At 42.9% G+C, this 115,271-nt stretch overlaps 2 protein-coding genes across 9 annotated transcripts; both read left to right on the top strand.

Moving 5' to 3' along the window:
- The first annotated feature begins 28,878 nt into the window (after positions 1-28,878).
- CAVIN1 (caveolae associated protein 1) lies at positions 28,879-42,139 on the top strand. The gene is made up of 2 exons (XM_036269268.1): positions 28,879-29,791; positions 39,675-42,139. Exons 1-2 carry the CDS (start codon positions 29,096-29,098, stop codon positions 40,371-40,373), a joined length of 1,395 nt encoding a protein of 464 aa, XP_036125161.1. The 5' UTR covers positions 28,879-29,095; the 3' UTR covers positions 40,374-42,139.
- Positions 42,140-51,045: 8,906 nt separating this feature from the next.
- STAT3 (signal transducer and activator of transcription 3) lies at positions 51,046-115,038 on the top strand. 8 transcript variants are annotated; one of them, XM_036269555.1, is made up of 24 exons: positions 51,046-51,320; positions 88,784-88,934; positions 90,328-90,472; positions 91,555-91,653; positions 94,569-94,664; positions 94,829-94,910; positions 95,106-95,200; positions 95,369-95,520; positions 97,482-97,640; positions 97,791-97,883; positions 98,725-98,784; positions 102,270-102,299; positions 102,399-102,492; positions 102,595-102,642; positions 104,502-104,585; positions 105,694-105,792; positions 105,926-106,061; positions 107,241-107,293; positions 107,523-107,617; positions 107,737-107,876; positions 108,384-108,593; positions 111,982-112,024; positions 112,360-112,422; positions 113,019-115,038. In XM_036269555.1, exons 2-23 carry the CDS (start codon positions 88,807-88,809, stop codon positions 112,382-112,384), a joined length of 2,166 nt encoding a protein of 721 aa, XP_036125448.1. In that variant the 5' UTR covers positions 51,046-51,320; positions 88,784-88,806; the 3' UTR covers positions 112,385-112,422; positions 113,019-115,038. The 8 variants fall into 8 exon arrangements, with proteins under 8 accessions (XP_036125448.1, XP_036125447.1, XP_036125441.1 ...); XM_036269554.1 differs by having other exon boundaries at positions 108,384-108,596; XM_036269548.1 differs by having other exon boundaries at positions 108,384-108,596; positions 112,310-112,422.
- Positions 115,039-115,271: the final 233 nt, after the last annotated feature.

The following is a 115,271-nucleotide window of genomic DNA, read 5'->3' as shown; positions in this document are numbered from 1 at the left end:
TAACCACAAATTTTCATACTCCACCTTTAAGACAGACAGCCTTTCATCCGGACTCAGCTCAATTCCCTTGAACTCATTCTTTTCATGGCTTCCTTGCAGGTATATCCTCCAGAGTTCCTTTTCTGTCTCCTTTCAGCTCCTGCTGTCAATCTTTCTCCAGTGTTCTAGTTCTTTTCCCTCCCTATCTCTCCCTTAGCAATCCCACCTACTGTCAGGTTTAACTGTCTATGTTAAACCTGGGGCTCATACCTATTTTTTCCATTCACCTCTCTTCTCCATGGCTCAGAGATGAAATTTCAGGCTGCCTGAATAATGCCAGTCAGGCAACAAATGCTTCCTGAGGGCCTACTATGTGGCAGACATGGTGCTAGGTGCTGGGCATAGGAAAATGAAACAGACACACTTTCTATCCTAGGAGAGCTCACAGTTCAGTGAGAAATAAAGTTCTAATGAGAGAGAGAGAACAGAGGTGTGAGTGCAGTGGTTAATATTTACTGTGTATCATGCACTTCTTGAAATGTTTTATGAATATGAATCTGTTTAAACTTCACAATAACACTGGGAGGCAAATACTATTATTATCCCCATTTAACAAATGATATGGTGATGGTGAAACTGAGGCACAATAATTTGCCCAAGGTCACTCAGCTAGTAAATGGCAGAGCAGGATTCAAATCCAGCCAGTTTGATGCCTTTTCCTGTACTCTTTATTTATCTATTTATTTTTTATCCTCATTCGAGGACATTTTTCCATTTTTTGTACAGAGTGGGAGGGAGAGAGAGGAAGAGAGAGAGAGGGAAACATCGATGTGAGAGGCACATCGAGTGGCTGCCACCCGCACGACCAACCAGGGCCGGGGACAAACTGCAACTGAGGTACATGCCCTTAGCGGGAACCGAACCTGGGTCTCTCCGGACCGCAGGTGGACGCTCTAACCGCTGAGCCAAACCGGCCAGGGCTCCTGTACTCTTATGTACTGCACTTTCTGCCTCTGGTAAGAGTGGTGTTTTTGATTCAAATTTTGATCTGCCATTTATGATGTGCAACCTTAAGACTCTGTAAGCCCCAGTTACCTCATCTGTAAAATAGGGTTCATAATAGTACTGACTTGATATGGTTATTTTGAGGAGTAAAAGGGACCCAGCATATGCTTGGCACTCAGCCTGCATTTTAAAAAATGTTAGCTATCATTATCATAGTCATTATTATTATTTTTGTTGTTGAGATACAAAATACTGTATAATGGACCTGAAGATGTCAGAGAAGCTTACATTGAGGAGATGACATGAGAGCAGAGTTTTGAATTACAGTTCTCACTGAATAAAAACTGTCCCTTTTGCTCTGGCCGGTTTGGCTTAGCAGAGCATCAGCTCATGGACTGAAGGGTCATAGGTTCATTTGCCAGGTCAAGGGCACATGCCTGGGTTGCAGGTTCGATCCCCAGCCCTGGTTGGGGTCATGCAGGAGGCAACCAGTTGATGTGTCTCTCTTACAGATCTCTCTCTTTCTGTCTCTGTCTGTCTGTCTGTCTCTCTCTCTCTCTTTCTCTCTCTTCCATCCCTTCTACTCTCTCTAAGAAGCAATGGAAAAATATTCTCAGGTGAGGAAAAAAACAAAAAAACGGTCCCTTTCCCTGAGATCCTTAATCTTGCTAATAGCATCAGTGTTTTTTGTAATTACTCAGGCTCCAAGCTTAAGCCACCTTTAATTCCACTCTCTTCCTTTCTTTCCACATGTAGTTAATTGCCACATCATGGTAATTGTGGGCCCTGCATTTATTTCTTGCCTTTACCCCCTTACTTTTTAAATTTTTATCGCTAATAACCTAGTACAGTTCCATTTGCCTCTCAGATAACTAAAGCAGTAGCCTATGGGAGGCAGCATGGTGTAGTGTAGAAAACCACAAACTTGTACCATCCTGAACTAGGCTTGACTCTCAGTCCCTCCATTTAGTCTATCTGATATCAAATGTAAGAGAAATAAATCTCAGTTCTAACAGTTAACAAAGTGTGTGAACTCTAGCGAGCTAGTTCACTTCCTTGAGCTTCATTCTCCTCATTGGAAATCTTGTGAGACTTTTCTGTTTCTCTTTTCTAATATATAGTATTTTATACATGACGTGTTTTTTTTTCTTTTGATTACCGAACTATAAACTCCCCCACACACACCCGATTTGGGCCTACTCATTCAAAAGTAAGTACCATTTCCTGAATAAATGAGTGAATGGATAGATAATTCTGAAAGAAATGGGGACCTTCTAATAGAAATCTACTATCAACAAAAGTACACAGGAATCAGACAAAAAGGAGTGTGATCACAACCTGCCTCTTTATCGCCTTTGTTTTATGAACTTCATTATCTGTGAGGAGGAGAGCTCATGACAGATGCTTGTATTCTTACAACAGAGCAGAAACTAGAATCAGAAAATGTCTGTGGAGTCAGTGAAAACTGCAGGATCATCAACTTTGATAAAATGATAGTGCTGATCTAACAGTCTCAGAAAGTTCTGAGAATTGTCATTATAGTGGAATGACTAAATGTTTTTCCTCTGTTTTTTAGTTTGACTGAATGTACAGCAACTGTGCAAATTTCCACAAGTGAAGGATCAGCTCATATTTGCTCGTCCAACTTTGATTCCTAGATGGGGCCTAGAAGAGAGTATGAAAGTTAAACCAAGTGTTTTAAAATACACATTTGCTCAACTGACCCTCTTTTCCATATGCTTCCTGTATTAGTTTCCTAGGGCTGCTGCACAAATTACCATAAACTGGGTAGCTTAAAATAATATAAATTGATTCTCTACAGGTCTGGAGGCTAGAAGTCTGAAGTCAAGGCATCCACAGGGCCATGATATTTCTAAAGAAAATATAGGGAAGAATCCTTCATTCCCTCTTCCTAGCTTCTGGTGGTTGCCTGCAATTCTTAGCTTTTCTTGGCTTGTAGATGTATCACTCCAGTTCCTGCCTCCTTCCGTTTGTCTGTATCTGTGTCCAAATTTCTCTCTTCTTATAAGGAGATCAGGGCCCACCTTAATCCAGTATGACTTAATCTTAACTTGTTTACATCTGCAAATACATTATTTCCAGGTTCAGGACAAATACAGGTTCCAGGTGGACATGATTTTGGGGGAAACACTATTCAACCCAGTACACTTCTCTTACCATTTTGGGAAGGAAATTTTGCTATGCATAATTTTCCAACTGTTCACCTGCAAGTGGTTAGCAGCAAACAGTAAAGTTTTTATTTCAATTTTTATTTTTATTTATTTATTTCTTTTTATCCACACCTAAGGACATTTTTTGCATGTATCTTCAGATAGAGTGGGAGGGAGAGAGGGAGGAAGAGAGAGAAACATCGATGTAAGAGAGACACATCGAGTGGTTGCCACCCACATGACCCCAACCAGGGCTGGGGACAAACTGCAATCGAGGTACGTGCCTTTAACGGGAACCGAACCCTGGACTCTTTGGTCTACGGGCCAACGCTCCAACCGCTGAGCCAAACCGGCCAGGGCTTATTTTATTTTTTTAAAGATTGAGTTATCTTTTTAAAAAAATTTTTTTCCCCTTTATTGATGTTAGAGAGAGAGGAAGTAAGAGGGAGAGAGAGAGAGAAACATCAATGAGAGAGAACATCAATTGGCCATCTCCTGCATGCCCCACACTGGGGATCGGGCCCACAACCTGGGCATGTGCCCTGACTGGGAATTGAACCAGCAATCTCTTGGTGCATGGGTTGATGCTCAACCACTGAGTCACACCAGCTGGGCCAAACAGTAAAACTTTTATTTAAAATTTTATTTCCTCTTATCTGAAATCTTTGAGATGATAGTAGCTCTGTTTAATGATTGTCTGTCTAGTCAAAACAATTTGTTTATTTTCCCCTTTTATGTAAAAAGAAACTCTAATTCTTAAACTATTCTACCAAGGATCTGATTTGAGTGTTTGATAAGTGAATTCTCCTGCCACAACATTTAGATGACCTGTAATCACTTTGACCATCATTTTAAATGTTGATGTGCAGTTTGTTTTCATAGAAGTAGGTAGGCTCTTTTGCAGTTTCAGCCTGAGTTCCTCAAAATAACACTATGTTTTTGCTTTCAACGCCTGTCAGTATTTAACATAAAAGTATCTTGGTAAAAAGTAAAATTCTCTTCATAACAGATTTTGAAGTTTCCTTGGGAGTTCGAGGAATGCCAGCTTTTTTTTTAGCTCTGTTAATGATTACATCCATAAGTAGATATGAATGAGCCTAAGCATGTGATATTTTATGTAATCCTCAAGGCTCTTGTGACCAACAGATGAAACAAAGAGCCTTTAGCTTGTGAAAGTTAAGAAAGCCATGAAAGAGGCTTCTTAAAGAAATAAAATTTGGTGTGGGGTGGGGATGGGGGTGCGGTGACAAAATGATTTGACTTTGGGTGGGGGGCACACAGTGCAATATACAAATCTTGTATCATAGAAATCTGCACCAGACACCTATATGAGCCTATTAACCAATGTCACCCCAATAAATTTAATTTAAAAAAAAATACAAAACAGCCCTGGCCGGTTTGGTTCAGTGGTTAGAGCGTCGGCCTGCGGTCCAGAGAGACCCGGGTTCGGTTCCCGCTAAGGGCGCGTACTTCGGTTGCAGTTTGTCCCCGGCCCTGGTCGGTTGTGTGGGTGGCAGCCACTCGATGTGTTCCTTTCACATCGATGTTTCTCTCTCTCTTTCTGTTCCTCTCTCTCCCTCCCACTCTACCTGAACAAAAAATGGAAAAATGTCCTCGGGTGAGGATAAAAAAAAAAAAAATACAAAACAACAAAAAGAAATAAACATTTAAAAACATGAGAAAAGTTGAGATGGGAAGAAAGGAAGGCTTGATTGACACAGGGCAGAGAGGCTTCCCTGTGACATTAGACCTAATATATTTGCTCAAGAAAGCAAAAAAGTATTTCAAAGACGTTTCTGAAAGTAAAGAATCTGGCAACTGTTTCTGTATTAGGTTTCTAGTGACTTGGAGAAAGTAGGTAAGTGAGACCTGGAGTGAAAAAATACATTGGAAAATTCCGGTCAAGAGGATCTGGTTGATTCAATTGTTAAGGGATAGATCTAACTTGAAGTGTTGTATTTCTACTGCCTAGCTTAGTACCTAGCATTCAAATATGCTTAATAAATATTTTGAGCCTGGCTGGTGTGGCTCACTGGTTGAGGATCAACGCATGCACCAAGAGCTCGCCGGTTCGATTCCCAGTCAGGGCACATGCCCAGGATTGTGGGCCAAAACCCCAGTGGGGAGCATGCAGGAGGTGGCCAATTGATGTTCTCTCTCATCCATGTTTCTATCTCTCTCTCCCTCTCACTTCCTCTGTCTCTGAAATCAATAAAGAAAAAAATATATTAAAAATAAATAAATAAAATGTTTTGGAAGAAAGAAAATGAACCTGGAAATGTAGTTTCTTAACTTGTGACAAACTGATGTAAGTTGTTTGTATTTGTATCCATGTACTTGTTTAAGGCTGGAGATCGTTGTGTTTTATTTTATTTATTTATTTATTTATTTATTTATTTATTTATTTTTTTATTTTTTTATCCTCATCCGAGGACATTTTTTCCATTTTTTGTTCAGGTAGAGTAGGAGGGGGAGAGAGGGACAGAGAGAGAGAGAAACATCGACGTGAAGGGACACATCGAGTGGCTGCCACCCGCACGACCAACCAGGGCCGGGGACAAACTGCAACCGAGGTACATGCCCTTAGCGGGAACCGAACCCGGGTCTCTCGGGACCGCAGGCCGACGCTCTAACCGCTGAGCCAAACCGGCCAGGGCGATCGTTGTGTTTTAGAGTTGAGTTGTTTTTGTTTTATAAAAACAGTCTCCTTATGTGGTATGTTAAGGAGGGAGCTGTGGGGAAAGGTGTCTGCAGGAAACTTGTAGGAAGAATGTATAAGGGCATGGTTTTCAGAGAAGAAAACATTTTTAGAGGAAGCAGAATGTTATCCCCAAGAAAACCTTCAGGTGGATAGTGTCTTGAGCCCTAATTTAGTTATGTTTCTTTTTGCTTGGAATTTCAGAGATTCTGAATTCAGGTGAACAATTATTTCTATTTTAAAAATATAATTTAGGACTTTAAAATCTTCTGGTAATATGTATAGCTATTGACAACACTAGATTTGAGTAGAAATGTGAAGTGAATAAATTTTCCAATCAATTTTTACATGATTCTCTTCAATTCTTTATTATTATTATTTTTGTATGTGCCCCTAGTGGAAACTGAACCCGGGACTCTCTGGTCCGCAGGCCGATGCTCCAACAACTGAGCCAAACTGGCCAGGGCTCAATTCTTTAATTCAATGCAAAGTTTTGGGCTTGATATGACCCAGGCCGAGGTATAGGAAATTGGACATGTGTCATAACTTCAAGGAACTCATAATCTATAAAACTAAGGATTTTATCAGCAATATATAGATAGTGCACTGATAAAGACATCACTAGCTATGTTTTGAAACCTTTACAGAGGAGATAAAACTTGAGTTGAGTCTTAAAGGATGAGAAGTGTTTGCCTGTTCACTATGAATCTGGTCTGTTCTCTGCCTGCTTTGTCCATTGGGAGTGATTCTACCACCTCTCTGTAAATAGTTTCTTTCAAGACTGAGTGGAAGATCAATCTTTTAATAATGACAATACTACATATCAAATTGTATGGGCTTTCACTAAAGTTGCACGGAATGGATGGGAAAAATAATCATAGCTTTAAATGTGTTTATTAAAGAAGAAAGAATAAGCCCTGGCCGGTTTGGCTCAGCGGCTGGAACTTCCACCTGCGGTCCGGAGAGACCTGGGTTCGGTTCCTGCTAAGGGCACGTACCTCAGTTGCAGTTTGTCCCCGGCCCTGGTTGGTCGTGCGGGTGGCAGCCACTCGATGTGTCCCTTTCACATCGATGTTTCCCTTTCTCTCTCTTCCTCTCTCTCCCTCCCACTCTATCTGTACAAAAAACGTCCTCGGGTGAGGATAAAAAAAAAAAAAGAATGAAAGTAAATTAAATAAGCACAACTCAACATGTTTTTTTTTTTTTTAATCCTCACCCAAGGACATTTTTCTATTTTTTGTTCAGATAGAGTGGGAGGGAGGGAGAGAGAGAGAAAAACATCAACGTGAAAGGGACACATCGAGTGGCTGCCGCCACCCATACAACCCAACCAGGGCCAGGGACAAACTGCAACCGAGGTACCTGCCCTTAGTGGGAACCGAACCCTGGTCTCTGTGGACCGCAGGCCGACACTCTATCCGCTGAGCCATACCAGCCATGGCAACAACTCAACATGTTTTAAAAGCACAACAAAATAAACCCAAATAAAGCAGAAAGAAAGAATTAGTAAGGGCAAATGACTTAAAGGATAACAAAAATAAGAACTAGTTCTTTATGAGTATCAATATAAATAGGAAAGCATCTGGTAAAGTGAGAGAGAGTAAAACTACAAATATAAGAATGAGAATTGGCTTAAACCACAGATACAGAAGAAATGTAAAACATAAAATACTATGTGAAGTCATAAATATAAATGTTAATACATTTTAAAAAATATTAACAGATTAGGTGATTTTATTTTAAAATTATTTTAAAAAATTATTTAAAACTGACATTAGTTTATATGTTTTGTTAGATTCATACATATTTCAATTTTTGAGCGACTGTAAATTGTATATTTTTTTTTAATCCTCACCTGAGGATATTTTTCTATTTATCTTCCTACAGAATGGGAGGGAGAGAGAGGGAGAGAAAGGGAAAGAGAGGGAAACATCAATGTGAGAGGGACACATTGACTGGTTGCCTCCCACCTGACCCCAACCAGGGCTGGGGACAAACTGCAACCTTGGCCGGAATCAAACCGACAACTCATTGGTCCACGGGCTGACGCTCTACCACTGAGCCAAACCAGGGCTGTCTTGTATTTTTAATTTCAGTTTCTATGTGTTCACTACAACTGTAGAGAAATACAGTAGATTTTTTAGTGTTTCTTGTGTATCTTGTAACTTTGCTGAACTCATGTATTCATTCTAGGAGTTTCTCCCCTGAGGATATTTTTCCATTGATTTTTTAAAATATGTTTTTATTTATTTTTTTTTTATTTTTAGAGAGAGAGGAAGGGAGAGAGAGAGATAGAAACATTGATGAGAAACATCAATCTGCTGCCTCCTGCACGCCCCCTGTTGAGTATGGAGCCCACAACCCTTGCATGTGCCCTGACCGGGAATCAAACTGGAACCTCTCTGTACATGGGATGACGCTCAATTCACTGAGTCACACTGGCTGGGCTCCATTGTCGTTGTTGTTGTTTTTTGTTTTTGTTTTTTACGTAGAGTGGAAGGGAGGGAGGGAGAGAGAGAAACAGCGAGATAGAGATAGAGAGAGAGAGAGAGACAGAGAGAGAGAGAGAGAGAGAGAGAGATACATCTTACCTCCTGCAAAACTCCCACCAGGGCCAGGGATTGAACCTGCAATCCAGGTACGTGCCCTTGACCAGAATTGAACCCATGACCCCTTGATTCCCCAACCCCTTGGTCTCTGGGCCAGTGCTCTAACTGCTAATCCAAACTGTCCAGGGCAATTCTAGGAGTTTTTTGTAAATACATGCCTTGAGATTTTTTACATAGACCATCATGCTATCTGCACAAAGGCAAAGTTTTATTTCCTCTTTTCCAATCTGTATATCTTTTATGTTCTTTTCTTGCCTTTTTGTGCTGACTAGTTCTTCCAGTTCTATGTTGAATAGAATAATAAGAGCAGACATCCTTGACTTGTTCCCAATCTTAGGAAGTAATAATTCACCCTTTTACTATTAAATGTAATGCTAGCTGTAGGGTTTGGGGTAGATGTTTTTATCAAGTTGAGGAAATTCCCTTCTATTCTTAGTTTTCTGAGAGTTTTTGTCATGAATAGGTGTTGGATTTTGTCAAGTGCACTTTCTACATCGATTGATACAATCTATTTTTTTCTTCTTTACCTTATTACTATGATGGATTACACTGATTGAATTTTGATTGCTGAATCAGCCTTACAACCCTAGAATAAAGCCCATTTGGCCATGTATATAATTCTTTTTTTTTTTTTTTTGCATATTGCTGAGTTCTATTTGCTAATGTTTTATTAAGGGTTTTTAGATGTATTTTCATGAAGGATATTTGTATTTTTTTTGTACTGTCTGTCTGGTTTTGATATCAGGGTAATACTAGTCTTATAAAATGGGGTGGGAAGGAATCCCAACTCTTGTTTTCTGGAAAAGATTGCATAGAATTGGTGTTAATTCTTTTTTAACTATTTGGTGGAATTTTCCACTAAAACCATCTGGACCTGGAGGTTTCTTTTTTTGAAACTTTAAAATTACAAATTAGCCTTGGCTGGTTTGACTCAGTGGTAGAGCATCAGCCCCAGGACCAATGAGTCATGGGTTCAATTCCAGCCAAGGGCATGTACTTCAGTTGTGGTTTGTCCCTGGCCCTGGTCTGGTTGTGCGGGAGGCAACTAGTCAATGTGTCCCTCTCACATCGATGTTTCTCTCTTTCTCCCTTTCTCTCTCTCCCACTCTGTCTGAAGATAGAAAAATATCCTTGGGTGAAGATTAAAAATAAAATAAAATAATAAAATAAAATTACAAATCAAATGTCCTTAACAGTTATAGAGCTACTCAAATTATTTCTTTTATATTGGGTGAGTTATGGTAGTTTGTGCTATTCCAGAAATTGGAATGTGGAATATTTGATTAGTCTCAAAATACCATCCTACAAAATAGTTATAGATGATAAAGAGGAAAAGAGTAACTTTACACTGGAAAAGTCTGACAGACACCACCTCAACCAACTGATCAAGGTCAACATGACTAGCAATAGACAAATCAAAGTCATGTACCACCTGATAGAATACAATGAGAAGAACACAGCATCCCTTTTGTGCTATTTTCTGCCAAAGATAAATATCCTAAATCCAATCTCAAGGAAATATCAGACAAACCCAAACTGAGCGACATTCTACATAATTGTCCTTCAATCTTCAAAAATGTCCAAGTTATGAAAGTCAAGGAAACAATGAAATAGTATTCCCCTGATTGAAGGAGACTAAAGAGAGGCAACAACTACATTCAAGCAGTAATCTCAGATTGGATCATTAAGCTATAAGGACACTTTTGGCACAAATGATGAAATTTGATAGTCTGTTGAGAAGTAGATGGTGGTATGTATCAATGTCAATTTTCTGATTTTGATGGTAGTACTAGGTTATATATCTAAATGTCCTTGTTTGTAGAAAATACTTAATATTTAGGGGTGATGAGATATCAGGTTATTGATTTACTCTCAGATGGTTCAGAAAAAAATCTTTTTGACCTAAAAAAAAACAAACACTTTTCTGTAAATTTTAGATAATTAAAATATTTTGTAAATGAGTTTTTTTTCCAGATAGCCTCTTCCCATTTTGATCACTCTATTATTCTAGTGCTCCTAAACACGGATTAATATATTTTACATACATTTGTATTGAATATCATCTACTTATTTGGAGATGCTTTTACTTCTTGTGTATTTATTTCCTCAATGAGATTATTAAACACCAAAAGAACATAGATTACGTTTCTATTTCCTTGGTATTCCTTTGTGGTATCAGAAAGCTGTTCTTAATAACCACTTATACACAATAAAGATTTTGGAGCATGGATTATCTGAATTGTTGAATTCCCTCTTTCAATTTAAGTCATGGAAAAACTTTAAATCGTCTCGCTGAAGTCATATAATGGATTCAGGAACCAAGTCTGTGCTGATTGCTCATTCACACCAATCAGTAGCCCTGAGGATTCATAGAAATGTGTGTTTTGGTGGAAAAATGAGTCATTCCACCAACACACAGCTGGTCTCTCACACCCAGAGCACAATGGAAATGTGGAAATTTGAGTGGAGCACAAAGAATCTATATCTGAACAAGAGTTCACACTCTTCCTGTTCTGTTACATTGTGAAATGGAAACATGGTTTCCTGGGAAAAGGGCCAGATTCCACAAATGAAATGGTTTTGCTCAGATGTGTGCAGCTGCTAAACACGTACTGTTTTTATTGAGAGTGTCTTGTTTTAAAGATCTGGTCTTGGTTCCAACTGGAAAGTTGAAAAAAGTGGAGAGGGGATCCTCTTGTGTGTAAGAAAATGAGTTTAACAGAAAGTCTTGAATACCAGTTCCTGAATGGTTCAAGTGCAAGAAAGGGAAAAGGGTTATATACATTTCTTGCTACACCAATGGCCTGTAAACTATTCTGACGTGTCCCTTTTTATATATGAACATATTTCATCCTCAAAACAACCTTAGTATTTTTTATTATGGGAAAGTTAAGTGTAGAGACAATAATATAATGAATCTCTATGTACCTATCACCTTGCTTCAACAATGATTAAAACATGGCCAACCTCATTTCATCTATAGCCCATCCACTTTCCTTGGGATTATTTTGAATCATGTCCTAGATGTGATATCATTTCATCTGTAAATACTTCAGTATGTATCTCTTAAATATAAGGATTGTTTTTAGCCCTGGCCGGTTTGGCTCAGCAGTTAGAGCGTCGGCCTGCGGTCCAGAGAGACCCGGGTTCGGTTCCCGCTAAGGGCACGTACCTCGGTTGCAGTTTGTCCCCGGCCCTGGTCGGTTGTGCGGGTGGCAGCCACTCGATGTGTCCCTTTCACGTGGATGTTTCTCTCTCTCTCTGTTCCTCTCTCTCCCTCCCACTCTACCTGAACAAAAAAATGGAAAAATGTCCTCGGGTGAGGATAAAAAAAAAAAGGATTGTTTTTAAAGCATAACCACAATGCCATTATCATACCTTAAAGTTTAATAATAATTTCTTGATGTCAACAAATATCTAATCAGTATTCAAATTTCCCTGATTATCTCATAAACTTTTTTTGTTTATAATTTATTCAAATCAGGATCTAAATAAGGTCCATACATTGTAATTAGTTGACCGGCTTTCCCCTTCTTTAAAAAAAAAAAAAATTGGCTTTTTTTTTTTTTTTTTACTTTAAATAACTTTTTATTTTTTAATTGCCATACAATATATTAGTTTCAGATGTACAACCCAGTGATTAGACATTATATAACTTACTAAGTGATCACCCCAATAAATCTAGTACCTATCTGTCATCATACATAGTTCTTACAATATTATTGACTATTTCCTATGCTACACTTTACATCCCCATGACTATTCTGTAACTAACAATTTGCACTTCTTAATCCTTTCACATTTTTTGCCCATCTTCCCAGCCCCCCTCTCATCTGGCAACTGTCAAAATGTTCTTTGTATCTACAAATCTGTTTCTGTTCTGCTTGTTCGTTTATTTTGTTTTTTAGATTCCACATATAAGTGAAATCATATGGCATTTGTCTTTCTCTGCCTGACTTATTTCACTCAGCACAATACCCTCTAGGTCCATCCATGTTGTTGCAAATGGCAAAATTTCATTCTTTTTTTTATGGCTGACTCATATTCCACTGCATATACGCACCATTTCTTTGTCCATTCATCTACTAATGGACACTTAGGTTGCTTCCATGTCTTGGCTATTGTAAATGATGCTGCAATAAACATACGGATGTGTATGTCTTTTTGATTCGGTATTTTGGGTTTCTTCCACCCAGAAGTGCAATTGCTGGATTCTTCTTTGTCTCTTGTTATATAGACTTCGTTTTTTGTTTTTCTTTTTTCTTTTTAATATGTTTTTTTATTGATTTTTAGATAGAGAGGAAGGGAGAGAGAGATAGAAACATCCATGAAAGAAACATTGATCAACTGCCTCCCACACACCCTCTACTGGGGATTGAGCTTGCAACCTGGGCATGAGCCCAGACAGGGAATTGAACCGGTGACCTCTTGGTGCATGGGACAAGGCACTCAACCAACTGAGCCACACCGGCCAGGCTGTTCCTCTCCATTTCATTCTTTTTGTGAACTTCGTGGAATTTTTTTACATTATCCCTGTGGCCAGTGCTGTCTGTGATTCACTTCTTGCCTTGGGGGTCAGGCTGAGGGGATGCTCAGGATAATGCCATTTCCAGAACTGGAATATAAGTGGGCAAGAGAAAAGTTTTGGTTTGCAGTTCTCTCCAGATTTAGGAATCCTAAGCGAGGGTGAGACATGGAGTGGGAATTCTCAGGGAGGATTTTGGATTAGGGAAAGGAAGATGAGTCATTTTGAAGACTTGGGGCTGTTTGGCCAGGTGTTTTCCTCATTGGCCCAGCTGTAGTTTGGTGATCCTGAGGCTGTTACTCTTCACCTCCTTCCAGCCATCTCTTGACCGCGGGTGTGCTCTTCGTACTCAGGGTGGACGCTCAACCCAGTGAGCCACACGTCTGGGCGTATAGCCTTTATTTTAAAGTCTATTTTGTCTGGTATAAGTATGGCTACCCCAGATTTTTTGTTTATACTTTCATGAAATATCATTTTTCATCTCTTTACTTTCATTCTGTGTCTTTTACTTTTATTTTTCAAAAATTTTATTGAATATATTGGGGTGACACTGGTTAATAAAATGAGTGTCTTTCAATCTGAAGCAAGGCTCTTGTAGACAGCGTATGTAAGGATCTTGTTTTGTTATCTGTTCAGACTCAATATGCCTTTTGATTGGAGCATTTAATTCACTTGCATTTAAAGTAATGGTTGATAGCCCTGGCCGGTTTGGCTCAGCAGTTAGAGCGTCGGCCTGTGGTCCAAAAAGGCCCGGGTTCGGTTCCCGCTAAGGGCATGTACCTCCGTTGCAGTTTGTCCCTGGCCCTGGTTGGTCGTGCGGGTGGCAGCCACTTGATGTGTCCCTTTCACATCGATGCTTTTGTCTCTCTCCCTCTCTCCCTCCCACTCTATCTGAACAAAAAAGGAAAAATGTCCTCAGGTGAGGATAAAAAAAGTTTTTTTAAATAAAGTAATGGTTGATAGATATCTATTTATTGCCATTTTATTTTTTTTTATCTTATTTATTTTTTTTATCCTCACCCGAGGACATTTTTCCATTTTTTGTTCAGATAGAGCGGGAGTGAGAGAGAGGAAGAGAGAGAGAGAGAGAAACATCGATGTGAAGGGACACATCGAGTGGCTGCCACCCGCACGACCAACCAGGGCCGGGGACAAACTGCAACCAAGGTACATGCCCTTAGCGGGAACCGAACCCGGGTCTCTCTGTACCGCAGGCCGACGCTCCAACCGCTGAGCCAAACCGGCCAGGGCATATTTATTGCCATTTTATTATTCATAATTTTTATCTTTTTCCCCCTTCTTTTTTTTTTCAAAATATGTTTTTATTAATTTTTTTTAGAGAGAGGAAGGGAGAGGGAGACAGTGATAGAAACATTGATGTGAGAGAGGATTATCCATTGGCCACCTCCTGCACACCCCCTACTGGGGACCGAACCCTGACCAGGAATTGAACTGGGACCTCTCAATCCATGGCACCACCTCAATCCACCGAGCCACACAGGCCGGGTCTCCTTTCTTCCTTTTAAAGAAGACCCTTTAACATTTCTTGTAATACTGGTATGGTGGTAATGAACTCCTTTAGTTTCTTGTTTTCTGGGAAGTTCTTTATCTGTCCTTCGATTATAAATGATAGCTTTGCTGGGTAGTTTAATAGGCTTTAAAAAAAAATTGAGGTATAATTAGCATACATTGTATTTTGTTTCAAGTGTACAACATAATAATTTGATATTTGTATATATTGCCAGATGATTACCATAATAAGTCTAGTTAACGTCCACTATACAGTTACATAATTTTTTTTTTCTTGTGATGAGAACTTTTAAGATCTACTCTCTTTGAAACTTTCAAATATATAGTAATGTAAAGTCTTGCCTGGCCAGTGTGGCTCAGTGGTTGAGCATTGACCCATGCACCAAGAGGTCACTGGTTCACTTCCCGGTCAGGCACATGCCCAGAATGTGGGCCTAATTCCTGGTTGGGGCGGGGGGGCATACAGGAGGTGGCCAATCGATGTTCTCTCTCATCTATGTTTCTATCTCTCTTTCTCTCCTTTCCTCTCTCTAAAAATCAATGAAGAAAAACTATTTAAAAAATAATAATGTAGCCCTGGCCGGTTTGGCTCAGCGGTTAGAGCGTCGGCCTGCGGTCCGGAGAGACCAGGGTTCGGTTCCCGCTAAGGGCACGTACTTTGGTTGCAGTTTGTCCCCGGCCCTGTTTGGTCGTGTGGGTAGCAGCCACTCGATGTGTCCCTTCACATCGATGTTTCTCTCTCTCTCTCCCTTCCTCTCTCTCCCTCCCTCTCTATCTGTACAAAAAATGGAAAAATATCCTCGGGTGAGGATAAAAAAAACAAAACAAAAAAAAACCCAAAAAATAATAATGTAAAGTCTTTTTTAATTTAGTGATTTTCCCCTTTGTAATCATCTCTTCCTCTCCTCCCTCCCCCTGTCCCTCTGCAATTTGTTGGTTGGAGAAACTGAGTTGTTTGTCCTGCAGAATATCCCACTTCTGGATTTTGCTGATTGCATTCCCACAGTGTTGTTTAATAGTTCAATCTGGACATTTGATCAGATTCAGGTTTGATTGTTTTGTTGTTTGTGAAGATTGTTTTGTCAAGAATACTTCATTGGTGATGGTGTATATTTTCTGTTACATCACACCCAGACACATAATGTCTATCCTCTTTCTTTTTGTGATATTAAGATTAATGAATGGGGCGGGGCATTTTCTTGAATATGATTTCAATTAAAAAAAAAAGAAGAAATGAGCCCTGGCTGGTTTGGCTCAGCAGTTGGAGCATCAGCCTGCAGACCAAAGAGTCTTGGATTCAATTCTGGTCAAGGGCACATACGGCGGTTTGGTCCCCGGCCCGGACCAGGGCCATGTGGGAGGCAATCAATCAATGTGTCTCTCTCATATCAATATTTTTCTCTCTCTCTCTCTCTTCCACTCTGTCTGGAAATAGAAAAATATCCTCAGGTGAGGATTTATAAAAATAAAAAAATAAAAATAAATAAACTGCCCCCCTACCCCCCACCAAAAAATTAATGGGTGGGTTTAGGTATTGTTAGTCTGATACAATGGTTACAGAGTTTCCTATTGGTTTCCACCTAATAGTTTTAGCAGGCATTAATAATCATTTTCTTGATCATTATTTCACTAGAGGCTATAAAATGGTGGCATTCTAACTTTATCATTCTTTCTTCATTTATGAACTGAAATTATTTTATAAATAAGAACTTTTCCTCACCAATGATTTGGTTACCCTGAGGTACAATTCAAACAGAAAAGGCAGGATAAAAGCTTAGTTATTTTCTTTTATTTCTAGTTTTCAAAATAATAAGTTGGTTCTTGAGTATTTTCCAAAGGTGATTTCCAGGGAGTTTTTTGTTTGGTTAGCATGATTATGAACTCATGGACTTCTTTTTAAATTTTTATTTTTTTAATCCTCACACCAGGCAAGGTTCCAGTGCCAGGAAGGGAAGTCTCCATAACTTCTGGCTGTAAAAATCAGCAGGAACTGAGGCTGAGAGAGGCTGAGGCTTTTGGAGTCCCAGGCAGTTCCTCTTAAAGGGCCCTTGGACTTACTTGGATTATGGACTTACTTGGATTTGCTCCCTCTGAGCTTCAGCATGGAGGGGAAGAAGCCTGAAAAGCACCAGAGACATATGGGGAGGAACTAAGTTGTTTGGCATTGGTGCAAGGGCTGGAGAGGCAGCTTTCTGCCAGACGGATGTGCTGGTGGAGGCTGTTGTCCTTTGGTGAGCCTTTCTCCCATGAGGCCTGCAGAGGGGCACCATATCTGGGACGCCAGCAACCTGGCTCACACTGTTTGCCCTGCCCTGGTGATTCCCTGAGGCCCTGCCCCATCCAACGTTTGGGCCCACCCAAGCTATTTCCAGTGGCTTTACCATAGGATTGGCCTGTTTGGGCTCCTACTTCAGATTTTCCTAAACTCTCTCAAACAAGCAGCATATGGCCACAGCGAGTCCCAAACTTCTTGCTAAGTGGCCCCAGGCCTTGCACAAGAAGCAGCCATCAGCAGATTGCTTTGTAGCTTATGCCTGATGGCCCCGTGTGGAACACAGGCAGTGGCCAGCACACCCAGTGAACAACTTCAGACCATATCGAAGCACCACTACCCAACCACCTCCACAAGTGACACCCTCAAGGAATGGACTCAGTGGGTACCAGAACCTTGTTGAAGTAAGTCTTGTTCTGTGTGGTGGGCCCCTGCACAGCTGATTATCCAAGGTAGTCAGAGGTCAGTGGTTCGTGGGCAGAGCCAGTCCTTGCAGCTGATCAGCCTGAGTAAAACCCTCCCACTGATGTGCTAACAGCAATCAACTCAATTACAACAGATGGGTGTAAAGTCCACATGAGGAGTGCACCTCAAGGGCCCAGCTGGGTGACCAGGGAGGCTGTGCCACTGGGCCCTACAAGACACCTACTACAAGAGGCCATCCTAGGAAGCCTAGGAGACATAGCAACTCCACCTAATACATAAAAACAGACACAGGGAGGCAGCCAAAATGAGGAGACAAAAAAACATGTCTCAAGTGAAAGAACAGAACAAAACTCCAGGAAAAGAACTAAATGAAATGGAGATAAGCAATCTAATAGATGCAGAGTTCAAAACACTGCTTATAAGAACGCTCAATGAACTTAGTGAGAATTTCAAGGAAATTTGTGAGAATGTCAAGGAACTTAGTGAAGACCTCAAGAGCATAATAAAGGACTAGTCAGAAATGAAGGATGTACTAACTGAAATAAAGAATAATTTACAGGGAATCAATAGTAGAGTAGGTAAAGCCAAGAAGCAATCCATTGATTTGGAATATAAGGAAAAAAAACACCCAATCAGAACGGCAAAAAGAAAAAAGAATCCAAAAAATGAGGATAGTATAAGGAGCCTGTGGGACAACTTCAAGCATACCAGTATTCACATCATGGGAGTGCCAAAGGAGAAGAGAGAGGGCAAGAAATTGAAAAACTATTTGAAAAATAATGACAGAAAACTTCCCTAACTTGGGGAAGGAAACAGACATATAAGTCCAGGAAGCAGAGAGACTCCAAACAAGATGAACCCAAAGAGGTACACACCAAGACACATTATCATCAAAATGCAAAAGGATAAGACAAAGAGAGAATCTTAAAAGCAGCAAGATAAAAGCAGTTAGATACCTACAATGGAGCTCCCATAAGGCTGTCGGTCAATTTCTCAAAAGAAACTTTGCAGGCCACAAGGGAGTGGCAAGAAATATTTAAATTGAGCCCTGGCCGATTTGGCTCAGCGGTTGGAGCTTTGGCCTGCGGTCTGGAGAGACCCGGGTTCGGTTCCCGCTAGGGGCGTGTACCTCGGTTGCAGTTTGTCCCCGGCCCTGGTTGGGTCGTGTGAGTGGCAACCACTCGATGTGTCCCTTCACGTCGATGTTTCTCTCTCTCTCTCCCTTCCTCTCTCTCCCTCCCACTCTATCTGTACAAAAAATGGAAAAATATCCTCTGGTGAGGATAAAAAATAAATAAAATAAAATCAATGGACATATAAAGAGCTTCCCAGACAAAAAAAACAGCTAAAAGAGTTCATCACCAAAAAACCAGTATTATATGAAATGTTGATGGATCTTCTTGAAGAAGAAGAAGAAGAAGAAGAAGAAGAAGAAGAAGAAGAAGAAGAAGAAGAATTGAAAAATGAACAATAACCCTGGCTGGTTTGGCTCAGCAGTTAGAGCGTCAGCCTGCAGTCCAGAGAGGCCTGGGGTTCGGTTCCCGCTAAGGGCACGTACCTCGGTTGCAGTTTGTCCCCGGCCCTGGTTGGGTTGTATGGGTGGTAGCCACTTGATATGTCCCTTTCACATGGATGTTTCTCTCTCTCTCTCTCTCTCTCTCTCTCTCTCTCTCTCTCTCCTCCTCCTCCTCCTCCTCCTCCCTCCCACTCAATCTGAACAAAAAATGGAAAAAATGTCCTCAGGTGAGGATAAAAAATAAATTAAAAAAAAAAAGAACAATAAAATGGATATAAATACATATCTAGCAACAATTGAATCTACAAACAAAATGAGCAAGCAGAACAGAAACAGACTCATAGATACAGAGAACTTTTTGTTGATTGCCAGATGGGAGGGGGGTTGGGTGAAAAAGATGAAGGGATTAAGAAGTACAAATTGGTTGTTAGACTGATGAATCTCAAAGGGAAGGGGGGAGGTGGGGCAGGAAGAGAGAAACCAAAGAACTTATATGCATAACCAACAGACACAGACAATAGTGTGGGGAAGAAGGGGCAAGGTGAGGGGTAAGGAGGGACATCTGTAATACATTCAACAATAAAGATGTTTAAAAAGAAAAAAAAAAGAATGTTAGTTTTTAAAAGCATTGTCCAGGGAATAGCATAGGATTAGTACATATTTAATCCAATCTTACATGGTTTTACATATGTAATATTACATAATAAAAATTGTAATATTTTAGACTCCTCCTTCTCTCTCATTCTCTACATGTTATCGATCACCAAGCCCTATTGATATTCCCTCCTATAGAGCTCGCTCTCCTATCAGATCTTCTCTTTCTATGTACACTGTACTGCTTTAGTTCAGATGGTCATCTTCTTTCGCTGGAACTATTGTAGTAGCTCCTAACAGAGCTCCCTGCTTCTAGTCTCAGCCCCTTCCAAACTATTGTTTACATTCCTTCATATCAATTTTCTTTCTAAAATTCAAATCAATTCCTCTCCCCCTTTTGGTTACAATCTCTAAGTAGTGCCTTCTGACCTTTAAGATAAAGCCCTGCCCTGGCCAGTTTGGCTCAGCGGTTGGAGCGTTGGCCTGCGGACCAGAGAGTCCCTGGTTCCGTTCCTGCTAGGGGCGCATGCCTCGGTTGCAGTTTGTCTCCGCCATGGTTGGGGTCGTGTGGGTGGCAGCCACTCGATGTGTCTCTCTCACATCGATGTTTCTCCCCCCCCCCATCTGACGATAAAATGCAAAAAAAAAAAAAAAAAAAGATAAAGCCCAGACTTCTTAGCATGACTTCCAAGGTGCACTGTGATTGGGCAACTTTTTCCTGCCCAGCCTCACCTTTAGCCTCTCTGCCTCCAAGTATCTTATACTTTAGCCTCATTAAGATATTTTGCCATGGCAAATAGCCATGTGGGCTCAGATATCTTCATGCCTTTACCAAGATCTTTCCAGTGCTTAGAATTCCAAACCTCAGCTACCTTTTTCTGCTTGGCAAAAGTCACAGCTCAACTCCTCTGAAATGTCCCCTGACACCCTCATGTAAACAGAAGCACTCCTTCCCCTGTGCTATCACTGATTATTATATATGATGCCTTTTATGGCTGTTATTCCATTGAACTCTAGTTATTGAGGTACATGTTTAGCTCTTATATTAGACTATAAGTTCTTTTTTTTTTTTTTTAATCCTCACCCGAGGACATTTTTCCATTTTTTGTACAGATAGAGTGGGAGGGAGAGAGAGGAAGGGAGAGAGAGAGAGAAACATCGACGTGAAGGGACACATCGAGTGGCTGCCACCCGCACGACCAACCAGGGCCGGGGACAAACTGCAACCGAAGTACGTGCCCTTAGCAGGAACCGAACCCGGGTCTCTCCGGACCGCAGGCCGACGCTTTAACCGCTGAGCCAAACTGGCCAGGGCTAGACTATAAGTTCTTGATAGCAAGGAACATGTCATTCCATCTTTGGGTCCCCATCTTTGGGTACTGGGACTAGCACTTTATAGGTACTTGATAAATACTTGTTAAATGTTTGTTTGAGTGAATGATGTTCAAAATGATTTTTCTGAGGTAGTATAAGGTCTCAAAGGACTTTTAAAGTATCAAGGATTAGCCTGGCTGGTATGGCTCAGTGGATTGAGCATCATGCCATGCACCGAGAGGTTCTGGTGCGATTCCCGGTCAGGGTACATTCCCAGGTTGCAGGCTCAATTCCCAGTGTGGGGCATACAGGAGGCAACCAATTGATGTTTCTATTTCTCTCCTCCTCTCCCTTACTCTCTATCTAAAAAATCAGTAAAAATATATTAAAAAATAAAGTATCAAAGATTAGTTTCTAGATCAATGAATATCAGAACTGGAAGGAACCTTAGAACTCATCAACTCTTATTTTTTTTCATGTACAGATGAAAAATCTAAGAACCCTAAGAACTAAGAAAAGAAATGTCAGTCACTTGAAACCACACACCAATTTGGAGGTAGAACCATGAATAAATATTCTGTTCAGTAGATATTTAGTATAAAATGGAGTTCTCTTATTCTTTTTTTTTTAATCCTCACCTGAGGATATTTTTCTATTTATCATCAGAAAGAGTGGGAGGGAGGGAGACAGAGAGAGAAAACATCGAGTGAGAGAGATACATCGACTGGTTGCCTCCCGCACAACCCAATCAGGGCCTGGTATGAACCGCAACTGAGGTACGTGCCCTTGACCGGAATCGAACCTGCAACTCATTGGTCCTCAGGCCAACACTCTAACTGTGCCAAACTGCCCAGGGTGGAGTTCTCCTATTCTAATAGATTTTATATAATCTAATCAGATTAAACACTCAGTTAACCAAATATTAAAATAACAGGAACTTTCCTCTTTTTCGATAAATGGACTGTTTATTATAATTCAGTTTGAACTGGAATAAACTTTTGCTGTTATCTTGGTCAAGGATCCTTATTTTCTTTAACTTGATAATATCTCTGATTAAACTCAAGCAAGTCATTATTTCCATGGGTCTAGGAGACACTGTGAATGGTCATATGATATGTTAATTAACTTTATTAAACTCTCAAAGTAAAACCATATTTGCAAATTTAGGAGAAACTCATTATTGCCACTAGCTCTGCCTATAGATGACACTGGGCACATTAGAAAAATTAAACCATTTTTAATAGTAGGATTTGTGCTAACTATGTCTGATATGCAAATATAGTTCTCATTTCCAATTTCACTTATCCGTTATTACAGAAAGATTAAGCATAGGGTCTACTAGAAAAACTTTTTTTTTTAATCACAACAGGAAATAATAAACTTGAATTTTTTTACAAGTTGTTTACTATTCCATAATTCAATCTCTGCTAATTCATTTTCTAAAATGATTCACATTGAATCAAGTTGCCATTTATATACTCCACCTCTTTGAGCTTTAGTTTCCTCATCCAAAAACCATTAAATCAGATGAACCCTAAGGTGATACCTGATCTTGAAAGAGCATTGTACCACTAGGGTCCCTTACCAAGCTAACATTCCATAATTCATTGATTTCAGGCCAATTGAAATGCCATTTGAAAGTATCAAACTATGCTAGGTGCTACATAGATTTCAAAGAAGTCCAAATGTACAAGAACTTAGTGTTCTTGTAGAGAGCAAACATACAATAATATAACAGAAGTCAAAGGGGATGATGCTCATGGCATATCTTTGGAACATGGTCTATCAGGCAAATGGGAATAGCAGGAGGTTAATGTAAAAGAATAGAGAGAATTAACAACAATAATCAATATGTATTAAATCGTTGGTGCCAGGCAAAATCTGGATGGCAAAAACCAACAAATCTCGCCTCTACCGAGTAAATGAGGTAAAACCACAGAAGGCTTTTTTGCAGAGGGAGACAACAAAGTAACATTTGAGGAAGATTAACTGGTAGTGCTGTGCATGCAGGATGAATCCGAGGGAAGAGAACAAGGAGGAAAAAACAATAACAACGTAGGCAATAACAACAAGTCAATGGGTAACAACTGGACAGGAGAGATAGCTGGGGAATGACAGGGGAACAGTTATAGGGGAAGGACAGGCAGGACTTGGGATTTCATTTGCTTTGAGAGGTGAGGGAGAGAGAGGAGTTAAAAATAACTGGAAGGCCAGGCTGGTGTGGCTCACTGGTTGAGCATTGCCCATGCACCAAGAAGTTGCCAGTTTGATTCCCGGTCTGGGCACATGCCCAGGTTATGGGCCCGATCTCCAGTGAGGGGCTTGCAGGAGGCAGCCAATCGATGTTCTCTCTCATCAATGTTTCTGTCTGTCTCTCCTTCTTCTTTCCTCTCACTAAAATCAATTAAAAAACAACAACAACAAAAAAAAAACACTGCAAGGTTGGAACCTGGTGGTTGAAAGGATGATGGTACCATCATTGGAAGTGAGAAAGTCATGAGAGGTCTGATTTTTTTTTTTTAATCCTCACCTGAGGATATTTTTCTATTTATCTTCAGACAGAGAGGAGGGAGAGAAAGGGAGAGAGAAACATTGATGTGAGAGGGATACGTAGACTGGTTGCCTCCCGCACGACCCTGACCAGGGCCTGGGACAAACCACACCGAGATGTGCCCTTGACCGAAATCAAACCCGCGACTGATTGGTCCTTGGGCTCACACTCTACCACTGAGCCAAACCGGCCAGGGCTGATTTTTTTTTTTATCCTCACAGGAGGACATTTTTTCCATCTTTTGTTCAGATAAAGTGGGAGGCAGAGCAAAGAAGAGAGAGAAAGAGAAATATCGATGTAAAGGGAACACATCGAGTGGTTGCCACCCTCATGACCCAACCAGGGCCGGGGACAAACTGCAACCGAGGTACATGCCCTTAGCGGGAACCGAACCCGGGTGTCTCTGGACCGCAGGTCAAAGCTCTAACCGCTGAGCCAAACCGGCCAGGGCCAGAGCTGATTTTGAGGAAAGATATTAAATTTAGTTTATATGTGTTGAGTTGGGATGATGGTGAGATATCCAACCAGGCTGTAAGCAGTGGGAGATGAGAGAGAACCTGGCATTTAGGCGAGAGGCTGACATACTGGTCAACAATCACTGCTCCTCCTGGCCTCATGGGTTTCAGCAATGACTTTAGGACCCTTGGTAATGCCTAGCACAGCAGGGACCACCAGAACTCTGCTTCAGCATGATAGACAACAGCATCCCTTCTGATGAGTTGATGCCTATCTGTGTCACTGGTTTTAAATATGATGTTAGAGTCATAGAAAAGAGGATGCCAGAAGAGAAGATGAAAAGAAAAAGAGGGAAAATGACTGGAACCAGAGCAGAGGAGTGGAGACAGAACCCATGTAAAATACCTACATTAAGAAAGGAGCGCTAAAAAGAATAAAGAAAAGAACAATTGCATTAATACTCATAGCAGGATTATTCGTAATAGCCACAAAAAAAAAAAGGGATGGGGAGAACAACCCAAATGTCCACCAACTGATGAATAGACAAACAGCATGTAGCATATCTATACAATAGAATTTTATTTTATTTTTTATCCTCACCCGAGGACATTTTTCCATTTTCTGTTCAGATAGAGTGGGAGGGAGAGAGAGGAAGAGAGAGAGAGAGAGAAACATCGATGCGAAGGGACACATCGAGTTGGCTGCCACCCGCACGACCAACCAGGGCCAGGGACAAACTACAACCGAGGTACGTGCCCTTAGCGGGAACCAAACCCGGGTCTCTCTGTACCGCAGGCCGACGCTCCAACCGCTGAGCCAAACCGGCCAGGGCTATACAATAGAATTTATTCAGCCATTAAAAGGAATGAAGTACTGCCCAGCCAGTGTGACTCAGTGGTTGAGCGTCGACCCATGCACCAGGAGGTCGCTGGTTTGTTTCCCGGTCAGGGCACATACCCTGGTTGTGGACCCAATCCCCAGTGTGGGGCATACAGGAGGTGGCTGATTGATGTTCTCTCTCATCGATGTTTCTATCTTCCCCTCTCCCTTCCTCTCACTCTAACATTAATAAAGAAAAAAAATGAATGAAGTACTGATATATGCTACAACATGAGTCAACCTTGAAAATATACCAAGAGAGCCCTGGCTAAACTGCTCAGTGGTTGGAGAGTCCTGAGTTCGGTGTCCCTGGCCCCAGTTGGGGTCATGCGAGTGGCAACCAGTTGATGTGTCTCTCTCACATCGATGTTTCTCTCTCTCTCTCTTCCTCCCTCCCTCCCTCCTGCTCTATCTAAAGATAAATGCAAAAATGGGACAAGAAATAAAAAATAATACAGTCTCACACAAGGCCAAGAGGGAGAATTACAGGACAGCAGTGGTAAATCCCAGAGATAAAGTAAAATTAGAAAAGAAGAGATAATTGGTCGAATATGGAGCCTATTAGTGACTTTTAAATGCTCTTTTGGTAGAGAGAAAGCTGTTTCTTTGGATAAACTGTAGAAATTTAAGGACTGAATTGGGGGTCTGTAGCAGCAGTTCTAGAAAACAATCAGATTTGAACAGGAGAAAACAGATGGACTCAACCTTGAGGAGACAGGAAGGTAAAACCAATTTAGATTGCAGTTTTTGTTTGTGCGTTTGTTTTTGGTTTTTATTTGTAGGATAAGAGACCAGTGTGTGTTGAAGGTAAAGGAGGAAGGGAAGCTTTATAGCATTTTCATTAATGTATTCTCTTGATGTTTTCTATATGTTAGCCCGAATCACTGCTTCCCTGAGACTCACACTCTCACCCCACAGCAAACTTGCTGTGTTCTAGCACCAAATTATACATAAATTAGCACTGAATAATTTTTTTTTTTTCAAGAGAGAGAGAAAGGAAGAGGGAAATAGAAACATCTATGGATGTGATACTGGCTGCCTCCCGCACACCCACCACTGGGGATCAAGCCTGCAACCTGGGCATGTGCCCTGACTGGGAATCGAATCAGGACCTACCTCTCAGTCCATGGGATGACATTCAGTCCACTGAGCCACACTGACTGCGCAATAAATATTTTTTATTGTTTTCTGGTTCAGGAAGCCTACCCTATATATTAATAATGCTTGAAGAAAAAAAGAAGGAATTTTTGAGGAAGAGAAATTTATAAACATTGTAGCACTTTCCAAATATGTCAGAGGGACAAGAATAGTGCCTATAAATCTGGGGAGAAAAACTTGTGGCAACTGTGAGACAGCTGCTGGGGACTGGTTTTCCATGAGGGATGGTTTGTTTCTCTGATGTAAGGACACATCATTCATCCCAACAGTGTATGATTAACAAAACGCACTATCTCCCTAGGATCTCTCCCAGAATGGGTCCCAAACTCAATGGAACATATTACACGGCGCACCCCTCACACCTTGCTGAATCTTCCTAAGTATAAACTAGTAAGACTTAAAGCAGAACCACATTAGAAGATAAGCAATGCTTGGCTACCCACCCCTCAGCCCTGCACTTTCACACCCTCCCTCTTCCTTTATACCTAGAGACCCTCCCCCTGTGAGCCCTTCTCTACTCTTTCAGAAGGTAGTGGCAACCTTCCCTGTGCAGTTGGAGGACCCTCCGCTTTGTATTGGACACTATGCATCTGTCTCTCCTGCTACGTTATGCATTTCTCAATAGGAAGGACTGAGGTTGCTTCATTCTCCTTGAAGTCCCCAGCCTAGTAGCTGGCTCAAGGTAAATAGTCACACTTTGCTAACATTTGGACGAATGGAGGAATGTGACAGAATGCTGAGATTCCAGCTGCTGACATGGCTGCATCCTGGTGTTCTTTTTCTGAGCCAAAGGGTGGTTTGTTTCCACCTCTCTATCCCTTTCACATCCTCTGCCTCAGCAGCTGAAAGCACACAATGGAACAGTGTGCCTTTCAGCAAATGGAGCGAGCAATGGAAAATGGAAAGCGTCAGCCTTGAATGCAAGCAATGGCATGCTGAGTGCAATTCCAAACAAAGGGAAACTGCTTATTTTCACTGAAATGAAGTCCTCTGGGAAGGATTGTTTCCCTCCAGTTCTGGGTGTCAGTGTTGATAAAGCTAGTTCACCAAGGCTTAGCACGCCCCCTCTTGGATTTAGTTGGCATTTAGTAGGAAGACGAACAGGAGAGAAACTTGTTGATACAGATCATTTCTTGGACATAGGTATGTAGGGGTAAGGCCCTTTCTGCAAAATTCTCTGTTAACGAGGTATCAAATGAGTCATGTATTTACCAGACTATTCCTGGAACATATTTTGACTCATCTCAAATCTGTCATTCCGTTTTGAAGAGTAGAAATATTTTCCTTATGGGAAAGCCAAAATGGCATGGACTTAATTCCTTTTAGCAAGCATACAACCAGAAAAATCAAGTCAACCACTAAAAGTACTCTTCAACACCCTCCTCAACTGAGGTTTAAATTGTAATCTGTAAGGGTCCATTGATAGAGAAATGGTTAAATAAGTATAGTGCATCCATACTTTGGAAAACAGGAGAGCTCTACATGTACTGATATGAAACAATCTCCAAGATATATTAGTGACTGAAAAAAAGGAAAATATATTTGATTGTATGTGCAGATACTTTTTATAGAAGACTCCACAAGAAAATAGTAACAATTGTCTCCTGGGAAAGAAAGTAGTTGCTGCAGACAGGGGAAGAAAGAAAACTTCTTTTCACTATATTTTTTGTGTACTATTCACAATTTGTATCTTGTGTGTCACCTACGAAAATAATCTAACCAATTAAAAAAATGTAAGAACCTTATGAATGTTCTCTACTGTCGCTCTTCTTTTTTAGTAGAAATCTTATGAATCCTCAGTGGAAGTAACTTAAACTGCCAGAATACATTTTCTTTTAAATTCTAAAATAAGTTGGTAATCTGTCAGGTCTAGCAGATGTGTGTGTATGTGTGTGTGTGTGTGTGTGTGTATAGAGATGTACTATATATTATATATGATTTTATATAACAGTTATGATTTTATATACCTGTTTATTCTACTTGAATCTCAAACAAGAAAGCCATTTGTTTGTGAGAAAAAAAGCTATTGAAGTGCTGGGGGAAATATTTTTTCCAAAATGAGGATTCATAGTCATTGGGGCTATCTCAGACTATCCCCGTGAACTCTTCAGCTCCTTTCTGGGTTGGTGGATTCTCCATCTGGATTGATGAAACCCTGGGTTTCTACCAAGCAGTTTTTCACTCTTCCTAATGATAATGCATGCCAGACTATAATAGACTATCATCTATCCAGCTGGGGAAACCCAAGCTTGGTTTCCTAAGTAGGGAAAAGGTTTGCAGCTTTTCTAGGGGAAAGGGGGCTGGGGCTGCTCCAGCAAACTCACAGCCCTGGGGCTGTGCTAGACAGCAAAATGGGTTGCATGGGCATCCTCTCTTTCCCTGGACTTCTGAGCAAAGGGTCCTCCTTGGTCCTGCTCCTTAGTATCCATTATGGTTGAAAATATGTCTATAGTTAATCTTCAGTCCAACAGGCTCAAAACCAGCACATGTGGGTGGCCATGTGCTAATGAAAGGTACAGTGCTAACTAAGGTAGAAAGTGTGGGAGGAGTCCAGCGACCTGGTTTGAGCACCAAGCCAATGTTACCCTGCAGGTAACCTCTGGCAGGTCACTTGTCCTCCCCAGCGCCCCCCCTGTTCCCTCTGTCAAATGAGAAGGTGGGAACTGGTGATCTCTCTGGTTGCTGGGCACTAGTATCTAGAATCTAGAAAGAGGGTGCAGTCCTGGATCCTCCTCTGAGGTGAGTGTCAGCTAGGCCTCTGGGGCAGGGGTAAACACAGGAAAGCTGATTTTTAGAGAAAGGTTAGAAGTGGGTAAAAGGCATTACTTTGTATTTTATTACCCATTTTAATTCTGTTCTGTTAAAATAATCCTAAGAAAAATCTAGAGGAGCTTTTCAGCCCCTCACCACCACAGCGACCCTAACTTAAGTTCTCTCTTCCTTCCGTTCCCCATGCACCCCCTCAAGCTTTTAGAACAGTAGTTGATAACTTGGGGGGTGGGGTGGTTAGAGGCCCGTTGGACAAAATTGTGGATCCTTTCCCTTTCAAAAACTGGGCACCAACCCATACAATACACTACTTCGCATATAATTTCCGGATCTCAGGTTCCACCTGACTTCCCGCTCTAGAACTTAAAAGGCTGAGGTAGGTTTGCGGGTGAGTGGAAAGAGGGAAAAGTAGAGCAACATTCTAGGACCTGTTTCCTTTCCAGCTAACATTCCTCCGCCCTTGTCCCGCTCTTACAGCCTCCGCTGCCAGCGGAGGGCCTAGGCTCCCGCTCCAACTATTCCAACCATCCTGGGAAGGGTGGGGCGCTCGCCTCCTGGGTCCCCCTCGGTTGCTCCCCCACCCCCGCAATCATCGGTCTTCCCTTCTGCCCCGGTCCCTCCTTTTCTGGGATGGGGCCAGCCAATGGGCGACAAGACTCCGGGGTTTGGCTTGGTAGCCCGGGAGCTCAGAGATCCCCCGCCCCACAGTTCTGGCCGCGGTCCCGGGGCGCACGGACGTGGCTCGAGTTTCCTCGGCTCTCGGATCGCTCTCACTCTCCTCCCCTCCTCCCGCTCTTCCTCCTCTCCGGGTCTCCCGATCCCGCTTCAGCTCCACCCGGCCGGCCCCGCACGGCTCCGGGTAGCCATGGAGGACACCCAGCTCCATATCATCGAGCAGCCGCTTGCCGGGTATCCTGATACCGAGGACCCGGGGTCCTCCCTCATGCGGTCGGCGGCGGCGGCGGAGGAGCCGTCAGGTGCCGGCTCCGAGGAGCTGATCAAGTCGGACCAGGTGAATGGCGTGTTGGTACTGAGCCTTCTGGACAAAATCATCGGCGCCGTCGACCAGATCCAGCTGACCCAAGCCCAGCTGGAGGAGCGGCAGGCGGAGATGGAAGGCGCCGTGCAGAGCATCCAGGGCGAGTTGAGCAAGCTGGGCAAGGCGCACGCTACCACCAGTAACACCGTGAGCAAGTTGCTGGAGAAGGTGCGCAAGGTCAGCGTCAACGTGAAGACCGTGCGCGGTAGCCTGGAGCGCCAGGCCGGCCAGATCAAGAAGCTGGAGGTCAACGAGGCCGAGCTGCTGCGGCGCCGCAACTTTAAAGTTATGATCTACCAGGTGAGCTGGCGGGACAGACCTCGCCCAGAGCTCCGTGCCCACCCGCAGTCTCAGGCCCGGGGCTTGGGGTGGGGGAACCTGCCCGCGGAGCAGCGCGGCTCTCTGGGGGACCCACCCTCCTTCGGGCGAGCGCTGCTGGGGTGGGGTGGGGTGGGGTGAGTAGCGGATTCCTGGAGCGCGCAAAGGGGCGCGCTCTGTACCCTGTGTCTCCTCACCAAGCCCCCCTTCCTCCGGTGTCAAACATATAGAGGCACCGAGTTAGGGGGCTGGACTCGGGGACACTGCCCCTCGCAGACCGCTCCTAACTTAGCTCTGTCAAAAGTCTTTTCCGAGGAAATTTGGGGAAAAGCCGTGGGTCCCTGGTGGCTTTTGGGACCCTCTGTAAACGGACACTGGCGGCGCGGCCCGAGTTGGGGCCTCAGGCGCTGCCCGCCCGATATAGCGGGTGATTCAGGGCCCAGGCATGCACCGGCGGGGCTGCGCCAGGCGAGGGACGCCACAGCCAGCACACCCCCGCGGACCCCGCATCCCCGCCTCAGCCTTGGCCACCTACCCCGTCCCCTCGGTGCGACCTGCCCCTGGCCTCCCTGCACTTTCAGGTCCTTGGGGACACCGTAGCCGGCGGCGCGCCCGTACCCTTGGCCCGATGGAAACAGGCAGGCTGGGGTAGGGGTGGGTGGGTGAGGAGGGCAAGAGCGGCTGGTGGAGCCGAGTGGACAGCCCCCGCAGGGTCCCGCGGTTGGGCGCAGTGAATCACTTCGCATACCTGCGGGGGCGGTGGAGGAGACCGCGCACTGGCCAGAGGAGGCTGTGGAGCCCCAGGCTCCGCCCCGGCCGCCTGTCGCTTCCTTTACACCTCTCCCCATTCCTCCCCGCCAGGATAAAATGTAGTTTTTCTATCTTAACCCCAGATAAACCTGCCCCTCTCCACTCCTTCTTCCCAATCCCATTAAGGTGGGCCTCAGCTGAGGGCTTGTGATCTTTGCTTGGGTGAGAATGTGCCCGGCCTCACCTCCTCTCTACTTCCCCGACGCCTGGTTGATATTTCTACCCCAAGGAGGTGAGAGCATGGGGGGGAAGGGTAATCTGTTCTCCTCTTTCCCTTCTTCTCCCTATCAAAGGGAGTGGAAAGAAAAGGAAGGCTAGATTTTCCACTCTCTCTAGGTGAGAAGACCCCTAACGGGGAGCTTTGGTTTCACTGAAGACTCGGCGGGTAGAGCTGGCTTCTGAGTAACCATCTGAGATGTCAAGAGGCCCTTGGGTGGGTCTCGCTAGAAGGAGCTAAAAAGGATATATATAGATTGAAACAAGTGTTTGGAGACAGTAGACACTGGGAGGTGGGTGAGCTGGCACTTATCTGAGGAGGTGGTGGTGGGACAGGGGCAGAAGTGCCCCCCACCAGCCCAGGGACTCCTCCCAAGAAGAACTTGGCCTTTAAAAAGCTTTGCTTCTCCACAAACGGCACTAACTGGTAGAAAATGTTTGCCCAGAGTTGTTTCCACTTGATCTAACTGCTTGGAGGAAGCAGAATGGGTTTGTGTATGATTTTTATTTATTAAAAAATATTTTTATTGATTTTTTTGAGAAAGATAGAAACATCAGTGGGCTGCCTCCTGCACACCCCCTACTGGGGATCCAGCCAGCAACCCAGGCATGTGCCCTGACCTGGAATTGAACTGGGATCTCTCAGTCCATAGAGAAGACTCAATCCACTGAGCGTCACCAGCCAACATGTGTGTGTGTGTGATTTTTAAAGAGATCTACCTAGCACTGAGAGATCAAGGGAAGGAGAACAACGTAGGGGAGCAAGCCAGCTTTATCTTTTCTACCTGGTGTGGTAGAAGATTGCTGTGGAAAACTGAATGGGCGACCCTTATCACTTTAAAAGTCCTAGACTGTAGAACCTGGGAAAATTCTTGGTCTTGGGGTAAACCACCCTACGTCAAAGATGGAGATTTGGAGAAGATGGGTAAGAAGGGAGAAAGATTCTGTGCAAAGGCCAGTAGCATCCCTCTGTTACTCCCTCTCAGCAGTTGGCAAGGATCTATGGCTGTATATTGTGTGTCTGTGGGGAGAGGATGTCTAATCTCAGGGTGGCTTTGACTGCATCTGAACTAACCCAGGGCCAGCAGAGAACAGAGAGTTGAGGTAAACGGAATAGCTCAAGCTGAGGACCCTGAGCCCCCAAAAGTCAGGAGAACTAAACTGATCTCAACTCTGAGAGGAGCTGAGAGGTCAAGAAAAGATTCCAGCAACAGGGTGGGGCTCAGGGAAGCAGAACTTCCCTGAGTTGCAGAGCAGATGTTCCAGGTGGGGGCACGCGGGTGGGGTACTCAGATGCTGGAGGAAGGCAGAGGCTGCGCCTCCCTGAGATCTGCAGGTCTGGGAAGAGAATGAAGTAAAAATAGCTCTGCGCCTTGGCAGACCTAATAGGGAAGATTGGGGGCGGCAACATTTATGGAAAAATCAGGCTGTTGGGGTAGGATGCTTTTGTTTGGAGAAAGGCCTCCCAGGATGGTGTGAGTTCTCCAGTGTGGGAATGGGGGAGGAGATTCTGTATTCCCCACTGCAGATGTGGGAGGTGATGATATGGCAAGGAGGGCAGGGTGGAAAGGCCCAGCTGTGAGATCAGGTCATCTGGCCTCCCACATCTTCTTGGAGGATAAAGGAGGGAATCCCTTGTGTGGCCCCACCCAGATTCAGGGAACTGCTAGACATAATGACATCACAGGTTATGTTTGCATTTGAACACACACACACACGCACGCACGCACGCACGCACGCACACACGCACGCAAGCAATTCAGCCCCTCTCTGGTATTTCCCTGTCTCCCAAACAAAAAGTATTAGTTTGGCATGCCATCTTATCAGGTGACTCCTAGCTAGGCAACAGTTAGTGAATGAGAGAAGTGGTTTCTACTAGTAGTTTGGGGTCAGTCGATTGAGAACTGCTGGGAGGATCAGGCCAGAATGTGGGCATCATGCAAACAGAAGGAGCTGTGATCATTAAGGAGGCAATTCTCCCAGACAATAATTGGAATATTATTAGAGTTCTTTCAGAATCCAGAAGGGGTGGCTAAAATGGAAATAAATGTTTTCTGGAGCAGTTTTGATGAGGCACTTAGTGACCTACATATGGACCCATCAGACCTGCTCCCAGTGCTTGAGGTTAACATAAGGAAGCATTTAAAGGATCAAGCAGATCATGGGCATTAAAGGGGAGGACACCAGGGCTGGTTTGAGGGCTTGGTGACTTCTCCCCAAATTCTAACCCAACCTGTAGCTCCTTCTTGGACACAAGGCAAATCAAGGCTACCATGTTCCAGAAACCCCAAAACTTTGTCAAAAAATATTCCCAATTTGGGATTCTGGTCCCTCTCATCCCCCTAAGCCTAGTGGCCATGAAGAGATTGCTTATCATACCTTTCCTCCAAAATGCTGAGTATGGGTTGTTTTTCCTGGTCACTGGATTGAAACTAGGGAGAACGTTTTTGGAGTATTTCTAAGGCTAAATCATGCTCCTTGCTCTAATTTATTATTTTTTTTAGTAAAGTCTGACTGTTGTAAAGGTCAGAGTCAAAAACGGAGGAGATAGCACAGGGTGGGCAACTGGTAGAGAGAAGAGAAAGATTATTGTTGCTAGGCAGGCAACCTCAGAGATGAGTAGTGGTTTGTTCCATTTTAAAAAATTATACCATTGTGAGTGTTTCATCATTTTGTCATGATAGATCTTTTGAGCTGCAAGATGCTTCAGAGATAATCAATTTCAGTTTCTGCATTTTGTAGCAGAGGAAGCTGAGCCCAGAAAGGGGAAGTGACTTGCCCATTGTCACTCAAGTGATTGGGGGGTCAAAGCTGAGGCCAGAACCCAGGTTTACCCTACCCCTCCTGCTATATGTTCTGTTCCCCACCTCCTCCTTCCATTCCTGGGCTCTGCAGCAGAAACCAGAATAGAAGCTAACCCTAACAGAGGGTTTCTGGCCCCTTTATTCTTTAAGGGAGATAATTTCACAGTCCTGGCACTGGGGCTGCTTTGTGTATGTGTGTCGGGGGGGGGGGGGGGATGTGCATTGTTGGCTAACAATGGCTAAGTTGGTGGCTTTTAGCTGCTCAGCCTCATAGTGCTAAAGAGGAGGCAATGTGTGATCACCTGGCCCAATGACGGTGGGGGCGGGGGAGGGGAGAAGAGCAGGGTGTAAGGACTGGAGCTCCCTGACAAATGTGGGTGTCCCCTGGCATGGCCTCTGTACCTGACCCAAAAAAGACCACATTAGCCCCTGCCTCCTGAGCCTCCCTACCACTCTAGCCTTCTCCCTGTACCCCACCGGCAGGTTGGCACCTGCTCCTTTGTTTTTATGGCGGTAGGCCTTCTATTCAACACTGCTGTCACCGGAGTCTGGTAGTGACTCCAACTGCCCCTCTCCTCTGACTTCTCCTGATTGTCCAAAGCAAGAGTGGTGGCTGAGCACCTCAGGAGGGAGAGTTGGGAGCTGCTGCTGGGTGCCCCAGAATGTAGGCCCACCTGTCATAAAAACAGCTTGTTGTTTGTAATCCTAATTTTTCTGTGCATCTTTTGGTGTCTGATAGCCCAAGCCTGGGTGGTGGGAAGGGTGGCGAGAGAGGCAGGAGGTGGGGATGTGGCCAAAGGGAAATAGCCAGGATGTCCCTCTTCATACCTCTCCCTCTCTTTATCTGGGCAGCACCCAGTGCCCACCCTGCCCAGGGGAATAATGAGAACTGGGATCAGCGGTGTCTGACTGAAGACAGAGCAGTTGTTCGCCTCTCTTTTACTCATTGGAGCTTCCCCAGGTAGACTCCAATGACCAGCCCCTTAGAAAACTCCTTTTCTGCTCCCAGCAGCCTTTTCTTTTCTTTCCCCCATCACTCCAACCTGGTAGGGATACAAAGTAGGAGGCCAAGGACAGGACAGGGGAAGATTCTAGAGGGAGGAAGGGAGGGGGTTCCTTTTCAACTGTATTTATTAATTCATGGGATGGGGTTGCTCCACCCCTATCAGCCCCAGGGCCCTCTGGATGAAGCATTTGAAATGTGGTTTCTTTCTACCCTAAAACATTGTGTGCATTCCCTCCCACTGCCCTCTTCCCCTCCCCACTCTGCATGCTTGCCAAGGCCTCTTTCCCAACCTATCTGCATCCATTCCGAACCCTGTTTCAACCCCTTTTCCTCATCTTAGCCCAAGAAGAAGCTGAACGCACCCTCTGACCTGGTCACACCCAAGATCGTGCCTTTTGACCTTCTGCCTGAGACTGAGCCCTTTGACCTGAAGCCTGATACAGTACCTGAGCTCCCACCCTTTGACCAGACGCCTAGGGCACTGCCCTATTACCCAGAGCCTGTGCCTCTGCCCACCCCCAAGGACCCGACAGCTGGTGGGGGTGTTTAGGGTCTCCTGGGTCCCATGGGAACTGTGGGCATGGGGTGTCACTATGGTCCACCATCAGCTCACTACTTAGTGGTGGTCAGTACGGGATGGTCAGCCTCTTCCAAGCCACTGCCCCATGTTGGTGGGTGATGGGTATTATGAAACACTCTTGCATTAGGCAGAATTCAGGCAAATGTGTGTGCAATGGGGTGGGAGGTGAAGGGAAGAGGCCCTCCCCTACTTCCTGGTGTCTGTCTTAATAGTGACATGCCAAACACCATACTTGAGCTGCACCCAGTGCTGCGCTGCATGAAACTGCACCATGGCTTTGGGTTCTCCCTTCCCTTCCCCCTTCTGACTCCTCCTCAGGGGCTGGCCAGTTGGCTCAAAGCCTCTTTAGAGAGAGCCCTCCTGAGGCCCAAGCCTGGGGTATGTTCTGTGCCTTCTCCACCTCCTCCCATGTAGCTGGGGAAAACATTTACACTTATTTTTTCCAGGTTTTTAAAAAAAATGTTTTGCAAAGAGATCCCTTATGTTTGCCAGATCCTGCCTTGGGTGGGGCACTCAAAAGCTGCCAACTCAAAGAGGCCGGGTGGGGGGGGGCATTTTAACTGGTTCTGGCTTGGATCTTCTGGCCTCCCTATAGCACAGTGTTTCTCAACTTTTTTTTCTTTTTCACAATCATCCCCCTGAGGAGTCCTTTTAGACATATCCCCCCTCTAATTGTCCCCTCCCCATGAAATTTTAATCATAGTTATACTATATATCTGTTTACGCACTGGGACTCTTTGGATCACCACAGCCTGTTACAATACCTAAAATCACCCCTCACTTCCCCAAGAACCAATTTCCATCTTCTTGGGGACAGTATCACCCCTGTTGAAAATCACACTATAGCACAAAAGAAGGACCCTCTGCGTTGGGTTTCTCCCACTCCCTTGTCATGGCGGTCTAAAGTAGAGAGCCTGAGTTTTGAAGACTTTCCCTCTCTTTCACCTCTCCCCTAGTCTGCACCCTCTTCTATTGTTTTTTCCTTATTGATTTTAGAGAGGGAGAGAGAGATAGAACATCAATGAGAGAAAACATCGATTGGCCGCCTCCTGCATGCCCCCAACTGAGTATCTGGCCCACAACCTGGGCATGTGCCCTGACCAGGAAATGAACCAGCAACCTCTTGGTGCATGGGTCGATGCTCAACCACTAAACCACACTGGCTGGGCGTGCACCCTCTTCTAACACCCTCTGAGTAGATCCTAGGTCTCCGATTTACCTTTCCAAAGTCTTCTCTGGCCATTCCCAGATAGTAGCTGGGGACAGAGCTGGTTCACTCTAAGTCTAGAAAGGCTCTTATGATATTTTCCAGAGCTATATGACATTGTCCCTTCTCCCTGACAAATGTGAAGTGCCTGGCCACGGACCAGACACATATTAGGTGCTCAATTAAATTATAATCATAAATTTTTTTTTTCCTAAACCAGAGGATCTTAAGTTTAAGTTTAAAAGTTTAAGCAGGGTTGGGGAGTGGTATGGAAGGGGCTGGAAGCTTCTCTGGGGCTCCTTTAAATCCATCCTGTACTGGTGCCTTCCTAGGTTGGGAGGCCGTGTGTGCTTGGTGGGGGGCAGGGGAAGTCGTGCATGCTTTTGTTCAGACCTGGTCATTAAAGGTAACTCTGGAAACCAAGCCTGTTGGGAGTGGTGGTTTTGTTTAATAAAAACGTGAACACAGAACAAGTGGAGCCCTCCCCCCTTGACATTCCCTGAGGCCCTTCCTTTGGTTCAGGAGCTCTGCCAAGAAAGTAGGGGTGGGACAAGGGTGCCTGGCCTGTGTCCCCAGGGTGGGGGCAGATGACTTGGGATTGTGTTTATGGTTGTTGTAGCAACAGGCAGATTGGGTGGGCCCAAGATAGCACTCCAAGGCTATGAGTCATAGGGGAAACCTGGCTTGGAAAGGGGGAGAAAAGAGAAAACCCACTAATGGAGGGAAAAAGCTAAAGTCGTGGTGATATACCTTCTCCAGAACCAACCTACTGGACATTGTTCAGGAACTTGGGTCAAGTTGTTTCTTCTCCTATCCCCTGACCTTCTACCAAGAAGTCAGCTTCTCTGGTGTAAACCATCACTCTGAGGGATACCTATAGTGAATGGAATGATAATCCCAGGTACCTATCTGGACTGGGAGAGATGCCCCCAAATCCAGAGATAAACCTTCCCTTACTGGGATTACTCCCTGATGTTGTATTTGAGACCTTTCATCTGGCACTAGGAAGATGGCATTGGCTACAAGAAGTCTGCAACTCTCTCCCCAGCCCTGTTCACTTCCAAGCTCAGTTGGCAAAGACCTTTATCTAGGAAGCCAGAGGCCAGGAAAACCAGCCAGCTCAGCCTTTAGGGGGTGGGGTGGAGCAGAGGGAAGAATTAGGGATGCTGGGAGTGGGGCAGGGAGACAATGTGAATTTGTTTTCCAGCAGCTGGGACTGTTTCCTGACTATTCTCCGCCCATCACCCTTAATCCTTCTGAGCCCATCCACATTGTCTGAGCTTAGTGAAAGGAGGGGTTCTCCACCCTTTGGTGTTGAGTATGTGGGTTTTTATTCTAGGAGGCTGTAGAGGAGAGATCAGAGCTGAAATTTTTTTTGATACAGGGCTGCAGGTAAATTCTTGGTGGAGATAGATGAAGAGGTAGTTTGGAGAGTTAGATCCTAGAGAGTCCTAAAATGATGTGAGAGAAAGGAGTCAAGTGGTGGACAGGGAGAACTGATTGTAAAAAGATACCCAAAGAATACAACTAGAATTAAAAGAGAATGCTAAGAGGTTGGGACCCTCCTACACTCAGAACATGGAAAATACCCCTTCAATGCCTCTGTAAGTGGTAAAAGGCAGAGGGATAGACAAAATGAAGTAGGATGCCCACAACAGTACTAAGCCAGCTATGGTGAGTAGAGACTACAAGTCCCAGCATGCCCAGTGCCCAGGTCATCTTGCCTGCTGGGAGGTGTAGTCAACTAATGATAGCTTGAGGTAGTTTGATGTCCAGAAGAGTTGGTGCCCAGTTTGGGAGAAGAGGTGGAGCCAGCATTCCCTCTTTGTCCCTGCTAATGCTATTGACAGGGAGGGAAGGAAGTGGGAGGGGTGTTCCTAGTTTTCAGTGTAAACCAGGAAACTCTGGGGGATGTGGATGAGAGGGAAAAGGAAAGAGGTTAGGAGCTGGGGAAGGGATTTCTGTAGCAGGTGGTGCCCAGATATCAAGTGGCCAACGTATGTATATGTGTATTTGTGTGTTTACGAGAGGGCTAAGCTCACGTTGCCTCATTTTTTTCTCAGTTGGGATGTTCTTACAATTCTGGGAAACAATCTTCAGAAAACCCTTTAGAAAAACTGCCTCTCATTCCTTCGTCTGAAATCTCCTAAGAGAGTCTGGGCCAAAGAGGAGACAATGTTTATGTTTTGGGTTATGCCCCCTTTTCCCTTTCTGTGTTCAGCCTCCCCTACTTTCTGGTGGGAGGTGATCCTGAGATTCTGAAATGTTGGCCCAGAGTCAGGATCTTGGAAAATCTTTCTGAAATGGAAAATGGTGCTGGTGCTATGTCCTCCAAGAGGAAGAGGGAAGAACTGGCTCTACGCTCCAGGATCTCAGGGAATCTGGGACCACTATCCTACTGCTGGTCCCTTGAGCTCAGATCTGGGGAGAAAAGCAAGAATGGAAAAGTAATCCGTCCCTTCCATTCCAAAGTAGGGAAGTCAGAACCAGAAGAAATATCCATGCTGGGGAGAAATCATGCCCTTGGCTGCCAGCCAGCTTTCCCCCCTTTCTTCCCTGAATTTCTACATGCAGGGAGAGGGGGCACCGCACTGGTGGAGTCAAACAGTATGAGGAGGTCAAGGAGCAGGCATGGGCCGCAGCTCTTCTTCCCTAAGACTTGTTCTGAAATGGTTTGAAGTCCGGGAAACGCACCCTTTTTACCTTGCCTTCAAGCTGCCCTACTTGGGGGTCGTCTGATGTTGGCTGTGTGTTCATCTCCCTTCTCTGACCCCTCAACGTGAAGAAACGGTTCGCAAACCCCTTTACTTTTAGGCCTGGCTTGGGCAATGTTTAACTTAGTGCACCAGAGGGCGCTCTGCCCATTTCCAAAGTTAAGTTGTGCTCAAGGCAAGGAGTGGTTTATTGTAAGAAGGGAGGATGTAGGGCGCAAGGACAGAGTTGGAGGGCCGTGGAGATTTTAACCAAAGTGCAATTACACTACACACCAATCTCCCACCAGAGGCTCTGTTCCCTCCTTGTAGAGTTATCATTCATTCGACCCATTTATGGGGTGCAAACAAGGTGGCCAGCTCTGTGCCAGGTGCTGGGGATACAACAGCAAACAAATCCAGGTCGATTTCATGGGTACCACGCACTCCCCAGGATCACCGTCACCCTGCCTCAGGTTCACCCAGCATCCCCTCCACCCCCCAAGTCCCCGCCCAGCCCTACTCATCCCTTCCACTCTGCTCTCCCTTTAGGATGAAGTGAAACTACCAGCCAAACTGAGCATCAGCAAATCGCTGAAAGAGTCGGAGTCGCTGCCAGAGAAGGAGGGCGATGAGCTGGGCGAGGGTGAGAGACCCGAGGACAACGCGGCCCTTGAGCTGTCCTCCGATGAGGCGGTGGAAGTGGAGGAGGTCATCGAGGAGTCGCGCGCTGAGCGCATCAAGCGCAGCGGCATGCGCCGCGTGGACGACTTTAAGAAGGCCTTCTCCAAGGAGAAGATGGAGAAGACCAAGGTGCGCACCCGCGAGAACCTGGAGAAGACCCGCATCAAGACCAAGGAGAACCTGGAGAAGACGCGGCACACGCTGGAGAAGCGCATGAACAAGCTGGGCACGCGCCTGGTTCCCACTGAGCGTCGGGAGAAGCTCAAGACCTCACGAGACAAGCTGCGCAAGTCCTTCACTCCCGACCACGTGGTCTACGCGCGCTCCAAGACGGCTGTCTACAAGGTGCCGCCCTTCACCTTCCATGTCAAGAAGATCCGCGAGGGCGAGGTGGAGGTGGTGAAGGCCACCGAGATGGTGGAGGTGGGTGCCGACGACGAGGAGGGTGGTGCGGAGCGTGGCGAGGCCCTCGACTTGCTGCGTGGGAGCAGCCCCGATGTGCACACGCTGCTGGAGATCACCGAGGAGTCAGACGCTGTGCTGGTGGACAAGAGCGACAGTGACTGAGTGGGAAGCTTGGGGCTCTACCCGGGAGGCCTTGCCGCCCCACCTCTTCCTGCGCCCACCCTGATTTCTTTTCCTACTGAACTTTCTCTTTCGCATTCTTTCTCTGACCCCAACCGGGTTGACATATTTCTAAATTGAGAACACCTTCCCCTTAAGGAGCACCCCTCCAAGTCTTACAGCTGTTAAGACAGGAGAGGGGGAGGCAGCCTCCACAAAGAACAGCCCCAATTTGGGCATAGTCTGGGTGGAAATGGAAAGGGGAGTGATCCATGTTCTGGTTGTGCAAGTTGGGGATCCTAAGGGGAAATGCTATCATTTCCATAGTCGCCCCCGCCCCCCTCGGGGCAGGCGGCCTTCCCCCTCACCTCCCCCGCACACACCCAGCTGCTGTCATTCCTGCTCACTGAGCTCTTCTTTCTTATCCTGATCCCTGGAGGCTGCAAAGCCAAAATTAATGTACTAGAAAAGAGTGAATCCTGAAGAAGACCTTTGCCCACGTGGGAGGCCCCATACTGGAAGGACTTGAAAGCAGCTTTTGGGGGATGGTGGGCTGTGAAGGAGAGAGGGCAGAGTGAGCCATGAACCTGGATGAGGGTCTAGCACAGGCTGTATCTACAAAGGGTCCCCATAAGGAAGGCTAGAGCCAAGCAGAGCCCTGAGGAGCAGGGGAGGAGGTGGGCTTAAATGCATACTTAAATGTTTAAGCATTTGCACACAGGAACACATGGCTATTGCTTTGGGAAGGAGAACAGGAAATAGTAGAAGGTGGAAATGGGTGAAGGGAGGAGCATTTGCCTCATTAGCAGCATGAAAAACACAGGATAAGAATCCTATCTTACTGAGGTTCTCAGAAGACTGCAGGACCACTTTCAGTTAAGGAGGGATGATGAGAAAGCGATGATCCAAAGAGAAAAGAGAAGTAAGCCTCACCCCATCCCTCATCTGGGGTCTGGGTGGTGCCCCAGGGGCAGTCCATTTCTCACAGCCCTGAAAATTAGGGTCCCAGAAAGGGTCAGCACCAGGCTGTGGAGAGATGGGAGTTATGAGGGAGGTGGACAAGAAAAAGAGCAGGGTGCCAATGGCCAGGTCATGAAGCTAAGAGCTGGAAGGAAGTGCGGAGAGTATAACTGTACGGAGGAACTCAGTCTTGCCTTACTCTTGGCAGATTCTTCTCAACAGCCTCCCCTAGAACGAGAGTATAAGAGCTGCAGAACTTGCCAAAATCTCCTTGCCCTTGTGGGTTACTCCCCTGAATCTTTGGGGGTGAGAGGGCTGCTGCTTCCAGGTTCTCCTCAGGTTACTTAACTCCTGCTGTTCCTCCCCAGTAAAGGAGGTTGTCAGAAGCGAGGACAATTTCCCTCCCCTGCAAGTCACTTGTGGCATGGCTCACAAGGTCCCTTAAGAAGAGGCTGAAGGATTCCTCTTTCTCTCCCATCTCCTCTGCCTTATCTTCCCTGCTCTGCTTTTTAGAATTGCAGCTAATTGCTTTAAGGGGTCGAGGGAGGGAGGGAGCCTGGGGACACAAATATTTTTTACAATACAAAGCTTTGCTCCCCCTCACTCTTTTCTTGGTTCCCTTCTCTTTTGTGAACGCTTGAAGACAGGTCAGCTGAGGGAGGATGGAGATTGGGACAAGGTCCCTTGGTGCTGATGGGCTGAAGGGGCCTGAGTTGTGGGCAGACGCAGTTTCCTGCTGGCTCTATTGAGTCTCTCATGTTGCTGTGTCCTGGTGAGCAGCCCGACCAATAAACCAGCTTTTCTAAAAGGATCTGTGTTGGATTGTATTCTCCAAAGGCAGTTATATACGATGAGTTACAGAGGACAAGAGGGAACCATGAAGGGAGAGAGGGAGGAAGGGAAAAAGAGAAGACTGATGGTTTAAACTTGCCTCACTTGCCTGGAGTATGTGGGGTATATTATTATCATCTTCATTTTAGAGATGAAGAAACAGAGTGACTTGTCCAAGGTCACGTAGCTGGTAAACGGTGGAGCTGGGATTCTAAGCCAGGCGTCCTGGCTCCAGTCTAACTATAGTCTGTAACCCTGTGCATTCCGGATCCACTTCCTAGCCGTCAGAGCATTAGCCTGCCAGACATGCCCAGTTAGCCTGAGCTTGCCCCAAATACACACTTCCGAATCATAGGCCTAGAGGAGGCAGTTCAGGGAGGGGAAAAATCAGAGGCCTGACTCAGAGGGCTGAATGTCATAAAGAAAGGGTTCCAGTGTACGTTATACGCCAGTCATGGCCACACAGAGTAGCACCTATTTGTGCAGCCTCTCTTCCCGGAAGCAGCCTGTCCCACCTGCCCACAGGTATGGTCTTCCTAGAGCAATGGACTCAGATCACCATGTGGGTTCTGCTCGCATTAGAATCACCTGGGAAGGACTGTCCCTAATGAATATAATATCCTCCTGAGGTTCTGTCCCAGCCTCCTGCCACTACCTCAAACAAACTGAGTCTTTCTTAATGAGCCAAACATCCTCCTTCAACTCCACTGCCCTCAACTCCACAGTCCAGAGTTCTGATTCCCTCAGAAAGGTTGGTTTCCCACCAAAAGAAATAGAAACAGAAACTTTAGAGACTAGGGCCAGGAAATTTCCTTCTGATTCTATTGTATTTAAATATTCCAGTATATAAAACATGCTTTACGGTTTCAACACCTTCCTTTGACCAAAGGGTTAAACTCTTTGGCGTGGCTTACAAGTTCCTTAAGAGTCTTGTCCTTGCCCCAGTTCTTACTGTTCTTAACATGCTCTTTAGGGAGCCTGGTGGCCAGAAATGGACCATAAACTTTTAGACCTATGGGCCTTTGCTCGTGCTGTTCCCTCTCTCTGAAATGGCCTCCCCCTTTCCACCTCCCTTCTTAAACCAACCCCTTTTCACCTTCACCCCACTTATACTAATCACTTCTTTCTCAGGGTTCCCTTAGAACTTTGTATCAATAAACATTTGTGAAATGACTGACTGAATGAATGAATGAATGAAACGCAAGACTCTTTCCATTGCAAGTGTCATAAACTTACCTCCTACTGGCTTCAGCAGAAACAAAACAAAACAAAGAACACAACCAAAACTGAAAATAAACACAGAGGGAATTGAAAAATTCCCAATAATAGGCCCAGGGGTGTCTGGATGCAAGTTCTGATGTAATATCATTAGGGATTGATCTCTCTTCCTCTCTTCTATTTTCCACTGTGTTTGTTTCATTAATAATAAGGTTTGTTTGTCCCCGCCCCAGTTGGGGTCGTGTGGGTGGCAACCACTCGATGTGTCTCTCTCACATTGATGTTTCTCTCTCTCTCTGTTCCTCTCTCTCCCTCCCACTCTATCTGAACAAAAAATGGAAAAATGTCCTCGGGTGAGGATAAAAAAATAATAATAATAACAATAATAATGTTTTTCTCATGTAGGGAAAGATGACCAGCAATAGTTGTGGGTTTATGGCTTAACAGCTGAACAATCCCAGTTAAAAGAGTTTCTTCTCAAATCCTTCCAGACAGAATCTCAGATATGATGCCTATTAGCCCCGATAGGTCACATATTCAAATCACTGTGCCTCTGATCAAATCTAGGTCATGTACCTCTTCTAGAGCCCACTGAAGTGAGGAATTGAGCATGAAGAAAGGCTGATATCCAAAGGAAAATTGGGTTGCTGTTATCAATAGAAAGGGGAGAAGATGATGTGCAGACAAAACAACAGATACTATTTCCAAATGATCTGTTTGTGATATTATGCTAGGAGCCAAGAGACTACAAAGACAATAAATCTAGGTCTTGAATTTAAAGAGTTTGTGATTAGGGGAAGAGGCAGATGTTCAAAATAGCTCAAACAGGTGAAGGTGAGAGAGTTAAAACAAAATGCAATGGTAATGCACTGGAGAAGGATTAATCCTGCTTGGGAAATATGGGAAAACTTAAAGGAGAAAAGGAGCTTTTTAAATTGTTCTTAATCTGGGTAGGATTTCAAATAGATTTTACCGCAGGGCAGAGATAATATTTTACTTGATTTTTTATGTCACCAGAGCCTAAGAGTATCTCAAATATGATTGTATTGGTTAATGTCATTTGGATGAAAGTATAAGAAAAGGAAATTGGCCAAAAGGGAAACAGGAGCTTATATTGGAAAGCTGCCAAGATATTCTATGGACTCCAAGGAATTGCTGAGCAGCCAGGCTGAAAAGAGTAGGTATCACGGTATCTCCAGGGACTTCTGAGAGGGAGCTGATGGATGTCCCTCTCTAAAATGCTGACATTAATGGAACCCAGGCTCTCTACATCTCAGTTTCAAATTCCAAGTGCCTGACAGAAAGAATCTGATTAAACCAGTTAACATCAGTATTCACCCTGAATTTAATGATCTATGGCCAGGAGGACAGGATCATGTTATATAGACACAGCTGAAGGGACACATTCCATTGTATGATTGGGGAGGAGAAGAACAATTCCCAGGAAAGGACTTGAGACAGGCAGGACCCTAGAGATATCTATTAAAACAGTGGATACTCAAAACATGTTAATTAAATGAAAGCAGTGACATGCAACAGGGAAGATTCTTCAGGCAAAGGAAACAGTATGAAGAAAGACAAGTGGGAAAACTGAAGGAATGACCAAGGAATGGTTAACAGAATTAATGGAATGCAAGAACTAAAAGGTTTTGTTTTTTGTGGGTGTTTTTTTTTTTTTTTTTTTTATAGATGAGGAAACAGTCATATTACAGAGGAAGTTGCTAGTTGCTGTGGACCCAGGAGAGAAGGTAGCTTACCTATACCTAATAAAATTCAGCATAAAAGTTATCATTAAAAAGATTCTTCTTGAAGTGCTGGGAATAGATGAGTGCCAAGGGAGGAGTTAGGGAGAGGAGATGGAATTTAGAATCAAAGTCCAGAGTGCCCACCTTTAGGGGATGATGGGAGTTGGATGATCAGCAAGCAAAGTAGACTGTGGGATGGTCAGGGAGGGTGCAGGGCACTTTCATAAACATTATCTCAGGTAATTCTGACCTGTATTGGATGTTCTTCTGTTCACAAAAGTATCTGCCTCTTCCTTCCTGGGCTTTGTCTCTGTTGGGTGGCCAAGACCCCCTCCCTGTCCACAGCTGCTTTGTCAAGAATGGACATCCGGTCTTGTCTGGGCCAATGAAATCCTCTGTGCCAGCAATTTAGAATTTTGAGCTGACAGCCATAGAGACTGAACATTTGTATTAGTAGCCTCAAGTCAAGTCATGACAAGGGAAGGGAGAGCTTTATAGGACGTTCCATAAATTCCCTCTGGCGAGGTTGCTGAAATTGCCCTTCCTGAGGTGTGGTTGTTCAACATTTTATTCAAATTGAGGAGAGATCTCAGTTTCCTTCCAATAACTCCCCCCACTCACCTTGTTTTTCTGCATAAGATAATGAAAGCTAATATATATTGAAAGGCTGCAATGTGCTAGATGCTATATTGAATGCTTTGCAGGTTATCTCATTTAATCTTCATGACAACCTATGAGGTAGATTGGCTCATGGCCTCTATTTCACAGAGAAGAAAACTGAAGCTCGGAGTGGTTAAGCAATTGGCTCAAGGTTACACTGCTGTGTGGATGCGTGGCTGAGCAGCAGACCCTGCCAGGACCTGGTTCTTTTTTTTTTTTTTTTTTTTTTTTTTTTATCCTCACCCGAGGACATTTTTCCATTTTTTGTTCAGGTAGAGTGGGAGGGGGAGAGAGGAACAGAGAGAGAGAGAGAGAAACATCGATGTGAAAGGAACACATCAAGTGGCTGCCACCCGCACAACCAACCAGGGCCGGGGACAAACTGCAACCGAGGTACGTGCCCTTAGCGGGAACCGAACCCGGGTCTCTCAGGACCGCAGGCCGACGCTCTAACCGCTGAGCCAAACCGGCCAGGGCCAGGACCTGGTTCTTATCTGCTATGCTTCACAGTTAATTTGAAGATATTTTCCAATAAAAAACACTTAATTCAAACTCACCAAGGTCAAAATTATATTCTCTATTTGAAGACGAGGTGCTGAGGCTCAGAGAGGTTAAAGAAGTTGTCCAGGGTTGCACAGCTTATTCTGTGTCAGAGCCAGGATTCAAACCCAGGGTGTCTCATTTCAACTCCCATCAGCTTTCTAGTTAATGCAGTTTGCTTTAGAATGTCTAGGGATGATCAACAGTACCAGATTCTATAGCAAAATTAAGAAAATGACTGAGAAAAAGACATTGGCTTTGAGGAGTAGGAGGTCCCCAAAGGCTTTTTAATTTAATGTTTTAATTCTCACCCGAGGGTATTTTTCCATTGATCTTCAGATAGAGTAGGAGGGAGGGAGAGATGGAGAGAGAGAGAGAGAGAGAGAAACACTGATGTGAAAGACACACATCGACTGGTTGCCTCCTTCACAAGAAACTGCAACTGAGGTACGTGCCCTTGACTGGAATCAAACCCATTGGTCCGCGGGCTGACACTCTACCGCCTAGTCAAACCAGCCAGGGCCCTGATGGCTTTTAAGAGCACTGTGCTATGGAGAGGAGAGGACAGAAGCCACTTTGGTAGAGCAAGTGGGGGTGAGGACATGGGTGCCATAATGGGAAACTTGAGGATCAAGATAGAAAAGAACAAGTATCTTCGGAGCCAGAAGGAAGGGAATCAGTGGAGAAGGTCAGGAGGGAGAGGAGAATGATAAAACTCAGAGAGGGGAGGGGTGGAACCAAGAACACTTCCTTTCTTTCAATAAGTATTTATTCCCCAGGCACTGGGGAGACAAGGGAGCACCAAACAGGCAAGATTCATTTTTTTGAACTAATAGTAAAAAGAGAAAGACAGATAAGAAATTGTAAAAAGATAAATAAAATGAGAATTATGATGAGTTCCATGGGAAACAGCAAGTAGAGGTTAAGGGGCTGGGAGTAACTATAGGTGGGAGTAGTTAGACAAGGCCTCTCTGAGCAGGTGAGACAAGAGGGTGAGAAGAAACTAACCATGCCAAAGCTGGTGCAGGAAAAAGATTGGCATATGCAAAGACCCTGAGGTGGGAAATAGATGGCTGAAGTTTAGTAGGCAGGAGGAAAGTTGGTGGGGTGAGTAGGGCCTTAAACAGGGTAAGAAAAAGGAGAACTCCTTTATCCTAAGCCTCATGGTAGCCACTGAAGGAACAGAACAACATACTATGAATAATGTTTTAAGCACATAGGAAAAGAGCTCAGCCTTGAAAATATTGAGAGGACTGTTTTTCAGATAGGAGGAAAGGGAGATGCTTACATGATGATGCCCGAGAAGCATTTTTCACAAGGAAAGTAGAATTCCAAGGAATTTGTGTTGCACAGACCTTCTCTTCTCCATGATTTTGGTGAGAGGAGAGTTGGGAAGTCCTATGTGAATGAACCTTTCTGTTGTTGAGCCCCATGTGGGTCCCATTACCCATACAAGTTGCCCCTTGCCCCTTTAGGTCACTCTAGTGACTTGCCACCCATTTACCACCTCCAATGTTCTCAAATTTTCTCTTCCCTGCTATTCCTTGTTCTTGATTTAGAGTTTTATTACTAATTCCTCCAGGAGAGAAGAAGTAAATAAAGCATTTCTAGAACTTTACAAGATCTGATAAGTCTCAGTTCCTGATCTAACCTATAGTTCCTCTGAGTTTCTCTGAGGTGGTAAATGGAAACCTAATCTGGTTCACCTGTTGCTGTGGAACAAACCACTCTAAATTTTAGTGGCTTAAAGCAATGACATTTATTTTGCTTATGAACTTGTAATCTGAGTAAGGCTCAGCAAGAATGCTCCATTTGGACTTTATTGGTGTGGCTTGAAAGCTGGGGGCTAGAAACTTATGGAGGTTGGCCCACTCATAGTTGATGTTTGCTGTCAGCTGGGCCTTAGCTGGACTATTGCCAGAACATCTTCATGTGGCCTCTACATATAGCTTGGGCTTTCTCACAACATGGTGGCCAAGTTCCAAGGGTGAATGTCCTGGGAGAAAGAGTTAGGTGGAAGCTGAATTGCCTTCTATGACCTAAACTCAGAAGTCATGCAGCATCATTTCCACTATATTCTATTTATTAGAAGCAAGTCACTGAGGATTCAAGTTAGACTTTACCTTTAGATGGGAGAAATGTCAAAGAATTTGTGGACATGTTTATAAACCACCATAAACTCACTGGGCTTCTGCAGTCTGCTTTTATTCACTTGATGGGTGGAGAGTGGGGACCTTTTCCCCTGCTTTAGACCCCTCTTTGGGGATCCAAGAGGAATGTTAGGCTTGGAGATATAGTCAAGGAAGAGCAGTTTTTCAGGCTCTTAAAGTACACACACTTGGATTTGAATCTTGGCTCTGCCATTTGCCAGCTCTGTGTTCTTGGGGAAGTCACTTAACTTTGGGTAAGCCTCATTTTCTTCATCTGTATCTTCTCATGTAGTTAACTGTAAGGGTTAAATGAGTTAATACAGGGTTATATAATACATACTTAGAGTGCTGGTTAGTACACAGTAAACACTCCATAAATGTTAACTATTGCTGATATCATTATTCAACACATGTTTATTAATAGTTAACTAAATCAGGCTTAGGCAAGTTCTAAGCTAGATGCTAGATGCTAGATGCTTTCAACCATGTGGGCAGAGAGTCCAAGCTGTGCAGTCAGCCAGACCCAATTCTCATTCTGGGTTTACCTGTAGTTTCTAGCTGTGGGACCTTAGATCAGTCTTTCACTTTCTCAGCCACAGCATCCTCAATTGAAAATGAGAATTATAATATAATACCCTATCTCACTAGGTTCTGATGAGGATCCAATGAGATAATCTATGTAAGAACCTTAGCTCAGTTCCTGGAAAACTATGTAATAGATGTTAATCATTAATTTTATTTATCGGGAAGTAGGCTAATAAAGGGATACATTACAGCCTGGGCTAAAGCATGATATACTAACTACATGGAGAAACAACCTGCTAAGGGAGTTCAGCAGAAGAGATTCACTTTGCCAGGAAGAATCTCAGAAAGGTCAGAGGAAGTGATATGTTAACTAGGCTTTGAATGAGTAATGTTTTTCAGGTAAGAAATGAGGAAAGAGAAGGGATTTCAGGTGGAGGGAAGATCTGCAATGGCATAAAGTTACAGAGGTGTTGGCATGTTTAGGGTGGGAGCTTAAGGTGTGTGAGATGCAGATGAGGTTGGAAGGGGGAGTTCAGGGCAAAGCATTGAAACTGCCGACTTTAAGTCAAGTGGGACTGGTAGAATGTGGAAAAAGGCCGGTGGCTGGGCTGGAGAGAGGTTTTGTAGATGGAACAGGTAAGCTGAGGGGTAGATTTTCTGAGAGAATGCAGGGGACAGCAGTGAGGGAATCAAAAGCCAGTTGCTAAGGAGTCAGGGGAGGAGGGCAGGGTTTGAGTGGATAAAACAAAGTTATGGGATGTGGAGTTCAAAAACCTGGCCCTGAACCCACCTGGTATACCTCTGAGTATCTCCATGATCTGAGATTGTCCTATTACTTTTGGCCTTAGTTTCCTATCTAATAAATAAAATGGTCTATACTATCTGCTATACATAATTGTTGTGAGAAAGAAAAGAGGTAATTAGTGTGTAAGTGCTTTGTAAGCAGTAAATAACTAAAAAATATTAGACCTTATGTTTTTAGGGAGGCAGTCAAATATATGGGAGAGCACAGCTAAAGCAGAATTTTGGTGAGGTGGAAGGTGAGGGGTATCTGTCCTGGATGAAGAGGAAGATAGACACAGCAATCAACACACACACACACACACACACACGCGCGCGCGCGCGCGCGCGCGCACACACACACACACACATTATTCCATTATGCAAAGTACATCCTCCATTAGGTAAGGTACAATGTCTACATTTCCTATAAACTACTGGTTTTAATGTAGTACAGCTTGCGATTTAAGTTGACCAGGAAAATAAAATAAGATAAAAAGGACAAGTGACATCAAGTATTTCAACTCAGAAGCATAAAAACAATGTATAAACGTGTAAATCTTTATATACACTGTCTTCTGCATTCTCATGAATCGGCCAGTGTGAGAGCAGTTGACGTTTGATGCTTCAAGCGACGGAAAACAGGGTTAAATCCACTACCCTCTCCCCACGCACTCTAGTAATTACTAGTAATTACTCTATTCCCACGTCATATTTCCGTGTGTGTGTGTCTCAACTCACGCAGAAACTGAAGTTCAAAGCAGGCGGGAGTCACCCATATTCTTTTTGCTGTCCCCAGAAACCCAGTTGAGGTGTTGGGCCCCCTAAGAATCTGGCTACACCTGGGGACTGTCTAACTGGCTGATTCCCACGTGGTAAGCGGCTCCCACCCTTGCCGCCACGTGGTGTAAAGAACCGGAAAAAGGGAGAGCAGGCAAAAGAGAGCCGCATCAGGGGCATTTAAAGTGTCTTGACGTCACGCACTGCCAGGAACTCAGCTGAGTTTTTAGCAGGACATTCCAGTCATCTTCACTTCCTCCCCCCGGGCTTCTGGAGCCCGAGACCTCGGCAATTCCCCTGCTGTTGCGGAGGGAGGAGCACTAAGCCTTCGGAACAGCCAGCACGGGGCGTTCCTAGCCTTGTGTTTGCTCCACCCTTTCTCCCAGAGGCTCTCCTCATTGGTCAGTTGGTGCACAGTACAAGTTCCAGGGCTTCTGGGTGGAGGAGAAAACTGGTCGTCTCATGAATTATGCAGGACGGAGTGCCTTGGCCAGGATGGAGCTGGGCGGGGATTGGCTGGAGGGGTTGTAATTCAGAGGTTTCCGGAGCTGCGGCGGCGTAGACAGGGAGGGAGAACCTGGGGTTCCGTCGTCGCAGCGGAGGGAGTGAGCCCGAACCGGATTCTTGATCTGTAACCCCACTCGGCTCTTCCTCTCCACGTCTGCTAGGAGACACCCTGCGGCCTGAGGGAACCCAAGGCCCACAGTCCGCACCCCGGCGCAAGCGCACCCCGGCCTGTCGGGCCTCAGCCCGAGAAACAGGTGAAGAGGGTGAAGGGTGGGGCCGCGCCCCCCCCCCATGGCTTCCAGGCCTGGGGACCCCGGGGGGTGCTGGAGGGGCTGGGAGCTTCTGGGTTGTTTTGAGAAGTTGTGGAAGGAAACTTCAGTGGGGCGGGAGGATACGAGGAGACGCGGGGGGTCGCTCTGAGGAGACAACTCCCGGAGATGACAGAAGCGGGCCTCGGAAGGTACAGAGCGCTGGAAGGAAGTTTGGTCCTTTGGAGAGAGGGGAGAGGGCGAGGAAGAAAAAATGGGCTCGAGGGGGAGGACCGTGGGCATCCTAGGGTGGTGGTGGCAGGAGTGAAGGACAGCCCCCCCACCCCCCGACTTCCTGGGGCTCCGGGGACGTTCCGGCCACAGGAGCGACTGTCAAGCCGGCGGAGCACGGAGAGGTGGGGGTGGTGTTGAAAAGAGCCTCCCCCCCGCCCCACCTTCCTCGGCCTTCCCTTGTTTTTGATCCTTTAGGAGCCAACTGTGCCCCTCTGGAGGTAGGAATAGGTGTCTTCCCCTTACAGTCTCATGGGCTAGTTGGTTGTGGGTAGGATTATTGCATAAGAATCAAGTTTCCTGTAGGGAAATTGACAGTCTTATATATTCTTTCTAAATTCCCTCCCGTTTTTTTCTAGGTTAAGCCATGCTTTTCTCCAACCCCCTTCTAAAAAAAAACCACAACAAAATATACCCCTTCCCCCATCAAACCAGCTCTAGAGAGAAATAAACCCCTTTTCTCCTTGACATTATTTTATAAACACCTGGTAAACTCAGCCAGAAGATAAATAATTGAGCCCTTGCGTTTACTGGATTGTGGTGTTGCTTAATTGCAGAGGACAGGATGAACCAATCGAGAGTGGGAGTTTTTTGTCTCAGAGCCAAGATCTTGGGTAAATGCAGAGGAGAGGGAAACAAAGACAGGCTGGCCTCGGTGGAGCCATATGTGCAAACTTTACCTGTGTTTGTGTGGTGTGGTTGGGCTTAAGTTAGCAAAATTCAGACTGTCACCCAAGTTGCTTTTTCCGTGTTTGGTACACCTCCCTCTGTGTTATATCAAGTGGGTATATGGTGTTGACACGCTTTTTTTTTTTAATTTTTGCATCTGCCCCTTTTATTAAAGGGTATATTTTGTGTATGGGTTGTAACTTTGGTTAGCTGTGCTGATAAAGCACTGATTTGAATAAATCATAATAGTAAGTCATCTCAATCTATTATATGTGACTTTAGAACCTGATTAAACCAATTTTCTATTATATATTTAATATGTCTACGTTCCTTGAGTCAACACATTTATTTCCTCATAACATGTGCCAGATTGGAGTACTTGCTGAATTTATGCTCAGACATTTGCATAGTGGGATAGGAAAGGAAGTCTGCAATACAAAAAAAAAAATTGTTGTAGATGTTGGAGGGTTGATCTTAGTCCCTGTATTTCTTAGCACATCCATCCATATATATAGTTCTGTTGGGAAGAATAACAATTTAGAAATATCCACAGTTATGACTTGACCCACAAGGGGTAGGTAGTTCAAATAACCTTAACCCTATTTTGTAGCTAAGGAAATTGAGGCCAAAGGAACAAGACATTTGCCCAAGACATAGAGCTCACACCTTCTGTATATTTTTTGTTTTTTTTAATTCTCACCTGAGGACCTTTTTTTTTTTTGCACTTATTCTCAGGTAGAGCAGAAGGGAGGGAGGGGGGAAGAGAGAGAGAAACATCAATGTGAGACACATTGACTGGCCGCCACCCACATGATCCCAACCAGGGCAAGGGACAAACCGCACCCGAGGTACATGCCCTTAGCAGTGGTTCTCAACCTTCCTAATGCCGTGACACTATAATACAGTTCCTCAGGTTGTGGTGATCTCCAACTGTAAAATTATTTTTGTTGCTACTTCATAACTGTAATTTTGCTGCCGTTATGTCTTAGGCGACCCCTGTGAAAGGGTTGTTTGACCCCCAACGGGGTCGTGACCCACAGGTTGAGAACTGCTGCCTTAGTGGGAACCAAACCCAGGACTCTCTGGTCCGCGGACCGATGCTCTAACCGCTGAGCCAAACTGGCCAGGGCTATTTTGTGTTCTTTTGATTATCTATGCTTAAGTACATGGTCTTGATTTAGAGTGAGTGTAGACCCTGTTGGGAAAACTGTCAGTGAAATTCTAATGTATACTTGGACAGTGAAATACTACCAATAGGTTGTAAGACTCCAAGGGAGATATGTAATAAACAGGAGAAAAAAGTATAAATGGGGTTTGCTTAGGTTATTTTTCTAAATGCTCTGTCTAACTTGGACAGTAACTAATTTTTTTAGTCGGCATAATTTATCATCAGAATTTAGCTATTAGCTAATGAAAAGAGATATTTATTTAGGCAAGCTTGTAGATGAAGGACAGTTGTGACCTAAATGTCATTTCAACAAAAGTGCCTTGTGGCTGGATCAGTGGTCATTTGTGTTCCCAGAAAGTTGCTTTCTCCTCCTTGATTTGGTGTGTTTTGACATTAAGATGTGAGATGGGGCAGAGATAATGACCCTCATTTCAGACACTGAGTTCAGCACCTTTTTACTTTATAGTTTCTCAGAGGTGGTATACAGCTGAACAAATATTTACTTTTTGCAACTTCGTGAAAGCTGCTATGAAGAATAAAATGGCTTGTTTATAGAACTTGCAGTTTACTGAGGCAACTTGATAAATGCTTTACCAATACAATTCAACATGTCTTCAAAGAGATGGTGGAACATTGTCTGATGGTCAATAAATTAGCTATTTTTTATAAAAAACATATAGCACAGATAAGGAACATTTCCGTTATCATGAAAAGTTTTATTGGACAGGGCTGCACTAAGTGCTACAGGTCTTTAGAGGAAGGAGAGGTTACAAGGCATGGAGTTGTCTAGAAAGTCTTCTTGCCAAAGGAGAGATTTGATCTGGGTTCCAAATGATGGTTGGAATTTGATGGGTATAAAGAATTTGCGGTGAGGAGGTATGGTGATATAGCACAAAATCCTGGCAGATTAGGAAGGTAAGTAGGGGAGAAGGAGTGCCTACTTATAAGATATCTTGAATATAAGACCAAGGAATTTCAGTCTGTCCTGTTGTAGGGGAAGCCTTTAAAGATGCTTGAGGCCAAGTACTGGTTGTTTAATTATGGAGTGCCTACCATGTGTCAGGCATGTGTCTAGCATTGGTTAATTTGTATGAAATATATCAGTGCACATGGCCTCTGCCCTAGTGGAGTTGTCATTGAGGTTGACCTTATAAACTGGGCCAGTTCCCAAAGAAAGGTGTCCTTATTTATTGGATTTGTGTGGGTTGAGTGCAGAGATATTTTTTGAGGATTTTTAATTGGCTATAAATTGACCACCCACACCCGGCCAGTGTAGCTCAGTGGTTGAGCGTCGACCCATGCACCAAGAGGTTGCTGGTTTGATTCCTGGTTAGGGCACAAGCCCAGATTGTGGGCCAAATCCCCAGTGGGGTCATGCAGGAGGCTGCCAATCGATGTTCTCTCTCATCGATGTTTCCATCTCTCTCTTTTTCTCATTTCCTCTCTCTCTCAAATCAATAAAAAGAAAAAAAATCAAACTGATCACTCACATTTTATGTCTTCCATATTCAAAAAATTTTACTATAGCTTTTGGGTCATTCATAAAAACCAGCCAAAGAGCACTTGAAGGACATCTCCAAATCCTCAAGAACCTGTGGTATCCTGGAGCAGCCTTAGTGAGGTCCAGCAGGATAACATTGCTGGCCTGTTTCAGTCTTTGTTGGTTATTGTGAAGAAAAAATTAATGTTGTGGTTACATATTTCTTGCTAGGAAACTTGGCTTACTCTGGTGCATTTTAGTCAGGATGGCAAGATGGTACTTTGGTGGTAAATTGTTTGGAATATCTTCAGTTTTTAAAGGGAATAGCAGTCTGGCCGGTGTGGCTCAGTGGTTGAGCATCGACCCATGCACCAAGAGGTCGCTGGTTCTATTCCTGGGCAGGGCATATGCCCAGATTGTGGGCCTAATCCCCAGTGAGGGGCATGCAGGAGGCAGACAGTCGATATTCTCTCTCATCGATGTTTCTATCTCTCTCTCCCTCTCACTGCCTCTCTCTCGAAAAAAAAGGGAATAGCATGTGGAAGAATGAGTATCTATTATGGTCAGTTCTTTTTTTAAAATTTTTTTTCTTTATTGATTTTTAGATAGAAAGGGAAAGGGAGAGAGAGAGAGAGAAACATCGGTGAGAGAGAACATCTATTGGCAGCCTCCTACATGGCCCCACTGGGGGTTTGGCCCACATCCTGGGCATATGTGCTGACCAGGAATCGAACCAGCAACCTCTTGGTGCATGGGTCAATGCTCAACCACTGAGCCACACCAGCCGGGCATATTATGGTCAGTTCTTTTATCATGTTAGGATGATCACAACTCTTAGTTCCAATAGACAAACAAACATATATATTGCGAGCCAGGTATGGTGCTAGGCAGGATTCAAGGGTAATGAAACATGGTCCCTGTTTTCATGGAAATGGGGGCATTATTGTGGGGACCAGGGGGTTTCGGCAGAGTAGTTGACAGAATAGTGGTTTAAGATTCAAACTCTGGTGTCAAATAGATCTGGGATTGGATCCTGGATCTGCCACTTACTAGTCAGAATTTGAGCTTCAGTTTTCTTATTTGTAAAAGGAGAGAATAATAATACCTGTCTCCTAGGGCTGTTGAAGATTCCGTGAAATAATACAGGTAAAATGCTTATCATATTGCCTGATGCACAGTAAGAACTCCATAAATCCAAGTTCTTATTAAATGTCTAGTTAAAGAGATTGATTCTCTTCAGGGGTGAGAAGGTTTTGTCATACAGGGGCTTTATCAGATGGGAAGCCCTGAATAGGGTTTTGTAGGATGAATAGGAATTCTCCTTCAAAGCTAAGCAGTAATTAGTTGCATTCAAGGCCAAAGAAGGAACAGGAGTGTTAAGAGGCTAAAAAGAGCATAGTACTTTCAGGGAGCTCTAAGTGGAAATTCTTAATTTAGGAGAACTAAACTGAGGGGAAAGGAAGCTGCGGAGCTATAACTCTTATCCCTTCTCTTCTGTTAATAACTGGGTTCAAATGACATTAAAATAAGTTGTGTCCTGTTTACAGAAGTAATACATGCTTGGTAATTACCAGAGGGAGGGGAATTGGGGACAGGTAGAATAGGGGAAAAGGGGGATAAATGGTGACTGAAGGAGACTTGACTTTGAGTGGTGAACATAATACAATATACAGTTGATATAATAGAATTGTACACCTGAAACCTCTATAATTTTACTAATCAATGTCACCCAATAAATTCAATAAAAATAAAAATAGTAAAAAAAGGAAGTAATACCTGCTATTGTAAAAAAATGTAAATTTAAAGAAATACAAACTATGTATATTTTATATATATGTCCTGTTAATAGTTTGGTGTATATTGCTCCAGATTTTTTGCAGCTTTTTTAACTTACCAGTTTATCTTGGACATGTTTATTGCAAATTCCTTTTTCACAGTCTAACAAAAGAATAATAAAGAAGGCAAATCTGTACCCAGCCCTTCCCAGGTAAAATAAGGTTTGGATTATCTGATTTTTTTTTTTTCTGCTACCTCCATCCATAAGAATAAACGACATTTCTTTTTTTTTTTTTTTTTTTATCCTCACCCGAGGACATTTTTCCATTTTTTGTTCAGGTAGAGTGGGAGGGAGAGAGAGGAACAGAGAGAGAGAGAGAGAAACATCGATGTGAAAGGAACACATCGAGTGGTTGCCACCCACACAACCGACCAGGGCCGGGGACAAACTGCAACCGAGGTACATGCCCTTAGCGGGAACCGAACCTGGGTCTCTCAGGACCGCAGGCCGACGCTCTGACCGCTGAGCCAAACCGGCCAGGGCTAAACGACATTTCTAATCAGTGAACTTTTACCTGACCTTTGACTTTTTAACTACATTGGATGAGGAACTTCTATTTTGAGCTTTCCTAATGTAATTATTACTGTAGTGTGGAAATGCTTGGGTGGTATGTTGGAGGATTTAATGGTCCATAGTTGATACAGGAGGTAAAAGAATGTGCTATGTGATCAGACTCCTTGGGCTTTAATCCTGATCCACTACCGCTTAGACCTTGGAGTTAATTGCTTTAACTTCTTTGGGTTTCAGTTTCTCTATCCAAAAAAACCCAAAAAAACAAAAAATGTGGATACCAGGACCAATTGGAGGGAAGTTGTGAAGAGTAAGCAAGATAATGTATATAAAGTACTTTGCATAGCATCTGGCAGATAGCTAACATTTGAGAGCTAATAATTATTATTATTAAAAACTGCAGCATCTAACTACAAAGTCAGGGAAGTTATGATTCATGGTAGCCATTAATGACCCCAAATAAAGGAAAGAAGGAGTAATTGGGAGATTCTAATCTAATAGGAAAAAACTAAATGAAAAGGGACCAGGGGGATTTACATTGTGGTGGAGGAGATGGAGACCATCACATATAAGAAATAATAGGTAAGGCAAACCAAAAATTCCTGTTTACACAATGTCACTGTGAGAAGCCTCTGAGCCTCTTCTAAAACCTATGATTGAGGCTCATTTATTTTAAGCAATATTCAACGTGTAAAAATGTATTACCACTTAGAAATTTGAACAGTCCCTTGAAGTTCTTTATGGCACAAGAAGTGCCAATGATATTGAAAGTTTGAGGGGTAGAGGAGTCAGGCAAGGAGCGGAGACAGCACATAGTTGGGGGGCGAGGCAGTGTGAATGGTCTGTATGAGGCTGGGAGGTGATTTGTTCCTTCTCACCTCTGTGTGTGTACATATGAGTATTTGTACAAGTGTGTGTTATCATTGGAGGAGTAGAGCTATTTTCTCATCCTGTAACTTTTGTTTGCAAACGAATTTGAATTCAAAATAGCCTGTGGTGATGAAGCAGCATTTAGCTTCTCTACAAAACAGGTTCTCCGCACATCAGCTCTCCAGATTTGGATCAGAGAAGGCAGGAAGGGCCTTCCAGTTGTTTCTTGGCCGTATGTGCTGCAGGAGGAAGCCAGCAGAGCTTGAAAGAGAAAGTAAACCTTCTGGTAAATAAATGGCTTCCCCATTGTGGAGGAGGAGTGCAAATTATTAGGGGGATATTTGGGTAGTTTTTGTAGAAGCCATTTCTGAAAACTGATTTAGATTATCGAAGGTAAACCTAATTTAGGAAAACCCTGTCATGGCTGGTGTTAACCACCTGTTTTCCCGCTTTGTTGATTGATTTTATTAGTTTGTGGTGTCCTGACCACTCATTCTTGTTACAAGAATGAGAGGATTTGAGTCTGAATTTGAGCACCTGCTTAGGTGAAAGCTTCCTAAAATGCATGTGTTTTTTCATCTTTTTTAATGTTAATTGTTAATTTTGTTTTGCTGTTTAGCAAACACTTTTTCTGACAGAATCTAAAAGCATTAGACTTTTACTTTGTTCTTCCTTACTCTCTCCTCTCAATCCACCCAAATGTAATCCTCAAAACTCAGATTTAGCTGTGTAATTAGCTCTCCTAGAAACCCAAGTGCAATATTGCATCGAGTTAGCATTAAAATAGTTGGCCTTTGATTTTTTTTCTACTTGTGGTTTAGACACAATAAATATTTAATCTCAGACAGACTGCGTGACAAATCCGTTTTGTATTTGGGCTTTTTTTTTTTTTTTAAATCAATATGTTTAGGGAAAGCAAATTTATTAAAACATTAACCAAACTAAAGCATAATTTGAATGGTAACTAATTCATAGGGGCAGGTGGAATAATTGAAGCATTCTGAAGCTAAATGTCAATATTTATTCTTAATTCCATGTGTTACTGTCTCATTGCATTCGAGTGCATAAATAAGAGTGGAATGTAAGTGGGTATAAGCACGTGGGATACTTTAGGGTCCTAATTACTATGTTGAAGAAGCATGGAGCCATCTAAGATTCCTGTTTCTCCAATATCCCACTGTGGTTCCGTATGTCCACTGTGGGGGAGATTGTGCCTGTTGGGGAACAGGGGGTTTATGGAAATGCTCCGTACTTTCCACTCAGTTTTGCTTTGAACCTAAAACTGCTTTAAAAAGTAAAGTTTATTAATTAAAAAAGAAGAAAAAGAGAACTATTTCTGCAGAAACATCTAAGATGGCCAGGGTCAGAAGTGTCCTGTATGCAGCTATATGATTCTATAGACTTCTACCTCAGTTTACCCTAAGCTTTACAATGAGAGTACCATTCTTTTATACCCAATGAGAATATTTTCCAAGTGATGGAGAATGAGACTGGAGGTGGAGGACAGAGAAGACCCCCTACCATCTCTAGATTAAATTGCTTCCTCTTTCCTTAGGAAAGATAAATGTGAGCTCTAACCATAGACTTGCAGCAAGAATATATTAGTTTTGTTCTTTAGTTCTAGATTCCAGTTTTCTTTATTGTAAAAGCCATGTTTTAGGAAAAAAAAAAAAAAAGGTTTAAATTAATCAGTACAAAAAGGTATGTAGTAAGTAGAAAGGCTTCTCACCTTGTTCTCCAAACTTTCTTCCTCAGGGACAGCTAGTTACCTATTCCTTACTTATCTTTTTAGAGTGATTTATGTGCACATGTGCAAACATATCTCTTTTTTTCTTTCCAGAGACAGGAGCATATTATATACAATAACTCTGTATCTTGCTTTTGTCACTTTATCTTAGAAAACACTCCATGTAAATATGTTTATATCTGCCTCATGTTTTTTAAAAATACGTTTTTATTGATTTTTTAGAGAGCAAGGAAGGGAGAGAAAGATAGAAACATCAATGTGAGAGAGAAACATCCATTGGCTGCCTCCTGCATGCCCCCTACTGGGGATCGACCCCATGTTCTCTGACTGGGAATCCATCTGGGACATCTCAGTCCATGGGATAACGCTCAGTCAACTGAGCCACACCAGGCCAGGCTGCCTCATGTTTTTAAGTCTGTATAGTAGTGTTATAGGCTATGGATGTTATTATTTATTTAATCAATCTCCTAATAATAGGCATAGATTGTTTACAGGATCTAAAGACAGAAAACAATGTTGTAAATATCCCCATATTTGTATTTGGCATATACAAATAAATCTATGCATATATACTTTTAATTATAATATGCATACTGTTTAGAAATGTAGCTTTTCAGTTAACAGAGTGCACATTTCCCCCCTTAACCTTAAACTTTAATTCTGAGGCGAAGTGTAGCTACTTCATTAAATGAAACCTCAGAATGTGTCTGTTACTTGGGCAGGTAGGAATTGCAACTTCCAACCCATTTTTTTTTTTTTTTTTTTTTAAGCTTGCTCTTCATATACCTATGATGCCAGGGCCCATCTTGTATTGATATCAACCACTCCATTTTCTAAAATACAGCAAAATGTTTCATTGCTTTTTAGGCAAGTGGTTCAGGGGTTGTTTTTGGTGGTTTTTTCCTTTAGTTTTTTTCTTTATTGATTTTTAGAGAGAGAGGAAGGGAGAGGGAGAGAGATAGAGCCATTGATGAGAGAGAATATCAGTTGGCCACCTCCTGCATGCTCCCCACTGGGGATCAGCCCCACAACCAGGATATGTGCTCTGACTGGGAATCGAGCCATCAACCTCTTGGTGCATGTGTCCAATGCTCAACCACTGAGCCACACCAGCCGGGCTGTTTTTGGTGTTTTATATTGTTCCCATGGATGGGTTGCTCACTGATGCTTCTGTTTAAGTTGTCTATAGCAGTAATTCTGAGAGTATTGTCCGTCCTGGGGGTACCTAGATCTTTAAGGGGATTCTTTGAGATCAAAACTACTTTCATAATATTATTTGTGTTTTTTACTTAGTGGCCTTTGCACTTACACTGTAGTCATTATATTCAGTGTACTCACAGGAAAAGAAACAAACTGATTTTACTTAATGTTCGTGATGAAACAGTAAATGATATTAATTTTATTATTTCTCAATTCTTGAGGACGTGTCCTTATTTTTATCTTCACTCAAGGATATGTTTATTGATTTGAGAGAGAGAGAGAGAGAGAGAGAGAGAGAGAGAGACATCGATCCATTGCCTCCCATATGCAACCCAACTGGGGATCGAATGAGCAACCTATGTATGTACCCTGACTGGGAACTGAACCCACAGCCTTTTGGTGTACGGAATGATACTGCAACCAACTGAGCTACCTGGCCGGGGAGAGGACATGTGCTTTTGTTATTCTGTAATGAACAGGAGGCCTGCCCTGGCCGGTTTTGCTCAGCGGTTAGAGCATTGGCCTGCAGTCCACAGAGCCCCAGGTTTGGTTCCCACTAAGGGCATGTATCTCGGTTGCAGTTTGTCCCCGGCCCTGGTTGGGTGGTGTGGGTGGCGGCCACTCAATGTGTCCCTTTCACATCGATGTTTCTCTGACTCTCTCTCCACCCTCCCGCTCTATCTGAATAAAAAATGGAAAAATGTCCTCAGGTGAGGATTAGGAAAAAAAAAATGAACAGGAGGCCTGAATAAAGTACTTCTGCTGCATACAGAAGTATGATGGTTGCCTTAAGAAAAAGCTCTGTAGCGTTGGTCTGCGGTCCAGAGAGACCTGGGCTCCGTTCCCGCTAAGGGCGCGTACCTCGGTTGCCGTTTGTCCCCGGCCCTGGTTGGGTCCTGCGGGTGGCAATCACTTGATGTGTCCCTTTCACGTCAATGTTTCTTTCTCTCTCTCTCCCCCGCCCCCATCTGAACAAAAAAAAAAAAGGAAAAATGTCCTTGAGTAAGGATAAAAAAATAAAAAGAAAAAGCTCTGTAGAATTGTTTGAGTTGCTATCTCAAACTAGCTGCTTTTTTTTTCATGAAATATCATTTTTACTTGAAAGAATGACTGGCAGACCTACTGGGATACTGGTAACAAATGTGATTTTTTGGATAAGGTATAATGAAATATATCAGCATTTGGAAGGTCTGCATGTCTCTGAAATAGTGTTTTCTAAATGATTAATTAATGCATGATGTCATGCATGGGAAAACATTCTATTCAAAAAGCAAGATAGACTAATGGACCTTAATGTAAATGAGTTTAAAAGTTCACTGATATGGTTTCAGATTCTACATTGCCTCTAACCTTTAAGAAACTATCACTTGTTGCCATGGCCTGTGTGGCTCAGTTGGTTCAGCATCATCTTTGTGCACCAAGAGGTCACTGGTGCAATTCCTGGTCAGGGCACTTGCCTGGTTGTAGGCTTGGTCCCCACTGAGGGGTGGGAGGGTATGCAGGAGGCAACCAGTGATGTTTCTCTCTCTCTGTCTCAAATCAATAAAAACTTATTTTTTTTTAAAAAACTATCATGTGTTGAATTTGGTGTAGTAACAAAGAATAATGTCCAAAATTGAAAGAGCTATTAGAATGCAATCCTCTCCCTTTTCCAGCTGGTGTGAGCCAAATTTTCTTCATATACTTCAACCTAAACAACATACTGCAGCAGATTGAATGCAAAAGCATATGTGAGAATCCAGCTGTATTCTATTAAGCCAGACAGAGAAATTTTCAAAACTTTAACAATGCCACTCTTTCCACTATTTTTAAGATATAACTATTTTTCATAAAAATGTTATGTTGCCCTGGCTGGTTTGGCTCAGTGGTTAGAATGTCGACCTGCGAACCAGAGAGTCCCGGGTTCGGTTCCGCTAAGGACACATACCTTTGTTGCGGTTTGTCCCCGCCCTCCCGGTCTAGCTGAAGATAAATGCGAAAAAGTCCTCAGGTGAGGATTTAAAAAAAATGTTATTTATGTTAACATGTAATGGGCTTATTATTATTATTTTTATCCTCACCTGAGGACATTTTTTCATTTTTTGTTTAGATAGAGTGGGAGGGAGAGAGAGGAAGAAAGAGAGAGAGAAACATTAACGTGAAAGGGACACATCGAGTGGCTGCCACCCGCATAATCCAACCAGGGCCGGGGCAAACTGCATCTGAGGTATGCACCTTTAGTGGGAACCGAACCTGGGTCTCTCTACCACAGGTGGACACTCTAACTGCTGAGCCAAACTGGCCAGGGCTGGGCTTATTATTTTCAAATGAATTAATATTTTTAAATTTTCTCAGTTTCATTTTATTTTATTTTTTATTCCTCACCTGAGGATACTTTTCTATTTATCATCAGATAGAGTGTGGGAGGGAGGGAGAGAGAGAGAGAGACAGAGAGAAACATTGATGTGATAGAGCCACATCGACTGCCTTCCATACAACCCAACCAGGGCAGGGGACAGACTGCAACCAAGTTACATGCCCTTGACTGGAATCAAACCCGAGACTCATTGGTCCTCAGGCCGAGGCTCTAACTGCTGAGCCAAACTGGCCAGGGCAAATTTTCTGAGTTTTAATTTCTAATACAAATACTAATAGACACAACCTGTATAAATACAAACTCTTTGCAGTTCTCAATTTTTAAAGCTATAAAAGGGTCCTGAGAACAAAAAGTTTGAGAACTGCTAGTGTGAAAGCCTTTGGCATAAGAGTCCCTGAGGTATCTGTTTAAAAAGAAAAGAAAAGATTCCATAGGTCTGCCTGGCAGAGTCTGATGTAGTAGATCTATGGTCATTTTGACAGGCAGACAGATATTCTGGTGCAGGTGGTCCTTGGTTTGAGAACTGCTGCTCAATACACTGTACTGGACAATACACTGTGAAATCTTCAGTTTAGTGAAGTCACATCCACAGGGTTTAGAAATCATTGTTTTGGAGGTAAAGGTAAATGGTAGAATAGACATATAAGTCTATTCTTGGTATTTATGAACCTGAATATTAATCAAGGATGGATTATGACTCAAAACGATCATAACTTTACCAAATTAATGTTGTCTGGTATTTTGTTTTTTTTTAATCCTCACTTGAGGATATATTTATTGATTTTTACAGAGAGGAGAGAGGAAGAGAGAGGGGGGAAGAGAGAGAGAGAGAGAGAGAGAGAGAGAGAGAGAAAGAGAAAGCGAGAGAAAGCGAGAAACATTGATTGGTTGCCTCCTGTTTGCACCCTGACCAGAGATCGAACCCACAACCTAGGTATATGCCCTGACTGGGAATTGAATCTGCAGCCTTTTGGTGTACTGGACAACGCTCCAACCAACTGAGCCAGGGCAACGTTGTCTTTTTTTTTTTTTTGATAGGACATTTATGAACTTGTTAAGCAGATGGTTTCTGACTGCTTGGATTACTTTCTAAAGACAATTTAAGAATTGTGTTTGAATTGTATAAGAAGTGTTGCTCTGTTTATACGTGTCTTTATAATAATGTTAACTTTTATTTATTATATGTAAAATAAGTAAGGCTCTTACTTCTTATAATTCTTCTTCTTATAATTGTTTGTATAACGAATTCAAAGAGAATTTTACTTGTCAGAGAACTTACAGCAGAGAGAAAGCTTAAAAACGGGTCATTTGACCCCACTAGCCTGGGAGTTTTTGTTCTGGCTCTACCATTATCTGCATGGTCACTTAAACATTTGTGTCCTTATCTGTAAAGTGTGAATAACCACCTCTTTGATAGGATTGTTACCTTAGCTTGGCCAATTCAGGTGTTCTCTTTAGTTGAATGGTTGACTGGAAAATCCAGTGTCAATTCATGCTTTGGGCTAGGTTCTGCATGGGTGTGATTTTTAGAATTTAGATCATAAGCTATCCCCAATGCAGACTGGAATAGTGTTTCTTCATTATTTTCTTTCTTTTTTTTTTTTTTATCCTCACCCGAGGACATTTTTCCATTTTTTGTACAGACAGAGTGGGAGGGAGAGAGAGGAAGAGAGAGAGTGAGAAACATCGATGTGAAAGAGACACATCGAGTGGCTGCCACCCGCACGACCAACCAGGGCCGGGGACAAACTGCAACCAAGGTACATGCCCTTAGCGGGAACCGAACCCAGGTCTCTCCGGACCGCAGGTGGGCGCTCTAACCGCTGAGCCAAACCGGCCAGGGCTCTTCATTGTTTTCTAAATTCATTCTTTTTCTCTCTAATTGAGCCTTTTCTTAACCTTCTCTTGTGTTGATGCTAATGGATAAAATCAGCTGTTCTCTGAAGAGTGCTTACAACATTTAGATGTATATCGAGGTCACATTTTTTTTCAAGTATATTCATTTTTATAAAACTTTCATAGAAATGCTTGTCTAATTGGGGAGATAACTCATCATTCATTTTTAATATGATTTAAACTTTATGAGTCAGATTTATCTTTTAAAATATTTTTCATAAAGCTCAATTCACACTTTAAGAAATTAATAAACTATATCGTTTTAGATTTACAGAAAATTTGAGCATAGAGTTAGTTCCCTTACAGCCTCTTTTTTCTCCCCCACAGTTTCTCCAATTATTAACATGTTGCATTATATGGTACACTTGTTATGATTGATGAACCAATATTGTTACAATATTATTAACTAAAGTCCATAGTTTACATTAGAGTTCATTCTATTGCACATTCTATGGATTTTGACAAATATTTAATGACATATATCTTCCATTCCAGTATCATACAGAATAATTTTACTTCCCTGAAAATCCCCTGTGCTCTACTTATTCAGCTCTCTCCCAACCCCTGGCACCCACTGGTCTTTTTTACTATCTCCATAGTTTTATCTTTTCCAGAGTATCATATAGTTGGAATTGTATAGTATGTAGCCATTTCAGATTGCCTTCTTTCGCTTAGCAACATTCATTCAGATTCCTCCATGTCTTTTCATGGCTTGATAGCTCTTTCTTCTTATTGCTGAATAAGCCATTGTGTGTACCACAGTTTGTTTATACATTCATCTATTGAAGGACATCTCGATTGCTTCCAAGTTTTGGCATTTATAAATGAAGCTGTTATAAATATTTGTATGCAAGTTTTTGTGTAGACATGTTTTCATCTCATTTTGGGTAAATATCAAGGCGAGTGATAGCTAGATTGTATGTTAAGAGTATGTTAAATTTTGTAAGAAACTGCCAGTCTTCAAAAGTGGCTGTCCCATTTTGTATTCTTACCGGAAATGAATGAAAGTTCCTGTTGCTCCACATTCTCACCAGCAATTGGTATTGTCAGTATTTTGGATTTTGGACCTTCTAATTAATAGATGTTTAGTGGTTATCTCATTGTTGTTTTAATTTGCAATTTCCTGGTGGCATATGATCTTTTTTTTTTTTTTTTTTTTTTTTGCCATCTATTTATCTTTTTTGGTGAGGTGCCTGTTCAGATTATTTTTTAAATTGAATTGTTTTTCTTAATTTTGAGAGAGTTTTAAGGGTTCTTTGTATATTTGGGATATATTTAAATTTTCCTCCTTAAAACTTCTTAAAACTGATATAAAATTCTGTTCTAGAATTCAAGCTTATACAGAAACAAACTTTGGGATGCTTGTGGTTAGTGTACCGGATCAAGGAAATGAAGTATTTACCTTTTCTCCCCCTAAATTTAATCTTCAAACTCCTAGGTCTAGATAGGGCTGCCTAGAGGGCCAAAGTTCAGAGTGTAGACTTAGGTACTGGTCTTTTTTTCTTTTCTTTTTTTTTTTTTTTTAATTATTATGAGAAAAAGAAGGGAGAGGTACTGGTCTTTATGTTTACTTTCTCTGCCCTTACATATAATGTGCTGGATGGCCTATTGATTTCTCGTTAAGCCCTGAACACTGCTGAGCCTATGTGGATTGGAAGAGTGGAGAAATATTGAAGATTTATAAATCTTTTGAGGGAGGAAAATCACTATTTCTAGAAGTCATTCTTCTTGGGCCTTTTTAATCACTTTTTTTGGGGTCCCATTAAGGGACAAAAATGAGAAGACAGTCTTCCAGGGAGTCCTGATAGCCTCTAAGGCAATAAATCCTAGGAAGAAAAGTAACAAGAGTGGCTTGAGTGCCTTGGTGGCTTTCTCTGAGGGGTCAGAAACATTAACCTAATTGAAGGAAGGAGTGTTACCAGTAATCTCTGCATCACCAAATTGAATAGATGCTACTACTCTGTTACCATTTTATTCACCCTTTCAGCAGTACTGGACAGAGTTGATCATCTTTTAGTCTTAAGACACTCTCTTCTTTTGACTTCTGTGGCTCCTGGTTTTTCTTCGGTCTTACTGGTCTTTCTATTGGACCTTTCCTGGTTCATCCTCTAGTTAAACACTAATGTTGAAATGCCTCAGGCCTCTTTCTGGGCCTCTCTTTTCTTCTCTTTTTCTATATTCCACCCTACATTATTTTATTTGTTACTTTGGTTTTAACTATCATCTCCATCCTGATGACCTCGAAGGTGTACCTCCAACCCAGATGTTTCTAGGCTCCCAATACCTGTATCCTGCTGCTTACCTGACATTTCTCCTTAGACAGCCTGTAGTTGTCTCCTATGTATCTTGTTCAAAATATAACTCTTAAACTTTCTCACCATGAGCTTGTGCCATTCTCCCCGGCTTTCCTCATCTAAGTAAATGGCATTACCCTATGTGCAAGAACAAAATCTGGGAATATCCTTAATTCCCTTATTCTCTCTTACCCCTGCTTCTCTTCAAGTTATTAGCAAGTCCTGTTGGTTCTGCCTCTAAAGGTTTCTTAGATTCCTGTCACATTCTGATTTCTGTTCCCACTCTGTGGTACACTAGATCCCTAACTCTCCTGTATAAAATACCAAGAAATGTTGGATAAACTGAGCTCTTAAGAAAATTAGGAAAATCTTCAGGGCAAAAATCAAACAGAACCTCACTGAAAAAGGGGAGAAGCCAGTCTATAATGGGATGGGATTGGAGGATTGGGGAGTGGGCTGATTTACCTAGCTCTATTACTAAGGATTTTTAGTTAACAGTCACTCCAGGGAGGGGACACGGTCTTGGTCTTAGTAAGGAGTTAGAACTGCTAAATTGGAAGTCCAAGCTGAGGTTTTAAAATAAAAAGGTCTGTTTTCCAGAACAAATAGTTACTTCCTCTTAGATGCCTTACCTGATTATCTAAAATATGCCAACTTGACCTCAGTCACTCATTATCCTATTATCTTTACTGCTCTTATCACCAGTGGTAATTATCTTGCTCATTTACTTGTCTGTATTCCTCCTTCCTAGGGAGGGCAGAAACCTATCTGTCCTGTTCACCACTCTGTATACCCCGCCCCTGGTTCCAAATTGGGTTTTCTTGTGTGTGTGTTTTAATGAATAAATGGGTGAATGAGTCAAGTAAGCAAATTCCTCCTGAGAGAAAACAACATGATGTTACCTAATTTTTTTTTTTTTTAATTTTGGTACTAAGCAGTTCACTTTAAAACATACTTTTAATATGTTTTAGAAATAATGCATACAAATAATTTAGAAATTGAAGAATACTGAAAGACATATTGATACGTCTTTTGTCTCATCACTCCTTACTTCTACATATTGCTTCCCAGAGACAGCCACTTTCAAAGCATCTAGCTTTTTCTTCTGGCATTTTTTATTTTTATAATTTTTCTTTATTGATTTTAGAGAGAGAGGAAGGAAGAGGGGGAGAGAGAGAGACATTGATGAGAGAGAACACCACTTGGCCACCTCCTGCATGCCTCCCACTGGGGATCGGCCCCTCAACCTGGGCACGTGCCCTGACCGGGAATCCAGCTGGCAACCTCCTGGTGCATGACTCAACGCTCAACCAATGAGCAACACCAGCCAGGCTTCTAAGTAATAAGCTTATACTACTATTCTTGATATATCAAAGTTTAAATACCTTTTAACTTCCTATCATCTTGGGTGAAGATTTATTTTTTTTTAGCCATTACTATTCCTTCCCATATACCTCACAATATAATCACCATAATTTATTTATTTGTTTGTTATTTTTAAAATTGATTTTAGAAAGAGAGGAAGGGAGAGGGAACTGCAACCTGGGTATGTGCCCTGACCAGGAATCTAACCCCACGACCTTTCAGTGTACCAAACAACTGAACCACACTCTCCGGGACATTATCATATTTTTTAAACCACTTTTGTTAAACCACGAATCATACATTTTATTTTGACTAAATATTGTTCACTGATAAGCCACGTAGTGTCCTCTGATTATGTTTTCTTTCACATACAAATATTTGTTTTTTTCCCCTGGAGTTAATACTTTTATTTAAATTTTTTTTCTCCCTTATACCTATTGCCAATTTCCCCAAATATTCCAACAGGTCTCTGAAACGCCTGGCAGTTTACCTCAAATACTTAAACACATTAACAATCTATTCATTATTTCCTTGGCAAAGAGCCACCCCCCCACCTCCCCAGCCCAGTCCTGCTGCAGTCTGAGTCTCCTTTTACCACTCTCCTGTGTTGGATTTCACTTTTTGTGGATCTCATGTCCCTCTTTCTGGCTTTACTGCTTCATTTGCTGAAGCGCATAATACGCTATCTAGTAACTCTATCGAGAATAGGTGCATGGGAAGGACATTTTCTGAGTTGTCACATATCTGAAATATTTTTATTCTCTTTTCATGCTTGAATGATCACTTTTGTGGGCATTGAATCATTTACTCATCATTTTGAAGGCATTTTTGGCTCACTTGGCTTAGAATCCATCAGTGTTTATATTCAAAATCTGATGCTGTTCTGATTTCTGATCTTCTCCAAGAGACTTGGTTCTTTTCTCTGGAAGCTTGTCTAACTTCTTAATTTCCACTGTTCTAAACTTTCATGGGATGTGCTTTAGAGTTGGTCTATCTTTATTCATTGAGTTGGGTGCTAGATGGGTCCCTTTTAAGCTGGAAAGGGAAATTATTATTTCTTTGCTAATTCCCATTTTACAATTTTTCCCTTTTCTTTTTCTGTGAATTCTCTTGGTCAGATATTGGATCTTTTGCACAGATCATCTGGATTTTATTTTGTTTTGTTTTTGCTTCCCCTCCGCTTCTGTTTTCCATCCTTGTTGTTGATTACATTCTAGGAGGTTTCCTTGACCCTATCTTTTAATCCATGTATTTAATTTTTAATTCTGGTCATCATTTTCAATTTCAGGAGCTCTTTTTTCAGTTGTCATTTTAATTTTTATCCTATTTCTGTTTAATGGTATAATTTGTCTCTCTGAGGATACTATTTATAGTTTTGTGAAATTTTTGTTTGCTCTGAATACTCTGAATCCTGGATCGTTCCCTTTTTCTTATTTTTATCTCTATCTCATATTGGAGGTTTCCTTCAAAAGCATAGTAGTTTGCCTTGGTCAGTGTGGCTCAGTTGGTTGGAGCATTGTCTTGTACACCAAAAGGTTGTGGGTTCAATTCCTTGTCGGGGCACATACTTAGGTTGCAGGTTCGATCCCTAATGGGGACACATATGGGGGGCAACCAATCAATGTTTTCTCTCTCTCTAAAAAAAAAAAGCATAATAGTTCTTAATGTTGAGTGGTCTTGTGTGCTTGTTGGGTTTGTTGTATGTTGGGCTTCTCTCTGGAATTGGGAGAGGCCTGGCTGCCAGGGTTCTGGGAGCTGATGGATGTTGCTTCCTGCCTAATCTCCATTGTTTCAGTTCAGTGACTCTCTCACCCTTAGCTGTGTCTGATGTCTCTAAGTCTGGACTTAGCTTTCTCCAGACAGTAAGAATTCTGTCTCCTACTGGTTTTGAAGAGAGGTGGTTATCTGGGGAACCTAAATGCTCTTTATATAGATTTTTCAACCAATTCTTCCATTTTCAGCTAAACCTTCATTTCTGCCTTCACCCATACCTACTTCCTCCAGCTTTTGGGGGGTTATACAGCATACTTCTTTAGGCATTTACTGTTTAGTTTTATAAGCTGTGCTAGGTCAGTTACCATTGCTCCACTGTCTGGGTTCCAGAATTTTATTGACATCTTTTGTTACTGTCATCTCAGTTCCCATTCTTTTTTTTTTAAATATATTTTTAATGATTTTTAGAGAGAGAGGAGGGAGAAGGAGAAAGAGATAGAAACATCAATGTGAGAGAGAAGCATCTATTGGCTACCTTCTGCACTCTCCCTACTGGGGATCGAACCTGCAACCTGGGCATGTGCCCTGACCGGAAACAAACCGACAACTTCTTGGTGCATGGAATGATGCTCAACCATTGAGCCACCTGGCCGGGCTCATTTCCCATTCTTTGTCCTTGGAGGTTTTTACCCTTTGCCCCTGCTTTACTGTCACTTTAATAGACTTTGGGTCATGTTTAACCAGCAGGTCTCTTGAGCACTCCTGACGCAGTTCCCTCTACTTGGACTGGTTACCCCTTCCTCTCTTAGCATTACCATATCTCCTGTAGATCCATACGTATATGAAATAATTAAGAGCTCTCATATACCAACAATAAGTGTTTTTTGTTATTGAGTTGGAACCCAAGTATCTTGAGGGTAAGACATTGAAAACCAGGCAATAGATTTACTGTGTAGAGAGATTAGCTAATGACTTTAGGTTGGGTCTTGGACCTTTTAGTTTGGGAATATCTCAAAATAAAATTACTCATCTAAGTGGTTTTATAAGATGCTTCATTTTAATGTTTACATGTCAATATTTAGTTATGGTATAATTTCTTAATTCTCAAATACTACCAATAGGCACATGTCATGAAATGTCCTCTTTTCGATGACAACAGGGTGCTAAAGTCTCGTTATTGCAATTTAAGGAAAAACAACTATACTATATAACAGTTTATTAATGGGCAAGTCCTTATATTTTAAAATTCTTTTTTTTTTTATCCTCACCTGAGGACATTTTTCCATTTTTTGTTCAGATAGAATGGGAGGGAGAGAGAGAGAGAGGAACATTGACGTGAAAGGGACACATCAAGTGGCTGCCACCCGCACGACCAACCAGGACCGACCAACCAGGACCGGGGACAAACTGCAACCGAGGTACCTTAGCGGGAACCAAAAATGGGTCTCTCTGGACCGCAGGCCAATGCTCTAACTGCTGAGCCAAACCGGCCAGGGCTTAAAATTCTTTTGAGGCTTATATATTAATATAAATTCTCCTGTTGGGAAACTGTATATTTGCTTTGTCACAAACAGTACATTTGCATGAATTATTGCACCTATTAGCTCATGTTTAAGGAAGATCAGCTTATGCCATTATATGAAATTAATTAGCTTCTTAAAGTATTTCAGTCTCCTCTGTTAAAAGTATGTCACCGAGCCCTGGCCAGTTTGGTTCAGCGGTTAGAGCGTCGGCCTGCGGTCCTGAGAGACCGGGTTTGGTTCCCGCTAAGGGCGCGTACCTCGGTTGCAGTTTGTCTCCAGCCCTGGTTGGTTGTGCGGGGGGCAGCCACTCGATGTGTTCCTTTCACATCGATGTTTCTCTCTCTCTCTCTGTTCCTCTCTCTCCCTCCCACTCTACCTGAACAAAAAATGGAAAAATGTGAGGATAAAAAAAAAAAAGTATGTCACCGATATTTTTAAAATCATATTTAATTTTTGTTCATTTGCTCAACAAGTATTTGAGCATCCTAGGTGCTGGGGATGTAGCAGTGAACAGAAGAAAGTCTTTATTCTTATGGAGCTTACATCCTTAGCAGGTGGTGGTGAAAGGAGATAAACAAAAAGAACTGTATCATATATTGGAAGGTGATGAATACTGTGAAGAAAAATTCAGCAGAGGTAGATGTACTGTTTTAGATAGATTGGTGTCAAGGGACATTTGTGAAGAGACCTGTATGAAGTGAAGGAGTGAGCCATATAGCTATCCAGAGGAAGAGCTTTCCAGGTGAGAAAAGAAAGTACAAAAGGCCTGGGGCAGAAATGTCTATAGTGTGTTTCAGAAGCAGAAGGGAGACAGGTGTGAGCAAAGGGAATAGCAGTGGGAGAGGAGGTCAGAGAGGCATCCAGGGGCAAAATGGATTATCTGGTGGGCCATGGTCGGAGTTTGGATTTTTTTCTGAGTGAGTTTTAAGCAGACGAATAAAATGATCTGACTTATATTTGGGAAGGATTTGTAATGTGGCGAAGAGACTGTAGAGGGACAAGGGTGAGAGCATCACGACCAGTTAGTTGGGAGTTAAAGGCAGTAACCTAGGTAAGGGATGATGGTGATTGTTATCAGTGCAGGTGGTGAGAAGTGCTCACAGTCTAGATATATTTTGAGGACAGAACCAACAGAACTTGTTAATGGATTTGATATTGTGAGGGGAGAGGGAGGAAGGAGGAAGAGGAGGAAAGAGATTGGAATCAAGGCTTATTTTCAAGGTTTTTAGCCTGAGTCATGCAAGAATGGAGTTGTTATTTGCTAAAATGGGGACGATTAGAGGGGAAGTTGGCTGGGAGAGGTTTTTAATGAAGGGGTTAATTTGGGGTACATTATATTTGAGGTGATTGTTAGACATCCAAGTGGAGATATTGAGTAGGCAGTTAGATAAAGGACCCTGGAGTCCATGAAGAAGGATAGGGCTGGAGATGTAAATATGGGGATTGTCAGTGTATAGTTGTTTGGAAGAAGTGGGACTGGATGAATCATTTAGAAAGTGAGAGCATAGAGGAAAATGTGAGGTTACTATTAAAATACTTTTTTTTCCCTTTTTCTTTTTTTTTCTGGGTATGTGCCCCTAGCAGGAACCAAACCCAGGACTCTGGTCCGCAGGCCGACCCTCCAACCGCTGAGCCAAACCGGCTAGGGTTATTGAAATACTTTTAATAGCAAAACCTTTTCCTTTGAAAGTGCAAATTCTTTTGTCATGGAAGTTGGACTCTATAAAAGTGGTATTCTAGCTTTGGCTGGTTTGGCTCAGCTTTAGAGTGTCAGCCTACGGTCCAGAGAGAGACCCAGGTTTGGTTCCCACTAAGGGCACGTACCTCGGTTGCAGTTTGTCCCTGACCCTGGTTGGGTCGTGCGGGTGGCAGCCACTCGATGTGTCCCTTTCACATCGATGCTTCTGTCTCTCTCTCTCTCCCTCCCATTCTATCTGAACCAAAAAAAAAAAAAAGTAAAAATGTCGTCGGGTGAGGATAAAAAAAAAAAAAGTGGTATTTTATCATTATGTTAGTAAAAATGTTGTCCTAGTCACGAAATGCCATAAACACCTCAAATTTAGGGCAGCAACCATTTTATGATGCTCACGGATTCTGGGGCTGGGATTTAGATAGGTACAGCAGGGATGTCTTGTCTTTGCTCCACAATGTCTGGGGTCTCAGCTGGGAAGACTTGAATATCTGGGGGCAGTCATTGCTGCTTCACTCACATATGGTGCTTGGGTTGGGATGAGTCAAAGGCTGATGTCAGCTGGGGCTGTACACCAAGTGCCTCCACGTGGCCTCTCTTTTTGCCTTGGACTTCTAACAGGATATTGTCTGGGTTCTGGAGAATGAGCCTTTTAAGAGAACCAGGTGGAAGCAGCATAGCCTTGGAAGTTGTATGTATGTGGATAGTTCTGTCATACTGTCTTGGTTGGGATAGTCATGGGCTTAGCCAGGTTCAAGAGGAGGGGATCAAGATTCCTTCTTTTAATGGGACAGGTATCAAAGAATTTGGGACCATGTTTACCAACCACTACAAATGCTCTTTGAATTTGAGGTTCTGCCCCCAATCCACAGTTACTTGGAAGGAAGGAGTTCTAACACAGGATTCATGGATATGGACTTTTAGTCCCAGTTAAAAATTGCTTCATGCTGATCAACCAGGATGCCCTTAATATCTCTTATAGGGAAAGTAACCAGAATAAATTTGAGAAAAGTTTCTTCCTTTTCTTCAAACAGTATTGATCTATATTGTGGGTTTGTGATGTTGAGATTCAGAAATTTAAGTTTCCTTTCTCTGCTTTATTTCAGTTGCCTGTCTTAAAAGAATATTAATGACTTGTGTGGTATTCTAGATCAGTAAATGCTTTTATGACTCTTATTTCAGCTTTGGCCAAAGATAACAGAACCCCCGGGCTTTTTCCAGCAACTTGCCCTTCTCCCATTAGCTGCCTTTAAGCCTGGAAATTATGACATGATGATTTGCTTGCCCAACCTACAATTGTTTCTCAAAGTCTGTACTTCTGTTTTTAAAAGTTGGCAGCCTGCCTCTGATTCCTGTGAGGGTAAGTCCACCAGCATTCACAGTTCATTGGAAGAATGCTTTGCTTTTCTCTGGAAAAACTTACAGATTCTAGGTAGCCAGTCATACAGGGTGGAGCTCATCTTGTTTTCCTAGATGCAGGAGCCATATGGGTGCCATGCTTTTCAGTATTGTGGCCATCAGTGACTGTTCAGCAGAAACCTTTGCAGTGGAGGTAGTATTTATGTACATGTGCAAGTGTGAGTAAAGAAAACTATAAAGGAAGTAAATGTTTGTTTGGTGTTTTAAATCTAATATCTAGTTGGAAGCTCTAAATCTGAATGATATATGAGGGTTGCCAGCAGAGAGCTTCTCCTCAAATGGAGGAGGTGGAATTAAAACAAGAAAAAGCTTCAGCTGGCCCTGATGGTGTGGCTCAGTGGTTGAGTATCGACCCGTGCACCAAGAGGTTGCCAGTTTGATTCCTGGTCAGGGCACATGCCCAGGTTGTGGGCCTGATCCCCAGTGGGGGGCATGCAGGAGACAGCCAGTTGATGTTTTCTCTCATAGATGTTTCTATCTCTCTCTCCCTTTCGCTTCCTCTCTCTCTAAAATCAATAAAGAAAAATAATAAAAGAAAAAGAAAAAGTCCTGCTGCATATGTAAATACCATGGCCATTCTGAGTTAAACTAGTGACTGGACTAGAAGTGGGTTAGGGAAAGCCTCTCTAACACTGGCAGGAAAGGGACATATAATGCCAGCAAGAGGAAAAACAGTTTAGGTGAGAATACCTGTGAGAAAGGAACAAAGTCTGTGGGGGTGGGGGGAGGGAGAGATAAATTGACTTGATGGGAGACAGGACATTTTTGAAAGTCATCTTGAGGCTGGAGAGAGGAGCTGGAGTTGGCCTAAGTTGGTTGAGGAGCTGGAGAGCTGTAGGCAGGGATGAAGATTTTGCAATGGACAATTAGAAATTAGTTGCATTTTTGAGCTGGGGGTTGGTGCTATGATTTTACTGTTATTGAAAGGACACTGCAGGATAATCTTTGCATTTTTCAAAAAGCAAAACTGAAAGAGTTGGACTGCTTCTCAGAATACTTCTTACTGGACGCAGTGTCCTACCTGGAACAGTCTGGTTTATCAATGTAGTTGTAACTCATACCAGTGGCTTATTCATTCAAGATGCATTTTTTGAGCACCTGTTATAAGCCAGGTACTCTGCTGGATACTGGAGGTGAGGAAGAGGACACACTAGTGAGCAAAAGCCAAGTCCCTCCGTGTCCTCGTGGAGCCAGCAGTTCAGCGTAGTGGTTACAAGTGCGAGTTATGGAGTCACAGTGCTTGGATCCAAGCAGTGGTGATGGTGCTAGAAGGAATATGTGGAGGGCCTGCAGAGGGAGGCCTTTGTGTGTTCGAGCAGCTGAGAAAAGAGCAGAGTGAGTGCCGGGAGCTCTGCCCACAGGCTGGTGCCAGCCAATGCAAGAAAGGCAGGGCAAGCCAGGCCGACCGTGATATTAATAACACACACACACTTATAGACTGGCCAACTGTGTCCTAAGTGTTTTGTGTACATTACTTCTTTAGTTCTAACAATGACTCTGTGAAGTAAGTCCTGTTTTCTCCCCCTTTTTACAGATGAGGAAACTGAGGCACAGAGAAGCAAAATAACTGTCACTCACTCACAGCCATCTAAGTAGTGGAGCCAGGATTTAAGCCTGGGCACTGTGGCCCCAGGATCCATGCTCTAAGCACAACACTCTTCTGACTTAATATTATATATTTTGTTTCTCAGCCTAAGAACAATGCAAGGTCATCAGTGGGCTTTTAAGTAGGGGATTAGCAAAATAAAGTCTGTGTCTTGAAAAGGTCTCTACAGTGTAAAAAATGGACTGGAAGGAGGCAAGCATGTGTGAGGAGACAGTTCCCAGCTCTTGTCGTAGCCCAACTGCATGTGGCCCCCCAGATTTCTGGTCAATTTTTTTTTTACTCCTTTTCTTGGGGGAAGGGTGGAGTTTATCAGCTAGTTGGTGTACAAACCCTTGACCTTTTTTGGTTAAATATCAATTTACTACTTATACTGCAGCATTTATTCTTGGGGTACAGTAACATTGTATCTTGAGGGAAAGGAACTGGATCATAATTTATAGACTGAATAGTCTTCAGGGGTTGTCCAGCCCAGTTGCTCTCCCAGTATCAGAATTACTGCTGTGACATTTCTCAGGGTGAGCATTTAACCTCCATTTGAACACCAAACACAACAGGAACCCGGGAGGTTGTCCCTTACTCCTCACTTTCTTTGAGTCACCTTTGCCCTTCAACCAGTCACCAAGCTCCATGATGTCTTCCTCATTAATGTCTCTACATGTCCGCTTGAAAACATTTCTGAGGCCACTACCCAAGTTCTGGCCACTGCCACTCTCACCTTGATTATTTCATCCTGAGGGATCTTTCTGAAATGTAAATCAAATGATCATTTGTCTGCTTGAAACTTTGCAGACGTTACCATCCTCTATATTTCTTCATGTGGCTTACATGAGAGCCTTCTCCAACCTCATCTCACACCATAGTCTCCTTATGTAGTCTCTACAGTGTTCTGTTTCATGACAACTGCCTGGATCCTACCCAGGAGATTATCATTCCGTCCATCTGGAGTAAGGACCAGCATCAGGCTCCTCAGAGCTTCTTGGTAGTTCCGATGTGCATCCAGAGTTGAGCTCTGACATCTGCTCTTATTCCCAGGGTCTGTCTGGCCACACTTCAACATCATCTGAAGAGCTTTTAAATATTGAAACCTGGTTCCCACCCTCAGCAATTCTGATTTGGCATCTGGTGTAGTTCTCTGTGTTTATTTATTTTAATAACTATCTGCCCTCATAATTCTAATCTGCAGCCAGGGTTTGGAACCTCTGCATGCAGAGGAAATCACTCTAATGGCAGAATTCAGGAGATGTTATGGGGAAACACATTCCAGTTCTGAAGTGATTACTCTTTCATGTACAGATCTCCAAGTATTTGAAGAACTACTCTTCCATAATGTAGTTTTTTTCTCTGCTAACCCCCTTTCCGATTCCCCGATCGGACTCCTTACACCCTGACTGTCGCTCCCTGAATGTGTTTGTTTTTTAGCGTGCCATTTAAAAAGTGATACAATTAAACTATCGTTCTAGATGTGGGCTGGTTTCAGCAGGACTAATAGATCCTCTAGTTCTAATACTATATGTCTGTTAAAATACCATAAGGTCAAGGTCAGATTGACTTGGTATCATGGGTTACTTAAAGAACTATGAAACCAGACTACTGTGTTTGGATTAGGATTCCAGCTCCATGCCTTTGCTACTTATATGACCTTGGGTGACACACTTAAAATTCTGTGCCTCAGTTTCCTCCTTTGTAAAATGGAGACAAAAACAGCATCTACCTCATAGGATTGCCTTGAGGATGAAATGAGTAAACAGTGTCTGGCATATAGTAACACAGTAAGTACTATATAAATATTAGCCATCATCATAAGCTATTTGGATTGTTCTTAAACCAAGGTAATTTTTTATCTTTTTCTTTTATGTGGATATCACTTAGTGTTTGTTTTTATTATTTTTTAAATCCTCACTTGAAGGTATGTTTTATTGATTTGAGAGAGAAAGAGGGGTAGGGAGGGAGAGGGAGGGAGGGGGAGAGAGAGAGAGAAGAAACATTGCCCCTACGGGGGGATTGAACCCGCAAACTTTTCAGCTAACTGAGCCAAACTACAGTGGGCCACTTACAGTGTTTACCACAGTCTTTTTAGGACCTGGCGCTATCCTCAGGTGAACTAAATGGAGATATTTGATTAGGGTACCACCTAACCCTTCTGTCCTCCCCTTGTCCCCTTACATACATACACCAAATCACAGCATGACTAACATCCCCCCCTTAGGATATGATACAAAGGCCCATTACAATGTTTGTTTTACATAGCAGCTAACATAATTTAATTTGGCTAATCTGAGGAATTAATCTGTGTGTCCCAGGGCATTGAGGAAATTCGTTTAGCATGAGAAGTGCTGATGAAAGGGATGCCATGGGGGGAGGAACAATACAGCAGTGAGGAACGCCCAACACCTTACTATGTCAACATCCACTATTGTTTTTCACTTTTACAACAATCCTTAAAAGAGGGCTACTTCCCCATTTTACTGCTGAACAAGCCTGTTCAGTAGTCAAGTAATGTTTCCCAAACAAATAGCTGGTAAATGGTAGTCAGGGTTTGTACCCTGGCCCAGCCAGTATAAGTTTGTTTCCTTGGCCCCATACCCCCACTGCTTTGGAGCAGTGTGTCTGGTTTGGGGAGTGGAAGTGTCACAAAGTGAGGAGACCGTGTGGTGCACACATTTGGTCTGTTTTGTGGTTTTAAGGTAGAGTCAGACCAGTTCTCAGGCAGCTTTAACCATAAACTGCGCACTTAGTGATCGACAAAGCGTGGTCTAGCTGTGTTACTTTCAGTTTAGAGAGAATTGTGTTTCTTAGGCTCTTGCTCCTTTAATCTGAAGTATATATGATCAAACATAGTGCCTATCCCAAATGGAGTAAGGAGAATACATCCTTTTTTTTTAAGTTTCTTAACACTATTAGATTTGAAATAATAAGAGGTCTTGGTAATTCATGGTTCTCAGAATCTTTTCCCCAAAGACAGCTGTGTGAGCACTAGATTTGGGTTAATTCTTTTGGTTTTGTATTTAAAATCTTGGCTGTCCTTCAAGGATCAGAGCACTAGGTTTTCTTTTCTTTTCTTTATTTCCCCGAGCACTGCTCCCCAGAATTTTAGTACTTCTTCCATGTATTCAATTTTGCCACATAAGTGGGTAACTTGAATTCAAGTTCTCTTATATCTCAGTGTCCATTTTTGCAAGGAAGACTTGGTTTCTGACTTTAAAGCAAATCCTATTATTTGGAATTGAATATATTTGAGTATTACAATAAGTATAGTTCAGATTAGGCATTCGGGTGTTAACATTTTGTCTTTCTAGGAAATTAAAATTAGATTTATATATAGATGTATTGAAAAGGCAAACATCTAGTCTTTAAACCTTATAAAGGTAAGCAATGAAAATGTATGTTTATTCTACATGAGTACTTATTTTGAATTATGTTTTTTTAATTTGAAATTTCAAAGTCTTACCATCTAGGGTAATTATGAATGAGTAAGTTAACAATGGTTAAATAGTCAAAGCTTTAATATTTAAGTGTGGCCCTGGCCGGTTTGGCTCAGCGGTTAGGGCGACGGCCTGCGGTCCAGAGAGACCCGGGTTCGGTTCCCGCTAAGGGCATGTACCTCCGTTGCAGTTTGTCCCTGGCCCTGGTTGGTTGTGCAGGTGGCAGCCACTTGATGTGTCCCTTTCACGTCGATGTTTCTCTCTCTCTCTTTCTCTTCCTTTCTCTCTTTCCTGCTCTGTCTGAATAAAAAATGGAAAAATGTCCTTGGGTGAGGATAAAAAATAAATAAATAAATAATATTTAAGTGTGGACTTCCAGTCATTCATTACACCTTTAATCCTACAATGAAAGCTTCATAAAGGTTGAGTGTCTTTGTCTAGAATTAATTGCCTTTTAATTTTCCTCCTCCCTAATTTAAGGATTTTGCAGCTACCTCATATTATTTTTGGAATGTGATGTGAGAAATGAATTAGAGCTTGCAAATATAAGTAAATTTATTAGCCCTCAGTGGGGTTAGCAGGATTATACTGAAAACACTAATAGAAACCAGTAGTTGTTTTTACGGGTCTTAAACAAAAATATCTTTGTATATAAAAATGTTTACTATATAATAAGCTTTAAAAGAGAATACAGAGCTGTAAAAATACAATGGTCCTGACTTTTAAAAAGAAATAAAATATATATACACACTCTTGAGATAGATAAAAGGAATTACTAGACCACTATGTCAGTTATAGTTTTAGATAGTAGGGTATGGGTGACTTTATCTTTTGTTTTTTCCCCTAGCAAATTTCCACAGTAAAATAAAAAGAATTATTACTTTTATAATCTTTTAAAAATATCTTCTCAAAAACAATTTTTTTTTCTGCTTGTTGATGAGAGAGCGAGAGAAGATTGATTCATTGTTCCACTTGTTTATACACTGGTTGATTCTTGTATGTGCCCTGACCAGGGCTTGAACCTTCAATCTTGGCATATTGGGATGATGCTCTAACCAACTGAGCTACCTGGCCGGGGCTAAAAATATCGTCTTATAAGAACTGGTTTTACTAGAAATTCATGCAAGTATATTTCTTTATTTTTAATATTTATTTTTTATGTGTTTTTAATTGATTTTTTAGAGAGAGAGAGATAGAAACATCAATGTGAGAGAGAAACAGATTGGCTGCCTCCTGCATGCCCCCCACTGGGGATCAAGCCTGCAACCAGTAATGTGCCCTGGCTGCAAATCAAACCAGGACCTCTCAGTTCATGGGACAATGCTCAACCCACTTAGCCACATCAGCCGGGCAGTGCAAGTATATTTCTATGTTACTTTATATTTTTGATTGCCTTAGCTACTGAGCCTTTCCTGACAGCAAAGAGGAGCTTAGTGTAGGCAACAGATGAAATATAAGTATGCTTTATTTAAGATAAAGGCATTTCTAATATAGAGTATGGCAACACCCAAAGAAACATTGCATGACATATTGCAAGGTGAAACAGAAATTATCGTGAGATCACTTTCTGTTCTGGATGTGCCTGGTTTTCCTCCCTCTCCTCACTTTTCCCCCTCCAGCCCTGGCCCCTATCATAAACCCACTGGTGCATGGATGTGAAATACAAGTCTTATTTTTAAAAGAAGTTTTATGAAATGATGTAATGAAACCCTTTGGTAAGTGGTCCTGGCTTGTGTTTCTCAACTTGCCCTTGGTTACTTTAGATTGAAGTATATAAATGAGAACTGTGATTTTGGACAAACTTTTTTAGTGATCTTTACAGTAATAAGTTCCCCATTAGACAATAGTTATTTGCCTTATGACTTGTTGGTAAAGTTATCCCCAAGGGGTTGAGAAATTCCTGTTTTGAAAAGTCCAGAAAGTCTTTGGTGATTTAGTTTCATTTTTCTTTTCTCTTCGGTTGTAGAAAACAGTATCATACTTTTCTTCATATGCTAACATTTACTATCTTCTAACCTAAATTTAGTAAACATCTTGAGAGAATTAAGCCCTGTGTCATGCCCTAAGCCAGCCACTGTATGAAGTGAATTGACTTCTCTCCTGTGCACCCAGAATGGTAGTTGGCATTTAAATTGTTGTGCAGCCCTGGCCGGTTTGGCTCAGCGGTTGGAGCGTCGGCCTGCGGTACAGAGAGACCTGGGTTCGGTTCCCGCTAGGGGCGCGTACCTCGGTTGCAGTTTGTCCCCGGCCCTGGTTGGTTGTGTGGGTGGCAGCCACTCGATGTGTCCCTTCACATCGATGTTTCTCTCTCTCTCTCTCTTCCTCTCTCTCTCCCTCCCGCTCTATCTGAACAAAAAATGGAAAAATGTCCTCGGTTGAGGATTTAAAAAAATAAAATAAAATAAATTGTTGTGCAAATCACTTTCTTTGTTCTGGGGTTCAGTGAAAGTGGTTATTGAATCACAGGCTTAGAATTATTCCATAGATAAGAAATATTTTAGTTAGAATTTAGTGAAGGGCCCTAGCTGGGTAGCTCAGTTGGTTAGAGCATCACCCCACATTATCCTGAAACTCCAACTTTTCAGGTTTGATCTTGGGTCAGAGCAAACACAAGAATCAACCAATGATTGCACAAATAAGTGGAACAGTAAATTGATCTCTCTCTCTCACACACAGAAAAGTCAATCAATTTAAAATAATAATAATAATAATAAAAGAATTTAGTGGGGTTCTTTAGATTAACTTGTAATTTGAAAAACCAAAATTGATATTGTGAAATAAAGTTGGCTCTTTTAAATCTTTTTTCCAGTAAAACCATTACTACAAAGTTAGTTGGCAATGGTTTTCCTAGACAATTTGACTAGTGATCTCTTTGGGATATGCTCTTGTTATGAAGAGCATTTGATCTGATTGCTCTGTGGCCCCTGTTGGTTAAATATGGTTTGTAGCTAAACAGCCAATAAGGAGATCACTATCTGACTCCTTGCCCATGTCCTCCTTGAAAATGCTGCCTGTTCTTTGGCTTTAATTTACAACAATTAAACATACGTACATATATATAATAGCTATTGCAATATTACCTACAGTGATTATACAGTAAGTAGAACATAACATGAGTAATTTTTAGTGCTTTAATTTTATGGGAAAAACTATTAACTGGTTTTTGGTTTAAGAATACCACAATTACTGTACTATTCAGTAAAACCCCAACTAAAATCAAAACAGCAACACCAACAAAATCCCTCTGAGTTATGGACTAGAAATGAAGTGGACAATTTTCAACAACTTGTAACTTGTTAATGGTATATTAGTTTGAAAATGCAAATATTCATGCATGACCCCAATGTTAATCTGTAGTCAGATATAATGGGAGGCTGCTGCTTTATGGTTTCACCTTTGAACTTCAGGGAGCAGACTGTGATGGCTCTACATTTGTGTCCAAGATAGGCAGTTTATAACAATGGAGTAAATTTTGAAAATTAGGTGTCTGTTTCTTTAAATCCTTTGTTAGAAGAACGACAGCTTTTTGGTTACATAAGAGCAGCAATGTCCAATAAAAGTAGAATGCAAGTCACATGTATAATGTTAAAGTTGCTAGTAGCTATATTAAAAGAAATAAAAAGAAATGGATGAAATTTGTTTTAATAATATAGTTTCCCCAATATATCCAAAATATCATCATTTCAATATTAATGAGATATTTTACTTTTTTTTTGTATGAAGTCTTCAAAATCTACTTTGTATTTTACACTTAAAGCATATCTCAGTTTGAACCAGCCACACTTGGGTAGTGGCTACCATATTTCAATATGGCGGATCTAGAGTTTTGGTATATTCACATTACAGTAGAATCTACATAAATTGGCATATTATACAGATTTCTATGCAAATCAGGTCCTGAATTTTAACATGGCTCTAATGCAAATATCTAGATCTAGATCTAGATCTAGATATATAGATATATCTCTTTCTATATATATCTTTTAATCCTCACCCAAGGATATTCTTACATTTATCTTCAGACAGAGTAGGAGGGGGAGAGAGAGAGAGAGAGAGAGAGAGAGAGAGAGAGAGAGAGAAAAACCTCAATGTGAGAGAGATACATTGATTGGTTGCCACCCACACAACCCCAACCGGGGGCTGGGGATGAACCGCAACCGAGGTATGTACCCTTGGCCAGAATTGAACCCGGGACTCCCTGGTCCACAGGCAGACGCTCTAACTGCCGAGCCAAACTGGACAGGGCTCTAATGCAAATATTTTAAGAGAGTTCTAGTGGCCTTTGCTTTCTTTTTAAGGGTAATACACACCCTGGTTACAGTTGCTTCAGCATGTAGCATGTAGCCTACTCTGAGAAATAAATAAACCAAGAAGTCCAGTTAAGAGGACTTCCGGCCCTGGCCGGTTTGTCTCAATGGTTAGAGCGTTGGCCTGCGGTCCAGAGAGACTCTGGTTCGGTTCCCGCTAAGGGCATGTACCTCGGTTGCAGTTTGTCCCCGGCCGTGGTTGGGTCGTGCCGGTGGCAACCACTCGATGTTTCTGTCTCTCTCTCTCTCCCTCCTACTCTATCTGAACCAAAAAAAAAGGAAAAATGTCCTTGAGTGAGTATAAAAAAAAAAAAGAGGACTTCTGGTCAAGATGGCGGCATAGGTAAACACGGTATTGCCTCCTCCCACAACCACATCAAAATTACAGCTAAACTACAGAACAACCATCCTTTATAACTGCCTGAAATTGAGCTGAATGGAAGTCCTACACTACAAAATTAAAGAAGCAGCCACATTGAGACTGGTAGGAGGGGTGCAGGCGGACAGGCTGGTCCCATACCAATTGCCCAGCTCAGGGTTCCAGTGCCAGGAAGAGAAGTCCCCGTAACTTCTGGCTGTTAAAACCAGCAGGAACTGAGGCTGAGGGAGCCCCAGGCAGCTGCTTTTAAATGGCCTGAGCACAGACTTACTTGGACCAGCTCCCTCTGATCTTCAGCGCAGAGGGGAGGCAGCTTGAAAGGCACCAGACATGTGGGGAAGAACTGAGTTGTTTGGCATTGGGGCGAGGCCTGGAGAGGCAACTTTCTTCTGGACAGATGTGCTGGTAGAGGCCATTGTTCCTTTGGTGAGTCCTTCCCTCACAGGCCATATGCCTATATGGCCGCCATAGTTGGAACTCCAGTAATCAAGCTCATACTGTTTGCCCAGCCCTGGTGATTCCCTGAGGCCCTGCCCCACCCAACTTTCAGGCCCACCCAAACTATTTTCAGTGGCTTTACCATAGGATTGGCCTGTTTTGGCTCCTGCTTCAGATTTTTCTAGATTCTCTCAAACAAGCAGCATCTGGCCACAGCAAGCCCCATACCTCTTGCTAAGTGGCCCCAGACCTGGAACTAGAAGCCGCCAGCCTTGGTTCACAGCTTGACTTTGTCTTGGCACCTCCAAGCTCAGCACAAAAAGCAGCCATCTTGCAGGTCACTTTGTAGCTTATGCCTGGTGACCCTGGGTAGAACACAGGCAGTGACTGACCTTGCCTCAGAGCCAGCACACCCAGTGGACAGCTTCAGACCATATTGAAGCACCACTACCCAACCACCTCCACAAGTGACACATTCAAGGAATGGACTCAAGGGGTACCAGAGCACTGCTAAGGTAAGTCTTGCCCTGTGTGGTGGTACCCCTGCACAGCTGATCATCCAAGGTAGTCAGAGGTCAGTGGTTCGTGGGCACAGCCAGTCCTTGCAGCTGACCAGCCTGATTAAAACTCTCCCACTAATATGCCAACAGCAATCAAGATTCAATTACAACAGAAGGGTGTAAAGTCCACATGAGGGTCCAGCTAGGTGATCGGGGAGGCTGTACCACTGAACCCTACAGGACACCTACTACAAGAGGCCATCCTGGGAAGCCTAGGAGACTTAGCAACTCTCCCTAATACATAGAAACAATCACAGGGAGGCAGTCAAAATGAGGAGACAAAGAAACGTCCCAAATGAAAGAGCAGAATAAAACTCCAGGAAAAGAACTAAATGAAATGGAGATAAGCAATCTAACAGATGCAGGGTTCAAAAAACTGCTTATAAAGATGTTCAATGAACTTAGTGAGGGCCTCAAGAGCATAATAAAGGACCAGTCAGAAATGAAGGATGCAATAACTGAAATAAAGAATACTTTACAGCCCGGGCCAGTTTGGCTCAGTGGTTAGAGCATCAGCCTGTGGTCCAGAGAGACCCGGGTTCGGGTCCCGCTAAGGGCACATACCTCGGTTGCAGTTTGTCCCCAGCCCTGGTTGGGTCATGTGGGTGGCAACCACTCGATGTGTCCCTTTCACATTGATGTTTCTCTCTCTCTCCTTCCCACTCTATCTGAACAAAAAATGGAAAAATGTACTCAGGTGAGGATAAAAAAAAAAAAAATAGGGAATCAATAGTAGAATAGGTGACGCCAAGAAGCAAACCATCAATTTGGAATACAAGAAAGCAAAAAACACCCAATCAGAACAGCAAAAAGAAAAAAAGAATCCAAAAACATGAGGATTGTATAAGGAGCCTGTGGGATAACTTCAAGCATACCAACATTCGCATCATGGGAGTGCCAGGGAGAAGAGAGGGCAAGAAATTGAAAACCTATTTAAAAAATAATGACAGAAAGCTTCCCTAACTTGGTAAAGGAAACAGACATACAAGTCCAGGAAGCACAGAGAGTTCCAAACAAGATGAACCCAAAGAGGTCCACCAAGACACATCATCATCAAAATGCCAAAGGTTGAAGACAAAGAGAGAATCTTAAAAGCAGCAAGAGAAAAGCAGTTAGTTACCTACAATGGAGCTCCCATAAGGCTATCAGCTGATTTCGCAAAAGAAACTTTGCAGGCCATGAGGGAGTGGCAAGAAGTATTCAAAGTGATGAAAAGCAAGAACCTATAACCAATATTACTCTATTCTGCAAAGCTGTCTTTTAGAATCGATGGACATATAAAGAGTTTCCCAGACAAGAAAAAGCTAAAGGAGTTCATCACCATTGAACCAGTATTATATGAAATGTTGATGGGTCCTCTTGAAGAAGATAAAAAAATATGAACAATAAAATGGCAATAAATACATATCTATCAACAATGAAATCTATAGGGACAGGGCAGGGAGGGAGGGGGAGGGGGGAATCAGTGGGGGGGAAAGGAGAAACATCTGTAACAAAAATAAATTAATAAAAAAACAAATCTACAGACAAAATGAGCAAGCAAAACAGAAACAGACTCATAGATACAGAGAAATTTTGTTGGTTGCCAGATGGGAGGGGAGTTGGGTGACAGTGATGAAGGGAATAAGAAGTACAAATTGGTTGTTAGACTGTTGAACCTCAAAGGGAAGGGGGGAGGTGGGATGGGAGGAGAGAAACCAAATAACTTATATGCATATATACATAACCAATAGACACAGACAACAGTGTGGGGAAAGCAAGAGAGGGGCAGGGTTTGGGAGGAGGGGTTCGGGGGGGAGGGGGACATCTGTGATACATTCAACCATAAAGATAAGTTTAAAAAAAAAGGCCAGTTAAGTGTATGTGTTTGTATGTATTCAGTCTTTCATTAAATGTTCTCACTATCTTAGAGAACTGTCTCAATATACCTTGATCTATACATTCCTTTGTCTTTGGCTATTACTTGTAATTATTTGTATAACTTCTTAAGATTACTTGGTCATTGTTGCTATTCAGAAAGAGGACTAAAGGTGGTTTGCCAGGCTTGTTTGCCATACCTGAACATTTGCCTGGGATATTCATTTACCTGAGGACAGTGCAGATGCCTGGTATTTAGCTTCTCTTCTCTCTCATCCCAGACTGAGAACTGTATAAGACAAATTTACTTCTTGTTGAGTGGGAAAATCCCAGGCAGATCCTTGCTTATAGTCTTAAACCTGTAGTCTTGGAATTAGCTCTCTGTCGTCCCTGAACATCCACACCCCACATTTTGGTCTTAGTTCATATACCTCCCAGTTCACTTAAAAGGGATGTAGGGTGGAAAGAAAGGAATTGACACCTTTGAGTGTCTGTTGTAAGGTAGGCACTGAACTGGGTGCTTTAGAAATATTATCCCAATAGCCCTGAAGGGTGGGAATTATGATCTCTATTTTATAGATGAGGAAGTAGAATTTTAGAAGTAGTTTTTCAACTTCACATACCTCTGGTAGATAATTATGGAACTTGCCCACATCATCATCTAGTTTAGAAGAAGCTGTGATGTGGTTCCAGAAATAGAGATTGTGAATGTGTATGTGTTGTTCTAAACTGGCAGAGACATGCAGGATCCTTTTCAACACATCTTTTATCCCTAATCACAGACCTGACACATGTGTTGGGTAGATAGGGTATTTCCAGATTGTTTATCCTACCGGGGCTTGTGGTGACCATCCAAACTCTCTGGTTTACAGTTGGGACCCCTGATTCCAGCAGGATGGCCCAATGGAATCAGCTACAGCAGCTCGACACACGGTACCTGGAGCAGCTTCATCAGCTGTACAGTGACAGCTTCCCAATGGAGCTGCGGCAGTTCCTGGCCCCTTGGATTGAGAGCCAAGATTGGTAAGTCCTTCTCGAGAAACTCCCCAAATTGCTAGGTTTTGGTTTGCATCAAGAAGCATGATCTGCTCTAGCTTAACTTTGTGCTATTTCATTGAAAAAAATGTATGGGTACAGGTGATGGGGTAAAAGAGATCAGGAGATAAAGAGCTACTCAGCCTTGTATAAACATTTTCTGTATTAGAAACACGCACCAGCAGCTACCTTTTGGCACGTCAAACAGGTCAAACAGCCTGCTTGCTGGTAGATATTTTCAGTACTGATTTGGATGCCACTGACTTGGTGAGATCCTCAGTGTGTTCTGATACTTCAGAGACGTGCTACAAATATTTTTTTTATCTGAATGAGGATTCTGTTATGGGTAGAAGTTTGGGTCCTTACTTCTGACTTTCTTTTAATTAAAGGAGAAACAGTAAGAGAAATAGACTTGTTCATAGAGGAGATAATGGCATAGAATTTCAGCATCTATTTTTTTTTTTATTTTAACATGTTCAGATTCACCTATTAATTTTGGTTTAATTCAGGCCTATGGCTTAGCTTTTCCAGAATTTGGCAAAGTGCCAGGGCGGGATTCAGAGCTATTGGAGATAGGCCATCCTACCCTGGGATTGCTTATTTACTACTAATAATCCGACCACAGAGTTGACCGATAATTTATTTGTTTTGTTTTTTATCCTCACCCTAGGACATTTTTCCATTTTTTTGTTCAGATAGAGTGGGAGGGAGAGAGAGAAACATCGATGTGAAAGGGACACATCGAGTGGCTGCCACCTGCACAACCAACCAGGGCCAGGGACAAACTGCAACCGAGGTACATGCCCTTAGCGGGAACCGAACCCGGGTCTCTCTGGACCGCAGGCCGACGCTCTAAACGCTGAGCCAAACTGGTCAGGGCAATTTATTAGTTTTTAAGTACTGAGAAAAAAAAAATTTTTTTTTATTGCATTTAGAGAGAGAGGAAGGAAGCGGGAGAGAGAGATAGAAACATTGATGAGAAAGAACACCAATTGGCTGCCTCCTGCATGCCCTCTACTGGGAATTGAGCCTACAACCTGGGCATGTGCCCTGATCAGGAATCAAACCAGTGACCTCTTGGTGCGTGGGTCGATGCTCAACCACTGAGCCACACCAACTGGGCTTGACCAAGAATTCAAAGCAAAACAACATATCAGTCCACTTCACTCAAATATTTTATAAGTATAGATTATGGCAGTGGCTAACAATATTTAGAATAATTGTTTATAATTATTAAGTAGCTTATATTTATTGTTGCTGAGCAAGATAAATCTAAAATGATGAGTGGGTTAAAGTATTGTTTTTTCCTCCTTGATGCTGAATGTGTGTGTGTGTGTGTGTAGGTTTCAGAATCATTTTTTATTATTCTTCCTTTTCCTAGGGCTTATGCAGCCAGCAAAGAATCACATGCCACTTTGGTGTTTCATAATCTCTTGGGTGAGATTGACCAGCAGTACAGCCGCTTCCTACAAGAATCAAATGTTCTCTATCAGCACAATCTGCGAAGAATCAAGCAGTTCCTTCAGGTGTGATGAGAAACTGAAGTATAAGAGAAGGGTTTTAGCTTTCTTTCCTGGAAGTTTTTTTTTTTTTTTCCTCATTTGGCTAAATAATGAGCACCTATCTTGAACTTTAAATAAAAGGAGAAGTAATTAGCCCTTTTCCAAATCTCTGTATACATGCCCATGAGCATCATTATGTGAAGTTCACTTCTTTCCTCAATTGAAGTAATAATGTGATTGTTATGTTACTATTATATTAGCATGTTAATAACATGATTGTAACCAGATCCCCTCATAGGAAGATGACTTATTTATTTATGTTTTTAATCCTCACCTGAGGACATGCTTAGAGAGAGTAAGGGAGAGAAAAAGAGAGAGAGAAACATTGATCAATTGCATTCTGTATGAGCCCCGACTGGGGATTGAACGTCAAACCTAGGTATGTTCCCTGACTGGGAATCGAACCAGCAACGCTTTGGACAGGATGATGCTCAACCAACTGAGCCACTTCGGCTGGGCAATTCTTACTTTTATTTATTTATTTATTTATTTATTTATTTATTTATTTATTTATTTATTTTTCTTTATTGATTTTAGAGGGAGTGGGAAAGAGAGAGAGAAACACTGATGAGAGAACATCCATTGGCCACCTCCTGCATGCCCCGCACTGGGGATTGGGCCTACAACCTGGGCATGTGCCCTGACCAGGAATCGAACTGGTGAACTCTTGGTGCATGGGTCTACTCTCAACCACTGAGCCACACCGGCTGGGCGCAACTCTTACTTTTAAATGTTAAAAGTTTGGCCATAATTGGATGCTCTGGACAAAGTGCGTTACCTCCCTGTAAGACCAGGATAACAGACTGTCCAAACAATCAGAAGATATGCCTTCTCTCACAGTAGTACAGCTCATCATGACTGCTTTTCTTCTCTCCTCCTCTTCATCTCCCACTGATTGCAGCCAGGACTTGAGGCCCTCGTTCTATTGCTTCATGTAGTAAATGTAATGCTCAGCTTATGAGGAATTTAGCTTTAAGTCGGCAAAGTTTGGTCCACATCTTTTTAGTCTACCAGTGCTTTTCATTCTCCGTCTCTCCTATTTATAGAGCAGGTATCTTGAGAAGCCGATGGAGATTGCCCGAATTGTGGCCCGGTGCCTGTGGGAAGAGTCCCGCCTCCTCCAAACCGCAGCCACTGCAGCCCAGGTAAGACCTGGAAAGAAACAAGTGCTGTTGAAGATGTGCTTCCCTTCTTGTGTAATAAGACGTGCTTGCTTGTATATATGGTTGTTAGGATATACACTGTGCTCCAGCATAAAAGTGGGTGTCAACTGGGTGTTTTGGGTTTTTTTAATTCTATACAATGAAAATAACTTTATTTTTATCCTGAGTATATAATGCATTCTTCCCCTTAAAATTTTTAAAAACATTACAGAAAAGTACAAGGAAAAAGTTTTTAAAATATGTGAAAGATCACTCACTCCCTCTATTGTTTCTTCCCAAGAAACCAACATTAATAAGCTGCTACATCACACCTTTCTCCAGGCTCATATAAACTATATAAAATGCACACACACACATTATATTTTAATGGGTTTACTTCCCTTCACCTTGCTGTCTTCATTTGATGTTATATCATGCAAATCCTCCTAAGTGAAGTAATATAAAGCTAACTCGTTATTTTAAATTTGCTGCATTATCATCTGTGGTGTAGAGTTGCTATACTTTATTCAGTTACCCTCCTTCAATAGACGTTCACTTCATTCTGGTGTTTTTTCCCCATTATAAGTACTACTGCAATGTTTCTCTCTATATCTTTATATATTCATGCTTTGGTTTCTCTATGATAGATTTCTAGGCTGTCTGTTTTTTATAAAGTTTTTTAGAACACAGCCACATACATTACAATGTGCATCGTCTGTGGCTGCTTCTGTGCTGCAATGGCAACACTGAGTACTTGTGGCAGGGCCTATATGACCCACAAAGCCAAAAATATTTACCACCGTGCCCTTAGAAAGTTTGCAGCCCGTGACATAGAGTCCCAGTTGGAGATCTGAGGCCTTAACACAAGCCTCACTGTTATTTTCTTTCTTTACATCATCTGGCATATTCTTAAGTGTCTTTTATGGGTAAAGCACAAGGAGATAGGAGGATGAGTAGACATGATCTCTGCTACCAGAGCTCTCAGTCTATTTTTTTTTTTCGTACGTGCCCCTAGCGGGAACCGAACCCGGGACTCTCTGGTCCATAGGCCAACACTCCAACCACTGAGCCAAACTGGCCAGGGCAGAGCTCTCAGTCTAATTGGGATTATAGGTACACAAACACTCTTTGTACAAAAAACATACAGGAGGATGTGGGTCATTTTGCCTAAGGAAGTTGAATAATGTAACCCAGGAGAGCAAAATTGAGTTTGAAGGTGACTGAGTTCAGGTGTGCTTGGGCAGAAGCACAGGCTTGGCTGAGTGGACAGCATGTGGGGAGGTAGAGTGTGAAAACATGCTGTATTGGGGAAAAGTGGGTGTTTTGGGGTGACTGAAGCCCAGGAAGGGAAGGTTTAAGTTGTTACGAGATTGTGTGAAACATCTGTCTGTGCTGAGCTGAGATGTTTATACTTGGAAGCAGTGAGAGACCATAGTTTACAAAGGTATTAGAGGTAGGTTTCTGTAGGTGATAATAATCACATCTATTTTTCCCCCTTTAAGTGCAGTACCAATTGAGAAATAGACATGGGAGTCGAATACAGATTAAGATATCAGCTGTATTGTAGGTAAAACAAGACTGGAAAGTGTGGCTTGGGTGGGTAGCCATAGGGCTTTCTGATGCCTGCCCCCTGCCCCTGAGTTAGATCTTGGGGTGAAGAGACTGGGTTTATAGAGCAGCAATTCCCCAGCTAGCCATATGGAGCTTCAGAGACCATAGACTCACACCCACTGAACACAGAGATTGGCCTCTAGAACTGCTTCTAGACTTCAGGCCCTCATTCCTGCCCCAGATGTGCCCCAGGAAGGCAAGAGTGGGAGGAGGCACCAGCTAGAGTGCCAGGTTCTTTGAAGATCTCTGTGTGTTGTCTGTCTCCCAGTTTCACCAATCAGATGAGTCACCTGCTATGAAGAGAATAAGTAGGGGTGGAGGTAGCCTTCTCAAAACTTCTAAGGGTAGTTTGTATTCTGTGGGCTTGGGTAGGGACCATGGAAAAGGGAGAGAATGGTTCTCTCTAAAACTGGCATGTTTAGATCTATTTTGGAGACTTCTGATAGCAGTGTACAGAACAGATTGCAAGTGAGAGAGTTTAGAGACAAAAAGATCAACAGTTTGGGTTGAAACTGAGCCAGTGGCACTAGAGATGGATTTGAGATTATGGAATGTAGAGCCAGGAGGACCTGGTGATTCTGAAATTAAAGACAACTGTGAATTTCTAACTTGTTGCACTGGGTATATAAGATCTTTTCTGTACTCTCAGTTCTGTTCCATTGATTGATATCTCTGTCCTGTACCAGTATGACACTGCCTTGATCACCACAGCTTTTACATGGTCTTTTTAAAAAAATTTTATCAGAAGATAAAAATAGGGTACTATTACTTTGACAAAACGTATCATTTTTAAGTTTCATGAGCTATTTGACATTTTTAAGGTACCAGCCTCCCCTTCTACTTTAAGATACTATGTTTTGATACGGCATTTCAATCCAGGAAAGAATGGTTATTTATTATCCCATAGAAATGTATTGGACACTATATACCTTTAATTAGGCATCCAAAATCTGCTGTCATAAATTGTTCTGAAGTTTTTTACATCCTTACCTAGAATGTGCTTTTAGAAGTTAGGGATCATGTCTTAGCTCAATATGTGGTCTCCTAGTGCAATACACAGAGTAGGAGTTGAAAGGCTAAGGACACAGGTAAAACTATGCGAGAGCTTCCTAGACACCACACCGACAGCTGGCCACTGCAGAACTGCCCGTTGTAACAGCCAGCACGCTGCCTGTTCCCCTCCCTTCACAATGGCAGCAGCATCTCAGACCAAACAGGAAGGGCAGTGCAGTGGGATGAAGATTGGACAGAGATATTTTTTCCCCATATTTCCCACATTCACTTGTGTCGACTCCCTTTTTTGGCAGCAAGGGGGCCAGGCCAACCACCCCACAGCTGCCGTGGTGACAGAGAAGCAGCAGATGCTGGAGCAGCACCTACAGGATGTTCGGAAGCGAGTACAGGTAAAACAAGTCTGGGGAGAAGGACATTTCTTGAGGACCTTGCCTGTGGGTTCTGCTTGTATCTTTTTTGAGGTTTTGACTTCATTTTCATTCTTCTCAGAGACTTTCTTTTCCCTCTCCCCAAGGAATTATTTTCTATTATATTTGTTTCTTTGTTTGAACAGGATCTAGAACAGAAAATGAAAGTGGTAGAGAACCTCCAGGATGACTTTGATTTCAACTATAAAACCCTCAAGAGTCAAGGAGGCAAGTGAATATTAGAGACATTAAAAGTCTGTAGAAAGTGAGTTTATGTTACTTGGGTTTCAGGACTTATTTGTGTTGATTTTGTGTTCAGACTTTGGGGGTGGGTGTCCTTAGGGGCTACTGTTGCTTAAGGGAGCCTAGTTACTAAGGATAGGAGTGTTCCCTCAGGTCAAGGAGTTTTTCCTACCTCCACAGACATGCAAGATCTGAATGGAAACAACCAGTCAGTGACCAGGCAGAAGATGCAGCAGCTAGAACAGATGCTGACTGCACTGGACCAGATGCGGCGAGTAAGAACATGGGACAACTCCCCCTGCATGTCTCACTCACCTGGGGATCTCGGCATCTCATGGCAGAATCTGCCTGGTTTCCAAGTTCCTTCTCTGGAAATGACTGCAGCATATGGTTAGAGACCGTCTGAGGAAATGTTTTCTGACTTTGTTTTGGTTTCCAACCAGAGTATCGTGAGTGAGCTGGCGGGGCTTTTGTCAGCTATGGAGTACGTGCAGAAAACTCTCACGGACGAGGAGCTGGCTGACTGGAAGAGGCGGCAACAGATTGCTTGCATTGGAGGCCCTCCCAACATCTGCTTAGATCGTCTAGAAAACTGGTAAGAGAGAAAGAAGTTTCTCCTTTCCTTCTAGAAGGCTGTGCTAAGTTATGGTCATAACTATAGGCTCAATGAGTTGGTATTATATCTCAAAGGTGGGGACTTTAACAGTAAATTTAGCTCTAAGAGTTAAAGCTTTCACTTTATTTGGTTAATTTTAAAAATAAAAGTGTATTAATATTACCATATTTTAAATCTATTTTATAATTTAAATAAAGCTTTTGGTTTAACTGTATTTACTAGGCTAAATTTTAGATAAATTTTATTTTTGTTACTTTTTAAAATTGATTTTAGAGAGAGGGAGAGAGATGTAAGAAACATTGATCCATTGCCTCCTGCACATACTCCGACCAGAGATAAAATCCACAATCTGGGTATGTGCCCTGACTGGGAATCGAACCTGCTACCTTTTGGTGTATAGGATGATGCTCTAACCAACTGAGCCACACTGGCCAGGGCTAGGCTAGATTTTAAGTTTCAGTTACTTTAATAATCTAAAATGACACAAGGGGGGAAAGTTCAAATTCAGAAAATTAATAGACAGAAGAAAAGTCTTTTGAAATGGAATTATTCAGAGCTACTTCATTAAGATTTTGGTGACCATTACTCTAGACAGCTGTTGTTGTACATATACACATAAAGATAGAAATCTGAATGTTTTCACACTAGTGGGATTGTTCCTTATATGCTCTTCTGTGATCTGCTCTTTTACGTCTTCTTCTGGCAGAACTGTATGAACACCCTTGATATGTAAGGCCCAATAATGAATGGGTTGCACCAGCTTAAATAAACTAGGAGAAACTTGACATAATGGGAACCCAGATACACAGAGTCTGAAATTGGAAATTTAAGTCAACTCTATGTGAGAATGCCTGTTTGTTCATATCTTCAATAACTCTGAGTTTTGTTAATTTACTGAAAGCAATTTTATTTTATTTTTTATTTATTTATTTATTTTTTTATCCTCACCTGAGGACATTTTTCCATTTTTTGTTCAAATAGAGTGGGAGGGAGGGAGGAAAAGAGGAGAGAGAGAGAGAGAGAGAGAGAAAGAAACATTAACGTGAAAGGGACACATCGAGTGGCCGCCACCCGCACAACCCAACCAGGGCCGGGGACAAACTGCAGCCGAGGTACATGCCCTTAGCGGGAACCGAACCCGGTCTCTCCTGACCACAGGCCGATGTTCTAACCGCTGAGCCAGACCGGCCAGGGCTGAAAGCAATTTTAAATGGTTTCTGATCAGGGAACCAAAGAGCTTTAGTTCTGGAATGGGAGAATATAAGTGCCAGAAGGGAGTCAGGGGGCTCAGAAGTCCCATCAACTGCCCTGTCCCACCCCTTCCCCTCTTCCCAGCACCTTTCACCTTCTCTCTTTGATGGTAAAATATACATCACATGAAATTTACCGTTTGTATGTGTATAATTTGGAAGCATTAAATAAGAAAAGGGGGAATTTATTTTGCCTTGTTAAAATAATCCCCTCCTAAAATGTTACATTTCAAAGAAGAAGGTAGGCACAGAGGAAGATGTGTCAAAACTTATGCTCCTGAGCCCTGGCCGGTTTGGCTCAGCGGTTAGAGCGTCGGCCTGCGGTCTGGAGAGACCCGGGTTCGGTTCCCGCTAAGGGCATGTACCTCGGTTGCAGTTTGTCCCCGGCCCTGGTCGGTCGTGCGGGTGGCAGCCACTCGATGTGTTCCTTTCACATCGATGTTTCTCTCTCTCTCTCTCTGTTCCTCTCTCTCCCTCCCACTCTACCTGAACAAAAAAATGGGAAAATGTCCTCGGGTGAGGATTAAAAAACAAAACAAAAAAAAACAAACTTATGCTCCTGGGAGATATTTAACAGAGTTATTATTTTAGGGGACTGCATAGTGGTGTTTTTTTCTGCAGTATTTCATTCTCCTCATTTACCTGTGTAGCCTCCCTCAGGTAACTGCTAACTTTCTTATTTTTTGGCAGGATAACCTCATTAGCAGAATCTCAACTTCAGACTCGCCAACAAATTAAGAAACTGGAGGAGTTGCAGCAAAAAGTTTCCTACAAAGGGGACCCCATTGTACAGCACCGGCCAATGCTGGAGGAGAGAATTGTGGAGCTCTTTAGAAACTTAATGAAAAGGTAACTTAGAATCCTTGTCCCTTGCCCTCACCCCCCCGACCACCGCCCCAGTTATTTCCTTAAACCAGAGACTGGCTCACTTCAGAAGCACAGAATGAAGACTGGCCCATGCGTAGTGTGTAAACTGCTGTCCTTCTCTTTCTCTGTCAGTGCCTTTGTGGTTGAGCGGCAGCCCTGCATGCCCATGCATCCCGACCGGCCATTGGTCATCAAGACTGGTGTCCAGTTTACTACTAAAGTCAGGTGGGCCAAGGCACTTCCACTTTTGGTAGCTATTTTATTAAGAGATGTTCTTAGGACAGAGCAGCGTTGGTGGCCAGGGTTGTTCTTCACAGGCATCACAGGCAGTACTATGGCGGGTATGGAATGTATTGGCATGATATCGACTTGCTCTTTGTTTCTTCTGTCAAAAGTTAAGGAACAGTCATCTCTTTGAGGTTACCAGGCATATTCCTGTGATTCCAGTCCTACAGTCTGAGACCACAGTGTCTCCTTCTGCCCTTCAAAAGGGGAAAAATACCAATTGTTTTCTGTTCTTTGAGCCTACTTTTGAGGATTTTAAGGGAAAAGAGTAAGGCTTAGTGATATAGAAGCTAAGGGGGACCACAGGGCGGGTGGGTGGTGGGCCTGCAGGGTGGAGTGTTACTTTCACACTCAAGTCAGACAGGTATGCTGGGGTTTGCCCTTCTGCAGTGAAATTTCCCCCCTTCGAAATTGGTTTGGTGTTGGGTTTCAGGTTTAATAGGAAGAAAACCAGCTGCAGGGTGTGTATTCCTGTAATATTTTTTATGAAATGGCTTTTATTATCCTTTGGTGAATCTCTCACAACTCTGTCCAAGTTCTTAGGCTTTTTTTCAGTACCTTTAGCCTAAAGGGGTGATACTTAAGATCAAAGATGGAACTGGAAGAAAGAGGAATTTGGAATTGTCATTTATTTACCTCTTAGAAATGAAGAGTTATGGATTTTATAATTCTTTAGCTAGAAGTTGCTGGGCAGGGGGAGTGCCTACTGACTTTTTCTTTTTAACTAGATTATTTTTTTCTTTGCTCAGAATTTTCCTTTTCTTCTTTTTTTTTGAAATAGATTGCTGGTCAAATTCCCCGAATTAAATTATCAGCTTAAAATTAAAGTGTGCATTGACAAGTAAGTACTCCTTATCTTAGCTCTTTTTTCTCTTTTTTAAATGACAGAGAAATGAGAACTTTGACAGACCTGTGAACTTAAGAGACTTTATCTCCATTCAGAGATCTTTGTTTTTTTGAACACAAGTTTTCATAAGACCTGCAGAGCGTTGTCATTTACGTGCCTGAACAAAACCACAAAGCTAGTGGTGTACCGATTTGAGTTGTGATTGCTGTTGTGACTTTGAGTCCCTCCATTTCTTTAATTTTTTTACTGGTAAATATAATTTATTCATATTATGTAAAACTGAGAATATAATGGGGAAATTGGTCTACGCTTCACCACGATGGAATAATTTTCAAAATTTGACAATACCTTTCAAAAATTAAAAGGCACATACACTTGGAAGAGATTAGAAAAGAGAAAATATATTCTTATTTTTAGGTAATATAATTATTTATCTGGAAATTTCATCAGAATAAACTGGGAAATAATTACTAATTAAATAAAGGACTTGAGGAAGGTAGTAGGTTTAATAAATAAATAAGCAAAATTAGTAACTTTAACCATATATTAGCATTAACCAGTTAGAAATTATAATAGTAAAATTATCTCACAATAAGCAAAAAAAGTAAAAATATATTGTGATCAGCTTAAATGAAATGTTTAAGATCTATTTGAAGAAAACTATGACACTTTACTGAGGGAGGGAGATTGTAAAAAGTGGTGAGACAAATCATATTCCTGGATTGTAGGCTTCGAATTTTATTATAAAGATGTTGATCCTTTTCAGTTAATACAACACCAACCAAAATGCAAATAGGATTTTTTTCTATGAGATTTTTTAAAACTCTCTCTTTTTTTTTTTTTTATCATCCTCACCCGAGGACATTTTTTGATATTTTGTTTAGATAGAACAGGAGCGAGAGAGAGAAACATCAACGTGAAAGGGACACATTGAGTGGTTGCCACCCACACGACCTATCCAAAGTCGGGGACAAACTGCAACCAAGGTACGCGCCCTTAGCGGGAACCGCTTAGTGGGTCTCTCTGGACCACAGGCCGAAGCTCTAACTGCTGAGCCAAACCGGCCAGGGCTTGACTTACTTTTCAAGTTGTATCTTAGATGGAAAAAAAAATAACCACAGGTAGCTTTTTTATAAAGGATTTATTTACTTTTAATTATGGTAAAAAATTTAACATAAAATTTACCAACTTAACCATTTTTAAGTGTATATAGTTCAGTAGTGTTGTGTGTTTTCACATTGTTGTACAACAGATCTCCAGAACCTTTTCATCTTGCAAAGTCAAAACTATATCATTGAACAACAAATCCCCATTTCCCTCTCATCCCAGCCCCTGGCAACCACCATTCTACTTTCAAAACCTTTTTTTTTTTTCTTAAAAAAACCCTCACCCGAGGATATTTTTTCCATTTATCTTCAGATAGAGTAGGAGGGAGGGACATGGCCGGGGCGTGGGGGGGGGGTTAGGTGGGGGGTGGACATTGACATGAGAGGAACATGTCGACTGGTTGTCTCCCGCTTGATCCTGACCAGGGCAGGGGGATGAACCAAAACCAAGCTATGTGCCCTTGGCGGGAATCGAACCTGCAACTCATTGGTCCCCGGGCCGGTGCTCTAACCACTTAGCAAACCTGCTAGGGCTCAAAAATATTTAAAATAAATAAATAAAAATAATGGGATGTGGTGTGAAAAGCAGCCCTACCAGATATTACAATGTATTACAGCCCTGGCCAGTTTGGCTCAGCAGTTAGAGCATCGACCTGCAGACCAAAGAGCCGCAGGTTTAATTTCCATTCAAGGGCATGTACCTCCATTGCAGGTTCAATCCCTGGCCCCTGTCAAGGTCATGTGGGAGGCAGCCAATCAATGTGTCTCTCTCACACTGATGTTTCTTTCTCTCTCTCTCTCTCTCTCTCTCTCTCTCTCTCTCTCTCTCTCTGTTCCTCCCTCCTACTCTATCTAAAAAAAACAATGGAAAAATATCCTCGGGTGAGGATTAAAAAAAAAAAGTATTTCAAAGTTTCAGTTACTAAATGAGTATGTTACTAGGGCAGGAATAAACTAATCATGAAAACAAAATTCTAAATTTAAAAGTAGACTTCAGGTTTATATAAGGAATTAATGTATGTTTAAAATGATACCTCAAATAAGTGAGGAAAGAATGTATTAATCATTAAGTGGTTTGGGTACAACTTGGTATTGGGGGATTCAAATGAGAAGCTAGTTTTACTTTTTACTGTCCCTGAGAATAAATTCCAGATGTATTTACATGTTTAAAACAAACATTATCTCACCCTGGCTGGTGTGGCTCAGTTGGTTGGTGTTGTCCCATGTACTAAAAGGCTGCTTGCTGAGTTCCAGTCAGGGCACATGCCTGGGTTTCGGGCTCAATCCCCAGTAGGGGACATGGGGGAGGCAGCTGGAAACAGGTTAAATAAACATAGGGAGACTTTCCTGATAATGAGGACTCTTAAGTTCTAAAATGTACTTTCAACATTAAAGATTAAAAAAAAAAATACATAAAAATAAAATGTGATATATGGAAATACATCTTTCAAATGGTTTAAAAATTGATCAGTTTTCTTCTGTAAACCCACTTGGAATGCACTATTTAATTTTAAAAAATTATTAATTCTAAAAAATATAAGTGAATATGTAGCAATGGAGAAGGGCTTTTAAAACAGTATAAAATCATAAAAAAAGAAAAGACCAAGAAATGTGACTATATAAAAAGACTACATTAAAAAACATAGAGGTAAGGGACAGTGGACATACTGGGAATAGTATATCAAATGCAATGCTCTGAGTTGCAGGTAACAGTAAACCTTTACAGAAAATCCAGTGTGACTTAAATAATAAGGAAGTTGGCAACCCAGTATAACTGGAAATGCAGAGTTAGGACAAGTTCCTGATGGTGAGATCAGTGACTCATTGATAGCATCAAGAACCCAGTTTGTCCCTTCTCTGTCATCATAAGCATCACCTGCATTGCAAGGTTTTCTCTGGGTTGCAACATGGTTGCTTGTATTAAAGGCTACATGCTCCCTTTCTAATGTTCAGCTGAAGCTATGGAATGTAAATCCAGCCTGAGATGTAATTCCTTCCCAGTCTGATTAAGACCATGTAGGTCATGTCTTCACCCCCGTGGACCACTGCACTGTGACTGTGAGCACGCTATGTTCTGATGGACTTAATGCTCAGGATCCCCTGGAGGTGGGGATATGAGAAGGGGACCTGAGCAGAATCAAAGTTCTGCTAGGAAGAGGACAGTTGATGCTGGGTAGGCAAACAGCTTTGTCTACTACTTAAGCACGTACAGGGTTGTTATGTTTCACATATAAAATATAATTGAATAGTTTATAGAAATTCCCAGCAGCACAGCAGTTTTTCTATCAGAATAAATTATAGGCATTTAAAGTAGATTTTTAAAAAAGAAACATGGGGCCTGTTTTATTAACACTGGGTTTGTGTTCTTAACAGAGACTCTGGGGATGTAGCAGCTCTCAGAGGGTAAGTTCAGCCTAGAGGCTTCCTTTTGTTCTGTTAAATCTAATTTTGTCCTCTAGCCACTCAGTCACTTATGTGGTTGGTTTTTCTCCTGTGATTCAGATCCCGGAAATTTAACATTCTGGGCACAAACACAAAAGTCATGAACATGGAAGAATCCAACAACGGCAGCCTCTCTGCAGAATTCAAACACTTGGTAAGCAGGAGAAACCTGGTCCCCTTTTCCTAGGGCCTCTGGCAGAGGGAGTGGGTAGGGGACAGCTTCATGTGACAGAGGTGCTCTTTGCTTTTTTTACAGACCCTGAGAGAACAAAGATGTGGTAATGGGGGCCGAGCCAATTGTGATGTAAGTTGTGTTGGGGATGAAAGCCAGCTGAGAGGGTGTTCTTTGAGGGGGAAGAAAAAGGACCCAGAATTGCCAACCTGCTGTTTCAGCAGTAGCCATTCAGAAAAGTCGCTGTGAGCCAAAATGACATGATCAGAAGCTTCATCTTCCGGGTGTTCTCGGGCTTGGAGCATTTCCTTGATTGTCCCAGGAGTTAGCTCTCCATTAAGTAGCAGTGGAAAGTCCCTTGCTGCGTTACCCACACCCATTTAGTAGAAAAGAAGCCTGCCACCTGGCCCGGGGCTTTCCAGATTCCTCTTCCAGCTTTTGCCAGCTGACTCTGCTTGGCTGTATTTTTGGTGACTTGTTTTTCTCACTGAGGTGGAATAGAAGGTTGTAATAAATCTGAGTTAATCGGTTTTCAAAAGAAAAAGAGCAAAACTTATCTGTTCTTTATCCCCCTTATTCTTCTCTGCCTACCATTGATTCAGATTATTGGATTCTTAGTGTTAAGAATAAACTTAGAAAAATAAAAAGGTAAATGTGACCAAAAACTAGTTTTTAATATTTTAAAACAATGATGACACTCTGTTCTTTTTCTGATATTTGTCCCCAAGCCATTTTTCTCTCTTCTCTAAAACATAGCAGGCCTTTAGAAAACCAAAAAAGAAAAATGAATTGAATTCATAGTACTTGACAGTAAAGAGTGAAATAGTTTATGTGCAATGTTATGGGAAAATGTATGTGGCACGTTTGTTTAAAAAAAAAAAGCAACATGCAAAATATTCCAAGTAGTATATTAGTATATTTATTTTTAAAAAAATACATGACACTGTTTCTTGCCTGTTCATCTGTGCATTAAAAATTTTTAGAGGAATATACCCTAAGCAGAGCTTATTTATTTGTGCTGCTATTAGTATCTGTGACTACTCTATACTATCTCTCTAATATTTGCATTTTAAATTGAACACATATTACTTTCATAACCTGAAAAATAATATTTTAAAAATGAATTGGAATTTTGTTTCTTAGACTTCATTGGTAACGCTTGTTCAAAATAAGGTTGCTGTACTATTGGTGGGAGTATAAATTGTTAGAGTGGCTTTGGAAAACAATTTGGCATTATAAAATGAACATACCTTGTGAACCAGCAGTGCCACTCCTGGGATTTAACAATAAAGAAACCTTTGCACACGTGTACCAGGAGGCATGTACAAATGTCACAGCAGCCTGATGATAAGCCCCGAATAGAACTCACGTAAATGCCCATCACCACCAGAAGAGATAAATGAGTTGTGGTGCAGCCATGTGATGGAATACTATACAACAGTGAACATGAATAATTTGCTGATGCACGCAACCACAATGGTGTGAGAAGTGAGTCACCAAAGAATACATAGAGTATGATTCCATACATGTAAGGTTCACAAATATCTAAAACTAAACAATATTTACACTGTTTAGAGATATAATATGGTCAAACCATTAAGAAAAGCTAGGAAATGATAAACCCAAAAGATAAAATAGCAGTTACATCTGAGGGGGGAGGGACACCCAGAGAATCTCAGTGGTAATGGTCTTTTCCTTAAACTGGGTGGTGGATACACAGGCATTCATTGTTTTGTTATTCTTTGTGCCTTACCCATTTTATAAATTGGGTCTATTGGATCTCTGCAATACTATAAAACTCTAAAAGTTAAGGATGAGGGTTGTAGCATTGACGAGTCTTAGTGTTGAAGAGAACATGTGCATAGAGTTGTGTCCATGGCAGTTCGTCCGTGGCCACCTGGTGGATCACCCGGCTTAGTGCAGTGTGGCTGTGGCATGTTATTCTCCTCCACTGTGGCTGTTGGTACCAAATGTCCTTCTTGATATTGTAGGCCTCACTGATTGTGACCGAGGAGCTGCACCTGATCACCTTTGAGACTGAGGTGTATCACCAAGGCCTCAAGATTGACCTAGAGGTGAGTTCTGCCACAGAATGGGGAGATCACTACATGCAGGGGTGACTACAGACAAAAACTCCTAGATGGGACTTTTCCTACAAAAGGTAGAGCGATGACTTTGTAAAACACTGTGTTCATTTTTGCTTATTTTTCTCCAAAAAAATCTTTAACGTCCCATCTGAGAGTGTAGTCTTGCTTAGAAGATATGTGTATACTCAGCTTTAAGCAAACTTGATAAGAAAATCTGTATTTAGAAATTGATGATATATATGCATAGCCAATGGACACAGACAATAGTGTGGGGAAGGCAAGGAGGGGTAGAATCGGGGAGGAGGGGTTAAATGGGGGCACAAAATGGAGGCCATCTTTAATACATTAAGCAATAAAGATAAGTTTAAAAAAGAAAAAATAAATTGATGATAACTAATTTCTAAAGTTTGGGCAAAACAGTCTTTAAACAGCCAATGTTTTTAGTATACAGAAAATCATGGCCTCTGCGTTCTCTTTTCCTATCTTTCTTAATCTTTAATTTAAAGATACACCTGAAAAGCAGGAATCCTAGCCTTTGCTTTCTGGGACCTCTCTCTTTAATGGGCAGATTTAGCTTCTATTCTTTTGTTGTTGTTAATCCTCACCTGAGGATATTTTTTCATTGAGTTTTTTTTAGATAGAGTGGCACAGAGGGAGGGAGAGACAGAGAGAGAAACATCGATGTGAGAGAGACACATTGGTTGGTTGCTTCCTGCACAATCCCTGCCAGGGCCAGGATTTGAACCTGCAGCTCAGGTACAGGCCCTTGACTGGGAATCAAACCGGAGATCCTTTGGTTCGAGGGCTGGTGCTCTTAACTGCTGAGCCAAACCTCCAGGGCATAGCTTCTGTTCTTGACGAATCTGTGGACTGTGAGTCCAGCTGTGAGCAAGTCAGATTTTACAAGTTCTTAGTTATGATCAGACAACAACCTGAGTCTTGTGTTCAGCATTCTTCCTACTCTGGTGGCAGTGGGTGTGGCTCACAGCATGGCTGTTTATTCTGATCCCTGGGAGATACTGGTGAAGAGATTTGTGAAGCCGTGGGGGCCTTCTACTCATCCCCACCCCCAACTCATCTCCCACTTACTCCACAGACCCACTCCTTGCCAGTGGTGGTGATTTCCAACATTTGTCAGATGCCAAATGCCTGGGCGTCCATCCTGTGGTATAACATGTTGACCAACAACCCCAAGGTTAGTGCCTTCTCCTCTGGAAGAAAACCTGCCTCTCTTCTGACTCCTCACTGCCCAGAGGTGGTTGTGGTACCTCATGTGGGTCCTCAGGCATCACACTCATCTAAATGAGCAAATGTGTTCTTTTCAATAGAACGTGAACTTCTTCACGAAGCCCCCAATTGGAACCTGGGATCAGGTGGCCGAGGTGCTGAGCTGGCAGTTCTCTTCCACCACGAAGCGAGGGTTGAGCATCGAGCAGTTGACTACGCTGGCAGAGAAACTCCTAGGTCGGCATTTTACCTCTTCTCCCTCTTGCACTCCTCAGAAAAGGAACCTGGGCCTATGGGGCTGTTCATTTAGGAAAGTTTACTGAGCAAGACTCTGTGCCAGGGCCAGAAAACGTGCTCTTGCAGGTGGGGAACTTAGGTGCAGAGGAAGTTTGCCTTCCGGTGATCATTCTTATGAGGTGGGAAGCAGATTTCTTTTCTCTTGGTGACATCTCCCTCACCCTCCCAGCGTGTGTTAGAAGGTGGAGCTATAGGCTTGCCATCCCTGTCCATTTCTTCAATAAACTGTAGGTTTGTTTTAATTTTTCTCCCTGGAAAAAAATTTTAGTAGAATATTTTGTGTGCTACCTGGGCTGTAAGTAGCTTTGTCCTGTGCTGCCACTAAATGTGACCCTGGAACCACAGCTGTCAGCTTAGTGTGTGTGCTGCTGATCCCCGGGCCACCATGCAAGGCTAGGGAAAAGCACCGGGGACTTGGTGTATCATCTACCACCTCTGCTGAGCTAAACAACAACTCAGAGAGGAGGGTGCTGAACTTATGGGGTTGGGGGTGTGTGTGTGCGTATGCACATAATGGCAACCTTCAAATGCATAAAAATCAATGATTTCATGGCCCATTGTAGAACAAATGTACATGAGTGTGTGTTCTGTTTTAAGAAATAAGATCTTGCCCTAGCCGGTTTGGCTCAGCGGTTAGCGCGTCGGCCTGCGGTCCTGAGAGACCTGGGTTCGGTTCTCGCTAGGGGCGCGTACCTCAGTTGCAGTTTGTCCCCGGCCCTGGTCGGTCGTGCGGGTGGCAGCCACTCGATGTGTTCCTTTCACATCGATGTTTCTCTCTCTCTCTCCGTTCCTCTCTCTCCCTCCCACTATATCTGAACAAAAAATGGAAAAGTGTCCTCCGGTGAGGATTTAAAAAAAAGAAAAGAAAAAAGAAATAAGATCTTGCCCCGGCCAGGTGGCTCGGTTGGAGTGTTGTCCACATGTTCTGGGATTGCAGTTTCCATCCCCAGTAGGGGCATGTACAGGAGTCAACCAATGAATGCATGAATGAGTGGGACAATGGACTGATGTTTCTCTCTCTTTCCCCATTACTTTCTCTCTAAAATCAATAGATAAAAAAATGAAAAAAAATATTTTGATTCAAAGCTGGAAATTATACTATTTTCTTTTTTCCTTCAGGACCTGGTGTGAACTATTCAGGGTGTCAGATCACATGGGCTAAATTTTGCAAAGTAAGTAGTTAACTCCTTGCCATCACCTCTTGGGAATAGGTGTGGGAGCTGATGCTCGCCTGTGAGGTTGTTGTGGAGGGTGCTGGGCCTGAAGGCCCTAGACTCTTAGTCCAGCAGCCAGTAGGACCTGAGGGTAGATAGGCCTCAGCATGTTGGTGGAATTGAGTCTCTAGGAAGAAGAAATCTGGGATGGTGGTAGACTTGGCTTTCCCATTATTCTTTTCTCTAGGAAAACATGGCCGGCAAGGGCTTCTCCTTCTGGGTCTGGCTGGACAATATCATTGACCTTGTGAAAAAGTACATTCTGGCCCTTTGGAATGAAGGGTAGGTTAACACTCTTGTGTCTGGTAGAGTACACAGATGTAACAAGTTACCTGCTGTCTCAACAGGCCAGTGGCTGGGACCCCTTCAACTCAAACCTTCTTATTCCTGTTTGGCTCCAGGTACATAATGGGCTTTATTAGCAAGGAACGGGAGAGGGCCATTTTGAGCACCAAGCCCCCAGGCACCTTCCTGCTAAGATTCAGTGAAAGCAGCAAAGAAGGAGGTGTCACCTTTACTTGGGTGGAGAAGGACATCAGTGGTAAGTTTGGTTGCCTCTCCCAACCCCCCTCCATTGCTGCTACCACCATGGCTGCTGTTAGTTTTAGGCACCTACTGCCTCCTGGTGGGCAGAGGTGGCCTTGCACCCCCTGCCTGAGATGTGCAAAACACACTTGGGTAACTTCTTTTCTCTAACTTCTTCCAGCTGAAGGATTAGTTTGCTAGTTTTGTTTTGCTTGCTCCAGGGGCTAATATTTGCCTAGAAATTTGCAATTTAAGTTTTATTCTATATTTCCTTTCTTACCTACCCTGATAATATATCTTATGCAAGTAGTTTTTCAAGGGTATTACCTGTGACCCAGCTGGAGAGCCTCTCTGGAAGCCTGCTGAACATACTCACAGTGCCAGGAGACTGGGCAGGATTCAGGTTCTCAAGTGTTAGGTTGGCCTAAGTCTTTTCCTCTCAAGGAAAAATGAATCAGGTAGTTTTCTCTAAAGTTACCTAGCCATAGGTCCCATTATCTTCCCTTCCCATATCCCATGACAGGTAAGACCCAGATCCAGTCGGTGGAACCATATACCAAGCAGCAGCTGAACAACATGTCTTTTGCGGAAATCATCATGGGCTATAAGATCATGGATGCTACCAATATCCTGGTGTCTCCACTGGTCTATCTCTACCCTGACATTCCCAAGGAGGAGGCGTTCGGAAAGTATTGTCGGCCAGAGAGCCAGGAGCATCCTGAGGCTGACCCAGGTAGTTGTTGATTTTCCATGTCAGGCATTTAGTTTAAATCTGGGGAAAATTGGGAAATTGTAGGACCCGTGGAGACAGGTGAGTGCCCGAGGAACCAGTGATCTTTATTCCCCTTTATGGGAAAGAATTTTGTAGTGAATGCTTTTGGGGTGAGTAATGGGTTAGAGAGAAGAGAAGACTCTGAGTCACTAGCCTCTGCTCCCAGGGAGCACCTCATGCCCCATATGTTTCCGAAATGCTGCAAAGAGAAAGTAAAGACAGAATTCTTCACTAACAGGATGCCCAGCCAGCAGAGTGCTTCCCACATAGTAGATGCTGGAAGGTCTGTGACCCAGACTTCAGTCTGGTGTGTTTCCTTTTCCCCATCACGAACAATGTAAGCAGTGTCGAGTGAGATGAAGAAAAGCTTTCTGGAGGAAATGAGTGTTAGCAGCATTGAAACATGGTCTGAAAGCAGCGTCAGGGAGAGGTGATCGAAAGGCATGATGGTAACTGGTGGGAGGGGTGGGGAGTTGGCATTTAGAGTGTGTAGCTCTTGAAAAGATTTTTTAAAATGTGTTCATGTGCCCTGGCCAGTTTGGCTCAGCGGTTAGAGCGTCGGCCTGCGGTCCGGAGAGACCTGGGTTCGGTTCCCGCTAAGGGCACGTACCTCGGTTGCAGTTTGTCCCCGGCCCTGGTTGGTCGTGCGGGTGGCAGCCACTCGATGTGTCCCTTCACGTCGATGTTTCTCTCTCTCTCTCCCTTCCTCTCTCTCCCTCCCACTCTATCTGTACAAAAAAAAAAAAAAAAAGGAAAAATATCCTCGGGTGAGGATAAAAAATAAAATAAAATAAAATGTGTTCATGTAAATTATATGCAAATTATTTTTACATTAAACCTATAATCTCTAACACTGTCATCAGTGTGGAGGGGGAGAACCCCTTAGTCTGTTCCCATCAGCGTTTGCTGCTCTTGACCTTCTGGGTTCTCTGTCCAGATCCTGATGAGGAAATCTGTGATTTGCCATTTTTGTTTTTATGTAACTTTTCTTAATCCTGGAACCGAAAGTGGCTGAAAGTGATCCTTTGAGGTTAACTGCCCTGCTCCAGTTGATTCTGAAAGATGTTTTTGCACAAATAGCTCACATACAAATCCACCAGCTTCCCTCCCACTTTTTCATAGGAATTCCCTCTGAAGGATTTCTTGGGGCTGAAAGAGTTGGAATTGGAAGAGGGAATTTGAGCTAATTGATAATTGACTTTCCTTTTCCCCTTGTTCTGGTTTTGAGTTTTGCTCATATACTAGAAGAGTTTAACTCTCACTTCCTGTCTGCTACTTATCTCTCCTTCCACGTTGTGCTTCAGTTGGGAGATCTGTTTATCAGGCCCTGTCACACTGCTCTTTGTTCCTTCTGCAGAGGACAATTAGGTCCATGTGCTTGTCCTTCGATTAATTATGCTTTCAAGATCCAAGTTCCCACTCTGAGGCTGTGCCTTCTATTACCATCTACCCCTCCTGTGTGACAGGGAGGCAAGGTCCCTTCCTGCTTGGAGACATCGGTGTTTCCTCAGGGGCAAGATGCCAGTCGCAAAAAAGGAACTAACTACTTGAGTGCTTTGCCTGTCTCCTGTAAGCATTGTGCAGGGAGGGGTTCAATGTGGTGTGAGCCTGAAGATGGAGTCAAGGGGGAATGTAGGGGTGTGCGGGGGGTGTGTGGAGCCCCTGTGTTATCTATCTATCTATCTATCTATCTATCTATCTATCTATCTATCTATCATTTTGAGAGAGAGACAGAGGCATCAGTGTGAGAGAGAAACATCAATCGGTTGCCTCCTGCACACCCCCTACTGAGGACGGAGCCTGCAACCCAGGCATGTGCCCTGACTAGGCATCGAGCCAGGACCTCATAGGACGACGCTCAATCCACTGAGCCACACCAGCCAGGCTGGAGCCCCTGTATTGAAATGGGCATCCTCAGGGAAATGGGTCTGTGGCCGTTTCCTTTCTATTCCAGTCACAAAGGTGTTACTGTCTCCCCGAGATAGATGGTCTTCCCAGGACTCTTCTCTCCTCCTTACTTCTCCATAAGCCCACATAGTATTTCCTTATGGCTTTGGGACAGAGGCCCCTGTTAGAAATGACAAATCCTGTACCTTGCAAATTGGATGAAGAACATTTGCAACCTTGTATGGAACCATAAGTTGGCTTTTAGTCTTCGTTTTCCTGTGCTTCTACTGTTCCATCTCAGGCGTTAGCTATTTTTCTTCATTACCTTGATCCCTGGGGAATTAAATCCTCTTCTGTCTGGGGTGTCAGAACCCTGCCTCAGTAGCTTCTTTGGATTCTGCACTGAATGAATCTATTTCTTGGCCAAAAATAAACACAGGTGGCAGGGATCTAAGGACCCCATAGCAATGCCTTTTCTCTGATTGTCATTATACTTTCTGATTCCTCAGTTTCTATATAAGCTCCTAGCTTTATAAATGTACTTCTCTCAACCCACCCACCCTGCCCCATGCATCCTACATGATCTGTTCATCTGAATCCCCAAAATTTCATGCTAGTGTCTCCAAGTTTCCTTGACCTCTTGGTGTAAGTATTTAGCACCTAAAATGCATTTATTCCAATTCTCATATGTTTAACTATAGACAAAGAATTATAAATGACAGAGATAGGCACCTCCCTCTTCCCACTCCCATTTATTTTATACATGAGAAATTAAGCGCCTCACTCTAGGTTCTTCGCTACTAAAGTTGCCTAGGCCTCCTGTTTCCAGTCCAGAGTCCTTTGTATGAACCATAAACATCTTCCTTTATAGAGAGACTGCTTTCTGTGTGATGTAGTTATCCAACTAGAAAGTAACCAATACCCTCATCTAAAAATGTAATAGAGGCAGATTGGCGCCAATAGGAATAGAAGGTGTAACTCTCAGCTTTGGAACCACGAGCATTAGAGGCTTCACATCCTCTTAAAAACTCAGTGGCGTTGGTATCTGAACAGGAGGCCCAGATGCATGTGCTCTGCTCCTGCATGTAGAGAAATCATGTGAGTGATAGGGCCTGGCCAGCATACTATCCTGAGACCACATCCAGGCAGTTAAATGTTTACATAATCCAGGGAAAGAATAAACACAAGGCTGGCATTTTTCTGGGGTCAGGTACGACAAGGGTATGCTGAAAAGTCTCTAGTTAAGGAAAACTTCATGGAACTTCCTTCCAAACTATAAGCACCTAGAACATAAATAGTGTGCAGTGAGGAAGGGCAGCCCTGAAGGGAGATGGAGGTTCAGAGCAGTCTCTGCTCAAGCATGGAGTGAGTTTCAGGGCAGCCCTGTGAGGCAGCCGGCGTCCTTCTGGCCTGTGTCAAGAATGGGGTCACGATCAGTAAAGCCCCGTTTTCCTCTTCCTAGGTGCTGCCCCCTACCTGAAGACCAAGTTTATTTGTGTGACACCGTAAGTGGCTTCCTTCCCCAATTTTGCCTTCATTTCTAATGTCCTCAGTTACCCCCGGGAATGGGACAGTAGGTGAGAGTTACTCTGCAAAGGGTTGGAAGGCCCTGGGCTGTGTTTAGTCCTCAAAGTGACCTTGTGTGTTTAAAAAGCTTGACCTTTTATTTTTCTGTTGGAGACCAGAGTTTGATGGCTTGTGTGTGTGTGTTTTGTTCTTTTTTTTTTTTTTATCCATTGTGTCTTGTCAACCTGGCCCTCTCCCCTCCCGCCGCTCCCCGTTTCCTACAGAACGACCTGCAGCAATACCATTGACCTGCCGATGTCCCCCCGCACTTTAGATTCATTGATGCAGTTTGGAAATAATGGTGAAGGTGCTGAACCCTCAGCAGGAGGGCAGTTTGGTGAGTATTTGGAGGGCAGTTGAGCCCCCTTGTGCGATGTCCGCATGCGGAGCCGAGAACTGGCCGCTGAGTAGCCGGGCTCTAGGGCAGCGCTGTCCGGCAGAAACGGCCGCGCTGGGGGTCAGTGTACATTTCCCAGTAGCCACATTAAAAACAGTGAAAAGAAAACAGGTGAGGTTCACTTGAATATCTTCTATTTAGCCCATCCAAAATACTATTATTTCAACGCGTAAGAAAAAATGAACCAGGCGTTCCGCAGAGTCTGAAATCTGCTGTGCGCTTGGCGGCTTACAGCCCCTCCCGCGTTGTGGCCACCTGTGCTCTAGGCTGCGCGTTCACCCGGGCAGCCCGGGTCTTCCCGAAACATAGACTTGGGAGTGAGTTAAGGTAGGAAGGGTACTACACCCTTCCAGAGGACAAGACCCTGTAGGGAGGAGAGTGAATCTGGATTATATGACCCTGTCTTGGCTGCAAGGGGCAGGAGACTGGATGGCAGAGGTGGCCTGAACCTCTGTCCCCCGAAGAGTTAGGGGTGTGTGCCCTGCCTGTTGAAGGGCTCAGGTGACTGAACCAACTCTCCCTGTCTGTCCCTCCAGAGTCCCTCACATTTGACATGGAGCTGACCTCGGAGTGCGCCACCTCCCCCATGTGAGGCGCCAAGGACCGCAGCCGCGGAGAGAGATGGCGGAGGCACCTGCCTGTGCTCCACCACACTTTAAACAGCCAAACCCAGAGCATCTGAACTCATAACTTTGTGGCTCCAGATTTGTTTTAATCTCCTACTTCTGCTATCTTTGAGCAATCTGGGCACTTTTTTCAAATAGAGAAATGAATGAATGTGGGTGACATGCTTTTATCTAAAGACAAATAAGAAAGCGTTCTCTGAGACTGTGATCAGGGGATGTGGAAGGGCGGCCAGAGGGAGAAAAAGGAAATGTGTGTTTTTGCTCCCCTGCCCTCCTTTCTCAGCAGCTTGTTGTTGTTGTTAGACAAGTGCCTCCCGGTGCCAGCGGCATCCCTCTGCCTGTTTCTGTAAGCTAATGCCACAGGCTGCCTCCAGCTGCATCCCCCTGGCATTGCACTTTTAACCTTGCTAACATCCAAATAAAAGAGAGGACTTTCAAAGCCCCTAGGTTTCTTTTTAAATTAAAAAATAATAATCATTAAAGGGCAAAAATACTGTATCAGCATAGCCTTTTTCTGTATTTAAGAAAACTCAGTCAATAACCTCCTTGGTGCTTTAGGCGTTCAGCTTTCTTCAGGCTGATACTTTATATAAACCCCGAAATGGGCTTCAGATCCAACCCTTAAAAGACATCTGGAGCTGTAGCTTGACCTTTGGTTTTGAAATAGGAAGGTTGAAGGAGAACCTAAACATTCTAGACTTTTTTTTTTTAATAAACAGAGTTTTTATATTCCCTTTTATGTATTGGGCACATAAGGTAAGGCTGGGCAGAGGGGTGCTTATAACCTGCCCTCCCTTTCCTCTTGGACTTGCGCTCCTGTTTCAGAGCCTGGGTGTTCTGTGGGTGCCTTATACGGAATGGGACAGTTCCCTTTCCTCCCCCCAGTCCACCTGACCCCTCTTGTGGCATGGCTCCTTGCAGTGTCCAAAGGTTCCTTGTTCTGTTTGCTTTAGGAATCCTGGTCTCAGGACCTGGAATAAGAGGGAGACAGTTACAGGTTGAACATGACTCAGACTGTGGGGCCCCAACCAAGGGCCTGGCTGAGCTCAGGGAATGTGGTTCTTATCCCAGTTTCTTGGTGATTGCCCATAGCACCTGTAACTACTTCTCCCCTTGGCTAACCCAGGGCCAAAGGATAGGCTCTATCTGTCCCTGTGTGAGGGAGCATGCGCCCAGCCTCCCCCCAACTCTGGTGACTATCCTCCCCATCGAGGCCCCACAGATGAGGCAGAACAGGTCGAATTTACTGTGCCCTTCGGAGCGTATTAGGTGGTCTTTGTACTGGGGCCTTCTCTGGTGATGCAGAAAACCTTGTGTCAGTTGATCAGAGTTTCTATGGCATGCTGTTTGTTTTACCCAAATTAGCCAGTTTCTGAATTAAGGGGATGAGGACCTTCTCTCCAAGACAAACGGGTTGCCCTCGGCCATCCCCGTGCTCCTGCCTAGAACAGTGGGCAGGTTGTACGGGGCTCTCCCTTCTCTAGCAGCACTCTTGTTCATAATAAGCTTGACTCATAAAATGAGAGAAGATTTAGATCAGAGGGACCTGGGGAAAAGATCGGGCTTCTCTGGAGCAGACATTGTAAAGTTCGGGGCTTTGAGGCAGCATGTATATCTGAGTTAAACTCTGATTGTAGCAAAATTCTGAGAGGAGCTGAGACTTGGTTCAGCCGCTCCCTTAAAAAACCAAATCCTCCAGGACCTGCCCACTTTCTCTCCATTGTCTGCTCCTGCCTGACCCCAGCCCAGCCAAGGATTCCCATCGACTGCTTAACCTACTTATACAGTGGTTTGTAAGCTGTTGCCTTGGCCACTGCATCAAATTCCAATGTATACTTCATAGTGTAAAAATTTATATTATTGTGGGGATTTTGTTGTTGTTTTTTTGTTTTTTTTTTGTATATTGCTGTATCTACTTCAACTTCCAAAAATAAAAATATATAGGACCTGTCTGATAGCGTGGCAGCTCTGTCTCTGGCTGGTGGAGGTTCCCTTTTCCCAGCTTCAGTTCTGAGGGGCCTTGCACATAGGTCACGCCTGCGTCTGCAGAGGAGGGGGCGGATCCTGCTCTTAGCCTCTGGTTCCTGAGTTGACCCAGGCCCACTTCTGGGGCACCAAGCAATCCTCCCCAACTTATGTTAGTCACCAGCCTCCAGGTAAGGA

Source organism: Molossus molossus, unplaced genomic scaffold (genome assembly GCF_014108415.1).
Source record: "Molossus molossus isolate mMolMol1 unplaced genomic scaffold, mMolMol1.p scaffold_m16_p_19, whole genome shotgun sequence".
NCBI classification, from domain to species: Eukaryota; Metazoa; Chordata; class Mammalia; order Chiroptera; family Molossidae; genus Molossus; species Molossus molossus.
The sequence above is the reverse complement of the archived record's forward strand: the minus strand, read 5'-3'. Positions and strand labels throughout refer to the sequence as shown.

Bases quoted from the DNA above. Each gene is read 5' to 3' on its own strand.
- CAVIN1 (XM_036269268.1), top strand. From the start codon at position 29,096: ATGGGCGACAAGACTCCGGGGTTTGGCTTGGTAGCCCGGGAGCTCAGA. The intron at 29,792-39,674 runs GTGAGCTGGCGG...CTCTCCCTTTAG, and splicing joins TTAAAGTTATGATCTACCAG to GATGAAGTGAAACTACCAGC.
- STAT3 (XM_036269548.1), top strand. From the start codon at position 88,807: ATGGCCCAATGGAATCAGCTACAGCAGCTCGACACACGGTACCTGGAG. The intron at 90,473-91,554 runs GTGTGATGAGAA...TCCTATTTATAG, and splicing joins GAATCAAGCAGTTCCTTCAG to AGCAGGTATCTTGAGAAGCC. The intron at 102,493-102,594 runs GTAAGCAGGAGA...CTTTTTTTACAG, and splicing joins CTGCAGAATTCAAACACTTG to ACCCTGAGAGAACAAAGATG.